Source organism: Anabrus simplex, chromosome 8 (genome assembly GCF_040414725.1).
Source record: "Anabrus simplex isolate iqAnaSimp1 chromosome 8, ASM4041472v1, whole genome shotgun sequence".
In the NCBI taxonomy this organism is placed as follows: domain Eukaryota; kingdom Metazoa; phylum Arthropoda; class Insecta; order Orthoptera; family Tettigoniidae; genus Anabrus; species Anabrus simplex.
Genome location: NC_090272.1, coordinates 133,899,333 through 134,043,511, shown reverse-complemented (window position 1 = coordinate 134,043,511; position 144,179 = coordinate 133,899,333). Strand labels below are relative to the sequence as shown.

General features: G+C 40.9%; 1 protein-coding gene across 1 annotated transcript in view; it reads left to right on the top strand.

Annotated features, from left to right (window-relative positions):
* The first annotated feature begins 142,847 nt into the window (after window positions 1-142,847).
* LOC137501911 (uncharacterized) overlaps window positions 142,848-144,179 on the top strand; it is a 15,192-nt gene continuing 13,860 nt past the window's right edge. The window contains exon 1 of the mRNA XM_068229076.1: window positions 142,848-143,408. Coding sequence (XP_068085177.1) covers window positions 143,072-143,408 — 337 coding nt within the window. The 5' untranslated portion in view covers window positions 142,848-143,071. The remainder of the gene's footprint in view (window positions 143,409-144,179) is intronic.

Genomic DNA, 144,179 nt, shown 5'->3' with positions numbered 1-144,179 from the left:
TGCATGAAGGAGCTATACCAAATGAATGGAGAGTTGCTATAGTAGCCCCTGTGTATAAAGAAAAGGCTGATAGACATAAAGCTGAAAATTATAGCTAAGTCAGTTTGACATGCATTGCATGCAACCTTTGGGAAAGCATTCTTTCTGATTATATTAGACATGTTTGCGAAATTAATAACTCTTTCGATAGAAGGCAGTTTGGGTTTAGGAAAGGTTATTTCACTGAAGCTCAACTTGTAGGATTCCAGCAAGATATAGCAGATATCTTGGATTCAGGAGGTCAAATTGTCTGTATCGCGATTGACCTATTTAAGGCATTTGATAGGGTAGATCATGGGAGACTACTGGCAAAAATGAGTGCAATTGGACGAGACAATAGAGTGACTGAATGGGTGGCTGTATTTCTAGAAAATAGAACACAGAATCTTTATCTGACCCTGTAATAATTAAGAGGGGAATTCCTCAAGGCAGTATTATTGGACCTTTATGTTTTCTTATATGTATAAATGATTAGAGTAAAGAAGTGGAATCAGAGATAAGGTTTTTTGTAGATGATGTTATTCTGTACAGAGTAATAAATGAGTTAAAAGATTGTGAGCAACTGCAAAGTGACCTCGATAATGTTGTGAGATGGACAGTAGGCAATGGTATAATGATAAACGGTGTTAAGTCAGGTTGTGAGTTTCGAAAATAGTAAAAGTCCTCTCAGTTTTAATTAATGCGTTGATGGGTTGAAAGTTCCTTTTGGGGATCATTGTAAGTACCTAGGTGTTAATATAAGGAAAGATCTTCATTGAGGAAATCACATAAATATGATTGTAAATATTTAGTACAGACCTCTGCATATGGTTTTGAGGGTATTTAGGGGTTGTAGTATGGATGTAAAGGAGAGGGCGTGTAAGTCTCCGGTAAGACCCCAATTAGAGTATGGTTCCAGTGTATGGGACCCTCACCAGGATTACTTGATTCAAGAACTGGAAAAAATCCAAAGAAAAGCAGCTCGATTTGTTCTGGGTGATTTCCGACAAAAGAGTAGCTTTACGAAAATGTTGCAAAGTTTGGGCTGGGAAGACTTGGGAGAAAGGAGATGAGCTGCTCGGCTAAGTGGTATGTTCCAAGCTGTCAGTGGAGAGATGGCGTGGAATGACATTAGTAGACGAATAAGTGTGATTAGCGTCTTTAAAAGTAGGAAAGTTGAAAATATAAACATAAGGCTGGAATTCAAGAGGACAAATTGGGACAAATATTCGTTTATAGGAAGGGGAGTTAGGGACTGGAATACCTGGCCAAAGGAGATTTTCAATAAATTTCCAATTTATTTGTAAACATTTAAGAAAAGGCTAGGAAAACAACAGATAGTGAATCTGCTACCTGAGCGACTGCCCTAAATGCAGATCAGTAGTGATTGATTGATTAGGTCGTGTTACGTTAAATAGTACGTGTTGAAGAGACTTTAATTACAGAACAAAAATGGCCAACCGTACACCAGTGCGATTCGAACCCACAACCTCCCGATTTCTCGTCGATTGCTCAACGAATTGAGCTATGTTGGGCTAGGTCATACGCGTTCTATTGGAAAGATCTAAGCTACAGGTCTGGCACTACTACCATCACACTGTAGAGTGCGTGCAAATCGACCGTTGTGGGTTGTTTCACACAGAATTAACCAAGGTGGAGTCGTTAGAAGAGACGGAAAATTTGCCAACGTTTTCAATAACACAGTTCACTGTGGTGATGATTATTGTTTTAAGAAGTACAACGTGATCAACATAGGGGAATGAGGAAGGGAAGTCCGAAACTTTGAAGACCCACAACGGACGACTTGCACACACTCTACAGTGTGATGGCAGTAGTACCAGATCTGTAGCTTAGATCCTTTCCAACAGAACAATTAATATGACCTAGGCCACCATAGTTCAATTGGTAGAACAATCGACGTGAATTCGGGAGGTTGTGGGTTCGGATCCCACTGGTGTCCGGTTAGTCATTTTTCTTCTGTATTTAACATCTCCTCAACGCGTACTATTTGTACGTAATACGACCTAATAGGTTGAAAGTGGATTTCCAAAAGAAATAATCTTGAAGGTGAGAAAATTAAATACTCATTAGGACTCTTATAATGTCGAGGTCGGGAGGGGACAGGAGTTAACCAAGGGAAGTTGATATTAAAGATGGGTATGGGACCTGGCAGAAGAAATAGGAAGCAATGCCAGACTCAGCTAGTTATCCTATGGTCTGTCATACCACACTCCCAAATCGAGAGCCCCATACGAGGCCGCCCCTGTGTTTCCAGGTAAAGGATAACGTGGGTATGTTCTATCACCCACCCACTGCGGTAGTTCCTCCTCTGTATATCATAATATTAATACGTCAGGATAGAGTACCTGCGTTAATTTCTAACAGCTTGTTTTCTTTACATGTGTACCTTGCAATCTGTTTTCCCACGAACAGTACAGATGACAATATTTTGGTGATAGTCAGGTTTATCAACATAATATTTAGCTAAATAATCGTTGATACAGCAACACTTTTACGTGACAGACGGCTGATTATGAACGAGCGCAGAAACGTCTCACACTTGGTAGAAAACTTTCCTGGAACAGCTGTTTATAGGTATAGGATTTACCAGCAGTTGGTCAAAACACCGATATCACTAAGTGTACTAGCCGTTAGTCGAAGTGCTAGTGCCATGTTGTTATTAGGAGATACTCTAGCACACTAGTTTCCATCTAGTGACATGATGTTAGGAGGAGGTACTCCAGCACAGTATTTTCCATTTAGTGGCATGTTGTTAGCAGGAGATACTCTAGCAGAGTCCTTTCCATCTAGTGAGATGTTGTTAGTAGAAGATACGCTAGCATAGCAGTTTCCATCTAGTGACATGTTGTTGGTAGGAGATACTCTAGCACACTAGTTTCCATCTAGTGACATGTTATTAGTAGGAGATACTACAGAACAGTGGTTTCCAGCTAGTGACATGTTGTTAGTAGGAGATAATCTAGCATTGTAATTTCCAGCTTGTGGCACGTTGTTAGTATGAGATATTCTAGCACAGTAGCTTCCATCTAGTGACATGTTAGTAGGAAATAGTATAACGCAGTGGTTTCCAGCTAGTGACATCTTGTTCGTAGGATATAATCTAGCATAGTGATTTCCAGCTAGTGACCTTTTTTTTTAACAATTTGCTTTACGTCGCACCGACACAGATAGGTCTTATGGCGACGATGAGATAGGAAAGGCCTAAGAGTGGGAAGGAAGCGGCCGTGGCATTAGTTAAGGTACAGTCTCAGCATTTGCCTGGTATAAAAATGGGAAACCACGGGAAAGCATCTTCGGGGTTGCCGACAGTGAGGTTCGAACCCACTATCTCCCGGATGACATCTTGTTGGTAGGAGATAATCTAGCGTAGTGGTTTTCAACTGGTGACATGTTGTTAGTAGGAGATATTCTAGCATAGCGGTTTTCAACTAGTGTCATGTTGTTAATAATAATAATAATAATAATAATAATAATAATAATAATAATAATAATAATAATAATAATAATAATAATAATAATGTTATTTATTTTACGTTCTACTAACTACATTTTATGGTTTTCGTGGACGCCGAGGTGTCGGAATTTTGTCCCGCAGAAGTTCTTTTCCGTGCTAGTAAATCTACCAACACAAGACTGACAAATACCGCTAGAATGAGCCAGTATCGAACCTGAAAAGTTAGGTCAGAAGGCCTGTGTTCTACCAGCTGCGCAACTCAGCCCAGCTGTCATGTTGTTAGTAGGAGATATTCTAGAACAGCGGTTTATTGCCAGTGTCATGTAGTCAGAGGAAGATATTCTAGCATAGCCGTTTCGAGCTACTGTCGTGCTGGAGACAGTCTAGAATGGTGGTTTCCAGCTAGTGTCATGTTAGAGGTATTCTAGCAAAGTGTTTTCCAGATGGGTGATGTTAGTCGGAAATATTCTAGCATAGTGGTTTCCACCTACCGTCCGACTCGTTGGCTGAATGGTCAGCGTACTGGCCTTCGGTTCAGAGGGTCCCGGGTTCGATTCCCGGCCGGGCCGGGGATTTTAATCGCTTCTGATTAATTCTTCTGGCTCGGGGACTGGGTGTATATGTCCGTCCCAACACTCTCCTCATCATATTCAGACAACATACTACACTACCAACCACCACAGAAACACGCAATAGTGCTTACATCCCTCCATAGAGGGTTGGCGTCAGGAAGGGCATCCGGCCGTAAAACAGGGGCCAAATCCACATGTGCGACGCAGTTCGCACCCGCGACCCCACAGGTGTGGGAAAAGCGGCAGGAAAAGAAGAAGAAAAGAAAGTGGTTTCCACCTAACGTGATGTTAGTCGGAGGTCCTCCAGAATAGTTTTTTTCCAGCTCCTGTAATGTTATTCAGAAGTAATCTAGCATAGTGTTTTCCACCTACTGTGATCATAGTCGCAAATCCTCCAGAATAGTGTTCTCCAGATACTGTGAAGTTAGTCGGAGGTCCTTTAGCATAGTGTTTTCCAGCTACTGTGATGTTAGTTGGAGGTCTTCCAGAATAGTGTTTTCCAGCTACTGTGATTTTAGTCGGAGGTACGCTAGCATAGTGCTTTCCACCTACTGTGATCTTAGTCGTAGGTCCTTTAGCATAGTGTTTTCCAGCTACTGTGATGTTAGTTGGAGGTCCTCCAGAATAGTGTTTTCGATTGTGATGTTAGTCGGAGGTACCCTAACATAATGCTTTCCTGATACTGTGATGTTAGTCGGAGGTCCTCTAGAATATTGTTTTCCAGCTACTGTGATGTTAGCCGGAGGTACTCTAGAATAGTTCTTTCCAACTAGTGGCATGTTGTTAGTAGCAGATACTCTAGAACTGTTCTTATCACATTTTTGAGCCCTGAGGCTCCCTTTCCTTTCTGATTATAAAGGGGAAGTCTCTCCTCTATGGCAAATAAGCAAGGAGGTGGTTCGGGAAGAGAACAAAACTAAGATGTATAGGGTGATTCAAGACAATACCGACAAGTATGTTTGCGGGATGGCAAACTGATCATATTTCAAGAGAGAACTCATGTCCAGAAATTTATGATTTGGGTGCTGTGGGGATCAAAATTTGGAAAAATATCGGATAAGGAGATGAGTGCGCGTTCCACATTTTGGAAAGAAACCCTCATCAATCCAGTACGATTACCATATCGTGCAGTAAATTACAGAAGGTGTTCGAATTGTCGACCTCCTACTTGATTACAGAGTGTACACGTACTCTGCAGTATTTTACCATATGCGCCACTCTCTGTAATCAAGTGCTAGGTTGACAGTTCGAACCCCTTTTGTAATTTAGTGCCCCATATAATGATTTTGTTGCATTGTTGGTGCCAAAATGACACCTACGCGGTATATTCTGTACAAGTCTAAGGAGGTCACTCTGCAGTATCTGTTCCCATTCTTCATTGAGAGCCTGCGCGAGTTCCTGGAGAATCTGTGATGTAACAGGGTGGCCACGAACACGTCTGTCAAGCATGTGTCACACGTTCTTAATGGGATTCAGGTCGGAACTCACCGCTGCCATACCATCACTTGAATGTGAAGCCTTCCCAAGACATCCCTGGTGTCACCCGCTACATGCGCCCTGGCTTTGTCCTGCATGAGAAGGAATTGAGCGGCAACATCGTATGCAGCAACCACAATATGGACTAACAAGATCTGGTTGATGTGCTCCCTGGCGGTAAGGCGGCCACGGACAATGACAAGATCTGTACGGCTGTCGACTTTAATTCCATCGCACACATCACAGAACCTTGTCGGAATCTGTCCACTTGCTGTACACCATTTGGCAAGTAGCGCTCACCAGGGCCTTTCATTGCACGTACACGACCACCACTTTCAGTCAGGGGAAATCGTGACTAATCTGGGAACAACAAAGTTTTCCAATGGCGAAGTTGCTACTTGACGTGGTTAAGGGAAAAAAGGGCTGCTTGTTGTTACCGCGTTAAGTAAAGCACTCGAACAGGTCGTCTGCATATTAAATTCCTTTCACGTAACCTGGCCCTTACAGTCTGTCTGGATACTGTGACTCCTGTTACCTTTCTGAGGTGTTGTTGCAGTTCTCTGGCAGTTGTGATACGACAAGGAAACCCAGAAATGACCCGACATCGATCGTAACTTTGGGCTGTGATGCATAGACGAACTTATCCAGCCAGCCTGGTGAACTGACCTGTCTCGTATCGATTTCATAACCTATAAATGAGATACGGGGAGACACTGTAGTGATCGGCAAAACGACGAAAAGTCTTCTCTCCCTGAAACAATGTGGCTGCACTTGCGACGTACAAGATATCTCGTACGTGCTCGAAGGTATACGAACTCCGCAAATGACAACTTCAATCTGTTTACCTCGCTACAGCGTACTGACACACGGGTATTCACTTTGTTTCCACGGTTCTTCTGTCACTGCACTGCAGGGCTAACACTATTGAGGCAGTATGACTCAGATGTTTCCTGCTTTGAATACACGAGCTCTCAGTCTGTGAAATAAGGCCACTGGTACCTACTGTATCAAAAGTACTGTAGCATACTAGACGTCAAAAAGCATGCTCCGCTACCGAGCGAGTTGGTCGTGCGGATAAAGGTGCGCACAGTTGTAAGCTTGCATTCGGGAGATAGTGGATTCGAACCCCACTGTCGGCAGTCCTAGTTTCCATGCTTTCCCATTTTCACACCAGACAAATGCTGGAGCGTTCTTGGTTAAGTTCACAGCCACTTCCTTCCCAATCCTAGCCCTTTCCCATCCTTCCGTCACCGTAATCCTTTGATGTGTTAGTGCGCCGTTAAACCACTAAGAAAGAAACATAAGTATATGGGAATGATGGTCTTAAGAAGCATATAGCTTCAGAGATGCTGATGTTAGTTCATTAAATCGAGGAATTTTATCTCGTTTTTTCAAAGAAGGTTAGGGTTATTTTTTTTTAAATCTAAAAATAAATCGATAATATTCTTCCGGAGTTTCAATTATTTATTTATTTATTCTTATTTTTATTTTTAAAAATTCACAGATACTATTTTTCTTAGGATTTTTATGAAATAGACTAAATGAGCTATGGATAGGGACCGAGGCTTTCACGTTTGCGATGACACCGACATTTTACAAATATTCCCTGAAATGCTTGAGAATCACTTACCTATTCATAAAATTGTTAAAAATTCGAAATTTATACAGATTTATTTCGCGAAATAAAACGAAATAACACAATAACGCGAATATGTCAACTTTATTAATTTTATATGCATAAAAATGCGAATTCACGGTGTTTGCCGTCTTATAAAGAAGCTAGTCAGTAACAGTGTTGTTTTTTCTCTGTGTCTTGTTACGACTAGTGTTATAGGCTACCCAAGGTGAGCGTTAGTACAAAGGAAATGGTTCTTGAATTCAAAACTGGCGGATTATATTTATGAATCCGATTCAGAAACCATAATGTCTCAATACTGTTACTGTACAATATCTTGGGATAGAAAAGATGCGTGTACCAAGCATGTGCGAACTGAGAAATACGAACGAGCCAGTACATCCTCTTGACATAAGAGGCAACAGAGTATTTTACAGTGTAATTTTGCTGCAAACAAAAGAGTTATTCTTTCTTAATCAGTTTACCCTCCAGGGTTAGCTTTTTCCTCGGACTCAGCGAGGGATCCCACCTCTACCGCCTCAAGGGCTGTGTCCTGGAGCGTGAGACATTGGGTCGAGGGATACAACTGGGGAGGATGACCAGTACCTCGCCCAGGTGGCCTCACCTGCTATGCTGAACAGGGGCCTTGCGTGGGGATTGGAAGATTGGAAGGGATAGACAAGGAAGAGGGAAGAAAGCGGCCGTGGCCTTAAGTTAGGGACCAACCCGGCATTTGCCTGGAGAAGAAGTGGGAAACCACGGAAAACCACTTCGAGGGTGGCTGAGGTGGGAATCGAACCCACCTCTACTCAGTTAACCTCCCGAGGCTGAGTGGACCCCGTTCCAGCCCTCGTACCACTTTTCAAATTTCGTGGCAGAGCCGGGAATCGAACCCTGGCCTCCGGGGGTAGGAGCTAATCACACTAACCACTACACCACAGAGGCGGACCAAAAGAGTTAGTGCAAGAGATAATTTTGCCAAGAGGATTACGTTTTCTTAAAGCGAATATACCACTAGAGAAATTGGATCACTCTGCTATTAAAAATGGATTAATGAATTCATTAAAGGTATGTTGAATAGTTTACTGCCGAAATTATATTATTATTATTATTAAAGTATTATTAATTGTCGTTTCAAAAACGTAACTTTATAACATTAGTTCTTTATTTTCAACGGGTGCTGGAAATGTGCCGAAAGTTAGATTGTTAAGAGAGAAGTAAGTTCCGCTTCTGAGAGATGAAAGAGATCAACAAGTGAAAAAAGCAGTCTGTGACCAGAAGGTTATGTTACTACGTGACGAAGCGACAGATCGGTTGGGTCGATGTGTATAATTGTCGTGTTAATCCACCCTCTTGAACCAAACATAAGCTTAGAGAAAGAGTTGTATGTTGCTGATGTACATATTCTGGAAGCAGCTGATGCAAAATCATGCAGCAGGGCAATACTTAATTCTGTAAAGAAGTATTTTATTAACTACGACAATATCTTGGGACTGGTAAGCCACAGTGCTAGATACATGTCAAAGTGCTTCAGTTCCCTGAGTGCCTTTCTCGAAGAGGATGCAATTTACATTCAGTGTTGGGCACACCAGCTAAATTTGGTGGGATGAATATTCACGAAAGGAATGACGAAACTTAATGCAGCGGTGGCTGAGGTTAAAGCTGTATTTCTCAATACGAGAATGAGGAAACACCTGCATGTTCAATTTCTCAAAGAAAAGTATCCTCTGAGAATCCATAGATAACTGTTTCCAGTCAGTGCAGACAAGGTGGAATACTTGGTTCGAGGCCGTTTTCTATGTTGAGGAGCATCTTTGTGTTATAATTGAGTTTCTGCAGTTATTAGATCTGGAGTCTATCAGTAATGCTAGTATCAACTTCATGAAATCACGGACGAATGGTGAAGTAAGTTTAATTTCAACAGAGGCAGTCAAGGAACACGCCAATGATTTAATGGAATACATCACTGAACTAGAAGGATCTTCGCATCCAACACGTCGTACACTTTACAGAGAACTCAGGAAAATATTGCGAAGTTTTAAATCAGCAAAAAAAAAAAAAAAAAAAGGGGGGGAGTTTTTATAGTGAAATAGAAGAGAAGCTAAGTTGCATCAGAAGCGCAGATGTTCAAGGAAATGTTATATCAGCTGTGAAAAACACTGCAGCATTAGTATTGCAGTTATTGATATTTGAAGACCCTGCTAATAAGTTGTATTCAGCACGTGAAGTGTTTAGTCCAGTATTGATCATTAGTAATGCCAATCCAGCACTAGTGAAAAAAAGTGAAGTCCATTCCATTATTTAAAAATGAGAATGATTTAGTGATCACAAAAAGGTACAGTGAACTTCAAGAACAAACCAATCACATCATGTTGCGAGACGGAGAAATAAATATTGTGAAAGTTCTGATTAGTTTGCTTGACAGTCATCCTGAGTTTAGTGCAGAGATCTCCAGTGAGTATGGCATCCATGTGCTAACGTTCACTGTGAACAGTCTTGCTACTCGGAGTTTAGAGCGACTTGCGTTGCGACATGAAATAAGAAAATGCAAATATTATGGTAATGTTCTTCTTTGACAGTTGGGAAACACAACATAATCTACTTTTCTTGTATGGTATTATGCTCATTTACCACAGCAAAGCAAAGCAAGGTCACCTCCGTACAGACCATGAAGGCCCTTGGAAGAGTGGAATGTAAAGGCTTCCACCATTGTTTAACCTCGGCACGTGATGGGGTAGAGTGGTTAGCTCTACGCCCGGCCGCCTTTGCCCCCAGGAATTATGCACCTCCGGAAGTGGAAATCTCGTTTCTTAAACTTTACGACTTCCTGAAGGGGATTCGAACCCTCGTCCTTCCGGGCGAACCGAGCATGCCTTTACCGCCTCGGCCAGGCAGCCCCTCATTTACCACAGAAACATGCAAAAGTGATTACATCCCTCCATATAGGGTTGGCGTCAGGACAGTAGTGGTGATTATTGTCTTAAGAGGAACTACAACTAGGCAACCATCCTCTATATAGCCTAACACCAATCAGAGGAAAAAATGGAAGGGATCCGACACTTCGAAAAATGAAAGTATCGGCCAAAGAAAGACAAGGGCCACGAAGGGCGGGAAAATTAAAGACTCCCTAGGCCTCGAGTGCTCTAATACCGTGGGGATCGGAAAATAACAAGAGTTGACCAAGGGAGGTCGAATAGGATCGAAGAAAGTGAGGAGCCTGGCACAAATAAGTGGAAGCAATGCCAGGACTCAGCTAAGGGGCCCGTGGTCGCCATCACACTCTCCCAAGTTGAGAGCCCCTGGGGCCCCTTTTAGTCACTTCTTACGACAGTCAGGAGATACCGTGGATGTTATTCTACTGCCCCCACCTACAAGAATATTGGCTTCAGGAAGGGCATCCGACCGTAAAACAGGGTCAAATCTACCTGTGCGACACAGTTCGCACCCACGACCCTACAGATGTGGGAAAAGCGGTAGAAGAATAACAATTTGCTCTCTTTCTTTCCGCAGGTAATTTTTTTCCTAATTTTAATACTCTAGATTCTATATTTATTGCACTTCTGAAAGAATCTTAGATCGAGACGTGTCGAAGACAGCATTCTCGATTCTTGCAACAACATACTAATTATCCTGCCAAATCTTAAATCGCCATATCAGTCCAAATATTTGAGTACGATTTGCTATAGCTGTGATATACATCTTCTGTTAGTGAGTTTACTCAATGATTCCAAAATTGTAAAAACTTTTCTTGTGCAAAACAAAATGTGTAGGTTTAGTCAATAGATGATGGTGATGACTGTAACATGAAGGGCTATTACATATCATTCTGACAAGCCCACTGAATTGCATGCATCAGCCGACACTATGAGCAACATCTTCACACCATTCATAACAGGGACTGACTGCATAAGGAATGGCATTACTAGCATCGCTCATACCTCAGTCACTTTCATATTGTCACAGCCAAGGATAAGACTGAGACAGGTCAATGAAAGTAACAAAATTGCTCTAGCCTATAACAGAAGACATAGTGCACTGAACACACAAGGTCCCGCCAGCAAAGGCATTAGTGACTAATATGCATAAGAAAGTACAATAATTCTGAACAGGGAATTATACAACGTCCTGTTACAGATTACAACGCAGACGAGTAATTTGATAATAGTAAGCCCAATCGTACAAAAAAACGAGAGAAATGAGAGAATTGACCACCTGGTTCTTGATTTGCCAGCATGGCAGCGGAGTTTATGGTTCTGGAACTGGTTTCTTTAATCGTCAGTAGATGCAGAGTGGGTCTCGGCCCACAAGCGGCCACGGCTGGTCCGTGGTCCAACAGTTCTGCACTGTGACCAGCCAACCGAGCAGAGGAGGGGTGGCCACGGCTCTACGTGGCTCTACGCCTTTGTATTCGGGAGACGGGAAAGGGCTGACCCTCACGGCTGGTCCCCACCGTCAGCGAATGCCGGGACAGTTCCTAGTATAGGCCACTGCCGCCAACCCCCTCTCCTTCTTCGACCATCTTCTTCACCGTAACAATTCTCCCGACCTGAGCGACGGCGTTACCGTCTAAGAGGCCCGTCTCCCCCTTCAGGGGAAGAATGAAAACATTTTGGTAGTAATAGTTTCTTCAGTCATCTAGGAAATTATAATCGGCAAAGTCAGTGCATCCGGGAGGTATAATTATAGCCTACTGACCAGTGAAGGAATGTTGATGATGACACTTCAGTAGATTTGAGAAAGGAACAATACCACACAAGAAGAAAGGCATAAAAGAGGAGACAGGAGAGATAACAATTTAATCTCTTCTATGATCGTTGTTGATTTACGGTAAAAATAATGCAGTCGATTACATTCAAATAGTGTATAAAATTTTCAAAACTTCCACAAAAATTAATCCACTTTATTCCTGTAATTTTAACTGATTGCTAGGCTTTTAAAGAGTCTAGTTGTTCTTTTTTTTTTTTTTTTTTTTTTTTTACAATTTTTCTTTACGTCGCACCGACACAGATGGGTCTTACGGCGACGATGAAACAGGAAAGGCCTACGAGTAGGAAGGAAGCGGCCGTGGCCTTCATTAAGGTACAGCCCCAGCATTTGCCTGGTGTGAAAATGGGGAAACCACAGAAAACCATCTTCAGGGCTGCAGACAGTGGGGTTCGAATCCACTATCTTCCGAGTTCAAGCTCACAGCTAAACGACCCTAACCGCACGGCCAATTCGCTTGGTAAAGCGTCTAGTAATTGAGAAACATAACACTAAGTACACATTCTTAATAACTATCATCTATTATGAGGTCTGGCTCTTTGGCTAAATGGTTCGCGGGCTGGCCTTTGGTCCAGCGGGCCCCGGGTTCGATTCCCGACCAAGTCGGGGATTTTAACCTTCATTGGTTAATTACAGTGGCTCGGAGGCTGGGTGTGTATGCCGTCTTCAGCATTAGAATTAATCATACGTAGGGCCCCAGCCTCACAGCCGCACAGGTCGCCTGTACGGCATCAACTCGAAAGACCAGCACCGGGCCTCTTCGGAGGCCACCCGCCATTATTATTATTATTATTATTATTATTATTATTATTATTATTATTATTATTATGAGCCCCAAATTAGAATCAATCTTAAAATACTGCAGCAGCTGGAGATATGAAAATAATAATTTCGTGTGGCTCTTACTAGCCTGGTGCAGCCCTTATAAGGTGGACCCTCCGACGAGGGTGGGAAGCATCTGCCGTGTATAGGAAATTGCGTGTTATTCCGGTAGAGGATAGTGTTGTGTTTGTGGTGTGCGATAAATGTTGGGCGCAACACAAATAACCAGTCCCCAAGCCAAGGGAATTAACCATTTAAAATTATAATCCCTCTACCCGGCAGGGAATCGAACCCGGAGTCTTGAGAATCGAAGGGCTAAGGCGCTAACCACTCAGCCAAAACAATATGAAAATCTGTTATATATAATCTACAGTCCATGAGAAACAAAATAATACCACTGGAATTACAGATTATCTGTATAATAATATGACTTAGAACGGTTCAAAAATATAGACCTGAGGACATCTTTAAAAACCCGGACCTATTCCTACCCTGGAATTACAGAGTGCCTGTGTAGTAATATGACTTAGAACTTTTCAAAAATATAGACCTGAGGACATCTTTAAAAACCCGGCCCTATTTCTACCCTGGAATTACAGAGTGTCTGTGTAATAATATGACTTAGAACGGTTCAAAAATATAGACCTGAGGACATCTTTAAAATCCCGGCCCTATTCCTACCCTGGAATTACAGAGTGTCTGTGTAATAATATGACTTAGAACTTTTCAAAAATATAGACCTGAGGACATCTTTAAAAACCCGGCCCTATTCCTACCCTGGAATTACAGAGTGTCTGTGTAATAATATGACTTAGAACTTTTCAAAAATATAGACCTGAGGACATCTTTAAAAACCCGGCCCTATTCCTACCCTGGAATTACAGAGTGTCTGTGTAATAATATGACTTATAACGGTTCAAAAATATAGACCTGAGGACATCTTTAAAAACCCGGCCCTATTCATACCCTGGAATTACAGAGTGTCTTTGTAGTAATATGACTTAGAACTTTTCAAAAATATAGACCTGAGGACATCTTTAAAAACTCGATGCCATTCCTACCCTGGAATTACAGATTGCCTGCGTAATAATATGACTTAGAACTTTTCAAAAATATAGAGCTGAGGACATCTTTAAAAACCCGGTCCTATTCCTAACCTGGAATTACAGATTGCCTGTGTAATAATATGACTTAGAACTTTTCAAAAATATGGAGCTGAGGACATCTTTAAACACCCGATGCTATTCCTAACCTTGCTTCAACATATTGAACCCATGACCTTTGTGCCCTAAGAACATTATGCATAAATCGACAATCATTTAAAAGTTGGATTCTTGATAGCATGGATTTGACACGTGACGAGGGGGTGATTACCTTCGGTCCCACGCTCTGGGGTACGTGACGTCAGCCACACGTGTCGACGGCGGAAGAATCTCAAGTCATTTTTGTGAACTATTTCAAAGCGCATGTACATGGCGTGACCCAAGCCAAGTCAAAAAAAATATAGTGCCTATCAAAGGGGGTCAATCATCTCACAAATCGAACCCGTAAAATGTCCATGAACACTACCGCCAGAAATGTAGCAAGCATGTAGTCACGTTCTAAACTCTTGAAATTACAGTTTAGGTAAGTCAGAAAATCTATAGAAATATTCTTGGCGGCAAAGGGAGATATCCGAAGAGAGGGGGTAACTGCTATAAATATGAAGGGACGCCATGACGAAGTCTCCTTTTCCGGCATTTGTGATACAAAGCGGACGAAAAATTGTTGAGCTGCTCTGCGAAATCAAACCAACGAAAGTAGACTGAGTTCAACTGCAGATTTTAGTCAGTGGGGCTAGGTCTTGTCTCCATGAGGAGATAGTTTTCTTGAGTGAAATAATTGTACCAGATAGGACGGTCAAAGTACTGAATAAATTCTAATGTGATTAAGTAATTCGTGTGCGGAAATAATTATAGTCCACCGTGTGCGCTCAGCAAACAAGTGAAGGGTATTTTCTTTTTTTTTAATGCTTTATTCCAGGAAACCTGAAGAACTATAAAAATGGTTTGTAAAGCCATGAATGTAAAAATGGCTAAATAAAATGCCAGGGTCGCAGGTGAGCCCTACGACGAACAATGGTGTGACTACATGAGGTAGGTGACTTTCCATCTTACTACCTCTTATATCTTGTCTCATGATCTCTAAAAGTGTATTTGAATGGGGATATACGACGCAGTGGTCACCCCTACTAAGTTTTGTAAATGTGAGAATACGACTAAAGAGTCATTTGTTTCATTTTCCACTTGGATACATTTTTGAAGTCTTGCGAGTGCCGTATAATGTTGTAAAAGGTGATTGAATAGGGTTTCGAAGTGATATCACGTCGAATGTAGATCGTCATCCTTGTGAGTGTACTGCCTATATTTTGTGATGTCAAATTAAGATGTTCATTCGACGTAAAATTTTCCTGTCTGCAATTTGACGTTAATAATGTAGAAATCCATGGTTACTCATTTTCAATCGAGTGGAAGCGCGCTGTCGGGTGAGAACCTAGGGTGATGAATTTGGTCACGGAGAGAAACGTTTTTCTAGGCCCATTTTAAACTGTGTCTGACTGACAATAAAAGATTTAGTAGAATGTTTCAGTCATTTTCTCGTAAAAATCAAGTTATTAAATACGATATCCTTTATGCGAAGTTATTCACGATTAATGCATTGTGCGATATTAGACGTCGAGATTTCTAGTGAGGATTTTATTCCAGTTCTTTGTCGATGATAATTGTGGAGCTGGGAAACAGAGGTTAGTTTTGTTGATATGAGATGTGCGAATCAGGTTAGAGTCCTGCCATTGAAGCCGGGACATGGAAGCCCGAGGAATGTTTTATATGAGTTGAGATGCGATGTGCGAATCAGGTTAGAGTCCTGTCATTGAAGCCGGGACACGATAGCCCGAGGTATATTTTATAATGTTGGGAATGGAAAGAAATTCATAGAAATCCATAGCGGTATTAATTGGCGACGCGTATAATTAGTGTGGGCATCTTGAAGCTTAATCTGTGCATTTTGTAGGTTAGAATATCGTATTTGTTTAATTTTGTCGGCAGAGTTTAAAGAGAGCATTTTGAGAAGCCAGTCGACTGGAATAAACCAGGTGTTTCAGGTAACTGCCAAGCGAACTTGGGGACGAGAGGCCTCAGCTGTGATAACGGGACAGGCGTGGAATTGAGATTGTACTGTATTCTCGGCCGGGGAAAACGTTAAAATGCTGGATTTAGTTGAAATTCATAGCCGGTAATGATCTGAGTATTGTGAAATACTGTAAAATTTGTTTAATTGGGGACGTAATGAACATTTGAAATCACGAACTTTGAGTATAAGGAACAGAGTAACCAAATTCAGGGTTGTCCAAAATATAAAGCGATGGTCGTGATGATTGGTTTGTCCGTGAGGGGTGTGCAAAATTCATAAATGGTATGACGAGATAGGACATCGTAATTATATGGCGAGTTGTTTGGTTTGTACGTAGATTATTAGGATATCCAAGCGTTAATAACGGTTAGGACTAGATTAGATTTTAAAAGTGTGAGATGAGGAGACAAGATATATAACTGGACATGAATTATGTAACAATTCTTTTCCAGCCAGATAACATCACAAGATTGAATTTACGTCACAGCTGCGTAGGAATTTGTGAAGAAACCAGAGTCCGCGGAGATAAAATTTGTTGTTCGTTAACATTTCGTCAAATCATTTAAATTTATTTAATTATTAAATTCAGTGAAACCGCATTTTGAAATAACTTTAATCAAGCGAATAACTTGGAGATGCATTCTGGAAATTTTAGTTTGTTTTCTGGGGAAAATTTAAAAAATAAAGTAACGATTAAGGGAACATATCCGAAGGAAATGGATTTTACTGCCACAAAGTTTGTGAGCATTGCTATTGTTGTAATTATTGAACTTTGATTGATTGAGCAGTGAATGTGCTGGGATAGTAAAGTGGAAACTTTGGTCATCAACCGATGTAACTTAATTGTGTTTAGCCTTCAGCCTAGAAACTTGGATGGTCAGGGGGTCATCAACCTCAGTGACTTAGATTAGGGCCGTATGCCATTGTAGCCTCATTTCCTTGCGGTCATCATCCACAATGACTTTAAAGTAACTTAGAAGATTAGATGTCGGTCCATGACATAGACGCAGGTCACATCGATTCAATTAAGGGTCCATGCCGTAGAACCACTGTGTGGCACACACCGATTGGACGGCCTTAATTATACCCAGAGTCCAGAGTTCGTGTTACGAGGGCTGGACCATAACGAATCACTATGATGGTACATGTGGTCTCACATGGAAGCCGAATTTAAGGATTTCCAGACTTTCCTTTCTTAAATGATTAATAATTGAGACAATGGTTTCTAGTATGAATGCCCGTCAGGAAGTTACGTTAAAGTCTCACACCAGTGTTCTGACCTTTATGTAAAAATGATTGTGGTGTCCAGTGGACACAATTGACTTCTATGACACCGTTGACATATCAGATTGCTTCAGAAATTTCCTGAATAAATAGGAATCTTTTAAATAGACCTTTCATTCCAGTAGATAGATTAGAATTACTGAACCCTACCTTTACCTCAGCAAGTGACGAAGAACCCGATACGACCCAAGAGACAGATCTCATGAACTTTGCTGATAGGTAAGAAAGGTAGGTATCCCTCAAAATGGACTAAAGGGTTCAATATATGCAACTAAAAAATCCCCAAATGCGGATCATGCCAGTTAATGGATTCATAGAAAGTGATACAGGATGTTTTCACATTAGTGATTCAATTATACCTATCACTCTACTTTCTTAAGACGAAATGACCTATAAGAGAACCAGTGACTTATTATTTTCTGGAGAATTACTCTGCTCATTAAAATATCATAACACATCTGAGAAACCTTAGAAATTAATTTAAAATAGAGATGACAAATTTACTATACATTATTGAATAACATTGAGAACGTTGTCATGGTCAAAACTGAAGTTACTGAGATAGGTCTGAGGGACATTGAAGAGATTAAAGAGAGAAAACGAAAAACATTAAAGCAGTAACATTATAATCAAAAGCCGAGGAAAATGTCCTCAAACTTAATTAATAGAAGGAACTAAAGTTAATTTAAAATATGAAAGATTTAATTTCATCCAAAATGAATAGGTTTAACACAGTTATACATGATGAACTTCATGATTTAAAAATAATATTTAAAAACGCTGACCACAACCTCTCAAAACTCAAAGAACGTTTTTCACTCAAGAGATGACCTACAGAGATGAAGGACCAATTTAACCCTTCGAATAAAACTCAAGAAATAAAAAAGAGAGATGCTGGTGCAATGGGGAATAGGCCTACAAGATGGAAATAGTCTAAACATTTTTCAAGAAAAGTTTAGCCTCCAGGGGAACTCAGTGCGCTCCAAACAGCGTGCAAGAAGATGAATGGATACAAGCTGGTGATTTGAGAGATGTCTCTGATGAATCATTTTTGTTCACGGACAGAGATTCCACGCATACCACAGACTGCTCCAGAAAATAGTAAGTTTTAAGCAAAGAAGGATGTTCATTCATTCGCAGAATACACTCAGAGCTAATTAAATTAGCTAAAAATATATGAGAAGTTTCTACAGAGTAACCTCGTAAAATCGACTCAAGAAACATTGCCAGCTATTCAACAGTCTTTCTATACATTAAAAATTAGTCAAATGAGCTTCAGAAAAAAGACAAGAAAGTCAGGAACAATCATAAACTAATCGAAAACACGATCGAATTAATTAACTTAAGGCAAGACATCGACCTCATATTGTGACTGAATCAAAAACAAAATCATTTCCCTCCTAATGCACACCATCTTGCGGGTTAGTTTCAAAGACACTTGGTGTTCTAACCAGTCGCTATCGCCACTTCAACTCGAACTGCAATGACTGTGTGGGTTTCTCAGAACGTGTTTCTATTTTCTGTTCTTTCTGTTGCTGTAATTGGTCATCAGGTACCAGGCCTAGAATGTGTCGATGCAAAAATAGAACCAACATTTTCTGAGTAAAGTGCCTCTACTTGTGCCCCTCTAAGGAAAACAGCTGTTTTAAAATATTCCACACTCATGTGTAATGTTGATAAATTACCAGTTATAAAATCATTAAATGGAACGTTTGAGTGAATCTTTTCCATACAAATTGATCCAGTTATGTTGCAAATTTTCAGCAGTATATTTTTTGGTATTCTTTCTTTTTTTCTTAATACGTTTACCCTTCAGGGTTGGTTTTTCCTCGGACTCAGCGAGGAATCCCACCTCCATCACCTCAAGGGCAGTGTCATGGAGCGTGAGACTGTGGGTCGGGGGGATACAGCTGGAAAGGTCTCACCTGCTATGCTGAACAGGGGCCTTGTTGAGGTGGGGGATGAGAATAACGCAAGGGATAGACAGCGAAGAGGGAAGGAAGCGGCCGTGACCTTAAGTCGGGTACCATCCCAGTATTTGCCTAGAGGAAAAGTGGGAAACCACATAAAATCACTTCCGAGGATGGCTAGGGTGGGAATCGAACACCCCTCTACTCAGTTGACCTCGGCGATGCTGAGTGGACCCCATTCTAGCCCTCGCACCACTTTTCAAATTTCGTGGCAGAGCCGGGAATCGAACCCGGGCCTCCAGGGGTGGCAGCTAATTACACTAACCACTACACCACAGAGGTGGACTTTTTTGTTATGATTTAGTATTATCTTCCCCCAAAGAATTGGTTATGAACCATTTGAAATACTATTTATTTAATTTTTTTGTGTCAAACAAAATGGGGAAAATCGCTCACTAAGCACCTAAGCAGTGCTGGTACCTTGCCAGAAAAGTTATGGTAGAAATTATTTTACCATTCTTTTCCACACTTGGTTACCATTCCAAACATGCATTTTTAAAGAAAATATCAACAAAAATGTTTTCAGGGAGGAAAGGGATAAGTATGCTCAGTTAAAGTCAAACTTTTAAATTGATTGTTGGAGTCATAGGCCTACTGCTGTACCTCTCAGGTAGACAGTCGATGTATCCTACTATTGTCATATTTCGGTACAACACATTCTCACTCAGGAGAAAGCGGTGGCATTTGCTATCCGGGACTCTCAACATCCTTCATGGTAACGCATGGTGTCACATTTTAACACCGTGATGGAACTCCTGCGTGATTGTCGACGGTAGATACCGGAACATCCACCTTATTCACCCGACTAGAGTCCATGCGACTAACTTATGATCTCTTCCCAAGAAATGAAAAAGAATACACCCTCACGGAAAGAATTACGACACAAGAGAAGTCATCATCCGTGCCGCAGGGTGGTTACTGCCGGACGTCGCCAGAGACGGACAGGCAGACGGTGTACGACGCCTTCCATAGTGTGAGAGAAAGCGGTAGGCATAGCTGGAGAGCATATCGAAGTGATGTAACTAGTGTTTAAATTTCCAATAAAACCGTTATAATTATCGGCGGTGATACCATTACTTTTTATTTTCCAATTTATTGTGTAGATTTAATCCTAAAATGTACTGTGTAGCATATCTCTGACAAGATTTTAAAATGATGTGAGTGCCTCTAGAGAGAATTTCGTAAACTCGCGCGCGCTCCCCATGTGCTCCGAGATGTTAATTGAAGGTCTTTGATACTGATTGCTCTGTGGTTGGTTACACTTTGGATTAACAGTGGTATCTCCTGATGAACGGGACGAGGTTAAATGATACTGCATTGAGCAGAACTTTATTTGGAATTCGTTTTGCACCACTAAAAGCCATGTTTCGAAATCCTAAACCTCAATCGATTACTAATCCAGGTGGAATGTCAAAGGAATCCTATGCAAGTTTTCTGGGTGCAGCGGATTGGCATTGATTTATTGTAAAAAAAAAAAAAATGACATGTTTCCCTGTTTCAATTACTTATGTAACTTATGTAACACATATACACAACTTGTGTGCATTTCTTAATAATAATAAAGACAGCAACTGCTACACGGGTTTCCACCAGAAGCCTGTACTGATCACTCTGGTATTTTTGCCGTACTATACAGTGATCCTAAGGTTTGAGAAACACTGAGAGAAACTGAAAACAAGAAAGTATGTGAATCATGGGTTCACCTATGGTTTTATCAGTGAATGAACCCACGCCATGTACGAAAATCAGTCACAGCAAGTAAATGGAAAAAAGAGAAAGAATACTCATATATGTATATACCGTAGTAGCATGTCGATTGTGAAACTAATATCCATCTACGATGTAGCTTATAATAACACAACCTACAAAAGAATTCTTTTATCCTTTAAAACCCCAACACGGAATTTTTTACATTACTTTCCCGTGCTAAAAACTTCCAGGGAATCCAACACAATTTTAAATAAACTACACAAAATCATGCAATTAAGGGTTAAAGACGAACGTTTTCTCTTTTGTACCCTGCAAAATGTGGAGTGGATTGCTCGTAACAACTGCCAGGTCTCCAGGGGTCGTTGTCTTGTCTGTGGTCATCTTATCTATAAAAGTAACCAATGATCTTACTCGTAGGATCTCGAACGTCATCATGCTATCGACCTACATCGCTAAAGATAATGGGTGTTTTGTCAGACGCATTCTTTTCTGTCCTGTTTGGTATATGTAAACAGAATGAGGTGTCAGTGCTATGACAGATTCCACGCTACTGACCACTTTTTCCTTTAAAGATTCTGTACGTTTAGTAAGAATGCAGTGGTTCGTGCTTTAGGTAATAGCCGAACGCTCCGAGTATGCCTCCATATGGCTGAAAATGAGTGAATGGATTTTGGAAGATGGTGAACTTCTGCAACTAATTTGAGTTCAGAGTTTTTCAGCACGCATTCCAAACTAGTTGAAGGATAGTGCCTTATCAATTATCTGGAAGCCTAATCTTGAACCAAATTACAAGTACAGAAACAACAACCTTCACCTACAAGATTTGTCAGATATGTGTCGTGATTGCATAGTCCCATTCGTTTACGGCATTTCCCCCTACCAAAGAAAGGAAATACCATAGACTGTCCAAGTTGTGAAATAATATCTCTTCCTTCTCACGATACAAAAATGCTGCTGAACATCATAAAGAATGGAATAAATGGGGCTGTTGAACAGTATTTGGAAAATGACCAGTTTAGCTTCAGCGCTGGCAAAGGCATCGAGGGGAAATGTTATCACTACGCTTAATTCTTAAAAAGAGCATAGAACTCAGGAAACGTATGTCATATTCATTCACACAGAAAAAGCCTTCGATACGGTATTCCTGTTTCAATCAATGAAAAACGCTAGCCTTGATTGGAAAGGTAGGTGCATTATAATAAATTTGTAAAAGTCGCAGAGCGTCCAAATTGAAGTACATGGTAGTAGGAACATACAAAGCATAATGAGCCGAGTAAGACAGGGGTGTCCTCTATTACCCTATTGTTCAAGCTGTACACAGAAGAATCCATTACTGCTCTGAAGCAGAACACACGAAAAGTTTAAGTAAATAGAAAACGATGATACGGTGGAAGATTTTCAGGTGACCTCAATACTCTTGCATAAACAGAAGCGGACACAAATGGGATGCTACAAATTACGGAAAAAATCTTTAGGCTAATTAAAGCTGTATTTTAACACAGAAAGACTAACAAATTGATGGTAAGCGAAGCAAATCAGAGACAGAGAGCAGTAATAACACTGGGAAAAAGCTATTTTTTTTTGCTAGGGGCTTTACGTCGCACCGACACAGATAGGTCTTATGGCGACGATGGGATAGGAAAGGCCTAGGAGTTGGAAGGAAGCGGCCGTGGCCTTAATTAAGGTACAGCCCCAGCATTTGCCTGGTGTGAAAATGGGAAACCACGGAAAACCATCTTCAGGGCTGCCGATAGTGGGATTCGAACCTACTATCTCCCGGATGCAAGCTCACAGCCGCGCGCCTCTACGCGCACGGCCAACTCGCCCGGTACTGGAAAAAAAAACGCAAACTAGACAGCATTTCTGAGATCTCTTACCTTGGAAGTACATATTGCCACTATCTGGAAAGGCACTAGCACAATCGCAAGATGATCCCGCATAGTATGAATTAGCGCCTCAACAGTCAAGATACGCATTACTTTCGAGATTGTACCCGAGGGTCCAAGTGGCTAATGTGAAAACCCATACGTTACTAACTTCCTTATGCGACAAGTCATAAAGAGGGGAGAGCCGGTGAGAGGCACATGTTGCCTCTAGGCCACGTGGTCTGAGTCACAGGAAATCTAGTCTGAAGAGGTCGAGGAGGTTCTCGTTTGAATGCCCAGACCTGCCTTCCTTGATACCCGTCGCGTCACACAGAGACTCGGCTCCCAGAGCCTGCTGGGAAATAAGCCTTATGGGTCGTATAGCTACATGCTTGCATTCGGTAGATGGTAGGTTTGGACCTCACAGTCGGCAGCCCTGAAGATGATTGTCTATGGTTTCTATTGACATAAATATGTCTTATGGCTGGGGGTTATCCGAAAGTTTGTGTAACGTGACGCGACAAAATGTGTGTCGGAAGTGTAACCACAGCAACCGTGCAGGTAGTGACGTCAGTATGGGTGGATGGTTAGACAATGTTACCTAGCAACCGTGCAGGCAATGCCTTAATGGCTGGTTGACATCTGAAATTACCGGGTGAGTTTGCTGTGCGGTTAGGAGCGCGCAGCTGTGAGCTTGCATCCGGGAGATAGTGGGTTCGAATCCCACTGTCGGCAGCCCTGAAAATGGTTTTCCGTGGTTTCCCATTTTCACTCACACCAGGCTAATGCTGGGGCTGTACCTTAATTAAGGCCACGGCCGCTTCCTTCCAACTCCTAGCCCTTTCCTATCCCATCGTCGCCATAAGACCTATCTGTGTCGGTGTGACGTAAAGCCACTAACAAAAGAAATATCTGAAATTAGCAGCCGTTGGTAGACATATTTGATTTTCGCAAGAGGAAAAGTGATCTTTTACAATTCAATACTTTTAGAAATGAAAATTGCTAGATTTGTAGTATTGTGCTCTTCTAAATGCTACCGTGCCGCGTGGCACTGATGTTCCTTGCTTTGTGCCCCGCCAATGGCAGCTTCAATAGACCAGGGGGAAAATATTCTTTGAATCAAGCCGCGCCAGTGAGAGCCCTGCACTATCCATTGAAAACTTGAGAATGCTGGACGACAGTTGCTTGTCAAGTCCGCGTGGAGTGACGCGCTGGGTTGCGATATCTTGTCTTGTTTCATATTGTGTTAGTTCGCTTGAGAACATGGGTGGTGTTATTATTAGCTGGACTGCAGAAAGAAATATGACAACTCCGATTCCTACCCTTCCCGTCCTACTCGCTTCCAGGCAGCCTTTTGAGGCGCCAGTTGTCAACCTATAGAGAAAGTGGTGGTGGTGATTATTATTTTTTTTTATTTTTTTTGCTAGGGGCTTTACTTCGCACCGACACAGATAGGTCTTATGGCGACGATAGGATAGGAAAGGCCTAGGAGTTGGAAGGAAGCGGCCGTGGCCTTAATTAAGGTACAGCCCCAGCATTTGCCTGGTGTGAAAATGGGAAACCACGGAAAACCATCTTCAGGGCTGCCGATAGTGGGATTCGAACCTACTAACTCCCGGATGCAAGCTCACAGCCGCGCGCCTCTACGCGCACAGCCAACTCGCCCGGTGATTATTATTTTAAGAGGAATTACAACTAGCCAACCATCCTCTACATAACACTAAACAGAGAGAAAAAATTTAAGGGATGCGACACTTCGAAAAATGAAGACACCGGCCAAAGAAAGACAAGGGCCACGAAGGGCGTGAAAATGAAAGACTAGCTAGGCCTCGAATGCTTTAATACCGTCGGGGTCTACGAGAACAAGAGTTGACCAAAGGAGGTCGGATAGGATAGATGAAAGTGAGAAGCCTGGCACAAGTAAGTGGAAGCAATGCTAGAACTCAGCTAAGATCCCCATGGTCAACAATCCACGCTCACAAGTCGCCGTGGGTGTTATTCTGCCATCCCTACCCACAAGGGTATTATAGAGAAACACAAAAATATCTTAAACCACGGCCACCACCTTCCCAGTCGTAGTCCTTCCCTATTCCCGTATGGTCTATCTTAGTGTGACATTAAATAAATTAACCAATTAAACACGTATAGTAGAGAAAACTGGACCAGGCTCCTTGGCTGAATGGTCAGCACAGGCGCTTTCGGATCAGAGGGCTCAGAGTTCGATTTTCAGTTGGGCCAGGGATTTTAGCCGCGTTTGGCTAATTGCTACAGATGGGTGTTTGTGATCGTCTTGATATGCATCTTCAATTACATCCAACATACTACACTGCAAACCATCACAGAAACACACGATAGTGAAAACATCCGTCCATTAAGGGCTGATGTCAGGAAACGGGACATAACCCACAAAAGTGCCGACACAAGTTAATTGGAAAAAAAAGGCCAGGAAGAAAGAAGAATAAGAACATACGTTATTCAGTGTTCTACCTGAAATCAGTTTCACACCGTTCGTCAGTATTCATTTACCCCCTCCTAGAATTTCATTTACCGGGCTAGTTGGCCGTGCGCGTAGAGGCGCGCGGCTGTGAGCTTGCATCCGGGAGATAGTAGGTTCGAATCCCACTATCGGCAGCCCTGAAAATGGTTTTCCGTGGTTTCCCATTTTCACACCAGGCAAATGCTGGGGCTGTACCTTAATTAAGGCCACGGCCGCTTCCTTCCAACTCCTAGACCTTTCCTATCCCATCGTCGCCATAAGACCTATCTGTGTCGGCGCGACGTAAAGCCCCTAGCAAAAAAAAAAAAAAAAAAAGAATTTCATTTGGCACTTCCCTCCTCCTCGAACGTGCAATAACAGTCTGGTTATGGGCCTGACCCGGAGTACAGACATTAATGCAGTTCCCACGAGCACATTTACACTATTTTATCACTCCATATCCCGATATCTCTTCGATCTTAGCCTCAATTTATGACCTCTTATCATAAACTTATCCATCCTGTTATCAGACTTCTCCTATCGGAGTAAATCGGGTCACAAATCCTTACAAGACAACAGCAGGAGGTGTGTATGCTTCATTGTTCTGGTGATTGGATGATTGATTCATGCTTCATTCTGTTCGGTGTTGACACGCAACATCATAGTTTTGAGGTCACAACTTGGAAGTCAATAAAATAAGTAGGAAGAAGAAAATAATAATTATCACCCGAGATTGCCAAAGAAGTTGGCCGATCCCTTATCTTATTGGTCAGCATCAAGACCCTCGGTTTGTAGGATCCTGGGTTCGAATCCCAGCCGGATAGGTGATTTTAAAGGTGCATGGTTATTAACAATTCGGGGGCTACGTGTTTGTGTTTGTTCTAATACTCCCCTCTTCACAAACACACACAACATATTACACTAACAACCACCAGAAAAACGAGCAAGTGGCTGTGGGGTTTAGATCACGTAACTGTCAGCTTGCATTCGGAAGAGAGTGGGTTCAACCCCACTGTCAGCTGCTCTGAAGATGGTTTTCCGTTTGTTTGTTTGTTTGTTTGTTTGCTTGTTTGTTTGTTTTTCACACCAGGCAAATACTGGAGCTGTATCTTGATTAATGCCAAGGTCGCTTCCTTCCCACGTTTACCCCTTTCCTATCCCACCGTCCCCATAAGACCTACCTGTGTCTGTGCGACGTAAAGCAAATTGAAAAAAGCACAACACATGCAAGACTGAATACATCCCTCCACATAGGATTGGCGTCAGGAGAGGCATCCGACCGTAAAACAGGGCAAAATGGACATGTGTGATACAGCTCGCACCCAACACCACACACAGGTGTGGGAAAAGTGGTAGAAGAAGAAGAAGAAGAAGAGGAAGAAGAAGAAGAAGAATCCATATATTACAAAGAGTTCAAAATCCTTGCGTTCATTATATTTAGGACCCAGGATGTGATGTACACATTACACCATATTATGCATAACTTTAGTAACTAAATCTCTGAGAACGTAGGTAGTTCTCAATTGTCCTTGAAAACCTACAACCTGTTTTCCAGTCATTGACCGGGTCAGGGATGGAATGAATGAAGCCCCCATCTTGCGGCGAGGATAGGAATTGTGCCGGCTGCCGAGGCCTGTCGCACTCCTCTAAGGTAATGATTTATGGACAGATGAAATGAAATGATATTGGAGAGTGTTTCTGGAATGAAAGATGACAGGAAAAACCGGAGTACCCGAAGAAAAACATGTCCCGCCTCCGCTTTTGCCAGCACAAACCTCACACAGAGTGACCGGGATTTGAACCACGGAACCCAGCGGTGAGAGGCCGACGCACTGCCGCCTGAGCCACGGAGGCTTCTCAATTGTCCTTATTACCACAAAATACTGTATTTGAAGATGTATTTCTTAATTGTACAACCGACCGAAAGAATAGATGCGCAAAATGTACGCTTCAGATCTCCATCCTTCGTAGGCCTACAATGAAATACAAGAAATTTCTGCACAGTATCGAGGCTTTTTAATACCTTTGAATCTTCACCGATTTACGAATTCTGCTAACACCAAATCTCTCAAAAAACATTATCACCCTGTTCCCTGGACGAATACCACAGCTCATAGTAAATATGTACTCGCATTCGCAAGGTGGTGGGTTCGAATCCCACCGTCGGCAGACCTGAACATGGTTTTCTGTGGTTTCCCATGTTCACACCAGGCAAATGCTGGAGCTGTACCTCAATCAAGTCCACTAGATGGCAGACCGAGTAAACCGAAACTCTCTTGGGCATCTACTGTATGGCTGAGATTTTTAATGAATTTTGTCGGGTAAACACCAAATGTGTCACCAGAGATCTTTTACATGCTGTCCGGCTCAATGGCTAAATGGTTAGCGTGCTGGTCTTTGGTCTCAGGGGTCCCGGGTTCGATTCCCGGCAGGTCGGGAATTTTAACCATCATTGGTTAAATTCGCTGGCACGGCGGCTGGGAGTATGCGTCGTCTTCATCATCATTTCAATCCACATCACGACGCGCAGGACGCCTACGGGTGTTAAATCAAAAGACCTGCATATGGCGAGCCGAACTTGTCCTCGGACACTCCCGGCACTAAAAGCCATACGCCATTTCATTTCCTTTTTACATGCTGACATCGTACTACATGGAGTGTCGAATGGACTTTTTTCCGCCCTTCAAAAAACAGACTACCTCTGTCGGGTTTGAACCAGCTATCTTGGGATGCGGAAGCCGACATTCTACCACTGATCCACAGCGGCAGCTACTGTGCACAATGAAGACTTTACATAGAGGGTTTCATTATCCTCACTGCCAAAATGTAACAAATAAACTGATATTCAAGTAATTCTCAATCCGATACAATTTTTGTAGGTATTGAATGAGATATGTTTACAGATACTGCACAAACGTGTTATTAGCATTTTTTTTCTATTTGCTTTACGTCGCACCGACACAGAGAGGTCTTATGGCGACGATGGGACAGGAAAGGCCTAGGAATGGGAAGGAAGCGGCCGTGGTCTTACTTAAGGTACAGCCCCAGCATTTGCCTGGTGTGAAAATGGGAAACCACGGAAAACCATCTTCAGAGCTGCCGACAGTGGGGTTCGAACCCACTATCTCCAAGATGCGAGCTCACAGCTGCGCGCTCCTAACCGCACGGCCAACTCGCCCGGTTTATTAGCAAAAGACTGATCTTCTTCTTGTTTATCTGTTTACCCTCCAGGTTCGGTTTTTCCCTCGGACTCAGCGAGGGATCAGACCTCTACCACCTCAAGGGCAGTATCCTGGAGCTTCAGACTCTGGGTCGGGGGATACAACTGGGGGGAATGACCAGTACCTCGCACAGGCGGCCTCACCTGCTATGCTGAACAGGGGCCTTATGGAGGGATGGGAAGATTGGAAGGGATAGACAAGGAAGGGATAAGGAAGCGGCCGTGGCCTTAAGTTAGGTACCATTCCGGAATTTGCCTGGAGGTGAAGTGGGAAACCACGGAAAACCACTTCGAGGATGGCTGAGGAGGGAATCGAACCCTCCTCTACTCAGTTGACCTCACGAGGTTGAGTGGACCCCGTTCCAGCCCTCGTACCACTTTTAAAATTTCGTGGCAGAGCCGGGAATCGAACCCGGGCCTCTGGGGGTGGCAGCTAATCACACTAACCACAACATCACAGAGGCGGGCGCAAAAGAATGATCATGACACTTTTTTGTGATAACTTCCTGTTTATACCACAGGTACGGCCAAACTTTGAGCACACATTCCTCACACGTAGAATAAAAAATGTATATTATATGGACATGAGTTGGAAAACACTTTATTTCCATGCTGGAACTCATGTTCTACGAATCTTCATAGTACATTAATCATGGGAAGCACACGGGAACGTACCAGCATAACACATGAAACTCTTTCTTAAATGAAATGTTCAAAATGCCTTCCGTTGGCATTGATGACAACTTTGCGTCATTGCAAGACTATTTTTTATTATTTTTTAATGGGGAAAGTGCCATCCGAAGCAGTAAATGGCTAGTAACGTTTCTCCAGTAGATTTTCTCAAAGTAGAAAAGAATAAGATTCACGTCAGGATACTACAGCACATTACTACCCGAATTTACTAGATTTACGTGTGGGAAGGGAAATAAGAGGGCAACATCAATGGTACAGTCGGTTAGTCGTTTGCCTTCTATTTTTAAGACAGTGAGCTCCAGCCCGGCTGAGACTGGTGGCATTTGAGGGTGCTTAAATACAATAACTTCGTGTCGATGGCCTCCGGAACGATGAGGGACTCCTGTGGGACAAAATTCGGACACCATGAAATCCGTAGCATTTCCATGCCTTTATCTCTAACCCTAACAGGATCAACTTTGGAATGTTCCAAGTTCCAAGTCCTTCATAACTCTAGCTCTCCATCTTATTTTTGGACAGTGCGGTTAGGGGTGCGCAGCTGTGAGGTTGCATCCGGGAGATAGTGGGTTCGAACCCCACTGTCGGCAGCCCTGAAGATGGTTTTCCGTGGTTTCCCAATTTCACACCACGGCCGCTTCCTTCCAACTCCTAAGCCTTTCCTATCCCATCGTCGCCATAAGACCTATCTGTGTCGGTGCGACGTAAAGCAACTAGCAAAAAAAAGAAAACTATTTTTGTTCGTCCCAGTGCTGTTCCGCCATCTAACGTCATCCTCTCAGCTCGATGAGTCGCACACTCCTCTGGTCTTTCCTTTAATTGTTCTAAGATCAATGGTACTCTCAGAATCCATCCGCATGGCTGAACAGTCAGCGGTGTGGCCTTAGGTTCGGAGAGTCGCCAATTCAATTGCCGTACGTGTCGGGGATTTTAACAACCTCTGACTCAGACACTGAGTGTTTGTGTTTATTCCAACACTCTCCTCTTCTTCTACAACAACACACCATCCGCCTGTGAGTGGGGTGGTAGAATAATATCCACAGTATTCTCTGCCTGTCGTAAGAGGTGACTGAAAGGGGTAACAGGTTTCTCAACTTGTGAGCGCGAGTTGGCGATCATGGTTCGCCTAGCTGAGTCTAACATTGCTTCCAATTTTTTTTCAGGCTCCTCACATTCATCTTCCCTATACGACCTCCGTTAGTTAACTCTTGTTCTCTTCCAACCCGAAGGGTTTCGATTTACGAGTCCTAGCGAGTCCTTCATTATCACGCTCTTCTTGACCCTTCCCTTTCTTTTCCTGATGTCTTCACTCTTCGAAGGCACAGCCCTCTTCTTTTTCCACGGGGCCCTTATCTGACTCCTGGTATTGCTTCCACTTACTTGCAGCAGGCTCCTCACTTTCATACATCCTATCCGGCCTCCTTTGGTCAACTCTTTGTATTTTCCGATCCCGACGGTAGTAGAGCATTCGAAGCTTAGAGTGTCTTTCATTTTCACGCCCATGATGGCCCTTCTCTTCCTTTGGCTGATACCTTCATTTTTCGAAGTGTCGGACCACTTCCATTTTTCCCTCGGATTAGTGTTAATAGAGAATGGTTGCCCAGTTGTACTTCCTCTTAGGACAATAATCACACCATTTCTATTTTTCCTCTGATTAATATTAACAGAGGATGGTTGACCAGTTGTACTTTCTCTTAGAACATTAATCACCACCACCACCACCTATTCTATATTCCCTCTGATTAATGTTGATAAAGGATGGTTGCCTAGTTGAATTTCTTCTTAAACAACAACCACCCCCACCCCACCACAACACAACACATAGGCCTACTACCAACTACACTAGAATCACGCAATAATAAATACATCCCCCCACAGAGGGTGGCTGTAAACCTTCATTTCGGATGGTGATTATTATTATTATTATTATTATTATTATTATTATTATTATTATTATTATTATTATTATTATTATTATTATTATTATTATTTTCAGCCAGGTCATCCCAAGAACACGTCGCAGAATCCTTATTTCCGCGACGATAAGTTTCTGTTCATCGTCCTTCTATGTCCCCCTTAAACAGTTTATTATTTATTTATTTATTTATTTATTTATTTATTTATTTATTTATTTATTTATTTATTTATTTATTTATTTATTTATTTATTTATTTGATATTTGCCAGCTGTTGGTACTGTTGGTACTCGATGCTACCACAATAAGACTCCTCTTTCCGGCCGTGACATTCCTTGAAGTAGGTCAATATTTGTCTGTTTGGCCTCATGAGGTACTGTCGTAGACTACACATGTGTTGAGAAGAGGATCAGTGCCATTAATCAGTGAGGGATTAGTCTATGATTTATGTTGCCGGAACTGACCGCCAGACAACTGGTTAGAGGCAGATCCCCACGAGCACACCAGACGAGCATTTTCTAAGAGTGTTATTGACCAACACAGTACGCGGAGTACGTGAACGAATCGTATCCACAAAATTTCATTATAATGTTCGTCCTAAATGGAAGATAATAATTGCTTTTACGTAAATTAAGATATGAACAAGAACAAATCTCTCGTTTCAATTCACTTGAGCCAGACTCCGTTGAGGAACTTGTCCTCGAAGGACGACGGTGACATACCCTGTTTCATTTAAATTATCGGTAATTATTGAAAAATCCTATTCTGGAGTGACAGTTCTCGGCAAAGTTTTGGCATGTGAAGGAGAGAACCTATCCAAAAGCCGCTCTTAGCTTTCGCTGAGTTCTTTTGCGAGAAGTGTATTGTTTCGGATCTGCTCTGCTGTCTTGACACTGTGTTCAGCTGCTATCTTCCAGGCATATCACTGTCATTTGCAGTGCTTTTCCAATCGTTGATGTTAATTACAGCCTGCCGTAGGTCCTCTTACATAATTATCTTGAAATGCTGTATAGGTCTACGTAACGGTTTTAATCCTTACGTTAGTTCACCGTACAATAGAGCCATGGGGATCCGACTGCTATCCATTCTTCTGACATACTCAGCCATCATAGCCTTCTTTGGCTGATCAGTGCATGAATACTACTGTCAGATTCTAAAGTGACGAACCGGGTGAGTTGGCCGTGCGGTTAGAGCTGCGCAGCTGTGAGCTTGCATTCAGGAGATAGTGGGTTCGAACCCCACTCTCCACAGCCCTGAAGTTGGTTTTCCATTTTTCACGCCAGGCAAATACTGTACATTAATTAAGACCACCGCCGCTTACTTCCCACTCCTATGCCTTTCCTATCCCATCGTCGCCAATAAGACCTATATGGGTGCACCAACCTCAAACCTAATCGCACTAAATTGTAGCTTCATTCTTTCTGCGTTTAACAGTCGTATATAACTATTTTTTGCGTATTTCTGCAGCTATTGTAATCGGAACGAGAAAAGAACGTGCTTTTTTGTCGCACAAACCTCGAATTTAAAATCACGTAACTTCAAAACGCGTCATCCGAAAGCAATAAAATGTTACTGTGTCATGACCTTAAGTGTCTTAAACAAGATTTGAAACCTTCAAAAGTTTATCACAATAGCTTAAGAAGCTATTACCAATTTAATTTGCAATGAGTTTGTCAGTCCTACGAAGTCGGACCAAGCAATGGTTAACATGAGCGCTGCAATTACTGTTTTCATAGTCGGTATTTATAAAAAACCCAAACTTTCCATACATTTATACCGATTATTATTTAAGCGGGAAATTGCATGAACTCCAAGGAAGGACAGCTACACTCCAAATACCTGTTGAGCGCTGTGTTGCCGCGCTCGCTGTAGGCCGTAGGTATGAACTGCCGTGTTTGGAATCCTTTCTTGCCAAGCGATATGAAAGTTCCCCCCGAGAAAACGAAGATGAACTGTTTAGCATTTTTTCATGCTTGGCGTATGTTGTCCAGGCCTCACTGCTGTAGAGCTGCCAACCTGGAGGCCATGATCGTTAAGGTATAAGGCCGCCTTTTAAGGCCGGGCAACGTAGTTAGCCGGTCCGAGTCCCGATGATAGAAAACTTGTTCACCAGAATGTTGGCCGGCAGGGATGGCGTGCCAGAAGCCTGGATTCGATTCCAAACCTCTCCGCAGTGTTCATGTGGAGTGAGGACATGACGCTGTTGATGATGATCAGTCCGTCGGATGAAGACGTAAAGTCTAAGCTCCTTGGAGGATATTCGACAGGAGAAGGCTATGTGCCGACACCAGGTTTCAACTCTCCCCACTTCATAATCATCTCACACCCAGATGCGCAGTCGTCCATAGGCGTCAATAAAAAGACCTGCACTGGGCGAACCGAACATGTCCTCGGACGCTCCCAATACAACAGTCATTCACTAAATAAATAAATAAATAAATAAATAAATAAATAAATAAGTAAATAAATAAATATTTTAAAAATAATTGCAATAGAGTAGCGCGCTAAGGACACATGCCTGATACACATGCAGTTTTGTTCTTTTCTGTCAGTTGTCCACTGTTCCATACTCTCTTGTTGAGTTGTGTCATGACAGGTCCTGTTTTCGCTATTCTGCTTGAAATTCAACCTGTCGTAAGAGGGGACTAAAAAGGATGACTCGAAAGGGGCTCTGAACTTGCAAGCCTCAATAGCCGATCACGAGGTCCAGAGATAAATCTGACATTATTTCTGCCAGACTCTTCACTTTCATCTTTTATATCCGACTTCCCTTGGTCAACACTTATTCTTTTCCCACTCTGACGGTATTGGGATAACAAGGCCCTTCCTGGGTCCTCTCTTTCTTTCGCCAATACCCTCATTCTTGGATGGGTCGGAACTCTTCATTTTTTCTCTTCTGGTTAGAATTAAGAGAGAATGATTGCGTGGTTGTATGCACTCCTCATTAATAATAATCACCACCACCAACACATATTGATACCATGGGTCGTGACCAAAAGGTCCTAGCTGCTTCCACTTATCGTTAGTTATACGACGGAACTCACTTTCATCTTTCGTATTAGACCTCTCTTGTTTAACTCTTGCTTTCTTCCGAGTCTGATGGCATTTGATTTGAGAGACCTATGAAGTCTTATATTTTCATTCCTTTTCTGGTCTTTCCCTTTCTTTTGTCCTTACTTTCAATCTTCGAGCCTAGCCGAAGTGGTAAAGGCATGGTCGGTATCCGGAAACACGTGGGTTCGATTCTCCGTCAGGAAGTCAAAAAATATGAAATGAGATTTCAACTTCTGAAACGGCACATCGCCCTGAGGTTCATTCAGCCTGCACCCAGAGTGAGTACCAGATTAATTCCTCAGAACAAAGGCAGCCGGGTATAAGGCTAACCACTCTATTTCACTTACTGCCGAGGTTAATAGTGGAAGTTTTTATCTTACACTCCTTGAAAGGCCTTCTGGCCTGTATGGCTTTGCTTCAATCCTCGAAGGATCTGATCTCTTCTCTATACATCTATTGTGGGTATGTACAAACAGCCTTGGGAAGTATTCATTAAGAAAAAGATAATAAACCTAAATAAAAATACTTGTTCTAGTAACAGATACGAGAATCGAACCCAGACCTAACTTATGGAATCTTCCATGATAACCTTTGTACCACGGCGTCGGACGATGTTGGCTCAGTACTACGTTTTCTAAGAGAGAATGGAATTTGATAACAGGCTATGCCTTTGGTGGCTTGGTATTTACAACGTTACTCTTCTGCTCTATTGGTTTCTTCACCTTCCGGGGATCCGAAAAGAGAGCTCGCTAAGGAAACCGACCATAGGTAAATAGAAGAAAGAATAGACGGAGGGGAATAAATCTCAGTGGAACAGAACACTCGCTTCATAATGTGGGGAGGGAAACGGGGAAGGTTTACTGTGAAGATGGAGTGGCTCCAGCGCGGTTAACTCTAAGACAAAAGCAGAAGCAATCGGGAGAATGGAAAGTTCTGTTCTGTTGTGCACCAACTCGATCGATTGTTCTCAGCCAATACATGCGATCTTATTGTTTGGTTTATCTCCTTATACTTGCCTCTGCCGCAGTGCGTTCCTCGGAAACGCAATCTGTCTATTATACCAACAAACTCGAAGAAGTTTTACAAGACACCAAACAGAACGCTTTTTCTAAAATCGGCCTTCCTGTGAGGTCAGCAGAGTTAAGTTTTTGGCATTTAGCCATCGATAAGTTCATCCGTCGTGCCGTCTCTCTAAAATGCTCTAGTGAAAATATAAGAAAACGCATCCCAAAACACTAAAATTTCAAAAATCATTTTACACAGATAATATAGAATGCAGGTAAAACAATGACCGATGTTCCTTAAGCAGCCAGAATATTTCTTACAACAAATGTTACCGTTATTTCTGCTCAGAACCGTGAGGAAATATCATGTTGGTTAATTCGTGTTTTGCGTAAGTTTATGCACCACTTACAGAAGTAAAGTAGTTGAGAAGGGTCTTGTGATGAGACAACGAAAGCGGAGTACCACAAGTTGCAGAACAATTTGAGTTTCCGATAAGCCCAGGCGCGCATATAAACTTACCTCGTTTTTTCTTACTTTTTTTTTTTTTGCAAGTTGCTTTACGTCGCACCGACACAGATAGATCTTATGGCGACGATGGGTCAGGAAAGGTCTAGGAGTGGGAAGGAAGCGGCCGTGGCCTTAATTAAGGTACAGCCCCAGCATTTGCCTGGTGTGAAAATCGGAAACCACGGAAAACCATCTTCAGGGCTGCCGACGGTGGGGCTCGAACCCACTATCTCCCGAATACTGGCCACACTTAAGCGACTGCAGCTATCGGGCTCGGTCTTACTTCTCTTAGATCTCGGATTAGGTATACAAAATTCGAAAATAGGTTCAACTCAACTTTTGTTTGTCTGTATGAAGAGGCATCGTCAACAATGGTAGGTCGATTTTTGTGTGGTTATTGTTAGCCTGGTGCAGCCCTTACGAAGTTTGCCATGTATGGTAAACTGTGTGTTATTGTGATGAAGGATAGTGTTATGTGTGGTGTGAGTTGCAGGGATGTTGATGGCAACACAAGCACCCAGTCCCAGAGCCAAGGGAATTAATCATTTAAGATTAAAATCCCTGGACTTGGCTGGCAAAGGAACCCCGAGTCCCGAAGACCAAGACGCTGACCACTCAGCTATGGAACCGCACTGGTAGGTCGATATAAACAGAGCAAAACTCCTGCTTGTCCTTACCAACGTGTGAGTATGAAGGGTAAACAGATGTGTTGAGGTGTCTCGCGTTGATGCTTCAAGCGCTATGGTGGACGGGTTAGAAGACGTTTTATTTTCTTCCGGTTCGGTGATATAGCATTCGAGGTGTACGCTTCCTACACCTATTATTACTCCAAATTCGTGAACATCTCTATTATTATAGTTCGTACGGAAGAATTGAGGAAAACAACGGGAAACTACCTCATTCCTCATTTCCCTTGTATGCTTCCTCAGTGACTCATTGGCCATATATGACAGCTGATGACGGAGCTGTTGAGAATCCGACCAATCTTCGAGCTGACAACTCAACATATATACACGGTAAATATGTACAAGACATAACATATAGAAAAAATCCTATAGTTGCTGTTATTTACACTTTTTAGATATAATTAATACTTTCGGAGATATTTGGAAATGTGTGAAAAAGTGTAATAATCACGAGTATCTCCGTTATTATTATTTATTTGGTAAAAGTGCATAAAACATAAAAGATTTAGACATCTCAACCACCTTCGTATGTCTTCTGGTTTCGGAGGTAAGAATTGCAAATCATGTAGGTACCTCAAAACCGTCAATTTTTTAGAAGCCCTCCTCCCTTAGCCGCGTATGACACTCAGGCACATCGAGTGACTCGCTCTAGTAAACTAGTGAAAGTGACAAACTAATGTCCCCCTGTGGGTGGGGGCGGTAGAATAACACCCACGGTATCCCCTGCCTGTCGTAAGAAGCGACTAAAAGGGGCTCCAGGGGCTCTGAACTTTTTTTAGTTTAGTTTATTGCCTTTCTTATATGGCGGGGCCCAGGCTATGAAGCCTGCTATTATGCCAAACCATATTATACAACAGCTTTATACAATTTACAGAATAATGTACATAAAATCATTTTTACATATATTTCTAAAAATCACTAAAATTAATTTACTTAACCTCTATAATTTTGTATCCTTATTGATAATTAAGAGCTAATTATTAAATTCTTACGTTAGTAAAATCTACTTTTTACATATTTGTGTACCACATTAAACATTTCCTTTTAAATAACTTCGGATTGCCTATGCCTCTAATTTCAGCTGGGATTGAGTTCCAGGAACGTATGGTAGCAGGTATGAATGAGTTGTACGAGTTACTGTGGCGAATGGGAATGGACAAGAGGGAACGTATGGATGACCTTGAGGGAGCTCTATCGGAAGGGGAGAGGTATTTAAAGTCTGTTCTAAGATAGTCTGGTTTGTTTGCAGAATACTGTGGAGAAGGGAAACAGCGTGGTATTTACGTCGTTCAGTCAATCTTAGCCATGACAGCTGAGAGAGCAAAGGGCTAATATGAGTTTGGATTGGGATATTTAATACGAATCGAGCACAAGCATTGTAGGCTCGCTGTAGCCGACATGAACGTGTTTTGCTCATGCTATTATAAACTACATCTCCGTAGTCAAATATTGGAAATATTAGACTCTGTACTAATAATTTTCTTGTGTTTCTTGGAAGGAAGTCCCTCATCCTTTTTGCAGAATGTAATGAGTAGAATACTCTTTGACAAATTTTTGTGATGTGTTCCGACCAACTTAAATATTTATCGAATACTACTCCAAGGTTCTTTACATGATCGCTAAATGTTACTAGTATTCCACTGAGCATAACACTGGGTATAGACGTGTTTTGTATTTTAGCATGAGATTTATACGTGCCAATTATGATGGCCTGTGATTTTGATGGGTTCACTTTCAGGCCATGTCTGCTAGTCCAGTCATTAACATTTGCTAGGTCTTCGTTTAAGTGATTGAATTGTTTAAGTCATTAGGCTTTGTGTAAATATATAACTGTATATCATCTGCATACAGGTGATATTTACAATTGGTCAGCGTCTCAGATAAGTCGTTCATGTATAGTGAGAACAAAAGTGGTGACAATACTCCTCCCTGAGCCACGCCCATCTTAGTGGTTTGCCACGAAGATGTATCGTTTCCCACTGAAACGCGCTGCTGGCGATCACTAAGATAGGAGTGTACCCAGGTTAAAGTGCTGTAAGAAAATTTCAGCGCCTTAAGTTTAGCGAGTAATATGTCTCTATGTACACAATCGAAGGCTTTGTTTAAGTCCAAGAGAACAAGTATAGTCATTTGTCCTTTATCTATCGCTAGTTGCATGTCATTTGTCACTTTAACTAATGCAGTGGCAGTACTGTGGTTTTGTCTGAATCCCGATTGATATTTAACAAGTAAGTTGTACTGGATAAGATATTCAGTCATTTGTTTATGTACTATTTTCTCCAACAATTTTCCTAATATAGGAAGGATACTTACAGGACGATAATCTTCGGGACTGTTGGGGTTGTTGTTTTTAGGGAAAGGCCGGATGACTGCATGTTTCCAATTCGAAGGAAATACTCCAGTCATGAGTGAGTTATTAATGATATGTGTGAACGTTGGAAGTATGATGTCAATGATTCTTTTTAAAAGAGACAGGTTGATTCCATCATGGCCAGTGGACCCTGACTTTATTTCACTGAAGACTTCCCTAACGTCACTGGGGGTCACATGAGAAAAGTAGAACTGTTCGCCATTATGTCTTGTTTTTGAGGATATTCTGTTAATTACTGCTGCTTTGGTCTGATCGTCAATATGAGAGGATCGTATGAGTTTAGGTCAGCTAGTGGTACATTACAATTGTTGTCATTTGTCTTGTTTTTGCATAATCCCATTTCGCGAAGAGATTTCCAAATCTGACTAGAATTTTGAGTGTTCAAAATATCATAAGAGTGACGTATTTTAGCATTTCTAATTAACTGTGTTGTTCTGTTTCGGAGTTTTTTATACTTTCCGAAATTGTCAGATGTAGGATATTTCACGTCTCTTATTTTCATCTGGTCGCGTATTTCTTGGGACAGCCATGGGTTTGAAGGTCTCTTTACCCTAACAGTGCGTAGTGGTGCATGTCTGTCATACAGAGTCAGAAGTAGTTCGTTAAAATGATTTACTTTTCCGTCAATGTCATTTATGAACTGAATATTGTGCCATGGTGTGTTAAGAGCCTTTGGAGCGTGAGTTGGCGACCACAGGACCCTTAGCTGTGTCCTGGCATTGCTTCCACTTACTTGTGCCAGGCTCCTCACTTTCATCTATCCTATCACCTCCCTTGATGAACTCTTGTTCTTTTCCGACCCCGACGGTATTAGAGCACTCGAGGCCTAGGGAGTCTTTAATTTTTCACGCCATTCGTGGTCCTTGTCTTTCTTTGGCCGATACCTTCATTTTTCGAAGCGTCGGGTCCGTTCCATTTTTCTCTCTGATTAGTGTTATATAGAGAATGGTTGCCACCTAACAAACTAACGAATCTGCAGAACAGCAGTTACGGTCTAGATTTTACTACTTACAGTATATAATAATACCCTCTGAAGTCACACATCTGCAGCTCGGTCTGTACGGCTAACACATAAAACCAACCATTAAAATTTAAAAAAAAATGATTTTACATGAACAATCACAACTTGTTTCAGCTCTCTTGATGAATTCATTTGCACTTTCATTAGTTTACGGGAGGGGATACGATATTTTCTGTCACGTCCCGTATTTCCAGTCAAAAGATACCTCAATCACTCGGACTGGATCTTTACTGCAAGAGCTATAAGCTAAATTTGAGCGATATCGATACACTAAAATTTGAGTGTGTGTAGCCTGCTTTTATAGACGCCACTTCAATAAATATTTTGCTATCAAACTCAAGTATCAACCGGGCGAGTTGGCCGTGCGCGTAGAGGCGCGCGGCTGTGAGCTTGCATCCGGGAGATAGTAGGTTCGAATCCCACTATCGGCAGCCCTGAAGATGATTTTCCGTGGTTTCCCATTTTCACACCAGGCAAATGCTGGGGCTGTACCTTAATTAAGGCCACGGCCGCTTCCTTCCAACTCCTAGGCCTTTCCTATCCCATCGTCGCCATAAGACCTATCTGTGTCGGTGCGACGTAAAGCCCCTAGCAAAAAAAACAGTCAAGTATCAATAATAATATCGCATGGTCTCGGCTGCAAGTCTCTTTGAGTTGATACCATCTTGGTGGCTTGCTCATCAATATCAGCGTTCTGTTCTTACTAACATTCAGGTAACAATCCAGCAAATACTGAGTAGACAGATTGGAATGTGATAAGAAACGTATCGAATAAGCACGTTACACATGTATCTAAACATTTGTAACAATTCTTGGCAAATCCTGAGATAAAAAACAGAACAAATGTCCTACAATGCATTGTGATTTAGAAAGGCTGCAGGTGTTGCACGTGTCGTCTGCCGTCCGTTTTGTTCGCCGACGAGCCAACATTTGGCAGAGATGGTATCATAAACCTGGTATCTTATTGAGGTATAATAATACACACACTCACGCTTTAGACGCAATGTGCGGTGTAGTATTATCCATGTTCAACTGATCGGCCCATACATGCTACCCCGACGACAGAATAGACCAGAGTATTTGACCTTTTGGAAAGACAAGCTGTCTGTATTATTGGAACAAGTGCCCCAGCAGTTCGCATGCTTCATGCATGAGGGACATCAAGGGCACTTCAGTTTGCATGTACGCCATTTCTTTTACAACCTCTTCCCAAGAAGGTGGATTGCGTGGCGAGTTACATTGCACTGGCCTGTCCAGTCTCCCGATCATAAACCGCTAGACCTCCAGTGCCTGTACAGTTGTTCGATAGGTCCCAGGTATCTTTGAGCAGCTTTATGAATCCATGTTCAGGGTGTTCATGGCGGGTACTTTGAGCGTCTCCTGTGATATGGTCAAAGTATGTCCTCAAACTCCGTCACATATAACTCAATAACAATGCATTGTAGTACATTAAAAATAGAAGGGGACCCAAATTAGATCCTTGAGGAATACCGGAGTAACTAATGAAGTTGTCTGAGATTTCGCCTTTAAAAGACACAAACTGACGTCGATCTTGCGCCTAGTGCCTGTGTACTTTCAAAAAGACAAATAAATAAATAAATAAATAAATAAATAAATAAATAAATAAATAAATAAATAAATAAATAAATAAATAAATAAATAAATAAATATGTTCATAGGAACACTTTTCTTGTTTTGATCCCGGCCATCACTTTCTCCCTTTACCCCCACCCCTCCCACTGATATTTATTATAATTTTTTAGATACACCCTGTATATTGATTACTGGGTGAGTGGTTTGAATTTAAATATATCCTTGAATACAGTGGCGTTATTAATACGTTGATCCAGGTCGTCGTCATTAACCGGAGAATCGTACGTACGCTTTTCCATGTGTTCCCACAGATAAAAGTCCAACTTCTCCCATTTTTAATGGAAACACAAAATGTATAATACACATTATTCATCTAATCTCTTCGTTATTCTCACATTCGAATTAACACCTGCGACCAGAAATAGATTTACATTGCTAGACATTTTAGCCTTTCTCCTTGTGTCGACATATTCAAGTGATTCTTTCCAACATTACGCCGTCGAAAAATACTTGCGTAATTCGACTGGCAATACGTACGAATTACATCCCGAAATCAGATGATATGTTGAATGAACTAATGAAGAAAAGCCTCTGTTTGGACAATGTTTTGTGATTCCCCATATTTAATGACAAAATCATATAGGCCTATCTATTGATTTCATTAAGTACCGCAACTTGTTATAAACCACTATATTAAACATAATAATATACCAAAGTGAAATGGAGCAATATATAAGAAGTCTTCATATAGTATGAATTAAACATGTTGTCTTCATTAACCTGAGCAAATTTCATACTTTCGTTAATTAAAACATGTATTGGTGTTTCTAATCTAGTAGTACACAGTCGTATTAATAGTAGTAGGAAACATAATTAAAATACCGGTACTCTGCATCTGAATAGTCTTACCAGTCTTAACCCCCTCCCCCCCTCCCACACTTGAGGAAATTCTGCTTACACCAATGCTTGAACAGTATTTAGGCCTATTATAATTGAGTAGTCGGGCGTAGTCTGACATTGACTTGAAGGAGCAGTCCTTCCCCAATCAGAAACTCAAATAGTATTTCCAAAGTACAGTCTGAAGCTTCAACAGAACTTCGCAGTACGGTGCAGCTTCCACTAATTCAGGAAATAGGCTACAGGCCAATGTACAGTGAGCATAATTTTACACGAGATATTGTTGGCTTAGAGGATATGTATTATACTAATATTTCCTTCTCTATGTTCAGAAGTCGGATCTTCAATGTATTGTTTGAGTTTATATATTTTGGATTACCTCCATCAGCATTTTATATTAGATTGAACTCAATGTACGTGTTTGAATGGCAGCAATATTTGGTTGGGCACTCTTAAAATGAAGTGAGAAAAAACTACGAAACGTCTCACATACATTTGTAATTCATTCAGAAGTAACTGTGTTTGAAGCCCAAATCTCGAGAGGAAAGAATGCATCAGATGCTATGAAGTCTGAAATCAAATAATCGGTGAAGTCTGTGAGTTTTTGGATCGGATGGTTGTATGCTAATCGATTCGGCAAAAAATATTTCTAACTTGTGTAGGATCGAAGAACGTCGAACCAAATGTCCGAGAGAAATTGTTGAAAGCACAAATTTGCTCAGGCACGGCCAACTCGAAGTTCCGGCCTGCTACACATGACAGTTCCACAGTGATGACGTCAGTTTTTTAGTGCAGCGATATGTAGGTACGAGTCTTGTTTACATGGTGGTTTCGTAGCACGTTATTGTTATTTCAACGTTAGTAGAGGTGTTCGTTCGTGTTTATAAAAGTCATAACTGTATGAAAACGCATCAGTAAAGGATGTATTTTCAGCAATAGTATGTGTTAAATACTTTAGAATTCTAATTTGAGCAGCCTGATGTTATGAAGTATTGCTAGATTATGTGATAGGTTAAGTGTACCCACTGAGCTATTATGAATTGTCTTAAGTACTCTAAAGTTTATCATTTAATTATGATTATTACTATAATGTGTTAGTATAGTGGGGCGAACGTGTAGAGAGCCTGGATGTAGGCCTACATCCAATTACCGTTCAAATAAGGGGGTGGCTATCTCAACATTTGCGTTTCCTAGCTATAAGGAAAAGCGAGCTAAATGGATTTACGCTATACACCGATCTAATTTTGAACTCAGTAGGCCTAAATATGCATGTGTCTGTATTAAACATTTTTCCGAAAATCACATCATTCGAGTTGATACTGCAAAACGACCAGATGGTTCCGTTTTAACTGTGCCTAGGGTAAATAAAAAACTGACGATGCTGTGCAGACTATATTTTCTGGGCAGCCGTCATATATGTCTCAACCTACACCTGCCAAACAAAAATCGCCAGAAGAAGGAGACAAGATATCAAATTATGAGGACTCGTTGGATAAGTTAACAACCCTAAATGTACTTGAATTTTCTACCAAAATTGATGTCAATAAAGTTTTGTTTTACAGGCTTCAAACCAAATTCATACTTGCTAAAGCTGTGCAGAGAGGGGTTGAAACAGCCTACAGATTTTGTTTTTCAGATTGCTATGGAGGGCTACATTTTATTTCAGACCTTGAAATCTGATTTTGAAGATGCCTTTTTGAACACCGGAAGTCACAGGGATGTTTTTACAAACTTTTTGAAAATGAAAGTTGAAGAAACTGGCAATTACTGTGATAAGTGTGTGTGTGGTAGGCTATAGAGTTCATTAGTATTGTCTCCAACATCTGCCACATTTTCGGAAACATTTTTAGTAACAATTACTCAAAAATAATTAACAATAACACTGTGCGCACAAACAAGCGTAAAAAATAACATTTTAGAGACAACAGTTTGCCTATTGAGCATCAAATGATTTGTTATGGAGGGCTACATGTTAATTCAGGCCTTGATATCTGATTCAAAGATGTATTTTTAAACAGTGGAAATCATAGGGATCTTTCTTTCAATGATTTGATAATGGAAGTTGAAAAACCTGGTAATTTCTGTGACAAGTGTGGGTGTGAGCTGCAGAGTTAATGAGTGTTGTGTCGAAGATCTATCATATCATGGCAAATATTTTTCCTAACTGTCATTCATAAATAATTAATAGCATTATGTGCTCAAATAAGTGTAAAATTAGGGCATTTTAGAGACAGCAACAGTTTGCCGAATGACCATCATACTACTTTTCAAATTGTGGAAAACTACACATTAACTCAGACCTTGATATCTCATTCAGTGGTAATTGTAGGGATGTTTTTTCAATGTTTTGATAATGAAAGTTGAAAAATCTGGTAATTTCTTTGACAAGTATGGCTGTGTGCTGCAGAGTTAATGAGTGTTGTGTCCAAGATCTATCATATCATGGCACATATTTTTGCTAACTGTCATTCATAAATAATTGATAATACTATATGCTCAAATAAGTGTAATGTGTAATATAAGGGCATTTTAGAGGGAGTAACAGCTTGCCGAGTGACCATCATACTACTTTTCAAATTATGGAAAGGTACACGTTAACTCAGACCTTGATACCTCATTCAGTAGTAATTGTAGGGATGTTTATTTCAATGTCTTCAATGTTTTGATAATGAAAGTTGAAAAACCCGTGACAAGTGTGGGTGTGTGCTGCTGAGTTAATGGGTGTTGTGACCAAGATCTGTCATATTTTGGAAAATACGTTTATTAACTTATTCATGTGCTCAGACAAGCATAAAAGAATTGCATTGTTTTGAGAGAAAACCATTCGCCTATTCACCGCCATCGTACAGTCCAGGTGAGTAGCCTTCAGTCGAACATTTTACAATATGTAATATATTACCTTGAATGCATATATTTGTGTATTCGTATGTATACTTTTGATAGTGTTTTGTGTTTATAGCCTTATTATTGCATTTTCTTTGTCAAATTATGATAAAAAATATCGTATCAGCAATATAGGAATTACACGCGACGACGGAGAGTGAGCACTATACGCGTGACGTCACAATTGTTGGTAGCAGGCCTCTATATATCAAGATGGCCGTGGCTCAGGTCATGTTAAGTCTATTAGTTATCTGTATGGTCGTCTGGAACTGTACACTTTTCAGAAGTCTCAATGGCTATTATACTATTCTCAAGCTAAAACACGAGAGCACTCCACACCACAAATTATTTCACCCGCCTGCCATATCAAACACACTCCCTGTGGGTGGGGGACGGAGATGAAGAATACACCCACGGTATCCCCCGTCTGTCGTTAGAGGCGACTAAAAGGGGCGACCAAGGGATGATTGTATTAGAACCATGAAACTACTTGTGTTTAGTACCATCAAGCGGGGAATACCATGGGTCGCCTTTACTTGCGAGTAGTACCACTATATTAGGTACACAATACGTTTGTGATTAGTAGCAGCAGAGAATGGTTCACTGTGGGTTTCCAGTACCCGTGATTAGTACAATTTAGAGAACCACCACGGATCTGGGCGTTGCCTATGATTAGTACCCACTATATGACGAACACCATGGGAATACCGGCGCCCGTGATTAGTACACCTAGGTGAGGAACACCATGGGTTTGCGTTGCCTATGAGTGGCGCCATTATGTAAGAAACACCATAGGCCAGCGTTACCTGTGCGACGTGCAATACTTGTGAGTAGTACCATAATGTGTGGAACACCGTGAGTCTACGTAACTTTTGATTAGTACCGCAACATGGCAAATACCATGGTTCTACTTTACTAGCGATAGGTGCTATTATGAGGGGCCGTTGACCTGGATTTTGGACCCCTTTAAACAACAAGCATCCTCGATTCAGAATTGTTCAGGATTGTGCTTTAGAAGTGGTCCCTTGGTCAGTAATACTATTGTTTATGATAGTTTCTGGGTCGACCCCACTGATTGTTTTAAATTCATATCCATCCATTCATTCTTCATCACATTTTTTATTCTGGTCTGTGGATATTTTTGAACTTTTAAATGTCATTACATTTCCTACCATTAGAGGCCGAGGACCTAGATGTTAGGTCCCTCTAAACAACAAGCGTCATCATCATCATCATATCACATACCTCACACGTCGTATCTAATAATAATAATAATAATAATAATAATAATAATAATAATTTCGTGTGGCTATTTCTAGCCGGGAAGACCCTCCGATGAGGGTGGGCAGCATCTGCCATGTGTAGGTAACTGCGTGTTATTGTGGTGGAGGATAGTGTAATGTGTGGTGTGTGAGTTGCAGGGATGTCGGGACAGCAGAAACACCCAGCCCCGAGCCAATGGAATTAATTAATGAAGGTTAAAATCCCAGACCCGGCCGAAAATCGAACCCGGGACCCTCTGAACCGAAGTCCAGTACGCTAACCATTCAGCCAACGAGCCGGACATCGAATCTAATATTAGAGTCACAATCTGAAGAGAGTGGCCAGAGATCGGCCGTCATCGATAAAATCTGAATGTCCTCGTGTGAACTAATTGACCCAATTGCACACGAGTTCACGTGATAAATACTGCTCGCCGTAAACAGGAAGCATCTCTTTATCAATATCCTTTTGCAGGAAGTTCTTTTACCCGCAACACATAGCAACTCTTCGTGCCCGATAGCTAAGTTCGGTATTAACCTTCTAACTTTAAATCTCGGATTTTTAATTTTTGTGAAAAATGTAAACACCTAAACTATTCTGGCAAATTAACAGTATGCAGTAAATTAATTTAAACAGCTATAAACGTTTTGTGCATCTACAGGGTTCGCACAAAGTCCGTATACCCCTGTATTAATTAAATTAAACTCAAACTGACATGATATAAAAGTACATATACTCATTATTTATTTCTACTTACATCTTAGGAATCTAAAACACCCGTATGTGTCCCTCCATGGTCTCTGCACCGCTGAATACGCCACCATGTTCTATGCTCATATTAAACAACATCCTTGAGGCCACTGTCTGGAAAGCTTCGCGCACCGCATTTTTCAGATCAATTTCAACATACCGCTGCTTCCTCGCCTGTTCCTTGATGTAACCCCAGAGTGCTTTAGCGGGTGTTGTTAGATCAGGGCCCCTTTGTGGCCATGGAAGAGGAGCTGGATCATTGTTCGATCTTCGACCGATCCAGCGACTCCCAAAGACTGCGTTCAGACGTTGTCGAGCAGCCACTGCGAAGTGAGCCGGCGCCCCATCGTCTTGAGACAAGGCCGCATTAGATAGACTGGCCTTGCTTGAGACCAAACAATGTCTAAGATTCTCGTATTTTGCAGCTGAGGGATGAGCGAGTCATTAATAATATGGAGGTAACTGTTCTGATTAATAGAACGATCAAAAAATATGGACCAAACAGATGCGTTTGTGTCATTCCGCCCCTGATCATGATGTGGAGTGGGTTTCGCTCGATTTCTTGAAAAAATGTGGATTTTATTTTCCCAAAAATAAACATTGCGATTACGGGAGCTGCGATAAATCGCACATTTGTCAGTGAACATGACTTCTGCCTCCTGAGACATTGTTTGAAATTGTTGCAGCATCCAAGCACAAGCATCAACAAGTCTCTCCACATCTACATCTGGTAATTCATTGACATTCATTAGACACCAACGCTGTGTTTGCTCATGGCTGATTCCGGTATCCTCAAATCTGACGCACGTTTCCGTACGGATTTGAAAGAATGGCTGATACAAGTGATTATACGATTCAACCGGAGATTGTTCGATAGATTTTCCCACGTCAGCACAAAGTTTAAGTCTGGTGGATGGTCTCCTACTTCTCGGAGCGTCGCGAACATTGCCCGCTTCCTTTTCCCACGCTAACAACTTCTTCTTTGTCAGCGCTGCTTTCACAAACCGTGCAACGAAATCGTTCCTCACATTTTAAATTGAGTTGACACTAATTTTACGCTCATGGATCCACACGACGGCCAGCAAACGTTCCTCAATCATTCGTCCGTTTTCTTCGCCGACGACCCCGCCTTTGGCAGAAATTATTGTATTATTATTATTATTGTTCAATTCAATTCTGCAATGCTTGTCGCTTGCGTGATTGTAGTCAAATTGTTACGTATATACGTGTGTATAGATTAACTCTAAAACATGTACAGTAAGAGTTGCTGTATATCAGATATGGATGTAGTGTGTGCAATAACTTGTGACATTGTAACATTGCGAAATACTTCTGGAGTTATTGCCGAGTCATTGCTACGTCATCGTGCGTATTTAGCGGTGAGCTCACTTTCTTGAAGATACCGAGGGTGCCGCCGGCGGTTGCGCCATAGTATGTGACATTTGTCGCGAGGTGGGAGTAGATCTTAGTTATTTCTGGAGATTGCGTAGGTGTGTCAACCAAAGTCTATATAAGTTGGCTGTATATTGTAGCGTCAGTCATTATTCTATTGGAAGGAGAGGCCACAGTTGGTCATTAACTGAACGAGATGGAGAGGCCTCAGTCGGCCATTAATCATTGGTCATTGAGAGAGTGAGGCTACAGTTGGTCGGTCTCTTAGTTGAAGATACGGACGGGAAGGCTTACCACGAAGTCATAGAAGGATAGACTTTCCATGAAGTCATATAGGACAGATTTATCAAGAAGTCATCACATGGATACCTAGTCGTCAGTGAAACAAAAAGGATACATCACCAAATTAGGCTTGATACATCTACAGTAAACACCAGATCAAAGGAATACGTCGTAATTACACTCAAAGTGTTGAAGGTACAGTCAAGTGAACCAGTGAGGGATTAATTTTCGTGTATAATTGTTAAATGTCCGGTCAAGAAGAATTCAAATTCATGCCTAGTTTCTTTCAGTTGCAATGTCATAATTTTATATTCTCATCTGTTTTAATCGCAGCAGTTCTCACTATTTTATTGAAATTATTTAAAGAATATATTTTGTTCGATCAAATGAATTTATCGTTTTATTTCTAGAGTAGAATTACTTAACCTCAAATTTAATGGGGAAACCGAACGTCAATCTCCTTTTCCCAGAACTTATATGGTATGTTGTCAAAAGTAAGCTTATTACCCCACACCCTAGAGATATTAAAGAATCTCATTCTCTTATTACTGCACTGAGTTGTAGGTAGCGCCCTTAATATAACGTATGTGTAAGTAAGCAAGTAAGAACTAAGTGTGAGTACAAGGTCCGACGATTGTGTATTTTATTTAATGAATATTAATTTTCATATTTTTCAATTTAAATTAAGATTTGTATGTCTTTAAAAATTACTAAAGGAGTTAGGAAGTTCTCAGTGGGCAGCTGAATGAATTTTTTTTGCTAGTGGCTATACGTCGCACCGACACAGATATGTCTTATGGCGACGATGGGATAGGAAAGGCCTAGGAGTTGGAAGGAAGAGGCCGTGGCCTTAATTAAGGTGTGAAAACGGGAAACCACGGAAAACCATCTTCAGGGTTGCCGACAGTGGGATTCGAACCCACTATCTCCCGGATGCAAGCTCACAGCCGCACGCCTCTAACCGCACGGACAACTAGCCCGTTGAATGAATATTTGCCCCAATCTCTCCTCTTGAATTACAACTTTATCTTAATATTTTGATTTTTCCTACTTATAAAAGCTCCACTCAAGCTTATTCTTATATCATTCCACGCCAACTCACCACCGACAGCTCGAAATATACTGTATAGCCGAGCAACTCGTCTCCTTACTCCCAAGTCTTTCCAGCCGTAAGTTTGCAACTCTTTCGTAACATTACTCCCTTGTCGGAAATCACCCAGAACAAATCGTGCTGCTTTCCTTTGAATTATTTCCAGTATTCGTATCAAGTAGTCCTGGTGAAATTTACAACTTGACTTTTCATCCCATTTACATTCATGCCATGGTCTGATGACCATCTTACAACTAAGTCTCCCTGCAGTCGCTCACAATGCTGAAACTCATTTACTACTGAATAACGCTCAGCAGGCGAGTACTCAGGAACGCGTGTCTTAACACATAACAGCCGAATTTCCTGGAGAACTATTAGAGTTACAACGAAAATAAATATGACCTTGTTTGTATAAAAACGATAATCCACAGCCTAGTATCTGTTTCCAGTCATTTGACCGGGTCAGGAATGGAATTAACGAAGCCGCATCTAACGGCGAGGATAGAAACTGTGCCGGCTGCCTGTCGCACTCCTCTGGGGCAATGAATAATGACTGACAGATGAAATTCAGTGATATTGGAGAGCGTTTCTGGAATGAAAGATGACAGGGAAACCCGGAGTACCCGGAGAAAAACCTGTCCCACCTCCGCTTTTTCCAGCGCAAATCTCGCATGGAGTGACCGGAACTACAGAACCCAAAGGTGTGAGGCTGGTGCGCTGCCGCCTGAGCCATGGAGGCTCGATTTGTATAAAACTCAATTTTAAAATCCCCCCCTGGGCTTTATTTGGTGATAGGACTAATCATTTGTCCATTATTTTTTTAGTGGATAAAATCTACCCATGTCCAGTAAATACCTACAAAATATGTATTATTGAGAAATTAGAAAAGACTTGTATTTGCCTGGTGTGACAATGGGAAACCACGGAAAACCATCTTCAGGGCTGACGTCAGTGGGATTCGAATTAACTATCTCCCTGATGCAAGCTCACAGCTATGCGCCCCTATCCGCACAGCCAACTCGCCCGGTTCTATTAGTTTTTACCTTTTCTTAAAGTACGTGAAGTAATATCCTCTTTTCTGAATAAGTTATTTTTAGTGAATGAAAGTGAATGTCGCTCTAAAAAGGGCCTATATGTCATCAGGATCAGACGAAGACAGGATAGGTACCCGGGGGAGGGGGGAAGAGGGAAAACAAACTGTATTCCCAACGATTAGTTACGTTAGCAAGTGCTCGAAGTGATGACCTGCTTGGTTTTTGCACATCTGGGCACGCCATTGAATTGGTATTCTAGTGCGCTGTAGAAAAGTCGCTGTTATTGATCTGCAAGTTTCGGCGTTTGTAACCATCTGAATGTGAAACATCCTGGAAAATGGGTAGGAAAAGGAGGACCTGTCTCTTGGCCCATCCGTCAGATAACCGGATTTATTATTATTGCACTTCTTCCTACGGGGGCATTTGTAAAGTTTACACCCATGAGCCAGAAAATTCCGTGCGCCTTCGACAACTCAACGCCGAAACTTGCGGTTGACGGTACCATTATTGTGGAATCGCGATTCGTCCGAGAACAGGATTTTTGACAGGAATGCTGCACCATTTTACCAAATTCCCTGGCAGCCACTGACAGAAATTCATTCGAGCTTCAAAATCTCGCGCGTGAAGCACCTGGTTTTGCTGTAAATGGTAGGGGTGATATTTATACGCATGCAATATTCGTAGTACGGAAGCCTGGCTGATTGTGTCCAGAGCATCCTCTACATTTTCACCAGACATTACGGTTTTCTCTCAGACAGGCGATATCGTCTAAAGTAACCATGTTCTTCGTAAACGTCTTACAACTCTGCAGAAAGCCTTTGCATTCGAATGTCACCTGTCCGGTTACCTTTCCTATGCAGACGAACTGCAACGATTTTTTTCTTGCTTTCCGAGCTTAGTGGTTCAAACGGTTGAGACACTGGGCTTTTGACCCCAACTTGGTAGGTTCAATCCTGGCTCAGTTTGGGGGTATTTGAAGGTGCTTAAATATATCAGCCTCGTGTCGGTATGTTTACTGGCACGTAAATGAACTCCTGCGTGAAAAAATTCCGACATATCGACGTCTCTGAAAACCGTCAAATGTAGTTAGTGGGACGTAAAACATTATTATTATTATTATTATTATTATTATTATTATTATTATTATTATTATTATTATTATTATTATTATTATTGCTTCCCGGTAGATAATAAGCATGTCAACGTATTCGTCCGTGGAATACATGGCGAATGACTCAAGTACGAGTATCTTCATTCTGACCGTATAACAGTACAGTGTACGCAGCGCACAAAAGCAATGATAACGACGGTTTACTGCTTGCATGTGGAACACACTGGCCTATGTTTAAGCACCGAAGCTTCATATCGATGTAAAAATGTGTGTACGATGTAGGATTAGAACTATCAATACTACGTCCCGTCTATTGGCAAGCTAACTTTTGTCCAAGTGCGCTACGCCACAGCTGTGAGCGAGAATATTGTATTAAGAATGTCTTCGAGTACGTTACTCCTCCAGTTTTGTACGCTCTCTACGTCATTGTAATAATTTCGCCTTTTGCTATACTCGTTCACTTGGCTCGACATCTTAACATAGTTATATAGTAGTCTGACGTATGATAAATGATTAAAAGGATATATTTTTCCAACAGTCTATAGCTACATGGCGGGAACGATAATACTGTTCAGAATCGCTTGCAGAATGTTTTTAAAGAGCATTGGCACCACACAGGATGCTAGCAAAGAAATATCGACCTCACGACGATCTGAGCCACTTGTTGGGCTGCATAATAAAATACTAGAAGAGGCACTTGATTCACCTGATATATAGATGACATATATAGAGGCAGAGATATTAAATTTCAGCAATGGAAATCTTTGGAGTAAAAATGTATATTTTTTAAATATTAAGTTAAGGGGTTAAACTGGGCATACTGCACTTGGTTGTTAACAAATTACCTTGATCTAATACCTATTGGCACAACTACAATAAATCTCTAACTTTTCCACTTATCTGCATTATATTCTAGCATTATCTCGTTAAGTTTTATAGATACCTGGGATCGTTCCAATCATTCTCTTTCTCGTACTTTTAAGCACTCGCATTGTTTTCCAATCTTTCTTCTTCAAGATGCGGATCCAAATTCTTATTAAGTACTTCAGTGATGAATGCCTTGAATTAGTAAATCTGGCTGACGGTAATTTACCCTTCACAAAGTGCACCTATTCCCAACAGCAAAAAATAATTCCTGACAGATATTGATAAGATCATCACAAGAGCTGTGAAGGATATCTTCGAAATCCTCATTAACTGCCCTGATTCTATGTGGTATTTACCGAGAAATAACGTAGTCTTGGTATTATGAAAGTCGGCTGGTGGCTTATTTACAGCATATTAATATCTACGCACAACTGCAATCAATTCTGATCTTTACTTGCAAAGCACTAGGAACTTCAGTCTCGAGATTCAAGGATGTGTACAAAAACTCAGTTTGAACAATGATTTGTAACCTCATGTGGGAAAACGGAGAACAGAACTCCACTTGAGAGAGTTAGAAACATAGAAACAGCTCTCACAGCTTTAAGTGCTTTTATCTTTGATAAGTGGCACAAATCTAATAATTGAATCTCGAATAATTTAGTCGTGGTGAGATGTGTCCCTGGCACAAGATAATTGTCTCATGTTGCCGTAAATGCAGCGAGTTTAAACACTACCTCGCGTGCTTGACTTTTGTCGTAAGGGTGAGTTCATCCACAACAACATATATCGCAGGTTTAGATTAGCCATTGCATATTTTATGAAAGAGCTTAAGAACTATGACGTCTTTGAAGAAGTCTGTTGCGAACCAGACACTTAATCATTGACATTCTCGACCCAACGATTAGATCTGAGCAAACTGCAGACCAAGCTAAGAAATTTGATTTTGAAAAGAAGTCGCTTTACGAGCCTTGCATATGATACGTGTAAGGGACATATGGAACTGAAGATCACTGGATTTTTTTTTTTTGAGCAAGAGGAGTGGTTGCTAAATTTACAGTTAAGTTAAATTAAGTTAGAAGTTAACAGTTAGAAGTTTTGGTGTCAATAGTTCAAAATTATAAATTACATTTATTAACTCTGAGTGTACTCAAAGATTCGCTGTCAATTGTACATAATCGTCTGTATTTTATTTCTAAATAAAATTACCAACTGGACAAGCACTCCAATTTTTAAATGTATGATTTTTTCATAATCGTAATTCATGTCATTGCTTGTATGAATTGACTGATAGGCTAACTTTCAGGTAACTATTTGCTAAGGTCAGCTATCCGTATTTGGGTTCTCCCACCACACCATACATACACACATCCCTTAGACCGAGCAAGTTGGCCGTGCGGCTAGGATCGTGTAGCTGTGAACTTGCATTCGGAAGATGGTACGTTCGAATCCGACCATCAGTAGCTCTGAAGATGGTTTTACGTGTTTTCTCATTTTCACACCAGAAAAATACCTTAATTAAGGCCATGGCCGCTACTTTCCAAATCCTAGGCCTTTCCCATTCTTCCGTCGCCGAAAACCTTCGATGTGTTAGTGCGACGTTAAACAACTAGCAAAAAGAAATTTCCTTAGATACCTTCACGATTTCAAAGACTATTCTAGAATTGTTATATGAATCATACATTCAGGTAAAAATATCACGAGGAACTCTTTTGAGAATGGTTATGAAGATCAGTCATAACAGTAAAGATGAAGAGAGATATAAATCTTACTTCACATAGCTAATACGCTCCTCGGAAACAGGAAGCATCTCTTTGTCAATGACATTTGCATGAAGTTCTGAGGAGGTACAGTATTTCTGCTGTCACTGGAGCCACCATGGCTCATTTTGGTTTCGGCCGGAGGTTTAATGCCAGATTTCTTGGTAGCTCAAGGTACCATATTGGGGTTCTTTGAAGATTTTAAGAATAGATTTGGCTTACCACCCTGTCTGAGAAATGAGATTTTAGTGACGGTTCTGAAGAAATCCTGTCAAATTTGAATCACTAGGTCTATTCCAACATTTGGTTACGATTTGCCATAACCGTTATATAAAATGTATGTTAGTGAGTTACTGAGTCCTATAGGGTACGTTCGTTGGAGGACAGTTTAGAAAACGTTTCTTAGCAGACAAAGGAGAGGTCCTCAGACTACGAAAAACGTAAAATTAAGCAATTTCCTCAATTGTGCCGAAAGTTGAAGGGATAAAGGGTCCGGAAAGATTTCAAATTGTGAGTCTTGGATAGCTCTATTAAACTTTTTAAAAAAATTCAAAAATCACTTCCGGCCTAAATACAGTTTCGGTAAACAGCCCAAAACTGCTTGTTTCTTTACTTGCTTCCTTTTTATTCAAATCCCAGCCAAATTAATTTATTTACATAATTCTTTCTGTAATGTGTTCCTTTGTTCAATACCCTCTGGCGTTTTCTTGATTTTTTGAAAAATGTCCACACCAAATGTAGTTATAAGGGCTTAAGTGAAACTCTGAATTGACTCACATTAGCGCTCGTACTGGTAGAAAAAGGCAAACTGCCAATCTAATCGACCGGATAACGATGATTAAGGAAAGGATTGTAATTTTTAAGAATAAATAAATAATATATTCTCATAATTTATTATATTTTATTCACCTGAAATCCGTAGCTGATATCCCTAGAGTGATTTCAACATTGAGTTGCTTGCCTGAAAGGCTAGAACTGTGATTTTCTTTTCTGGCATGTGATTTTTGCGGTGAACATTTTGACCCGGGATTTGAACCTTGGCCATCCGGGTGAAAATCCAGCAACTAAACCTCTGCACTCATCCCATTCTGAGGAGGAGCTAAACTAAAGCCATCTCCGTACAAGCCATGACGTTCCCTGGAGGAGTAGAAGGTACTGCCCGCAACTTTCAGTATGTGAGACAGAGTTATTAGCTCTATGCTCGGTCGCCTTTACCACCCCCACCCCACCCCCACCCCCACCAGGAATTAACCTGGTACTCATTTATAGCGTAGGTTTAGTGTTCTTCAGAGCCAGATCCCGATGGGGAATCGAACCCACGTCCTTCCAGTAAACTAAGTTCGCCCTTACCACCCCCGCTAGGTCCCCCTTTCTAAGGAAGAGAACTCGGTTAAATATGGGCCTGCTTAAACCATTTTTGGTCAAGCTTTCCGTCATTCGCATTGGCGTCCCAGTTAACACTTTTAATCTACTACCACAACAAGAATTTTGTCGTTTCAAAACAGCCTTGCATTTGTAAATTCTTTTCTCGACATTGTGAAATGAAGTTTATATTAATGTACATACGCAATAAAGTAACATTACAATTCATTTTTGGCCTACTGTATTTAATGTATCTACGTCACGAAGTCAGTGAATATTTCCTGTCGAAATACAAAAAGAAGATACCACATTATTGTATCAATTTTTATTGCTATAACACGAGGGAAGATATTTCAACAACATTATTTTATTTTATACATTACCTTATCCAGATTATTTGAAAGAAGCCTATGCATTGAAGAAGAAATGAACATCTCGATGTAATTCACATATTCTAGACAGTTTATGTTTTTTTTTTTTGTTTTTTTTTTTAATATTTGCTTCAAAAGACACCCATTTATGAAACATAATACCGAACAGTGCATAGTCCTGCTTACTATAACAACGTAAATGAAGAAATCCCATACGTAACCGTACTTCTTTTAAATGTATTTCTTTCCTCAGAATTGTTATTATTCTTACAGTAGTAGATAAAATTATGTATGTAATTTAAGCGTCTTGGGTACTTCTCAGAGCTGTGATCCTTATCTCCCAACCAGAGATCCCACATCCGCCGCATGAGAATCACACAGAAAAACGTGAGTTATCACGAGGAAAGAAGTGACTGCGGTTCAACCCACATAACATCCTGAGCTGATAATCATTGATAAGTGATGATGCAAAGATCTCTCTCAGACAGCATTCACCCCCTCAAATAATGTCCAACTGAGAACGATGTCGAAGTTCCAGGCCGTCGAACTATCGTGGAATACAGATGCAGCAATTTTATCAAAATAGAATATTGAAGCCGAAGTTAAAAATAAGTTGGGGAAAGAATATTCAAATCCGAGGAATGGGAAATGGACACGCCATCTAAAAGCTGTTATTTGTAATAATAATGTTATTGGTTTTACGTACCACTAACTACGTTTGCAGTTTTCGGAGACGCCGAAACGCTGGAATTTAGCTGCGCAAGATTTTGTTTACTTTCTCACATAATTGTTTTGTTCAGTTCTTGTTTTAAAAATATACTCAACGTCTGGAAAATAGAAAATATGCTAAAATAAATATCGCTGCCACGCACGTTCTGAAAAATTACCAGTGATTGTTGAGCAAGTTGTCCGATTTTTGACGCAAAAGAATAATAAAAATATATTTTAAATGACTCATAAACCAAACCAAACCCCACGGCACTACAGCCCTTGAAGGGCCTTGGCCTACCAAGCGACCGCTGCTCAGCCCGAAGGCCTGCAGAGTACGAGGTGTCGTGTGGTCAGCACGAAGAATCCTCTCGGCCGTTATTCTTGGCTTTCTAGACCGGGGCTGCTATCTCACCGTCAGATAGCTCCTCAATTCTAATCACGTAAGCTGAGTGGACCTCGAACCAGCCCTCAGGTCCAGGTAAAAATCCCTGACCTGGCCGGGAATCGAACCTGGGGCCTCCGGGAGAGAGGCAGGCACGCGACCCCTACACCACGGGGCCGGCTAAATGACTCATAGCTAATTCAAAATAATGACAACAAATTATACTGCTGGCAATTTTTAACACAACTGGAGCCATTTATTTCAAAATAATAATAATAATAATAATAATAATAATAATGTGTGTGGCCTCCGGCGAGGGCTGGTGCAGGTCTTTCGATTTCACGCCGTATAGGCGACCTGCGCATCTGTGAGGACGGAGCCCTATCTGAGATGAAATCTAATGCTGAAAACGTCACAAACACCCAGACCCCGAGCCGTAGGAATTAACTAATGAAAGTTAAAATTCCCGACCGAACCGGGAATCGAACTCGCGACCCCCTGAACCAAACGCCAGCATGTTAACCATTTATCCATGGAGCCGGACTATTTCAAAACGATTCAGTCAGACGTTTCATTGATCTATTTCTAGCAGGTCATTTCTCAATACTGCACACACGAGTGGAATATTATAAACCAGTTGTTTACCTTGGAGAGGCATAGGTATATATCGCAAATTTCACAGTGAGTTTTTGGTTTTAATTTTGCATCAACAAATTACAAGCTTGGCACCTGCTGGTTAACAACAGCAACAGAGTCAGCTCTGCGAGACCCGCACAATCATTGCCGTCCGAATTGACGCGGCAAAGGCGACTCGATAGCGCACCGGTTGGTTTAAAAACTACCGCACGTGATTGTGCAGTTCAGGAGGGAAAGGGTTATGTGTCACTAAATCGATCGACTCGAAGGTGATGTATTTGAGGCACCTTCTGGACAGAGCCGGGATTGAACCAGCTAACTTGAGTTACTCAATTCAGTCTGCCACTTAAGTCAGTTTAGAAGGGACAAAGTTTCAAATATTTATAAATCGGGTGATAATGCCTAGTCAAATAAAATTTCTTCTACATCTTTGCTTAACCTGATACCAGTTTAGACAAAAATTCCTAAACAAAAGGTTTATGTCCGGTACTTATTAGATTAGTCCGCCTCTGTGGTGTAGTGGTTAGCGTGATTAGCTGCCACCCCCGGAGGTCCGGGTTCGATTCCCGGCTCTGCCACGAAATTTGAAAAGTGGTACGAGGGCTGGAACGGGGTCCACTCAGCCTCGGGAGGTCAACTGAGTAGAGGTGGGTTCGATTCCCACCTCAGCCATCCTCGAAGTGGTTTTCCGTGGTTTCCCACTTCTCCTCCAGGCGAATGCCGGGATGGTACCTCACTTAAGGCCACGGCCGCTTCCTTCCCTCCTCCTTGCCTATCCCTTCCATTCTTGCCATCCCTCCACAAGGCCCCTGTTCAGCATAGCAGGTGAGGCCGCCTGGGCGAGGTACTGGTCATACTCCCCAGTTGTATCCCCCGACCAAGAGTCTGAAGCTCCAGGACACTGCCCTTGAGGCGGTAGAGGTGGGATCCCTCGCTAAGTCCGGGGGAAAAACCGAACCTGGAGGGTAAACAGATGATGATGATGATGATGATGACTTATTAGATTAAAAAGAAACTTGTAGTTTCACGTGACTGTTGATATCGAAATCATATCCACGGTCATTAGTTTAAAGTATCAGATCACCGAGCTCGATAGCTGCAGTCGCTTAAGTGCGGCCAGTATCCAGTATTCGGGAGATAGTAGGTTCGAACTCCACTGTCGGCAGCCTGAAAATGGTTTTCCGTGGTTTCCCATTTTCACACCAGGCAAATGCTGGGGCTGTACCTTAATTACGGCCACGGCCACTTCCTTCTCACTCCTACCCCTTTCCTGTCCCATCGTCGCCGTGTCGATGCGACGTAAAACAACTAGAAAAAAAAGTATCAGATCAATGACTCTCTCATAAGATTTTCTACCTAAAGGTAGAATTAAAATTATAATGTACAGTACATACATCGTCTGTCTCCTTGGCTGAATGGTCAGCATTGAGGCCTTCGGTACACAGGATCTCGGGTTGGATTCTTGGCGGGTCGGGGATTTTAATCGCTTTTGATTAATTCTTCTGGCTCAGGGACTGGGTATTTGGGTCTGTCCCAACACTCTCTTCATATTCAACCAACATACCACACTGCCAACCACCACAGAAACACGCAATAGTGATTACATCCCTCCATATAAGATTGCGTCAGGAAAGGCAGCCGACTGTAAAACAGGGCCAAATCCACTTGTGCGACGCACCCGCAAACTCACAGATGTGAGAAAAGCGATAGAAGAAGTACATATGTCATACATCTTCATTATGGACTGTTATGCCTTACAGTGTTCAGTCTTCAAGCCCCTGTGAACTAACTAAACGCCTCCCACATTTTTTTTTTCTTTTTTTGCTATTTGCTTTACGTCGCACCAACACAGATAGGTCTTATGGCGACGATCCTCTATTTGTAAACAGCTACGTGGCCTATTTAAGTTCCATAATGAAGATGTATGATTTATGTACTTAACTTCTTTATGTTTATTTATTATTTGTTTTACATCATCTTTAGGGATGCCGACAGTGGCGTTCGAACCCACCATCTTCAATGGTATCTTTAAGTCATTAAGAACTGAGTCTAACCATCGTCAACTTGTTCTCCCTCTACTTCTCTTACCATCTGCTAGTTGCTTTTACGTCGCACCGACACAGATAGGTCATATGGCGACGATGGGACAGGAAACGGCTAGGAGTGGGAAGGAAACGGCCGTGGCCTTAATTAAGGTACAGCCCCATTTGCCTGGTGTGAAAATGGGAAACCACGGAAAACCATTTTCAGGGCCGCCGACAGTGGGTCTCTTACCATCCATGGCCGAGTCCGTTATTCTCCTAGGTAATCTATAATACTCCATTCGCCGCACATGACCCCACTACCGAAGCCTGTTTATGTGTACTGCTTTATCGATCGAGTTTAGTCTTAACTTAGGCTGCATCTCTTTATTTCGAGGATCCTCATGCCATTGTTCCCAAATGTTAGTACCAGCAATTATTCATGTATATTTCGTTTAACTTATGAACAAGATATCCTCAGTCCGCCCAGCTTTCACTCTCGAACAATAAATTCGGTCTGAAAACAGACTGGTCTAAAGATAATTTCATACGGGAGCTGACTCCTTTCTTACAGAATACCGATGATTGCAACTGTGAGTTCACAGCATTAGCTTCGCTACACTTTGATTCAATTTCACTTATTACACTATTACCCTGGAAGGATACACATTCTAAATACTTGAAATGATCTACTTGTTTCTGTCCCGACCTGACATTCAATCCTCTTAGGTTTGTTCCTCCTGACATCACTTTAGTTTTGGAAATTTTACGTCATTTTCATATACTCACTGCACCTCTTTTCAAGTTCCAAGATATTAGAGTGCAAGCTTTCAGCACAATCTGCCATTAAGACAAGTCGTCGGCAAAGACCAAAGTGCTGACTATATTTCTAACTGAATCCCCTCCTATCTTATACCTTTCAATAAATGATCGTTGTACAGGGTTTCTCATATAAAACCAGACCGAACGCACCGTGCTTGCACTCTGCGCTACGGCAGCTGCCTCAGCCGAACTTATGTCCCGTGCGGCCGCCCTCCTTTAAGCGTGTATACAATCTTATATGAAATCTTACCTTATAAAAGATGTTCAAAGTGTCGTTCTTCCTGGGTTATACAGGCATTGTATCTGGTAACCACATTCTGGCTGACGCGAGTAAGTTCTGCCACTGTAATGTTTCTGATTTCATTCGTAATGTTTTCTTCAGTTCCTCCAATATGTGTGTGAAGATTTGTGTGGCACAATTTTTCTTTCAGTTTACCCCACAAGTAAAAATCACACACTGTTAGATCTGGAAAAAGAGAGGGAATAGACCAGCACTGATCACTCTGTCTATAAACACTTCCGAGATTGCAAGAAGGGAATCTTTTGCTGTATGAGCGGGGACTCAATATTGTTGAAACCACTCACGCGATATTTCTTTTTCCATTAACTGACGGAAGAACGGCGTCAAAACGTCATCTTGGTAGTTCTCTGCATTTTCTGTCGTCTCGAAAAAAATAGGCCCAGTTATTCGTCTTGCACCAACAGCACACAAAACCCAAATCTTCCTATCATAATGAGGGACTTCATAAACACCATTAGGATTTTCTGCGCACCAATAGCCAGAGTTATGACTGTTCGCACGACCATTAAGATGAAACCAGACCTCTTAGGCCCCTTTCATACGAGGCAACTAGTGGCTGCCGCCACCGACCGCCTTTACGGAAAACATGTCTACTCCCCATTTCTAAAATGGTATCTATGAGCGAGGAACTACTTCTGCTTGCTTTGCTAATCCAAAAGAAAAAGATAAATAAACGCAGGTCAAGAGCAATGAAGGTGCATCCTCCGCCACAGAGGTCGTACAAGGATTTGATGAGTCAATGCCCTTTGTATTTGTAGCTGATGAGGGATTTGCTCTTTCCCGTCATATACTGCGACCATATGCGGGCACTTTTCTGAGTGTAAAGAAACGCGTCTTTTAATTACAGACTTTCAACGGCACGCAAGTAATTGGAATACTTGCAAACAAATGGTGTATTTTCCATAGACCAGTGAATGTTGACCCCACACTATCAGAGGACATAGTGAAAGTGTTTATGTTTTGCATAATTTTGTACGAGAGAGGTATGGTGTTCAAATCGAAGATACTTTGACAGTAGATGGAATGTTTGAAATGGGCCCTGCTTCAGGACCTACGTCAAGGCTTGCCAGCTATTTCATCGTATTCAGAGACATAAGTATTGTGTCTACAGTACTATGCAGATCATAGATGGACACCAAAAACACAATTGTACTTTACATGCGTTTAGTAATTTTCAATTTGCCAATGGGCTCTTTTTAATAACATTAGTTAAGTAGTGATGATCGTTTATCTTTCATTCTATTGCTATCTTGCTTACCATGTAAATCTCCTGCATGATTGAAACTTTTCACTACAGTAAAAATAATTGAAGCAAATAATGAATGAAATACTCTTTTCTGAATATACTTGGTAATTTACAGAATTGTTTTGCTAAACTGAGTTTTCTTGTAACAAATTAACAAAAGGTGGTGCGTAAAATATAAGGAAAATGCTTACTTATCTCGTTTCTCTCTGCTGCTTTGTCATCAAACTCGGGAAGAACCTCAATATAATGTTATGCCATGCGTTTCTTCGTTCACTTTTCCATACACATCGACTGAAGTGTTCCAAATCGTGGGATATTTTTCAACTCCATATATCAGGTCTTCCGTTTCACTTGTTCATCTGTTAATCTAATAAAGCTACTTCTTTCCACGTTTGCACTCGTATCTGACAATGAACGCAGTACTCTCGTTATTCAGGACTTCCTAAATTACACGAACTGGATCAAACTGGAGTGGACAGTGAGAAGTAGCGGCAACTATTGGCACCGTGTGAAATCTCTCATTTAAAATAATGCTTTACCTCGAGTGGTGGCGATTCCAAATGGCGGCCGCTAGCTGCGCGAGTAAGCGACTGTAGGCGACTGTTTCCAGCTCCCGCAACTGCAGTCGCCACGTACGAAAGCTCCCATTTAAAATAACGCTCCGCTGTAAGTTGCCGTCACTAGTCGCCTCGTGTGAAAGGGCCCTTACATACGAAAATACGATGTTGCAATGATAACTGTCTCACCATATTAACAGTTGAGATTCAGCCTGGCGACTGATGCCTGCCAGGTCGAACACGAGCAGGCTGCTTGCAAGGTCAAGAACTATGCGCGCGCCTCCCATACTACACCTGCCGTAGCCCAGAATACAAACACCGTGCTTTCGTTCTGGGTTTATATGAGAGCTTCTGTATATTATGAACAACAAAGGTGAAAGATTACAGCCTTGACTAACCCCTGTAATTACCATGAACCAAGAACTCATTCTACCATACATTCTCACTGCAGCCCAGTGTCAACCTGAATGTCTTTGATAGCCTGAAATAAGCTCCCACTAAACCCTTTGCACGGCTGCTTCGTTTTCCTCGGCGGTTTGTCGTATCGCTTCTCTACATCTAGGAAACAAACAAAACAACTGAGGTGATAGATTCCCCGCGCATTCCGAGAAGATCGGCTGAACTCGAAGAATAAATCACAACGAAACTAAACATTTTGCTACTGTTGTTGTTGTATCACCTTCCGGGTCCGATTCTGAGTCCTGCTGATGGCTGATACGGGTGCACTCAGCCCCTTTAGGACGGCTGAATAGCGTTGGTTTAAAATCCCGATCTTCCGTCATCCAAGAAGCAGTTTATACAGAGTGTACTGACAAAAAAATCAGGGATGCTCTTCGTGTTATGTTCATAACGATGGTGCAATCGGATCGGAGTAGAAAATTTTTCTTTTCGAGAAAATGAAGTTAGTTTGTTACTTCCGGGGGCGCGATTCAAACTGACGAACTTGCCGTATGTGCTATGCCAGAGAGCCAGCAACTGCCTGCTGCTGTGCGTCAGAGGCTGAAAGGGAAGGGAGGGGAAGTGGGAAATGGGAGACAGAGGTAATGCTGGGTGCGAATACATAAGTTTCTCGTTCGCTTCGCATAGTCGCTTCCCAGCCCCAGTAGAGAGTATACAGCTTGTTCTGCACAAATTGACTACTATGCGAACCCCGTAGAAAGAGAAGATGAACTTGTACCAAGAATACAGGTCGTTTGCGATACACCACACATCCTAAACACAGTCCAAAGGTCTGTGAACTGAGCATCGAAGAAGGAGGGGATGGGGCACAATGAACATCTACTGTAATCAAACTACTTGGCGTATTGTTTCCTTCGTTCAGTATTTCATTGCATTTACAATGTTGTGAGTGAAGTAATATACAATCGTCGGGCGGCAGCGTTGCATCTTCGAGCATGTTAAATAATAAAGAACGTTGAATAAAGAACGTTACTGAGACCAACAGACGAGAGGAGAAACGATCTGGTGCATTCTTTGACTGACAAGTGTGTCTTAATTACAGTGTGTTCTTGTACTGTATGTGCAGTCACGGCTGTTTGATAAACGAACTGTGGATATTGCCCGTAAGAGACGAGGACAATCCTGTGCGAGTCGAACGAGGAAACTTGTGTATACGCGCGGAGCATTATCTCTGTCTCCATCATACACCCCACTTCTCCTCCCTCCCCTTCTCTTGCCTGAAGCACGGCAGCGGATTGTGCTCTGGCATAGCAAATACGGCGAGTTCGTCAATATGAATCGCGCGCCCGGAAGTAACAGTGTAACCTCATTTTCTCGAAAAGAACACATTTCTCCGCCAATCCGATTGCACCATTGTTCATAACATAACACGAAGAGCATCCCTGATTCTTTTGTCCGTATGGTTCTGATGAACCCTGCACTGTTTCCCTCTTCAGCTCCTAGCAAATGCGGGGCGTAAATGTGTCGTGCTCCGAGACAATGATGGCTGTATTGAGGCGAAATGCCCCACTGTGTCTTGGGGGATCGGTTGAATTCAGAGGGTAATTATTATTATTATTATTATTATTATTATTATTATTATTATTATTATTATTATTATTATTATTATTATTATTATTATTATTATTATTATTATTATTATTATTATTATCAACATCATCATCAAAGAAGCATCCGAAAGGACGTGGACGTGGATTAGGTTCCCCGTCATGAAATCGAAAATTTAAAAGAGTGATATACACTTTTGGAGGTTCAACATGGCCCTGAAGTTCATTCAGCCTACACCAAAAATGAGTACCAGGCTGATTTCTGGGGGCAAAGGCGGCCAAGCGTAGGACTAACCACTCTACCCCACCAAGTGCCGAGGTTACAAACAGTGAAAGCCTTTACCTTCCACTCCTCCAAGGGATTCCATGGGCTATATGGAAATGGCTTTACTTTACTTTCATATTTTCAAAGGATATTCATAGATATCCTATGTAATATAAATAAGAATATTGTCATTAATAAGTAGCTGGTAGGAAATTCAACATCCTCGTTTCTCGGGTTGTGAAATATCGTGAATAACGTCACTACTGATTTCTTTGTTCGCTTAGCGGGTGAAATCATAGTTTCCTATTCCTTTGTTTCTTTTCTTATCACATATATAAGTGTTACAGTCAGAAACGATACTGAGTCATCTGCACGATAGTATCTGGAGTGGTGCAACATTTACGTCAATCTGTAATACAGTCCGTGGTTATACCCGTGGTCTACGGATAGTGAGACTGTGTTTTACTCGGATGCTCCGCATTTAATCCCCGGCCATGTCGGAGATATTACCTGCATCTGAGGGTTAGGACGAGTTCCACTCAGCGTACGTGAAAATAACTGAATTTAAATTTGAGTTTATTGATCACAATTTGCCACTGACGTTAAGCTGACCCTTTGTGTAACATTTGCACCGAAAACAATATTGAGAACATTTATTACAGGAAAGAAAAAACAAAGGAGAAACTTACATTAAAGCAAAGTATATATTGATATAAGAACATATTATATAATTAATTTAGAAAGCTGAAAAGCAAACTTAAACATAATGAAATCATAATAACAACAATAATAATAATAATAATAATAATAATAATATGACCTCAGCTACCATGTGCAAGCATTTTAATTTGATGCCATCAGGCTACTTTCTCGTGAATTTCGACGTTCAGTTTTACTCGAGGCCTACTAGATGGCAGATCAACCGAATTTCTCTTGTGCGTCTATGTCTGATTTTAATGAATTTTGTCGGGTAAACACTAAATGTGTTACCAGAGATCTTTTACATGCCGACATCGTACGACATGGAGTGCCGAAGGGACTTTTTTCCACCCTTCAAAAATCCGACTACCTCTGCCGGATCTGAATCAGCTACCTTGAGATCCGCAGGCCGAGCTCTACCAGTGATCAACAGAGGGAGCTATAAACTACATGAAAATAATTTGCAGTGGTTAACTTCAAGTATTACAATATGATAATTGATTAACTTGGTTACAATAAGCAGCTATGCTGATGATTAACACGGAGTTGAAGAGATATCTACCGGGCGAGTTGGCCGTGCGGTTAGGGTTGCGCAGCTGTGAGCTTGCATCCGGGAGATAGTGGGTTCGAATCCCACTGTGGGCAGCCCTGAAGATGGTTTTCCGTGGTTTCCCATTTTCACACCTTAATTAAGGCCACGGCCGTTTCCTTCCAATTCCTAGCCCTTTCCTATCCCATCGTCACCATAAGACCTACAGTATCTGTGTCCGTGCGACGTAAAGCCACTACCAAAAAAAAGATATATCTGACGGTGAGATAGCGGTCCCGGTCTGGAAAGCCAAGAATATTGGCCGAGAGGATTCGTCACGCCGACCACGCGCAAGCACGTAATCTGCAGGCTGAGCAGCAGTCGTTTGGTAGACCAAGGCTCACCAGGGCCGTAGCTCCATGGGGATGGTAATAGGCTACAATTCGATGTACAAGTTAACTTTCTACCAAGGCTTGTTTGAGAGATTGAAATGGAATGCACTGAACCTAACATAAGTGATTAAAAAAGTAGTTTTAAATCTCATGCTCTCACTCCAGTTTAAACCCAAGTAATGTGAGCTTGCATCCGGGAAATAGTGGGTTCAATCCCCACTGTGGGCAGCCCTAAGGATGGTTTTCCGTGGTTTTCCCATTTTCACATCAGGTAAATGCTGGGGCTGTACCTTAATTAAGGCCACAGCCGCTCCTTCCCACTCCAAGGCGTATCCCGTCGTCGCCATAAGACCTGTATGTGTCGGTGCGACGTAAAACAAATTGTAAAAAGAAGTGTCGAAATGGTACCTATAATACAGGCGGTACGGTAATTATTGTCTTAAGTGGGAGGCATTTCTTTGTAGGTCAAAACATAGTACACTGACTGACAGAGCAAATGCAACACCAAAAAGGAGTGGTCAGAACTTTATGCCAATTGCAGGGTAGACTGACGTCACTGAGGTATGCTCATGATGTGAAATGCGCCGCTGTGCTGCGCACGTAGCGAACGATAAATGGGACACGGCGTTGGCGAATGGCCCACTTCGTACCGTGATTTCTCAGCCGACAGTCATTGTAGAACGTGTTGTCGTGTGCCACAGAACACGTGTATAGCTAAGAATGCCAGGCCGCCGTCAACGGAGGCATTTCCAGCAGACAGACGACTTTACGAGGGGTATGGTGATCGGGCTGAGAAGGGCAGGTTGGTCGCTTCGTCAAATCGCAGCCGATACCCATAGGGATGTGTCCACGGTGCAGCGCCTGTGGCGAAGATGGTTGGCGCAGGGACATGTGGCACGTGCGAGGGGTCCAGGCGCAGCCCGAGTGACGTCAGCACGCGAGGATCGGCGCATCCGCCGCCAAGCGGTGGCAGCCCCGCACGCCACGTCAGCCGCCATTCTTCAGCATGTGCAAGACACCCTGGCTGTTCCAATATCGACCACAACAATTTCCCGTCGATTGGTTGAAGGAGGCCTGCACTCCCGGCGCCCGCTCAGAAGACTACCATTGACTCCACAGCATAGACGTGCACGCCTGGCATGGTGCCGGGCTAGAGCGACTTGGATGAGGGAATGGCGGAACGTCGTGTTCTCCGATGAGTCACGCTTCTGTTCTGTCAGTGATAGTCACCGCAGACGAGTGTGGCGTCGGCGTGGAGAAAGGTCAAATCCGGCAGTAACTGTGGAGCGCCCTACCGCTAGACAACGCGGCATCATGGTTTGGGGCGCTATTGCGTATGATTCCACGTCACCTCTAGTGCGTATTCAAGGCACGTTAAATGCCCACCGCTACGTGCAGCATGTGCTGCGGCCGGTGGCACTTCCGTACCTTCAGGGGCTGTCCAATGCTCTGTTTCAGCAGGATAATGCCCGCCCACACACTGCTCGCATCTCCCAACAGGCTCTACGAGGTGTACAGATGCTTCCGTGGCCAGCGTACTCTCCGGATCTCTCACCAATCGAACACGTGTGGGATCTCATTGGACGCCGTTTGCAAACTCTGCCCCAGCCTCGTACGGACGACCAACTGTGGCAAATGGTTGACAGAGAATGGAGAACCATCCCTCAGGACACCATCCGCACTCTTATTGACTCTGTACCTCGACGTGTTTCTGCGTGCATCGCCGCTCGCGGTGGTCCTACATCCTACTGAGTCGATGCCGTGCGCATTGTGAAACCTGCATATCGGTTTGAAATAAACATCATTTATTCGTCCGTGCCGTCTCTGTTTTTTCCCCAACTTTCATCCCTTTCGAACCACTCCTTCTTGGTGTTGCATTTTCTCTGCCAGTCAGTGTATTTACAACTTATCATATCCTTATCGCTCTATTGAATCGAGTGAAAAAATGATCTCCACTATTTCAAAAGGTAGGTTTGTAAGCGCCCAGTTACTACGTCCCACTTTATTATAATTCGTTGCTCATGTATTCCCCCCCCAACTACTTGGCTTTTCTCTTCTGCCACTTTTCCCAAACATTCATGGGGATTGTCTTCACCTTTTACTGGGAGACAGTAGTTAACATTACACCGAACGTGTGAAAATACCGTAATTGTGATGGCGGTGGAAATGATTAGATGTTAGATATTTGTTCTACTGCACCCACAAGTACACTATGATAAATACCTTTCATTTTGTCGTAGGTAACAGGTGAAAGGCAAAATAGATATGCGCTGGCTTCTAAGGGACAACATTATTATCCTGGCGTGTCATTAAATCACACGGGACCGAGCGAGCTGTTAGCTTGCTCGGGAGATGGTGGGCTCGAACCCCACCATCGGCAACCCTGAAAATAGCTTTCCGTGGTTTCCCATTTTCACACCAGACACCTTAATTAAGGCGAAGGTCATTTCTCTCCCTGGCAAATCCTTCTCCTATCCTACCGTCCCTGAAAACCCGTCTGAGTTAGTGCGACGTTAAAAGGAACACTTCCGCACAGGATTGAGGTCAGGTAAGACATCCGGCTATAAAATTGAATCAAATCCACATGTGACACCTATTGCAGCCGTGTTCCATCAGAGTGTGAAAATGGCAGAGAAAGAAGAAGAAGCTTGAATAAGTAAAGAAAAAGAAAGTGGCCAATATGGGAGACAGTAGTTAACATTACACCGAACGTGTGAAAATACCGTAATGACGGTGGAAAAAATTAGGCCTATTGCTTTTTTGTTTTTTACAAGTTGCTTTACATCGCACCGACAGTGGCAGGTCTTATGGCGACTGTAGGATAGGAAAGGGTTAGGAGTGGGAAAGAAGCGGCCATGGCCCTAAGTAAGCTACAGCCTGGTGTGAAATTGGGAAACTACGGAAAGCCATCTTTAGGGCTGCCGGCAGTGGAGTTCGAACCTACTATCTCCCGAATACTGGATACTGGCCGCACTTAAGCGACTGCAGTTATTGAGCTCGGTGATTGTTGTTTTAAGAGGAAGTACAACCGGGTGGCCACCCCCTCTTAACACTAATGAGAAGGGAAAAAGAAATATGTTCGACCCTTCGAAGAACGAACTCGAGAAAGAAAACAGCTACGAAGGGCATAAAAATGAAAGACTCCCTAGCCCTCACAAACCTAAAATCGTGGGAGCCGGAAAAGAAAAGGAGTTGACCCAGGGAAGACGGCTAGGAAAAGAAACACGTGGCCTACCTGTTTTTCCTTTACATGTTACTTACGATGATATTAAATATGTTAAACCATATAATTTATCATAGTGAATTTATGGGCACCGTAGAGAGAATACCCAGTAGTCAGAAGGTGAAGAAACTCTGCACAGCATGTCATTAGCTTATGTTTCATACGTGACGAATCTGTTGATCGCCTGGTTTGTGGTTTAGTTGAACAGGGTGGCTCACGCTGGCAAATGAAGCATGTTTGAACACATTCCATTTTCTTGAGAAGTACTTGTCCGATTTTCAAAAATAATCACAACGCTTGATGTTTAATATCGGTAAGTTTAAGGCTAGGTGTAGACAGCAGTATAGTTCCATTTAAAAACGAAAAATATTGACAGTCTCAAAAAAGTATTTCAAGTTCCATTATGTCCGCCTCTGTGGTGTAGTAGTTAGCGTGATTAGCTGCCACCCCTGGAGGTCCGGGTTCCGGGTTCGATTCCCGGCTCTGCCACGAAATTTGAAAAGTGGTATGAGGGCTGGAACGGGGTCCACTCAGCCTCGAGAGGTCAACTGAGTAGAGGTGGGTTCGATTCCCACCTCAGCCATCCTGGAAATGGTTTTCCGTGGTTTCCCACTTCTCCTCCAGAAAAATGCCGGGATGGTACCTCACTTAAGGCCACGGTCGCTTCCTTCCCTCTTCCTTGCCTTCAGCATAGTAGGTGAGGCCGCCTGGGCGAGGTACTGGTCATTCTCCCCAGTTGTATCCCCCGACCCAAAGTCTGAAACTCCGGGACACTGCCCTTGGGTGGTAGAGGTGGGATCCCTCGCTGAGTCCGAGGGAAAAACCGACCCTGGAGGGTAAACAGATTAAGAATAAGAAGAAGTTCCATTATGAGCCCTTTAGTAGCGTAAGTGGAAACAGAATATCGATATCTTAAACAGTTCACGAGTTACTTAAGGTGGACATCTTATCTGAATGTCCGGCTCCATGGCTAAATGGTTAGCGTGCTGGCCTTTGGTCACAAGGGTCCCGGGTTCGATTCCCGGCATGGTCGGGAATTTTAACCATAATTGGTTAATTCCGCTGGCTCGTTGGCTGGGAATATGTGTCGCCATCATCACGACGCGCAGGTCACCTACGGGAGTCAAATCGAAAGAACTGCATCTGGCGAGCCGAACTTGTCCTCAAACACTCCCGGCACTAAAAGCCATACGCCATTTCATTTTTTCTTAGCTGAATAAGCCTGTAAGATGTAGTATTTTGAGGTGTGAAGAAAAATGACATTCCCTTATATACATTTTCGAGTTCAACAAATTTTAATTTTAACTTGTTCTCATTGTCGTTAATATCGAGGACACTGAGGGAAATCACCGCACGGATACACACGTAACCCGTCGCACGTGATAACGGATGTGGTTGTAGGATTCTATTTCCTTCCTCATGACTGACGCACAACGTGCGTACACCATGTTTGTGTATTTTACTGTCGACAATGAAGCCGCCACAGGGCTCGTCAAAGGGCTTTGCTGTGTTGTCAGTCAATACCGCATGTTTCGCTTACGGTGCGCAACAAGTCCACACTTCAGAATCCTATAAGCTCTCTCTGTTGAACTGCTGTACTCGGTCATTTGTGGCTAAAGAAACGGGAGAGCGGATTGTGAAGGGGAAACATCATCTAATAATAATAATAATAATAATAATAATAATAATAATAATAATAATAATGTAGGATTCCACGCCACGCTATCCTAGGTTATGCTACCACTCAAATCATATCAATGTAACAATTGTAGTCTAAATCCGGGAAAGGTAAATGGGGGTGAAGGTCGTGAAGAACGAAGTGAACTGTGTCCCGACTCGGAAAAGGGTAGGCCTTTAGGTACAGTGAGTTCCAGGTAACAACCGTTTCTGATTAGTGTTGAGCAGTCAATTTCTGTACTTTTGTTTCATCGGCTAGCCTATTGGCGTTATTCAGAAAACACCGCGAGGAGGTTGGCTGGATAGTCATCATCATCATCACCATCATCATCATCATCATCCTTTCATGTATTAGTCCTATAGAAGAACTGTTACGGTCTATACAAAAGATTTGCAATTTCACGCCATCTCTTCCTGGGGGCGTCCCAGAGATCTCTTCCCACCGGGGCAGTTGTTTATGACTGCTTTGGGGATCCTGCTTCTGTCCATCCTGTTTAGGTGTTCTAGCCAATTTCTCTGGTATTCATAGATGTATTCTAATAAAGGTCTGCTTTTAAGGTCATTCAGCACTTCTGTATTCCTTTTGTGTTCCCACTTAGTGATTCCTGCTGTTTACCGCATGTATTTCATTTCAGCTGTAGTTATTCTTATCTCATCGCATTTCCTCAGGGTCCACGCTTCACTTGCATAGCAAAGTACAAGTCTTGCCAAGGTTTTGTAGATTCTTGTACGGGTGTGTTTTTGAACTAATGATGGTCTAAAAACTTTATTGATGATTCCTAGATATCTGTTGAATTTGGCGATTTTCTCGGGTATATCCAGTTCTTCAAAGAAAGACAGTTTCTAGCCAAGGTATTTAAAATCATTTACTCTCCAAAGTGTTGTTATTTAAGCATATCTTGCTTCTTACTGGTTCCTTGCCACAGAAAGCCGTTATCTTAGTTTTCTCAGAGGATATTTCCATTGAGTACTTTTCTGAGACTAGATTTAGGTTATACATTGAACGCTGTAAATCATCTTCTGAGGTGGCGACCAGCTCTAAGTCATCTGCAAATAATATTGTGTCCAGCTGTAGATTTCTGTTAATGCGAATGGAACCATGTCTTGTTTCTCTAAATTCTCGTATGAGAGCATTCATATAGATTATGAACAGGAGAGGGGAAAGACCGCAACCCTGTCTTACTCCTGGATGGTAACCCCCAAAATTTGGTAACAAATTAAAATACTGATAATGTTATTTGCTTTACGTCCCACTAACTACTTTCTAATGGTTTTCGGAGACGCCGATGTACCGGAATTTTGTCCCGCAGTAGTTCTTTTACGTACCACCAAATCTACCGACACGAGGCTAACGTATTTGAGCACCTTCAAATACCACCGGACTGAGCCAGGATCGAACCAGTCAAGTTGGGGTCAGAAGGCCAGCGCCTCAACCGTCCGAGCCACTCAGCCCGGCAAATTAAAATACACTGCCGGGGAAAATAAATACAACATCCTCAAGGACTGTGTTCTATGGCACCAGGGTATAATATGTGCATACCGAGGGGCTGTGTTAGTGACTCATTTGTCACGGACATCGGCGATCAGATGGCTCTCAGGAGGCCTGTCCGTGAGCACTCTGTTTTGACTCTGCAGGCAATAACTGTGCTGTTGAATTTGGCGATTTTCTCGGGTATATCCAGTTCTTCAAAGAAAGACAGTTTCTAGCCGAGGTATTTAGGGTAAACAGTGTTTGCAACATTCATTCTAGGGTACAGTACAACCATGCCCTGCCAACGACTACGTGCTCCTATTGAACAACGGCAGCCCTTTGAACATGGTCACATTGTGGGTCTGCGGGAAGCTGGAGGGACGTATCGACCGATTGCTGCACATGTTGGGCGCAATGTATTGGTGGTGTGTCTCTGCTTTCAGCAGTAGTCTGTGGAACATTCCCACACCCATACCAGGCTCCGGACGTCCGCGTAGTATAGACGCATGTCAAGATCGACGTATTTGTGCGAGCAGCAGTGGCCGACCGAGCGTCTTGCAGGAACGAAACACGGTCACATGTTGCACCTTCTGTGTCACCAAGGACCATCAGGAACCGTATGCTTGCAGCAGGATTACGATCAATAGTGCCTCAGGCCTGGCTACCACCGACACAACGACACGGCCAAGCACGACTACTCTGGTGTCGTGAAAGTCGACTGGAGAGGGGAATGGCGCTCTGTTGTCTTCAGTGAAGAGAGTAGGTAGACAGGTACGCAAATGATTGACGTAGTGTATAGCGTAGACCTGGTGAGCGGCCTATTCCGGAGTGCATTCGCCAACGACATCCAGATCCCACCCCAGGCTTCATGGTGTGTGTGGGAGGGCGGGGGCGGGGGCATCAGTTACAACTCACGGTTACAGTTAGTGTTTCTGCACGGTAACGTAACAGTGCCCGCTACATTACACAGGTTATTTTCCTCGTGTTGCTGCCATTTCTTCGACAGGAAGGTTATGTGCTTCTTCAGCAGGACAATACACGTCCACATACAGCTGTTGCGATGAATTGTGCTCCACGTGGTGAACAACTGCCCTGGCCAGCAAAATCACCGGATCTCTCGCCAATTGAACACGTATGGGACATGAAGAAGCGGGAACGCACGCATTCTCCACAGCCTGCAAGAACCATTGACGAACTGTATCAAAAGGTGCTTGGGACAATCTATCGCAGAATGACATTCAGCACCTTTATGTTCGTTTTCATGCGCGAATACATGCCTGCATTTTCGTCAGAATGTGGGGGGGAGTTTACACTGTGCATTGATGCGACTGTTTCGGCACCCTTCACTGTGGCGTGCGTTTCATTGATCTGAATTTACAATCATATACTTCTGCAATGATGAACAACCTGTCACAGGTGGTGGTGGTGGTGGTGGTGGTGGTGGTGGTGGTGGTGGTCATTATTGGCTATGTAGCACCTGTGAAAGTACGTGGTTATTATTATCATAATGATTTCCTATAACCACGGCTTCTTAGATAAATAGCGGCGGCTATGAGTGCTTCAGGTACTGTCATTACGAGCAATTAATCGCTTTTATTATTGTTATAATTACCATATGCGTGAGTATTAAGTATAGGATAAGACTACACACTTCTCTGCGTAAATGTACACCAGTCATTTATTATAACATTTTCAAGTTTATTCAATTAATACGAAGAAGCAAAATAAATGGAATTAAACAAGAAAATATCGATGTTTCAATCTGACAATAAAATGCTTTTCATTACGCAAAACGAAATATGCTATACAGTAATGTAAACATCACTTATTCGGACCGGGTGAGTTCGCATTGCGGTTAGGGGCGCACAGTTGTGAGCTTGCATCTGGGAGATAATGTGTTCGAACCCCACTGTCGGCAGTCCTGAAGACCTATCTGTGTCGGTGCGACGTAAAGCCACTAGCAACAAAAAATGCATTAGGTTCCATAAATATCCTCAAAAGCGTTTGTTAAATATAAGAATATTGTATTTTTTTTCTTTCTTAATGCTTCTTTGATGTTATCGAGGAGTAGTTCTATGGCCACTAGTGTTGATCTATTACCTCTGAATCCTAATTGAGTTCCTGAGATTACTTTGCCAATAGGACCTTTATTCTTTCTGTTCTTAAATTTGTGAACATTTTTTAGAGCGGTAGCCCTCTCTATGTTTGGGACATTGGTATTGCCATGAACGTTAAATAAGACATTCATTATGTAAATTCTCCATTGTTCGGGTATTCTACCAGTTTCGATGCATTAGTTAAATAATTTGGTCCAAAATGGTTAAGTGACTCTGAAGAAGCTTTCATATGTTTATTGTGCTCGTCCCCATGGCTAAATGGTTAGCGTGCTGGCCTTTGGTCACAGGGGTCCCGGGTTGATTCCCTGCAGGGACGGGAAGTTTAATCATCATTGATTAATTCCACTGGCACGAGGGCTGGGTGTATGTGTCGTCTTCATTATTTCATCCTCATCACGACGCGCAGGTCGCCTACGGGAGTCAAATCAAAATACCTGCACCTAGCGAGCCGAACATGTCCTCGGACACTCCCAGTACTAAAAGCCATACGCCATTTCATTTTATGTTCATTGTAGATATTAAATATTAGGCCTATCAGGCCCCGCAGCCTTTCTGTTTTTGATTCTATTTTTTGCTTTCCGGGCCTATTCTAACGTGATAATTTACCCCTCAGGTGTGTTTCTGATAATACTTTTTTTCTTTTTTTAATTTCCTAGTTTATTACTTCAGTTGTGCCAATTTTGTTTAGTATGGTCCTGAAGTGGTCTTCCCATACTCGTATAATGATGTGAAGTGTATTCGGATGTTTTCTCTCTATCTCAGACACAATTCTGAAAACAAATGGAGTACTTCAGGGGGAGCTTATGAGTCCAAAACTATTCCTTCTTTCACCTGAAGAAATAATACGAATCATCCAAGATCGAGATGACATAACAGTTAGTTCAACCAATATATACAAATGGCAAACTGCGATAGGTATTATCGAAAAATGGTGCAAAAAATAGTTTCTATATAAATAAGACAAAACAGAAATGAAGAGTTAACTATTTAAAGCTTAAAAGTCTCCGACCGGGCCGGAGATCAAACCCGAGGCACTCTGAACCGAAGAGCATTATGCTGACCATTCAGCCAAGGAGCCGGACTGACTTGTCATGATTAAACGTTATGAAATATTATTCTTTTTCGCCACAACTCTTGTACCCCAATTCCACTTTCCTTCCAAGACTGGGTTCTTTGTCGTCCGCCATTTTTACTCCAAGTGGATGAAAGTTCTCGATTACTAGAATGTAACGGTTACAGTTTTGTTTCAAGAAGCAAATTACGAGTAAAAATTACAGCTTCTAAAAGGTAACGATTACAAGTAAATTACTAAAAGAAAGTATTCGTTACAAGTCATTATATTACTTTTATTCAATTACTTCCCAACTCTGCAAACGCAAATCATGCAGTGTTGCTATTTCTTGTCTGCCCCCGCAGTTATTTGCGGTGTTCTCAGCTCTGTCTATATCCTACATGTTATCTCACACTCACTAAGTCGAGGGGCTGTGAGTGCACCAAGCTCTCTGTATGCAGTAATATCAATAATGTTGACATTTTCAACCCGGACAAAGTGGACCAATACACACTTCGTGTACCACGTTGCGTAGTTTGCTTAGACACATACTCTCTCCCACTCCCTGTACGGTTTTGCCCCCATCGCTCATACCTTGTGATCTTGCAGTGGTGAAATGAATAGAAACATAAGGAAGTAAATTAACAATACCACTTAATTTATCGTCATTTTGTCTCGTTCGAATCTGACTACCAAATACTTAAAACTGAGAACTATTTTACAAAATATAACATAACAAATATTATAGACTGGTTACTCCAGATGCGATAACAATTTTTAGTCAACAATTTTGTTTCTTCTCAGCGGACTGAATCTTAACCTTTTCCATCCCATGCCCGAGTTAACTCGGATGTCAACATTTCTCCCGCTGTCCCAAACACGAGTTAATTCGGATTTAAAGCAATACACTCTTGTTCACTTCCGAGTTCAGTCCAACGCTGTTGACATGCTTTGTTCTGACGACGGACGATTCATAAATCGCCTTACCGTTTTTTGATGATAATTATGTGCCTTGTGTTTTTCTTTCACAACTGTCTTCTGAGATGGGTGCACGGGAGTGTAAAGAAAGCATAACGAAAGATTATATTTTAGAAATTGTAGGCAATGATGATGAGTCTGATTTTTTATGAATATAGTGGAGGTAAGTTTCAGTGAAACAAGCTGTCGACATTTATCATGGCAAGTTATTTCAAGTTTTGGAAAAAGTGTTATGAGAAAACTATTGCTTATATTATCGTTCCATGACTTTTCAGTAGCTGTGTAAATACGAAGTATTCATGGCCTATTACAACCACTGTCGAAACGTCCAGAAAAATCGGGTATGGGCCATGCATAAGGCTGAAAGAAACTTGGGAGTGAAAAGGTTAAGACACCACTAACAACATTATTCTTCTTTTCTTTTCTTTTCTTTTCTTTTCTTTTCTTTTCTTTTCTTTTCTTTTCTTCTTTTTCTACCGCTTTTCCCACACCTGCGGGTTCGCGGGTGCGAACTGTGTCGCACATGCGGATTTGTCCGTGTTTTACGACCAGATTACCTTCCTGACGCCAACCCTATATGGAGGGATGTAATCACTAATGCGTGTTTCTGTGGTGGTTGGTAGTGTAGGGTGTTGTCTGAATATGAAGAGGAAAGTGTTGGGACAAACACAAATACCCAGTCCCCGGGCCAGAAAAATTAATCAGAAGTGATTAAAATTCCCGACCCGGCCGGGAATCGAACCCGGAACCCTCTGAACCCACGGTCTCAACGCTGACCATTCGGCCAATGAGTCGGACCACTTATAACATTATAATTTGTATTAACTTTGAGATATGTATATTTTCATTTTTCTTATTTCTCTGGCTCTTTTTCACCCAGACTGGTGTGGTTGCAGATGTTATCTGTGTCGCACATGTGGACACTTTGTGGTGGTGTTGGTCATTGTTTTACAAGGAAGTTCAACTAGGCAAACCATCCTCTCTTAACACTAATCAAGGAAGAATGAAGAATGAAGGTATCGGCAAAGAGTGGAAAGACTCCCTAGGCCTCGCAACCTAATACCATCGGGGTCGGAACAGAGTTGACAAGGGAGGCCGGATAGGAAATATAAAAGTGGAAACAGTGCCAGACTCAGCTAGAAACCCGAGGTCACCAATCAACTCTTTCAAAATAAAAACCCTTGGCGTCACTCCTTACAGTAGCCTCTTACGACAGTTAGGGGATACAGAAGAAATATTTAACCACCCCCACCCATAGGCTCAGTTTAACGGTCATATGACGTGCCTGACGCCAACCCTGCGTGGACAGATGGATTCAAGTGTTACATTGGTAGTGAATTGTTGCGTGATGTGTGCATACGAAGAGGTGTATATAAAGACAAAAACAAACACCCAATCCCCGATAGAAGAATTAACGATACATGATTAAAATCCCCGATTACGTCGGGAATTAAATCCAGGACGCTCTGAACCGAAGGCCTCAACGATGACCATTCAGCCAATGATTCACCATGGGGGAAGTTCTAGTAAAAACATATAATAAAATAAACAGTCGATAACTTTATTCCTCAAAGATTTAGAACCCTTCTCATTTCCCCACACGGTTATTGGAAGGAAGGGATAATAATCTCACTTTTCTGGCCAACTCTTGTTCTCACCCGACACGGACGGTATTAGGTTTGCGAGGCCCAGGGAATCAATGAATCAATCAATGAATCAATCAATCAATATATCACTACTTATCTGCATTTAGGGCAGCCGCCCAGATGGCAGATACCCTATCTGTTGTTTTTCTTGCCTTTTCTTAAATGATTGCAAAGAAATTGGAAATTTATTGAACATCTCCCTTCGTAAATTATTCCAATCCCTAACTCCCCTTCCTATAAACGAATATTTACCTCAACTTGTCTTCTTGAATTCCAACTTTATCTTCATATTGTGACTTTTCCTACTTTTAAAGACACCATTCAAACTTATTCGTCTACTGATATCATTCCACGCCATCTCGTCATTGACAGCTCGGAACATACTACTTAGTCGAGCAGCTTGACTCCTTTCTCCCAAGTCTTTCCAGTCCAAACTTCGGAACATTTTTGTAACGCTACTCTTTTGTCGGAAATCACCCAGAACAAATCGAGCTGCTTTTCTTTGGATTTTGTCCAATTCTTGAATCAAGTAATCCTGGTGCAACCATACTCTATTTGGGGTCTCACCAGAGACTTATATGCTCTCTCCTTTACATCCTTACTACAACCCCTAACCACCCTTATAACTATGTGCACAGATCTGTACCCTTTCTATCTTTCTTTCTTTCTTTCTTTCTTTCTTTCTTTCTTTCTTTCTTAGTCTGCTTACCCTCCAGGGTTGACTTTTCCCTCGGACTCAGCGAGGGACCCCACCTCCACCGCCACAAGGGCAGTGGCCTGGAGCTTCAGACTCTGGGTCGGGGGACACAACTGGGGAGGATGACCAGTACCTCGTCCAGGCGGTCTCACCTGCTATGCGAACAGGGGCGTGGTGGGAGATGGGAAGTTTGGTCGGGATAGACAAAGAGGAGGGAAGGAAGCGGCCGTGGTCTTAAGTTAGGTACCATCCCGGCATTTGCCTGGAGGAGAAGTGGGAAACCACGGAAAACCTCTTCCAGAATGGCTGAGGTGGGAATCAAACCCGCCTCTACTCAGTTGACCTCCCGAGACTGAGTGGACCCCGTTCCAGTCCTCGAACCACTATTCAAATTTCGTGGCAGAGACGGGAATCGAAACCGGGCCTCCGGGGATGGCAGCTAATCACATTAACCACTACACCACAGAGGCAGACACCCTTTATTTACAATCATATTTATGTAATTATCCCAATGAAGATCTTTCCTTATATTAACACCTAGGTACTTACAATGATCCCCAAAAGGAACTTTCACCCCATCAACGCAGTAATTAAAACTGAGAGGACTTTTCCTATTTGTGAGACTCGCAACCTGACTTTTATCCCCGTTTATCATCATACCATTGCCCACCGTCCACCTCACAACATTATCGAGGTCATTGTCCGACTCGTTGGCTGAATGGTCAGCGTACTGGCCTTCGGTTCAGAGGGCCCCGGGTTCGATTCCCGGCCGGGTCGGAGATTTCAACCTCAATTGGTTAATTCCAATGGCTCGGGGGCTGGGTGTGTGTGGCGTATTCAACATTAGAAATCATCCTAGGTAGGGTCCTCATCTTCACAGACATGCAGGTCGCCTAATAGGCCGTCTACTAGAAAAAGACCTGCTCCATTATTATTTATCGAGGTCATTTTGCAGTTGCTCACAATCTTGTAACTTATTTATTACTCTGTACAGAAAAACATTGTCTGCAAAAGGCCTTATCTCTGATTCCACTTCTTTACACATATCATTGATATATTTAAGAGAACATAAAGGTCCAATAATACTACCTTGAGGAATTCCCCTCTTAATTATTACAGGGTCAGATAAAGCTTCGCCTACTCTAATTCACTGAGATCTATTTTCTAGAAATATAGCCACCCATTCAGTCACTCTTTTTCTAGTCCAATAGCACTCATTTTTGCCAGTAGTCTCCCATGATCTACCGTATCAAATGCCTCAGATAGGTCAATCGCGATCCAGTCCATTTGACCTCCTGTATCCAGGATATCTGCTATATCTTGCTGAAATCCTACAAGTTGAGCTTCAGTGGAATAATTTTTCCTAAATCCAAACTGCCTTCTATCGAACCAGTTATGAATTTCGCAAACATGTCTAATGTAATAAGAAATAATGCTTTCCCAAATCTTACATGCAATGCATGTCAAACTGGCCTGTAATTTTCAGCTTTGTGTCTATCACCCTTTTCTTTATACACAGGGGCCACTATAGAAACTCTCCATTCATTTGGTATAGTTCCTGCATACAAACAATAACCACACACGTACTTCAGATATGGTATTATATCCCAACCCCATTGTCTTCAGTATTTCCCCCGAAATCTTATCAATTCCAGCTACGTTTCTAGTTTTCATCTTTTGTATCAATTGTAAATGTTGTTGTTCTCATAGGTAAATTTTAATAGTTCTTTAGTATTAGTCACCTGCTCTACGTGGGCATTATCCCTGTAACCAACAATCTTTACATACTGCTGACTGAATACTCATGTTACCCTTAGCTGACTTCTTTGCTAGATTCAGTTTACTACTAAGTTCCTTCAATTTCTCCTTACTTCCACAGCCATTTCTAGCTCTATTTCTTTCCAGCGTGCACCTCCTTCTTAAGAGTCTCTTTACTTCTCTGTTATAATACAGTGGACCTTTACCATTCCTTACCACCTTCAAAGGGATAAACCTATTTTCACATTGCTCTCTCTGGTCCTTCTCTTTCAGTCGATATCTTTATTCCTTTTCTTATCAGATTAGAGGTAAGAGAGCATAATTATATCATTGTACTTCCCCTTTAACGTAAGTCAGACTGAACGTAGGGTTGCCCATGCGGTGAGATCGCGCTGCCTGCCGCGGGCAGAATAACGTGCAATATTGAAACATCTTTGTAAAAAAATATAAAAAAATAAAAAAAAGCGGGCAGAAGTGGGGGAACCGTTGAGACCGCGCCGGGCAAGTGCCAACAATGTCAAAAGACACAGAGACATGAATTGATCTTGTGCTTGCTCATGAACACTTGTACGTATAACACACGGCTCCCGATCACAAAGACATGTCGAAGAAGACGGAAACGCGTAAGGAAATTGTTAGTTGCCGGTCTGAAATCACTGTAGAATGAGGAGTTTTCGAAGATACTGCAGTCACTGTGTCCACCATAACTACCAACATCGACGACAAATTTGTAATCAGAATAAACAATTGCAAGATAAACTATTGAAAAATGGTTATAATAGAAGTATCCTGTGTTTCTAGATGCAGGAAATTTTATTTTCGGTTTCCAAATATTTCCCGTCCAGGCTTTCTATGCAGTTGGGAAATCCCCATCGAAGTGGTAGAGCGCTGACCTTCTGAGCTCAAGTTGGCGGGTTCGTTCCAGGCTCAGTCCGGTGGTATTTCAAGATGCTCAAATACGTCAGCCTCGTGTCGGTGGATTTACTGGCACGTTAAAGAACTCCTGCGGGACAACATTCCGGCACCTCGGCGTCTTCTGAAACCGTAAAAGTAGTTAGAGGGATGTAAAACCCAAAATACTATTATTAGGAATGTTCCAATGTTCCCTGAACCTTTTCTCAGAAGTTATTCCTATTTCCTCCGTTGGTTGGGGTACACGAATTGAGTTCCACACAAATGAGGAGGAATTCACCAAACACTCCTATTTCATAACTTCATGAACCTACTTCTTTCGCTTCTGTGAACTGTATAATAAGAGCGAGGAGAAGATGAAGAAATTAAGAAGAAATGCACAACTAGTGGACATCTTTACAATATAGGCTATAAGGGGCGATCAAAAAGTTTCCGTTCGACGGCCGTGCAGTCCTGAATCGGGATGCCAATCAGGCAAAATTGCCGTGAGCACCGAGGCACTCATCCCACTGATGCACCAGGTTGAAGATCCCCGTGTGGTAAAACATCGTGTTCTGCTGCGTGAAGAAGTCCGTAACCGCCTGCTGCACATCCTCGTCCGACAGGAAACGTCGACACTTCGAGGCCTTTTTGATGGAACTGAATGGTTTTGCGCCGGTCTGCCCTAATCGCCTCATCCACCGCCCGCTTGTTGTTGTCCGTAATGGATGAGGCTGGCCTCCCAGATCGACCGGCGTTTTGTTGAAACGCGGCCCGCACGGAACTTGGTGCACCATTCCACAACGGTGGTTTTCGACAGATATGCTGCTCCATGCACAGTCTTCATTCTCCCATGGATGTCCACCGGTGTTTGTCCTTCGGCGGCCAAGAACAGAATAACAGCACGATGGTCCTGTTTGGACGTATTTGGTAATAACGTCGCCATAGGTCACGTGGCCGCATTTAACGCACGAGCCTCGGCACGACACGACTGCCACACTATTATCCCTTTGCCTACATATCCGTGTTTATATACCCGCATCGGACTCGTGCTACGTTGCATGTCCGTTGCAGCAACACCCTCAAACGGAAACTTTTTGATCACGCCTTATAGGTCTACTTATAATTGTATAATGCACAGCAGCCACTGCCCTCTTTAATCAATCCATACAACCGGAACACTATAAGCAGCCCGCGTTCTGTTTGACAGGCTTTGAATAATCACCGACACCATATTTTCAGAAGCTTCTTCCATAAAGAGGGAAGATAGGTATAATAGCAATGTAATGCCGAGAGATGTACACCTGGCGGCTTTCTCTATCCTCCTTTCTCCCCCCAGAAAAATGGTTTCCGTACAGCTAAAACAAGTGTGTTTATATTGTTATACCTTATCTCAATGACAAACAACAGAGTTGTGAGAGACAATAAATATCTAGTTACGCAAAACACTAATTAATTTCAATAAATGAAGTAGAAACTCCTGTATCAAGCTCGTTTACGTGTTTCTCTGGTCGTAGTAGGAAAGGGTTGGTCATCGCCGCACACGAAGTCAATTGGGGAGCTAACATTGCTACCACAGGCCAACACTCAAGTTACATGAATTATGCAGGCGGACCGAGTCAGGTGTGGGAATACAATCCTTTCCGCAGGTGTACGTTGAACCAAATTGTGCTCCGTGGAAATATTGACATTTCGAGTCAAAGGCGCCCCATTTGCGTGTTAAACAGCTACATAATCAGGCTACATTGATGAACTGCTTCTGACCAGCATATTGTGCTTCACTATACGCTTGACCTATCAGAATGGGATAGTTGACGGACTGTTATCTGCCTGGCTGTCGATTGCGTATATAAACAGACCACCCCAAACGCAAGACCTTACTTGTTTTCAATGTTACTGCGATTCTACCTTTCCTGTGCATTTGTCTAACATCGCTACGTGATAGAAATGTGATGAAAATACGAAAATAGGACTGGTCTTGTTTCATTTTAAGTGTTGGACGGAGCAGTTCTGTGGCATTCTGAACTCAAGTTGGCAGGTTTGATCCCAGATCAATCCGGCTGTACTTTTCAAAGTACTTGAATAGGTAAAAGAACTCCTGTGGGACAAAATTCCGGCAGCTTGACTTTCCGAAAAGGTTAAAATAATAAGTGGAATGTAAAACCTGTAACACTATTCTTCTGCAGCGTTTCCGACATCCTATTAGGGTGGCGGATGCAAACTGTGTCGCACACGAGAATTTGGTCCAATTTTACGGTCGGATACCCTTCCTGGCGCCATTGACATTATTGCATGTTTCTGTAATGGTTATTAGTGTGGTGTGGTGTGTTGTATACGAAGAGGAGTGTACTGGGACGAACACAAATATCCAGTGCACGAATCAGAGGAATTAACCAAATGCGATTAAAATTCCAGTTCCGGACTGGGATTGAACCCAGAACCCTCTGAACAGAAGGCCTGGATGCTGACCGTTCAGCCAAGAAACAGTGTATTGTCCTAAACAAAGTGTTCAGTTGGTACACACTAGATCACGTTCCCATTATTCTAACTGCCGAAACTAAAGTTTATATTTAAAAACGGAATCTGCAATCTGGTGTCGTTTCCATTTCGTTATTTGATGGTGCTGTGAGGGTGTGTTTTTTGTGAGTGGAGTTTCTTTTAATTTTTGGTGACATGACATTAAGACGACGCGTTTATTGTGAGTAGAGAGTTTGTGGTATCTGTGGGTTTATTTATGTACAATAATAATAATAATAATAATAATAATAATAATAATAATAATAATAATAATAATAATAATAATATTGTGTTTACGTCCCACTAACTACTGGTTTATTTGCGTAGTTATACAGGGTGTGCTGGGAAGAATGGTCAATATTCAGGGATGTCACAGAAACTATCATTGTCCTTCATATGGACATAAGCACTATTCCAAATAGTTTCCGAGATTGAATACATTTAATGTGCATTTGTTTTTGAGCTGATGGCGCGCACCCGACCTGTTTGACGTTTTATTCTAGTCCAACCTACCTCCTTGCTTTCAACCTCCTTCCTCGGGATGTCTTTCTGCCATTATACTAGCCCATTGAACGCGCAGTTGCCCATGGTGTGTTGTGAGTGAAGTAGTGCGAGGGAGTGAGAGTGTATCAGAGAGAAGCATTGGTTAACTCTGTTTGTAAACGTGCTGCCTAAAATGCCACACATCTACACTAATGAAGAATATGCAGATGTGATGTATACTTACAGCTACTGCGATGGTAGTGCTCCTGCTGCTGTCGAAGAATACCGTCCGCGCTTTCTGACTCATCCAATTCCTGATCGTAGAGTGTTTATCAGAGTTTTCAGAACATTGTGTGAAACAGATATTCTTCCAAGTTACCATTTTTTCTTCTGAACGTGTAGTTCAACAATCTGGCAGGAACAGCGACTCATTGTTGAAATGGTGCAGCGTAGTCCTACTACCAGCACTCGACGACTTTGTACATGTTTCAATGTCCCACGAATGTGTATGGCGAACATTACATGCGGAAAAGCTGTACCCATTTCAAAACATCAAAGAGGTTGGGTAGGTAGGACCAAAGACTTTAATATTACTTATCCAGACTCACAGAGCGCACTAATGACATGAGGAATATTGAACACATTCGCGCATCGCCGTATTGTGGACACTTCAGCTTTCAATGCATAGTCAGAACGTGTTAATGTTTACAGTTCCTCAAGGACGCCCATACCCGAGGGCAAGGTGGGGCCGCCCCCCCCCCCCCTCCCCCCTAGTTGTCAGGGAAAAGCAAAAATCTAGTGTAGTCAGGTGTTTTCCTTTCAAGAAAATGATTTAAAAGTCAGTATTACGTAGAAGCGGTAGTACCATTCCCCACCAACAGGCAGGGAACACCGTGGGTAAGTCGCCATTTATCTTCCAAAATAGTAAAAATACTACATACCCCCAGGCCTGCCCCCTCCCCCCTACAAACTGGCATATGAGCGCTGATGCAGTTCCTTGCGTGTTTTCATACTGAATCGTGTCGGTTTGTGGATCTGTTGAAGTATTATACATGATGGAGTGATAATATATTGCCACATGTTTTCACTGAATAAGTGAGAGCATTTTCAGTAGTTAAATTGATGGGCAATATCAATGGAGAGGTAAATTAGCCTTACGTGTGGAGTGGAAAATTATTCAAGGATGGTGAACCCGTGTGCAGCTTATAATTGTACAGATCGCTACCAGAAGAAATCTGGTATGTCTTCTCATAAGTGAGTGGAAAGTGAACTGTTATGAAATGATTTTCACGTTCCATAATCATGAATTAAGCAGGTTACACGACGGGGGATTCAGTGAACATGTGGCCGTAGAATTTTGAACCTGTAGGCTTCTTATTCTTGGCCTTTTTCCAATTTATTGAGGGATAATTCTTAAGAAATTAAAAAAATGCATATTTTTGTTAAATACTGTGTACCAGTAGTAATAATTGCAAAACATGGGCCTAGAGTACGGAAAATGTAGTTTATAAAGCTGCATAAAACCTCTCTAGTTTTAGGGCAAGCATTGCTTCAAACTATTAATCATTATCATTTTCACATCTATTTTATGATAAAAGAATAGTTAAATATGCTATTCCAAACATATTTTCTAGCCCCAAGTCTATGAAATGCTTATTACAAGACTGGTATATGATGTTTTTTTCTGTTTTCGGGGACTGTTATCTTAATTTAATTTAATTGTTCAATAACAGTGCAAAATATGTTCAGTTTTTGTGTGCACGGTAGTTGGTGTAGGCTGTGTCTTTTATTATCAATCACTTGGGAATGGCTAAGTTTCTCTGGGGCCTTAATGAGGCATTGTCGGACTTTTACCGATAATCAGTGTGAAAGGAAACAGACTGTCACACCTCACGGTCCATTTTTACCACTTCAGACCTCGGATTACATCTCTATATACAACTTATGCCTGACATTTGATTTAAAATTAGCAATGCAGTGTTGGTTTGCGAAATTACGAGAATATCCGTACGGATGTTCTGTTTCCTATTGCGGCCCCTTTGCGCCTAATTAACATTCGTTCTTACCGTGTTGTCTCGTGTCATAGAAATAACAATAACCTCGACAGATGTTTTCATGCGTCTCTTAATGCAGGTTAATGCATGTATACCGTACTACGATCTCCTCGGCGACCTCAGGAGTGCCCTCAACATGGCGGTACGCGCATGGACATCTCTTTCCCAGTCACATGGTACTGCGCAGCCGGCGGTGTGGGACCTTGGGTAATACACATACGTGCGCGTCACTAGTCCAAAAAACAGATGCACATTAAATGTCTTCTTTCTCGGAAACCATTCGGAATAGTGAGCATGTCCATATGAAGATTTTTGCTTCCAATGATCGTTTCTGTCATATCCCTGAATACCGATCATTCCTCCTGAGACACTCTGTATGTAATCTAAAAGTACAGTGAATAATGATATTAATACTGTACAGATTATTATAAAAACAAACTTCTCGTTCGTGCCTCTTGAGATCAAAATGGGGGTAACAACTGTTAGCAGAACTACGCCAGTGCATTAAATATGAGGATTGAGGCAAAAGTCATGGCAACTATTTTTTTCTTATAGATATGTGAACGGATCACAGACGTATATGTGTCGTGTGGAAGTTCTGCAGGCATAGTGTGTATGCAGAACAACAGATGGCTCTGTGATAGCTGGTAGTAGCGCTGCGAGGGCTGTGAAATCAGTCAGTTGGTGAGTGTCGTGCGAGATGGAATAACCCGTGTTGTGCAGCGCGCTTACATCAAAATAGCCGTTCTCCGAGGGAGAAATGCGATGGAATGTCACAGTGAATTAGTGGAAGCCCTTGGAAATAATGCCCTACCATACCGTACAGTAGCACGGTGAGTAGGAAAGTTTCAGCAAGGAGGTGTGTCAACCAGTGATGAGCAACGTTCGGGACGACCTGTCAGTGGGTGCGGACCGACGTGGCACGTGCCGTCATCGAGCAGTTCCTGGATGAAGAGAGACGATGGACGCTACTGGAGTTAGAGAGGGCAAGTGGCATCGAGAAACGCACCGTCCACAGGATATTGCGTAATGAGCTGCGACTGCACAAAATCGCATCGCGGTGGGTACCGCATGCACTGACGTAAGTTCAAAGGTGGGTGCGCTATGCAATATGCTCCGACCACCTTGCACGCTGGCAACAGGACGGCGATCAATTCTTGTCACGAATAATCGCCATCGATGAATTTTGGGCCAGGGCATACGAACCAGAACTGAAACGTCAGTCCGCGGAGTGGCGACATGCTGGATCACCAAGGAGGCAGAAGGTCCGTTAGAATCCTTCCCCAGTCAAATTGATGGTGATCGTCGCGTATGACGTCAGGGGTGTCATTGTTTGCCACTTTGTTCCACATGGCAGAACAGTGACCGCACAGTACTACAGGGACTTCCTGGTGCGACAGGTACGATGTAGCGTTCGGGAGAAACGTCCGGATCTTGTGGACAGTGCAATAATCCTGCACGACAATGCAAAACCACATAAAGCAGAGTGTGTATGGCAGCTACTGCGACGTTGGGAATGGGAAGAATTGGAGCACCCACCGTACTCTCCCGATATTTCGCCCTGTGACTTTGATCTCATTCGAAAGATTAAGGAACCACTACGTGACAGGCGGTTTGCAACACGAGAGGACATTGCTAATGCTGTGTGCCAACAGGTGACCCGATTAACACATGGTGCGGCAAATGCTGAAGCAGATGGTATTCAGCGCCTCCCACATCGTTGGCAGCGTGTGGTGTCAGTAGCAGGGGACTAATTTCAGGGTCTTTACGCCCAGGTTTGTTATGTCAACTTTATGTGTACCTACTATGTTGTCATTCTTTTACACCGGGAAGGCCTTATTGCCATGTATACTACCGTAATAAATTAGTGTGTTACGATATTTCAGTGCTATTCATTGTCCACACATGTAGTTAACACCTTGTCCTTTCGTCTTTATATGTCACATTTTCCAACCGGGCTTGTATCTTCAAAAATGAATAGTTGCCATGACTTTTGCCCCAACCCTCGTAATATACAAACAATAAAGACAAAGATGTGACATGAAAATTCAATCTGTGGATGTGAAATTACAAATAGTCTGTTTTGTTTCCCATGCTTATTGTTTGGGTCAGCCGATGCAAAAGGGGTTTGGACAAAAACTGGCATTATGGACCTCGCTCATTTATCTCAGAAGATTAAAGCACGAAATGTCTACATCTCACATGAATGCGCAGGTTGAATATAATCTCTTAGGAAAACAGGACCTTCGACAGCAACTCAACAGCGCTTACAGACAAACTGCAGAAAGGCATAATCACCAAGTTAGAAAAAGTCGTTATGTTCTTTCTAAAACAATCGGTGGTGATGGTGGTAGTGGTTATTGTTTTAAGAGAAAGTACAACTAGGCAATAACCATCTATATAACACTAATCAGAGATAAAATATCGAAGGAATCCGACACTTCGAAAAATTAAGGTTACGGCCATAGGAAGACAACAGCCACGAAGGGCGTGAAATTGAAAGACTCCCTAGGACTCGATACCTAATACAGTCGGGGTCGGAAAAGAACATGAGATGACCAAGGGAAGTCGAATTGGATAGTGAAAGTGAGGAGCTTGGTACAAGTACGTGGAAGTAATGCCAGGACTCAGCTCAGAGCCCCGTAGTCACCAACCCACGTTCCCAAGTTGAGAGCAACTGCGGCCCCGTTTAGTGCCTCTTATGACAGGCACGGGATACCGTGGTTATTATTCTACCGCCCCCACCCACAGGGGGATCTTAAATAATCGACTGCATCAAATGTTGTGGTGCATTTGAATCGGCTCTTAGGGGTGATGATGAGTCATCTGTGTCACCACGTCCAGGGATTTTTTGAGTCTCGTATGTTTTAATTCAGAACTCTACATTACCCTTAGAGACCAAGATTGTATATATAAGAGGTTGCTCACAACAGGGGTTTCTGCACTCGGAAGGCCACTCAGGTCATCACGTCACGATGAGACCTTCCTCACTGTGGGATCACACCCTCTGCCAGTCTTCCTAAAGGCCGCTACACACGTTCAATTCGGCTTGTCAGTTCAGCTTGTCAGTTAGAATTGACAAATCTAACTGAAGCAGCAATCACATACACACGTTCAGTTTGGTGTGTCAATTCGATGTGGTTGTAACTCCAAAATTTGGTCGTGCTTGTGTTTCTGAAATTCCAACTTAATAATGTTTTCGGACGATGAGTTATTACTGATATATGGTGCAGTGGATTGCGTAATTGTGAAAAGAAGAAGGCGTCAATTCAAGCGGAATGTGTGGGTTAAAGTCTGGCTTTTAAAACGAGCCCAGTACTCCCATGTTAACCTTTTAAAAGAGCTTCGGTTTCACCCCAAAGATTGGCATAATTATATGAGGATGAACGAAGAAACATATCTAGATCTGCTGTCCCGTGTTCTCCGTTGATAAAGAAGGAGGACACTGTTATGCGAGCAGCAATAACTCTATACGAAAGACTTACAGCCACTCTACGGTATCTAGCAACAGGCAGGTCACTGGAGAACCTAAAATATTCAACAATCGTTTCCCCACAGGCACTTGGTAACATTGTAGAGGAAACCTGCCAAGCAATTTTAAAAGTATTGAAGAATGACTTCTGTAAGGTAAGTAATTACATTTTGTGTTGTTTAACCTACAAGTTTTGTTGAAATAGGAATAACTACAGGCACTTCAAATATTGTTGAAAAATAAAAATACGCGGGACACTTGTTGCTGGACAGACTCCAATCACTGGTGCGCATGCGCAGAACAGCTGATTTGAGGAACTGAACTGCGCTTCCACACACACGCTCAATTCGGCTTGACGGCAAGCCGATGTGTCAAGCAGAATTGATCGAATTTCCATCATGCCATCAGTTCAAATTTCTGGCTTGAGCTTACATCGTTTGAACAAACTTTTCCATACACACGGCAATTCGGCTTGTCAGTTCGGCTTGTTCACATCGAATTGACAAGCCGAATTGAACATGTGTAGCGGCCTTTAGAGTCTGTGCAGTGATGTGTGAGTAGCGTGTGAGTTTCTTTGATATGTGCAAGTGAGTTGTCTTAGTTTTACTTTTAAAGTTTCATGGTGCTTCCTACAAGTTAGCGACTAGTCCTGTGGTGAATAGCTGCTTTATTATTCCTCGTGTGCAATAACAGCAGGGCGAATACCAGGAAAGATACCACCAAAAGTCACATCAAATACTTCAGTTTCCCTAAAAATGTTGAGGAGTTAAGAAAGGAGTCGATCGAAAGATGTAGGCGTGATGGAAGGTGGAACGCGGGTATATTCCGAACATTTTTCTGATAGCGATTTTGAATGGGATCTAAAGGGCGAATTGTTAGTTCTTACTCCCAAATGAATACTTAGCTAACGACGCTGTTCCTTATATAAATTTGGGTGTCGTGTGTAGCATAGAGCAAGTATATATGATGGAGTAAAAAGGAAGGAAAAGAGGGACACAAAAATAGCTGACGAGTTGTTAAAAGATTAAGAACATAATACTATTGCAAGCCCACCACCTCCATCAGCCACTCTACTTCTCCAGGTCTGTGATAATGCAGTGGCCCTGATTGAAGAAACTGAAACAACATTTAATGACGAAAGGACCTAACGATTTCCTTAAACTGAAATTAGAGGCAGCGGAAATAGTGCTGCAGGTGTCCCGTATTATATGAGGTGTCCCGTATTTGAAGGTCTGAAGTTCTGGTTCCTTTTAACAACATATGGGACACCTTTTATCCCCATATTTAAACAACTCACTTCTGCCATGATTAGATATATTTACAGTATCATTTACAGATTCTGCATTTCAGTGCATTATGCTTCATCTATATAGCGATTCTGCACTATGAACGAAACGTGTAGACGGTGAGCGAACTGGGGGTGCCAAGCACAAGCGCGGGACTCGCGGATGCGAGACACAGAGGCATCTGGTTATGTCAACGTAACAATTAACCAAACCTGCATTTTAATGGAGCAAAACATGAGCATGATGAAAAAAAACCCACATTGTTAACACTTACGATACAATGTCAAAATTGAGGTCCAAGATAATTTGTAGGAAAGATTATATTTTATTGGTGGCAAAGTTAAGTCATTAATAGATCAACTCCTTCCAAACCTTCAGAATAAGTTAAATTTAACCTAAAGAGCTTTTACAATGCTGCAATAAAATATCTGGAAAAGTTTATGACTTTAGTGATGTTAATATTTTTAAAACAAGCAGGTATAAGCAAATACAGTAGAGAAATTATGCGACACTTCTGGATTCAGCCTGTTCAAATGGGAGATAAGTCGCAAGAGGCGCTCCTAGTGGATTGACGTGAAAATTCGCGCTAAATTCAAATATCAATGGAAATGTATATACGGAAAAGGATAAATAAATTACGTCTAGAAAGAAAGTGTTACTAAGATATTAACTTCAAAGTTGCTAAAGCAATTCTGGATAAATGAATGAAGAATTATTTAACAGGTTATTATTTAAAGACTGGAATTAGACATATAATTAAGATGTGAAATGAACTGCTGTGAAAGGGCTTGAACTTTCATTTATGCATTACGTTTTTAGCTTTAGAATTCCTGCCTGAACGTTGCCTGTAGAAATCTTGTGGTTTTGAGTTTTAAACAGTCGTGAAGCCACGTTCAGAGTACATTTTCATCTGGAAAGGAAGTTCCTTGAAGGTTGTTCGATAGAAAGCGTAAAAGGTGAAAATCTGAAGGTGCAAGATCAGCTGATTTAGGTGGGTGTGGAATGATTTCCCAATCCAACTCCTGGATAGTGCTTTTGTCAGGTTAACAGAGTGTGGGCAAGCGTTATTGTGCAACAGCATCAGTTCATGCAGCCTTGCTGGTCGTTTTTCTCGGATTGTGTCTGCATGACGTCTCAGTTGGTGGCAATAAATATTAACAGAGATGGTTACACTTCAGGGAAATAATTCGTCACACTCTCTTTGTCCCATCAGATGCATAACATTATCTTTTGTGGCTGCTCATTGGCCTTTGTATGGAGAGTGTTTTTTTAAGGGCTTACCCATTCCTTTCTTTTTCTTAGGTCAACATACACACACCATTTCTCTCATCAGACTGGATAGGAATTGTCAATGTTCTTGAGCCAATCGATAACAAGCAAACAAAAATGCACCTATGGCCACCCACTAATTTTTGTGGTTTTGGCTTAGATCATGCGGTACCCATATACCCAATTTCTGAACCTTGCCCAGTGGATGCAAATGTCGCATGATGGTTGAATGGTCACAGTTCAACACATTTGCCAACTCTCCGGTACAATGACGTGGATCATTGTGAATTAAGGTGTTGGTTTTCATCAAACCCCTAAGGTCTTCCTGTATATGCAGCCTCACTTATGCAAAAATGACCCTGCTTTAAACGAGAAATCCATTTTCTTGCCATGCTCTCTCCGATGGCATTGTCCCCATACACAGCGCCAGTGCTTTGGCCGCTTGCGCTGCATTCGCCCCGTATTGAACTCAAAGAGATATGTTAGAAATATTTGACTTTCTCCACTTGACACTCCATTTTCTAATGTCCACAGGAACACTCACTGACGGCAAAAATTGAAAGTTCAATACAATAACATGAAGCACAATGTTAAATAGATGGATATCAGTTGACATGGACGATACACATTTAAGAACTTGATTGACGGTCCAGATATTTTCTAATTTAGAAGACAGTGTACTATGAGGACGGTCTGTTAGATTGCTTCTTTTCTGCCCTCTTTCTCCCTCCATACAATTGGGCTTTATAATTTTTGTACCTTTGCTTTAAGTCCCACTAACTACTTTTACGGTCTTCGGAGACGCCGAGGTGCCGGAATTTAGTCCCGCAGGAGTTCTTTTACGTGCCAGTAAATCTACTGACACGAGGCTGTCGTATTTGAGCACCTTCAAATACCACCGGACTGAGCCAGGATCGAACCTGCCAAGTTGAGCCACTCAGCTCGGCCCTTTTATTTATTATCTTTTGTACTATTACAAATATTTATGCAATGCAATGTGTAATTTGTAATATCATACAATGCTTGTACGCTCAGGCTAAATAAAATAGTTTCTTGTTTGGGGAAAATGTGAATTTGCTGACTATACATCTGTTTCACCACAAATTGTTTTAATTTGTTTGTGACTGTTGTTACTTTCTGCAGGTTTTTAAAAACATTCATGGTGGCCGAAGTAACACTACATCGAAGAAAACTTTGTTTCTTGAGTCATTTTTAAGGCGGCCAAAGTTACCCCAAAACATGGGGTATCTCCGGCCACTTTTTGATAATCATAATTCATTACTGAATAACAATTAGAATTATGTTCATATTTAAAAATGAAGAACAAACATGGCAGAATTTATATTAAATTTTTCAGAAAATTAGAGGGAATATTTCACATTTTAATTTTCAAAACATACGAGAAAGTGGCCGAAGTTACCCCATTTTACGGTACTGTATAATCTACATGACCACATTACCTTAAGCATTTCTGTTAGCTTTGCAGTGAAGACTGCGACCTAGTAACTTATATTCTCACAAATAAAGTGTATATTAACAAAACATATTCTGTCAAAATGGCACCTTTTAATATTTAAAGCAGTTCTCTTGTCTTCATTAAAATGATTTAAACATACAAACATACAGATCAAAAACACACTTAAAAGGCATTTACCACACTTGGAAATTATTTATGATAGTGGAGAATTCAACTCCGAATAAGCAAACTGTAATGACAAGTTTCCATCCTCATAACAGAATAGCTAACAGGTACCTTACATTGTACTTTAACACTCCAGTAGTCACGCAAAATAATATTATGCCAGTGGTCACGCAGATCACAATTGTGGTCCATGCTTATGTTGTGATTTGAGGCTATTCTATGCTATCTGTTTAATGAATTATGCTTCTGAAAAATGTACTATGTATAACACATATTGTACATTTACATGGAGGGAGTGTATTAGAATGTAAGATAACTTTTCCTCGATGAAAGCAAAATCATCTCACAAATACTCCAAATTGACTAGCTGTTGAAGCGTTACATAAGTGTGAGTTCTATATACCTATTTCTTATGTAGTTAGCAGTCATTATGCATGCCACTATTCATCGCAGGAGATCTCAGGTGTCTGCAGTGCCATCTGGGCATCAGACCCCAGCAAAATGCAGTGCTTGCATTTCTTGTTCTATATGCTATGGTTGTGCTTAGGAGTTTATAAAAATTAAAAAAATCCTATCACTCCGAATGTTCTACGATTATAATCTAATATGTAAAATTTATAATTTGAAGAAACTGATTTTTATGTAGATGGAATCAGGGGCATTGCTAGTAATTAATAACCAACAACTGCCCATTCACGAAAAATCTCTCTTGGCAGCCTGCGTTCAAGGGTAACCCCTGCTTCAGCTGGCTATGGATTTACTAGTAATAATTTCTATCTATACAAACAACGGTCATGTCAGAGGGAAACATTTTCAGAACTTCATGGTAGGCTTTATATCACAGAATAAGTCCCTGGATTTGATCTTTATCAAGGAGTCCGGTCTACTCTTAAAACTATGTATGAACAAAGCACAGAATTTGTCAGAATTTTGAACATAAGTAGAAAAAAATCCTCATCCACAGTGTGAATATGGGGCTACTAGACAAATTGTTTACCGTGTTATTCAAGAGTAGGGGTGGTAAACAAGAGCAAATGTCTCAAAAAGCAAGGGCACTTCCTGATACTTTCCTGATGAGAAAATTCTCATGAGACTCTTGAGAGTAGGAAGCACGCATCTGACATCATGTGGTACACTGACAATGAGAACGATAATACTGAGATATTTTCCATCAGAATAAGACTTGGCCACTCTGAACAAGGGTATCACCGTAATGCCTTCTCATTATTGCCAAACTTCTGTGACCTGCCCAATTGCCAGATTTATTGCCTATCGTCTGGGGCCACCTGGTACATCAATTTCAGCAGCCTATGAGTTTACGCGATCTAGATAATCAGTTGCAGCAAATATGGACAAATGCCCCAGGTTACCATGTAAATCCTCATCCACAGTGTGAATATGGGGCTACTAGACAAATTGTTTACCGTGTTATTCAAGAGTAGGGGTGGTAAACAAGAGCAAATGTCTCGAAAAGCAAGAGCACTTCCTGATACTTTCCTGATGAGAAAATTCTCATGAGACTCTTGAGAGTAGAGCTTGCTTATCCCTTTCAGACCTGAAAGAAAACTGGCAGTGTGAATTTTTGTTTGTATGTCAAAAACTGACTAAAATGCTCTTAAATACATATATTTTCAGTTTATTCTACAAAATAAAAATTAACATCCGAAAAAAGCACCCGCACAATTGTGCATGTCAGGACTTACTTCACTGCATGTGAATATACATATGTACGTGATCAAATGTTCTATTTTACAGTGGGGAATAATTTAAAACAATTAAATCTTCATTCAAACACAAGTAAACATGACATTTTCTACATTGAGGAGGAGTTTTGCTATTACTGCCCTTTTGGCAGCAGCAGCTTGTCGTCAGACCTGAAAGAAATCTGGAGGTGTCAAAACATCAAAAACTTACTAAAATGCTCTCAAATACATGTTTTTACAGTTTATTTTACAAAATAAGAACTATTGGCTGAAAAACAGAACCCACACAACTGTGCGTGTCAGGACTTCATTCACTACTTACAAAAAATAAAAAATTTAAAAAATTCAACTCAGTACATGTGAATATGCACATTTACATGATCAAATGTTCTATTTTATAGTGCGGAACGATTTTAAACAATTAAAATCTTATACATTACATTTCTCATGTAGTATACGAGTTTTTCTTTCACAGTCCTTTTTGCGACAGCACCCAGCACTCCTGCATGCATTGCCTGTAAGGAAAGCTAGCCCGCACATATGTGTGTATCAACATTCAAAACCTCATGGTATTACATACGATGTCGTAAGTTCACAATTTACGTTTGCTGCACAATCTACACACTTCGTTGATTATATTCTGATATTCAGTAAAGCTCCTAGATTAATATGAATGCAATAAATAAATACTTACTTTAGGCATTACTGCTTCCTGCCATATTGCTAATGAACTGTATTTTTAAACTTTTCTTCCTGCCCCCTGGAGGTCAAGTACTAAATAAAAACAACTGAAGTACATGCTACGTGTCCCGCACAAGCACTGCAGTCCGGTCTAGTGCCTAGGAAACGTCAAATAAGCTCAGACATAAATAAAATACGAACCCGCACAATTGTGCGTACACGGTCTGAAAGGGTTATACTACATCTTATATCAAAAAAGGAGGTGGATTTACACAGTACTTTACTCGGAGTCAACTGAAGTCCTGAGCAGTTCCTTTGATGTTATACGTGTTATATAAAAACCGCTTACATTACCCGCCATATTCAGGAAGAGAACCGAGTTTGAGAAGGGCAAAGAGAGTAAATGCTCACACACAGAAAGATAGTTTCCTCAGTTCTTCAGTTAACTACTGGTATAACATAAAAGGGACCGCTTAGGACATGAGCTGACGCCAACTATAAAGTCTCACTTCAATTGTTCAATTTTCTGAAATGAATCATCCTTTTGATCTGATATTGTAACCACTTATTTGCATCAATGCTACAATCACCCGTATTAAGTTTCATGTGATTCCGACAACTTTGTCTTGGTGCACAATTCCTTTTTTTGCAAATGAGTATATTCTTATGTAATTCAGTGGACTCCCAAATAAAGCTAGAACACTTCGAAGAAATTCTTCCATAGAGTCCAAGGTTTTCAAAAGATCTATAAATTTTATGTGAAAAGACTGGTTTAGTTCTTTAGCTTTTTCTTACATTTGTCTGACAGTAAAGACCATATTCATTGTGCATCAGTTGTGTCGAAAACCACATGGGGGTTTCCAGTAGGGACTCCCTGCAACTGACTAGTAGAGAGATGGATAGCAATATTCCTTGATAGTTACTGCATTTAGCCCTATCTTCCTGTATGAAGATGGTGATGATTGAAATATTTTCTAGATCAGATGGAATGGTTTCAGTGTCCCAAATTCTGACAATAAGCATATCCATATGTCTGGCGACTACGTGAGATCCTGCTTTGAAAAATTTGGCAGGAATTCTATCTGAGCCAGCTGTTTCATTCTTGAGGCATGGATAGCTACTTCAAACCCTTGAAGAGAAGGAAGTTAACCAAAATGATTTTGTAAGGAATTTTGAGGAATTGCAACCAAAATTAGAACAAATTCAATATACAGTATGTACAACCAACACCAAAAATCAAAATACTATTTCAAAAGTAATCCATGCCACAATCACCTAGGGTCTCATGACCAAAACATATCTCACAAGAAATGAACCCCTGGATGGAAGTGAGTGGAAAACAATAGCTTTCTATAGAATATTGTGCTTTAAAACTAATTCAGCCACACACAGAACTTTCAAGGTTTCATCAAGGATTGTTGCTATCGCCTTACCCAAAAGGCCAGGAATGCCGATGTCATCATTAACATACATAGTGTTTGTGGATGTTGTGTGACAACCTCTGCAATTCTAGAGCTTATAGCTGTAAATATAACCATAATCGGGGCATGAGAACCAAGTGGCATTGTTACTTGCTTCTCAGCAAGGTGGCCGTGGTTCAAATCCTAGCCAATGCATGTGAAATTTTCAAAATAAATAGCCACATCCCTATGGTTCAGATTTCACACAAAACTGAGGGTCCCAGGGCAAGGATCTCAACAGTAAAGCAGAACTACAAGATTGTTTTTACTACAATTATTAAGGTAATATTTGTTGCCAATAACTGAGCCATTTACCTTTGGTTCCTTGATGACTGTTAATATTAATATAGCTTCAAAACTATAAACATGTTATCTATGAAATTATTGCAGACAAAAAAAACAATCCATGGTTAGCAAAGAACAAATGTATTTCAAAATGAACATAATCAGATTTTGTTCACATATTTCACTTTTCTAATCAATGAATCACGTACATAATTTTGAAACATATACAAAAATGATTCAGAATTCTTACAGTCCTGATGTATTCTGAAAATGTCACTCAAATTTGGAACAGTCAATAATTCATACCAACAGTTCCTACTGATTTATTATGTGTTTTCAGTGGTAGGCTCCTATACGTCTGTCTCTGGGGAAGTATAAGCAGTTGCAGGGCCCCACTCCTTCAGTGGTCTTAATAATTCCATTCCTTTCTGCAATGTACAAACAATAAAATTAGAGTATTGGTTACTTGCTTTGTTGTGCCTTAAATAATCTAAATTCTTGAATCATCAGACTAAAATCATACAAGAAAAATATCTTATAAGATTTTTCCAGTGTATGGAAATTGATTTCAATAGCCTTGTTAATAAATGTAATGCTGATGTCATCAATTAACGTGCATAGTGTTTGTGGATGTTAAATGAAAATCTTTGTGATTCTAGAGCCTTTAGGTGTAAATATAACCATAATTGCTGCATTCTTCTTTAAGAAGAAGAGAAGTAGCAGACCTTAACGCATTCATTCCTATATACGACCATGGTTGGATTAGGTTTCACGTGTCTTAAATAGTGTAACAAACCTTAGTCGGATTTGAATTCTCATGAACATTTTAGATTCAAATGTACTTTAGAGACACAGTATATCAGTTTTCCAGCAGATAGCAGGCAGATGAACATTTTACTACAGCTTGGAGTAATTTTTCGCATTGATGGATGTGTGAACTAAATGAACACATGCTAGTCCCGAGGCCTCTGAAGAGCATGGTTGGAATTTGAGTGGTACTGAGAGATGAAATTAACAGTCATGGCAAGTAAAACATTATACTAAGTTAAATCATCTTGTGGAGGTGTGTACAAATGTTCAGAGTTTTAGGGTTAATAGTACAGAAGTGATACTAAGTCAAATCTGTGTGTTATATGTTACCTAGCGAGTCACAGTGCCATCTAAAGATTGCTGGGCTGCATGAATAAATACCCATGGAGGGAGCTGGGAGGGAATGCATTAATATTAGTACTGGAAGTAGACCTATCACAGTACGACACAAACTATAGAAGATTCATGAGAAAAGTGACAATTATGGAAATTAGGAACTTCAGAGCACAGTTCTAAACAAATTTCTTAACAATGGCTAACAAACGACAATCACTACTATTTCTTATAATAAATGTGTGCGGTCATATGTTATACAAACAGAGCGCTATCCAAGAAAAAAATTGTTCACTGTTAACCTTTCAGGTGCTGAGTTACTAGTTGACTGTTTGGTACCTCAGTGCTGAGTTTTTTCACTCTCCCACATTCAAAAAGTCTATATACACGCCCATACACTTTTGTGGACACAAAGTTTTTATATACAATTAATCGTACTTAAAGTGTATTTATGTTAATAATACCATATTTTCCCTTCATAGACATACTTGACTGTCCTTTGACATCAAGAATCGTGCTTTCAAAGACATTTTAATGTGAGATAAACCATATTATTTAATGATATGTTTATAAGACCATAAGTGGACAGAGAGTGCATCATCTTGTGTGATATAACTTTATTCCATATACCAGTACCCGGTATCTCTTTTCTATGTTTCTGGAATTGTTCTGATTTCATTAAGTAGCTGAAGTTGTCACAGAAGAAGAAATGAAACATGTCTATTTGACATAATTGTATTTTCATTAGTAAATACATTGTTTCAGTATTGAAAAATGGTGGACTTCTCTCAAAAAATGTATAAGAGATAATTAATTACCATCAATACAGGCTTTCAACCAAGAAATTTGTTTCATTCAATATACTACTATGTGAGTAAGAATGCTGCAACAGCATAAATATATCTATCTTTAACACATAGACCACTAAATGGGCTTTTAAGTTACAGTTTGCAGTAAAAAACCAATGTCAAATTTAGAAATACCATAACTTTTTAATGAATCAATTTATCCTTATCAAAATAAATTGTTTATTCACTTCAAGTTACCAATTTAGATTAAAAGGTCATTTACAGTATGTAACTTTCATCTATACTTTAGGAGATATCTTTGTTTTCATTTTTCCACATAATCTCCATTCTGAAATCTAAAGTGCAAGTGGTCATGTGTTTCATGCCTTAGCCACAAAGGCTTCTGCATCCCTGAATTTAAGTATTGGAAGAATCGCAGGAGAAATAGGAATACTTGGATACGAGTATTAGCCACTGCTGCTGCTGGTGACGATGATACTATGAGGATAAGAATTGTAGTAAGTTCTACAATTTTAATTAGTAAATACATTGTTTTAGTATTGAAAAATGGTGGACTTTTCTCAAAAAAAGTATAAGAGATAATTAATTACCATCAATACAGGCTTTCAACCAAGAAATTTGTTTCATTCAATATACTACTATGTGAGTAACAATGCTGCAACAGCATAAATATGTCTATCTTTAACACATAGACCACTAAACGGGCTTTTAAGTTACAGTTTGCAGTAAAAAACCAATGTCAAATTTAGAAATACCATAACTTTTTTAATGAATCAATTTATCCTTATCAAAATAAATTGTTTATTCACTTCAAGTTACCAATTTAGATTAAAAGGTCATTTACAGTATGTAACGTTCATCTGTACTTTAGGAGATATCTTTGTTTTCATTTTTCCACATAATCTCCATTCTGAAATCTAAAGTGCAAGTGGTCATGTGTTTCATAGCTTAGCCACAAAGGCTTCTGCATCCCTGAATTTAAGTATTGGAAGAATCGCAGGAGAAGTAGGAATACTTGGATATGAGTATTAGCCACTGCCGCTGCTGGTGACGATGATACTATGAGGGTAAGAATTGTAGTAAGTTCTACAAAAGAAAATTCTATGGTAGGATATATCTATCTTGAATGAACACATAGCCCACTGTAAGTGTTTTTATAATTCAGTTTGCAGTAAGAAATATCAAATTAAAAAAAAAAACACTTTTTAAATTAATCAGTTAATTGTTATCAAAATATTGTTTATTCACAACAAGTAACTAATGAAGATTAAAATGTCATTTACAGTATGTCATTTTCATCTATACTTTTGGATATATTGTTTTCATTTTTTCACCTAATTTCTATTCTTAAATATGAAAATGACTGCTTCAAAACAAGTGAATAGATTGCAAGCCAATGGACAAGCCTCCCACACCACCTATGAAAGGCTTCAGCCAGCAGCTTATGGTTGAGCTATGACTTCAGAGAACAGAGGAGGTGTTGCGAGTTTTGCTACTAATTCGATCCACCTCACCTTTTCTGTATTCTGTCTGTGAACATTTTGCTGCACAGTCTGTTTGGAGTTTCCATGTTAGCTTCATGCACCTTGTCTGTTCTTCATTCAGTCAATGAATATTTTGTTCTGCAGACTCTGCCATTGAGTTGAAAGTGGGAAATATGGGACACGTTTGGAGTTTTACTGTTAATTTCATTCATCTCTGTTTTTCAAAATTCCATCCATGAACATTTCGTAGCACATCTTATGATACAGTAAGTGACAGTTTTCTAGCAACTTTTTGTTATCTTCATAAAATCTATGATAACCATTGTGTCATGAGGGAAAGTGAATATAGATCGTTGTACATTGCAGAAACGCATTTCTATGGTTTCTAACCGCTGCCATTCATTATAACCTTTCTGGCTATAAGCAACCAATGTTCCCCACACTCGCTGGCTTTCTGGATCATCTGAGGAAGGAACGATGGAGACTTTTCCAACACCAACAGCTTGATGCAGCCTTTGGTCACCATCTATATCACTTTTGATCTTCATCAACATAATGGATGTCCTGCCATCTTGACACATTTGGTACATATGTTTCAGTAGATAAGTAGGATGCTAGAGACATAGAAAGTCACATCAGTGAGGGAACATTCCAGATATCAGGTGAACAAACTCCTCAGAAAAAGTGTCCTTCTTTTGCCACCAAACTGTATGATATACTTGTAATTATGAGTGTTGTAGATGCGTTTGTAAGTTTTTGTTTCCAAAATATTTAGGACATCAGTAGATGAATAAGTTTGAGTGGTGGTCTTTAAAAGTAGGAAAGATCACAATATGAAGATAAAGTTGGAATTCTCGAGGACAAATTGGGGCAAATATTCGTTTACAGGAAGAGGAGTTAGGAAGTGGAATAACTTACCAAAGAAGATGTTCAATAAATTTCCAATTTCTTTGCAATCATTTAAAAAAACTAGGAAAAACAGATAGGAAATCTGCCACCTGGGCGGCTGTCCTAAATGCAGATCAGGATTGATTGATTGATTGATTGATTGATTGATTGATTGATTGATTGATTGATTGATTGATTGATTGATTGATTTATCATGTAACAATGAAACTGACCAACAAAGATGTTCTTGATTGTCATAGAACAGGGGAAGAATGACTTCACAAAGACAAGGAGTCATCTTTATCCAAATTCACTGCCAAGGTTCAAGTATATTATTCATCAGATACAGTAGTCAATATTAAAGAAGCAGTTCATTACCCTACAGAATTTCCAAATTTCTTACATCCTTTCAGCTTGGCATGAGACAAGCTGATTTTGAAAGTGGGGTTGCCTATTATATTGTTTTGTAATCTAAACCCACCAAAGCAATGCAATGGGATGTGATTGTGTGACGGCATAGGTTTATATATATAGGGTACAGATACAGTAAGGTTAGGCTAATGATTAACAGTGACGTTGGATTAATGATAAAACATTAATATGTATGGTGCGGTAACATGGAAATTTTTTTTTAACACAGTAAGGTGCCAGGTTAGAAAACATACCACATGAACATCAGAGCAACTCCCTAGTTAGTAATCCTCTTAGCGTAGAGGGGTGCCCAAGCAAAACAATCAACATGCACTCCTTTAAAACACTGTAACTTACCAATGTATCGGTGGCACCAATCAAAAGAATCTAAATATAATGACACAGTAAGACTCAAGACACAGTAACGTAGGAGGTGACGGCCAATTAACAGTTCAATAACAGTAAGTAACCCAGTGCACAGCGATTATCCAAGATTGTACACCCAGAAAATCCAAATAAACTACCACATAGTCACCACACAGAAGCAGTTAATGCAATAAGTAAATACAAGTAAAAAGCAAGACAACTTACCTCAAAGGTGAGAATGTGGAAGGTGACTTAGGATCTTTGCAATCATGACCTTAATTAAATTATCATAGTAACCTTAGATATTAGTGCACCACCTTTATCATGAAAGGATAAGCCGAGGATTTTTAGAAATATCGGAATTTAATAAAAACACAAAATGAACATTACACCAAGTTAAATAAAACAAGAATAAATCAAGGGTTTTTTGAAATTAAAGTTCAAAAGGATGGAGCAAACAGTTAATTAATTACATGAAATCACAACCACCAAAAGAGAGAAATGAAGCCGATCTTTAGCACGGTGTTATTCTAGAACAACCTGCATTAATAAACAGGCCACCGAAATCCAGCAAACCCCAAAAACACGAATCATATGGAAATTCACAAATACAAGGTACCAGACTGGCACAATACCAAATAGGTTAACACAAAGAAACAGCTAAATTCAGTATTAGGAAATAAATCGCAGGAAATTCTATCATCAACGACACCACCAAGTCAGTGGAGTTCAGAAAAGGGGTAATCCGGTAATACAATCACCAACACTTCAGGAGCATAACAGAACAAGCAGAAATTACTGCTAAATACAATATTCCAAGGATCAGATCATTGGCCAAAAATCCAGAATGGCATCACAAATGCTGAGAAGTAATTACCGTAAAAATCCTTACCAACTCAGCAAGAGCTTTTCAGGATACGCAGAATACTGCCGAATTCAATATTTCATGCACTAAATCACAGGGGAGTAAACGTGGATCACACAGTACATAATCAGATACTGGGGTAAAATTAAGGTAAATCAATAATAATAATCCCCCAAAATTACAAGTCTAGCTCAGAACAACCAATTCCAAACGTAATCCGTACCAGTCTCCCACCTACTCACCATTCATTGCGTAAAATCAAACAATATCCATCAATATCATTGACAATAAATGTCACCAAGACGACCGCGAATTAAAATTGAAAACAGACAGTCAACGAGTGACAAAACACCGTTGAACGGATCGGTATTCATTTTTCTCAGCTCCTTTTAAAACAATTAATAACAATTTACCTCCCAGATGCAGAATTACATTCTTTAAAAGAAAAACAGTAGCCTCCGTGGCTCAGGCGGCAGCGCGCCGGCCTCTCACCGCTGGGTTCCGTGGTTCAAATCCCGGTCACTCCATGTGAGATTTGTGCTGGACAAAGCGGAGGCAGACAGGTTTTTCTCCGGGTACTCCGGTTTTCCCTGTCATATATATCATTCCAGCAACACTCTCCAATATCATTTCATTTCATCTGTCATTCATTAATCATTGCCCCAGAGGAGTGCGACAGGCATCGGCAGCCGGCACAATTTCTATCCTCGCCGCTAGATGGGGGCTTCATTCATTCCATTCCTGACCCGGTCGAATGACTGGAAACAGGCTGTGGATTTTCAAAAGAAAAACAAGTTTGATAGCCTCCATAATGGAAGGTCTAAATCAACATAGCTGACCATTCAAAAAAATAAATACGAGACCCAGTAGAAAATGTGTTTTAGGAAAGGGGTCAGTTATGGACTAATAATCAAATGAGTTCCTGTTACTAGCAAAAATGTCAGGTCGGGAAGAGAATCCTGAATGATAATAATAATAGTACAAGCTCAATTTACTTTAACAGATACAAGAAATAATAAAAGTAGACCAAACATACCAAAATTCCCACCCAAAAGGGGTGGAAAATCAGGGTAAACCATGGAGAAATATAAGAGCTTACATGGCAAAAAACTACAAGATGGCTTCCCCAACAAAGGTCTAGGCCCCGGCGTTCTCGCTAATAATAGGGAGCAAGGGGAGGGAGAAACATACGCACAACGAGAGCAGCATAATACAGAGGTACACAGGCAATGATACGTATACCTCTGCTAACAACTTAAGGAGGACATGGTTCAAGGAGATTCAACTTAAGGTATCAACCTTACAATTGGTAGTGAAAAAATTGAAACTATTATCTTTAACTGGCTGTGGTCCAGGAGAAATTGTCTTCATACTGAGAATCTCGATGATTCCTTCAGATTCTGCTTTTGATTTCAAACAATTCAATTTCCGGTAAGAGTCTGCTTTGGTATGACAATAAACAAAGCACAGGGCCCGGCGGCAGTTGATCTTAGTGGAGAATATTTTCCTCACAGACAGCTTTACATGGCCCTTTCACACATGGAAAGATTTCAAAACAAAATCTTTCCATATTCACTACCAGAGGAAATGAAATGAAATGTCATATGGTTTCTAGTGCCGGGATACCCCAGGACGAGTTCGGCTCTTCAAGTGCAGGTCTTTCTATTTGACTCCCGTAGGTGACCTGCGTGTCGTGATGAGGATGAAATGATGATGAAGACAACACACACACCCAGCCCCCGTGTCATTGGAATTAACCAATTAAGGTTAAAATCCCCGACCCGGCTGGGAATCAAACCCGGGACCCTCTGAACTGAAGGCTAGTACGCTGACCGTTCAGCCAACGAGTCGGACTACCAGAGGAAAAACAACTCTGTATACAGTACAAGGGAATCTGTCCTGGGTTAAAAGTAGCCTATCACCTTAAATTCTAAACTTCTCCCATGCAAAGCCACGGCGGGTAGCTAGTAGAAAGATAAATTAATATCACAGACATATGATGGTGCAAATGTAATGAGAGGCCAGTATGGCAGTGCTCTGAAACAATTATATCCTCAAGCTAAGTACATTGCCATGCTCATCAACTACATTTGGAAATGCCAAACACAGCATCAGTTAATAGAAATGTGCATGTATTTTTCTTTGCTGATCATCAAGACACATGCACGTTCTTTTTCACCAGTCCAGAAAAAACTACAGTGCTGGATCAAGTAGTGAAAAGATGACTACTTCTCTCAGTTTCCGCAAGATGGAATTTTCATTCTTGAAGTATAAACACCTGTGTAAGTTTATGAGGGTTATTTTAGATGGCAACAAAATTACAAATGCAAATACCATTTTTCTTGCATCAGGGATGGACATGTTAAGATACTGCAGAGAGAGATTTTCACATTTTTTCTCATTTTCTTTCATAAAGTTATGCTATTGGTAGGTATTCTTTTCAGCTGGCTACAGAAAAGAGATATTGACCCAATTTGTTGTTGTTGTTGTTGTTGTTTATATTGATGTTGTACTAGAAGAGCCAATGGTACCATTGGCTCTCCTACTTATGAAGTTGCAAAACGTAGGGACTAAGGACTCACACATCAGAGACTCGGCTCATTTCATAAACAGAGTACAACCGGGAGATATACTTGTTAGTTTTGACGTCGTCTCGCTGTTCACTATGGTACCAATCAAGGATACTCTAGAACATATTCAACAACTCTTTTCAGAGGAGATAATAGTTTTATTTGAACATGTACTTTCGACGACATTTTTCCAATGGAAACATGAATTTTATGAACAGACAGACGGTGTTGCCATGGGAAGCCCACTTAGCCCTGTTATTGCTAATTTTTATATGGAGTTCTTTGAGGAGGAAGCCCTGAAGACTGCTGTAAATAAACCCAGCTGTTGGTTCCGCTTTATGGATGACACTTTTGTGATATGGGGACATGGAGAGGAGGCACTGTATGGCTTTCTTATACATCTGAACAGTATTCATCCTCGTATACAATTCACTGTGGAGAAGGAAAACGATGGGGAATTAGCTTTCCTGGACGTGCTGGTGAAGAGGAAGAATGATGGATCCCTAGGGCATCAAGTATACCAAAAACCAACACACAGAGACCAATACTTAAACAAAAATTCCAATCACCATCCTGGCCAGATGTGCGCTATGATGAAGACCTTGGTGGATCGCACCCTTTGTGTCTGTGAACCAGATTACATCGAGAAGGAACTACGGCATCTTGATCTAGCCTTACAAACCAATGGCTACACGGAACAAGAGGTCAGGAGAGCACTCCACCCCAGAAGACAGCCAGCTAACAATAAACGAGAACAACCCAGGAAGAAAGGTATCGCTTATTAGCCGCATATAAGTAATAATAATAATAACAACGTAAATGTTTCCACCTTTTCAATACTACAATATATTCACAAAATTACAAATTACACGGTACTAGTTTTGACCCATCTAGGGGTCATCATCAGCCGTATTGGAGCAAAGATCATTTGTGGCGAAATCCTAAGAAAACGTTATTTTAAAGAATAACAAGTGAAATGAGATGTTATGGTAATAGTTAATAATACAAGGAATATACATACTAAGAGGTTTTTAATAAAGAATACAGTATAAATGGGGTGTTGTAAAAATTATAATCATGGAAATCAGTAAGTTCTTGTATTGAAATGAAATATGGCTTAGGAAGAGGGCTTAAGGTGGGGCTGAAGGGTGCGGGAGAAAGTGTAATTGTCTTGGAAAAGTACCTTTGATTAAATTTAGGATTGAGTTTAGGTTGGCTGCATTATTGTTTCTTATATATTATTCTCAGTTCAATACGGACCAAAAACATGAAATTCATAACCATCAATATTAGCCGTATATTCGTGACGTCACGGATCGTATTGGAAGGCTCCTTGAACGTCACAATGTTAAGACCATTTTTCAGCCGACCCGGCAGCTACGAAACATGTTACATTCTGCCAAAGATCCACGTGACCCTCTAACATCTACTGGGGTCTATAGGATACCGTGCAGCTGTGGAGCTGTTTATATTGGCACGACTGGCAGAAGTGTCAATACTCGCCTGATGGAGCATAAAAGGAACTGTCGCTTGGGGCAATACGACAAATCAGCAGTAGCGGAGCATGCACTACTTGACGGAAAGCATGAGATCCGTTACGAGGATACTGACATACTGGCCACAACATCCCATTTTCACGCACGTCTCTACAGGGAAGCAATCGAAATACACAAACATCTGGATAACTTTAATAGAAAGGAGGAAGGACTGAAACTCAGCAAGTCCTGGTACACCCCTTTATATAACGTACGACCGAAGCTAACATTTGGTAGAAACGAAAGGAGTGGACCACGGCATAATAGCCCGGAAGATTTTTATTATATTGACACCGGCCGTGAAAGCCTTCATACTTTAATTATTATTATTATTGTTTCATATAGGCCAGCTAAGGACCACGACATTCAACTATTACATTTTGGAATGGGCTTTGATGTTTGCCCAGTAGTTGCACATCCTCAGGCTGTGTTGCTCCTTCCTCTCCTTTGTCCAAAGGGCGCCAGTCTTCTTCGTTGGTAGTCTGTCCTGGAACTCCTTATGTTTAAGTATCTCCCTGAGTGTTGTCCGATCCTTTAAGTTTCCTTCTGTTATTCCCAGTTCCTGTAGATCTTTATCCACTTCCATCAACCATGGTGACTTGGTCTTCCTATTTTGCCAGTAGCTGAGAATCTGGTTGGTCAACCTGGTCGGATGCATCCTATAGATGTGCCCATAGAATGCTAGGCGTCTCTTCCTTCCTACATTCGTTATTCTTTCACAGTACTTGTAGAGCTCTCGGTTAGGCCGTCTTCTATAACTGTCACCTTCCTTGACTGGCCCCAGTATCTTCCTCACTATCTTTCTTTCCAGGATTTCAAGTTTTTCCATAAGTCCCTTCCTGTTGAGTGTTAAACATTCTGAAACATATAAGGCTTCAGGGCGGATGACTGTCCGGTAGTGCTTCATCTTAGTATTATGAGAGAGACACTTTTTATTATAGGTATTCTTCATCAGTTGGTAGGCCATTTCAAGCCTGTTAACTCGAGTTGACAAAGCTGTTCCTTCAGTGAGATTAGATTCCAACCATTCTCCCAAGTACTTAAACCTGTTGATTTTCCTGATCTCTCCCTGTTCCAATTGCAACGTACAAGGAGATTCACCGATGTTCGTGATGAATTGTGTTTTTTCAAGAGACACATGTAGCCCAACCTTTGCTGCTTTTTGTCTGAGAACATTTAGTTGTTTCACTGAAGTTTCTATTGAATTAGATATAATGGCCAGGTCATCGGCAAACGCCAGACTTTTAACATTGATCTTATTGCGCTTATGTCCTAGATAAGTGCCACTTGGAATCTCCTTTCTAGCTAATTCCTTTTGCCACTCTCTTATTACCTTTTCCAGGGCACAGTTAAAGAGGAGAGGGGACAAACCATCTCCCTGTCTCACTCCTGATTTAAATTCAAAACTTTCTGATATGGTTCCTCTGAACTTTACTCGTGACCTGGTGTTGCTTAAAGTCTGTTTGATTACGTTGTGGGTCTTCTCATCTAGTCCTAGTTCCTACAAAATCTTCATAAGAGTAGGTCTGTCTACTGAGTCATACGCCTTTGTAAAGTCGACAAAAATGACAACGTATATCTTACCACCCATTTTTGCTTGATGTAATACTGATTGAAGATTAAGTATCTGTTCTGTACAAGAGCGTCCCTTTTCTAAATCCTGCCTGATATTATCCTAATTGTGGGTCTAGTTGAGGTTCGGCTCTATTTAATAAGGCTTTAGAGAAAATTTTGTATGTGACAGGTACCAATGAGATTCCTTGATAATTATTGATGTCAGTCAAGTCTCCTTTCTTGTGTAAGGGATGAATCAATGCAGTGTTCCAGTCACTAGGTAATGTTTCGGTCTCCCAGATGTTTTGTAGAATTTCTGTCAATTTGCTTACAGTCTTGTCTCCAGCCTGCTTCCAAAGTTCGGCTACTATTGAATCTTCTCCGGATGCTTTGTTGTTTTTCAGAGACTGGATGATTTGTATTACTTCTTCTTTGGATGGTGGTTGGGAATTTGGTTGCTTGATATCTTGGTAAGTAAAAAAGGTATCAGGTGATTCACAATTAAGGAGATCCTCGAAGTACTTGGCGAGAAGGTGGCAACTGTCAGAGTCATTATAGGCTATCTTCCCATCTGGTCTACGGAAATGGAGACTGGGTGGACTGTAGTGACTAAGGTTCCGTTTAAAGCCTCTGTAAAAGTTTATGGTGTTGTTCCTCTTGAAGTCATCATCCAACTGTGTCAATTGGTCTTTTGTGAATTGCCATTTCACTTGTCTGATGATATTGGCAGTTATCTTCCATTGCTCTAAGAACTTCACTCTGTTGTCTTGTGTCTTCTGTGAGTTCCACTTTAGCCAGGCCATCTGCCTCTGCATTACCGCTTCTTCACATCTAGCTGTTTCTTCTGTTTTAGTAATGGCGCACTCTCTGTTGCTACTTTAAATGTTACCCCCCCCTTTTAACAGAAGAGAGCACATAATACAAGGTACATATCAAACAAGTAATGATTTAATAATCCAAAATAGCAAACCTGAAAGAATTACGTCAGCCCATGATACACTCGGACAAACATTCTTAATTTTGACAACACGTGGCTTCACAGGATAACCAACATGACAACTAGAGAAAGGAAGTACGGGAAGCAGGCCGGGAAACCCTACAGAAGATGAGATCTTACGTGACACTGTAGGGAAAGAAACGTGAGAACATTAACCCTTTGTCTAATTTCCTCAACATATAGAATTGAACCAAGGTATAAAGTGCACAAGGTAAAAGGATAACATCATCAATTAAAGAAATTAAATCAAACCACAAGGTTCCTATCAGTGTTTCTTCAGAAAAATGAATATTTACACAGAATTACAATTACTTTTAAATAAGTGAGCATAAATTCAATGTTGAAATTTACCATGAAAAATTTAAGGGGTAAATAACATAATTACAAACATCATACAAGTCAAGTAGAAACATGTTACAAGGAAAGGAAACAACGGAAGTTAAATTTAGCACAGCGACCTATAGAGGGGCAGTCCTCTCCTAATACACATCAATGAGGGACACATAACTCAACAGGTGTGCACTAAATTGATGCTGAATTACTGGAGGCACCTCGGAAGAAAAAAACTAAAGTTTACGTATTCACAAAAGGTTAATAAAAGGAATTGCCTCCTAAACAAAAGATATGCCTAGCTGATGAACTACGGCATTACAAAATCAAAACGGTGACAACCAGGGTCTAAAGTAAACTCCGCACAAATGAATTTACATTTTAATTTAACATTTGAGAAAAGAAAACATGCTTACCCCGGGATGGCTGGAGCCTTACAAGGTGCGTCCGATCGTTAAGACGTACGAAAACCAAAGACGCTGAACAGAGCCTTGCTCCTGCTAAGGAGCCAAAAGGCTGGAAATTGGGAAATACTCAAACAGCCAATCGACACGAAGTTTCACCTATACAATTTGGCATTATTTTCACCAACAGAATTACAGCACCATATATGGTAATGTGGGAAATTCATTCTAGAGGTTTCAATTGCAAAACTCAGCGATTTAGTGATCGAAGCCTCCACGTGGCACTACAGGGTGATACAAAAAATAGGTTACAACAAACATATTACTGGAGATCTCCAATATGAATGTCTTTTCTTTTAACACTCAACGATTAAGTAAATAATTGTCTCTTCTGTGAGTCCTGAAAATTCTTTAAAATCACACAATTTCACCAGAAATAAAACACACAAAATTTTACATCTTTTTTACAACAACAACAAAATTTAGTCGAATTCTTCAAGAATCTCAGTTCTTTAGTTTCTTTTGACAAGTCGAAAATGATTCCACTGATTATCAACGCACCACCGGTGACAAAGTCATCATCCAACTATGTCAATTGGTCTTTTGTGAATTGCCGTTTCACTTGTCTGATGATATTGGCAGTTATCTTCCGTTGCTCTAAGAACTTCACTCTGTTGTCTTGTGTCTTCTGTGAGTTCCACTTTAGCCAGGCCATCTGCCTCTGCATTACCGCTTCTTCACAACTAGCTGTTTCTTCTGTTTTAGTAATGGCGCAGTCTCTGTTGCTACTTTAACCAGATTTTCCCTCGGTTCATCCCAGTCTCTGCATTCTATTCTTTCCATTTCTCTGTAAACTGTTTGCAAGTTGCAAGTTTTTCTAAATCAAACTTAGTAAGTTTAACTGACTTGGTTCTTTTAAAGGAGAGGTAGTGGTCGGAGTCCAAATTTGCTCCTCTTAACACTCTTACATTCTGGATCTCTCTATGAGCTTTCCTTGCAATGGCAACATGATCTATCTGAAATTCTCCTAAGAGGTTGTTGGGTGACGTCCAGGTCTTCTGTTTCTTTGGTAGTCTCTTAAAGGCCGTTGACTTCATTACCAGCTTGAAGGCTTTGCAGAGTCCCACTAGATGCTCCCCATTTCTATTTGTTCGTAAGTGAGCTGGGTATTCTCCCACAATGTCTCTAAATTTGCGCTCTTTCCCTAACTGTGCGTTGAAGTCTCCGAGCAGAATGATTGTATAATGCTCTGGGACTTTGCTGATGATGTCCTCTGGTTCTTCCCAAAATTTGTCGGTACTTTCAGGGTTACGTTTATTATCTTCATTGATAGGTGCGTGCATATTTACTGCAGTGTATATCTTGTTTGTGCACCGGAAGGTTAGAAGGGATACTCGACTATTGGGCGAATTGAAGTCAATTACCGAGTCCAGTATCCTATGGCTTACAATGAACCCAGTCCCCAGGTGTGGCACATTCTTCATTCTCCTGCGCCCTACTTTTCCCTTAAAAATACGGTACCTCTGCGAATCAAAGTCATGCTCATCTGTATACCTGGTTTCCTGTGTTGCTGTGAGTAGTATCTTGTGGTGAGTCAAAGTGTCAGTTAAATGCTTCAGTTTGCCTAGCTTAAGTAGTGAGTTGATGTTCAATGTAGCGAAATAGTTTTGTTCCTTATATCGGATCTTATTGCTAGTAGTTCCAGGACGCTCTGACTCGTCCTAAAAGCATGTCGGTGTGGGCTCCCCAGAACCCAAAGGCCTACTAACACCGCGTAAGTTGGAGGTGGATTTGATACCACCTGGGGTAGTTACTTCAGTGAGTTTGTCCTCATCGCTTTATTTGAAAATTAACTTAGGAGACCAAAGGTTAAACCCCTTGATCAAGTTACTACCGAGGTTGTGAGCTCCGGTAGGTTTATTTAGGGTTTTCTCCCTTAGACTGGTTGCCTTCCCAGGCTTACAACGGAGACCAATCTTCCCCACAGTGGTTCTTCCACCTTCCTTGCTGTTGGATGATGTAAACCATCTTCATCCACCTCAGAAGCCATTGACCGTTTTTCTCTTAAGTTTATTATTGTATTATTGTAGACCACCAAGATGGCTCCCAACAGTAGGCCTTAGAAACGCCTCAATGGAAGAGTGGAGTTATATATTGTACCAGTAAAAGAGCCCGACTCTCAGATTATATTTTAAAGTAAGCAAGTATATAGTTCTCAGGGCAAAAACTGGGTGACTAGTAGCTAGGGCTCGGTACAGGAGGTAGGGCCCTATCTACAAGAAAACTTTGACTTTGACTGAACATGAGTTTATTCATATAAGACATGAAATTGCACATCACCTTCAGGTAGATATAAGTTGTCTTCCACATAGTCCTATAATATGGCTCGGATTCTCCAGTTCACCAAGCCGGGCAGGTTGGATCACGCTCCAGAAGATTCCAGGGACTCCGTACAGAAGCGGCTGGACTGTCTGGGTTGGTAGAAGGTAGAAATGCCTCGAACTTTCGAGGCCCAGGTTGAACCCCGATGATCCTGGTGATGTTGCAGATAATCATTTACTACCTCAGTCCAATGTGACTGAGAGGGTTGATGTCTCCAAGGTCACTCGCAGTGCTGATAAATCTGAGTTCATAAAAACCTTGGGTGATTAACCTATTAGCGAAGTCACTGTATACGAGGAAAATAATTTCAGAGTTCACCACTAGCAAAAGTCTTCGTCTCTGAATAAATACTGGCAAAAAAAAAACACAAGTCCCTTCTCATGAAACTATGACCAAATTTAAAGTTCACCACTGGCGAAGGTACAAGTCTTTGAATGACCACGGACGAAAAACATAAGTCCATCCACATGAAAATCTGAATAGATTTAAAGTTCATCACTGACGAAATTTATAAAGTTTTGAATCAACACTGGCGAACGTACAATACAAGTCTTTGAGTGAACATGTACGAAAAACACAAGTCCATCCACATGAATAAATTTACAGTCTATCACTGGCGAAATTTATAAGTCTTTGAATCAACACAGGTAAATGTACAAGTCTTTGAATGAACATGGACGAAAAACACAAGTCCATCCACATGAATAAATTTATAGTCTATCACTGGCAAGGTATCCAAGTCTTTGAATAAACACAGGTGAGATCCTAAATTTATGTTTTAAAGACGTTGAATGAAGTTAGAGTTCATCACTGGCAAAGTTTATAAGTCTTTGAACCAGTACCGGCAAAATCACAAATTTATGCTTGCGGGAACTTTGAGCACATTCAGTGATCATCACTATCAAAGTTTGTAAATCACTGTTTATTAGAGGAATGAGTTTCTTAACACTCGCAAGTATGGCAGGTTCAATTTATGAAGAATTCGTTCTTTAACATACGTAAATAATCCAAGTCCAATTATGAGTTTAACACACGTAAATAATTCATTCATTCATTTATTTATTTCAATTAATTCCAACGAGCCTGTAGGCTCATACATAGGAATTGTAGAGGACATTACATACTGGCGGGCACTTACACATCAAAATATAGTTTGTGTATATAAGATATTAGTAAACGATTGAACATATAAACACATACAATATATAAAATATGTACATCATCAATATGAGGATTACAGAGAATTATTTCTGACTGTATTTACATTTACATAACATGAAAGTTGCAAAGGTACAAGAATGGATTATGGAGTATTTTCATTTACATAACATAAGAGTTGCTGAAGTACAAGAATAGATTTCAGATTATTTACAATTACATAACATAAAAGTTGCAGACACATAGGAATTGATTACAGAGTATTTACAGTACATATACATAACACAGAGTTGCAGAGGTACAAGAGCAGATTACAGAGTATTTACATTTACATAACATAAAAGTTGTAGGGGTAGAAGAATAGTTCCGGACAGTTTGCAAGATTGTTTGGGAGAATGCCTTAAATGACAACTGATATTTTGATTTAAACAGCACTGTACCTTTCCCAAAAATAATGCTTGACTCTTTGTTTGAATTTTGCCAAAGTTGGTGCTGTTTTTATCTCCACAGGGATGTTATTAAATAACTGGATCGCAGAGAACTTCAAGCTGTTTATACCATATTTATAAGAGCAAACATTGTATAAGGCAAAGTCATTTGCATGCCTAGTACTATATGGATGGTTGTCAGAATTCTGAGTATATGTAGTGTTGTGTTGTATAAATTTATGTTTTATTTTATACATGAATACAGCTGTATTGAATTCTGCACTCATGCTTAGGGGTGGTATTTTAGCACTTAGGTATAGATATTTTATTGGTGTTAAGTAGGAGGACGTGCGCCGTTACGATGGATGGACCAGATCAAGAACTTAACCAGGATGAGCTTACAGCAAGCAAGTCACCATGCCCAAAGCAGAGACTCCTGGAGGAAGATCACCAAAAGGATTGTCGCGTGATGCCACTACACCCTTACGAAGGGTTGGACTAAGAGAGAGAGAAGTAGGGAAGATTAAGTATATTTCTAACAGCTCTATTTTGTACTACCATTAGCTCATTCAAGTCAGACTTCTTACAGCCCATCCAGATTACATTCAAATATTGTAGGTGACTATGAATTAAAGAGTAGTAGATCTGTTTTAGAAGATGTTGTGGGATAAGATAACTAAGTTTCTTTAAAATTCCTGCAACAGGTGTGATCTTTTTAGTAATGTATTCAACATGGTCTGTCCAGTTCAAGTTCCTATCAATCACCAACCCAAGATATTTGACAGTTCTAACTTTTTTTTTTTCAGTATTCTGCATATATATTTTACTGTGTGGGATTTCATTCTGACCTTGTTTTGTCATTATCATATAATTAGTCTTTTGCACATTAATAGTTAATTTATTTGCTTGAAACCAAAAGCACAGAGTAGTGAGGTCTTCCTGCATATCCTTAACAATGGAGTCTATATTGCGACCAGTATAGAACAAGTTTGTGTCGTCGTAATACAGTGTGATACGTCCTTTCAAGCGGCAAGTTGCAATATCATTGATGTAGACTAGGAAGAGAATCGGCCCTAATACTGACCCCTGTGGAATGCCATGGGTTACCCTAATTGCTGAGCTCCTACAGTTATTCAGCACTACATACTGTTTTCTATCCGACAGATAATTATCAAACCACTTCAATGCAACACCACGAACTCCTGCTCTCTCTAATTTAGCTAACAGTCTTTCATGGCCCACTGTATCAAAGGCCTTCTTTAGATCTATAAACAACCCACCAGCAAAACTATTAAAATCTATTGACTCTTGCAGCATATTTATGAGATCTACGGTTGCTATTTCAGTGTTAGAGTTCTCATGAAAGCCATATCGTGCATTGTAAAAGAAATTATTTTTGTTTAAAAAAGTGAGAAGTCTCTTTTTAACAATAGTTTCTAATATTTTGGAGATTATGGAAAGAATACAGATAGACCTATAGTTACTAGGATTCCTCCCTTCCCCACCCTTGAAGACAGGAACTACTTTAGCTATTTTTAGCTCACTAGGTAATGTACCAGATGCCAAGGATTCGTTAATGATATCTGTTAGCATCCCACTTAAAGAATCCTGGAATTCTTTTAGAAAGTTGGCAGTTATACCATCCTGCCCACAGCTACTCTTGTTTTTTAGATTTGATATTATAGATCTTACTTCTGTTTCATCAGTTGGATATAGGTAAAATGAGTTCAAGTAACTAGGAACCGCAAGTGTTTCAGTGCTCTGGGGAGGGATTGCTGAAGCCAGGGTTTTAGCAATATTTGTAAAATAGGTATAAATTTAATGATTCACATATTTTCTGACTGTCTGTAATTATCTTGTTATCTATTTCTAGAGATGTACAATTATCGCCTTTTGTTGTTTTTCTGTTATGTATGATTTCATTGATTATTTTCCACGTTTCCTTTGGGTTCTTGTTATGAATTCTAAATTTTTCAGAGTAATATTTGTTTTTTAAACTCCTTTTTAGATTTGTCACATTGTTTCTACACCTGCGATATTCCTGATTGAGATTGATGTTATTCTTTAGGGTGGGATTTTTAAGTTTTGCATGTAAAATGTCACGTCGCTTAATAAGGCTGAGAAGTTCAGAAGATATCCATGGCAAGCTACCAGTTCTTTGTGTTTGATGACTTTGTGCTTTCTGTTTTTGTGTACTAAGCGGTAGCTGGTCAATAAAGGAATTATACATTATGTCAATTCTACTAGTAGTGTTGTTTATGACTTTTGTGTTATGTTCAGTGATATTACTACTTTCAGGTCTATCATCATTTTGGTCTACATTAGTTGCTTTCAGCCTTTTCAGTTCAAGCGATTGTGATGGAGATTTAGAATTTGGCAAAAGAATATCAAATATTAATATATTATGGTCACTTATATAACTACCAACATTTGATAAATAATAATATATTCCAGAATTATTCATAGACACATGATCTATTAAAGTGCTTGTGGTATCACATATTCATGTTGGATATACATTATTGCACTGCTTGAAATCATAGCAAGAAAGCAGGTTCATGTATTTTCTTTTTAGTTGGTCACTAGTTAAGATATCAATATTCGTGTCACCCAGAAATAGGCATAAATTGTTAGTTGTTTTACTTAGAAAATTTTCGAGGGATGCTAGAAATGGTATGGCATTATTCCTATTTGGGTTATATCCCGCAATTAAATCAATACTTTTATATTTACTACTACTAAATTTATCTCTATAAATTTCAACCCATATCAAGCTATGATCAAGTTCACAATTCATTTTCACATTTGCTTTCCAACAGTGCGAAATGTAAATACCTAAGCCACCTCCAGCTTTGCCGTCTCTGTGAGAAAAGATGCTTCTATAATTTGGTATATTATACAAGTCTATTTCATGAATAATTGGAAAAGTTCCAGTCTCGAACACCCGTAAATATTGTAAGTTCAATTATGAAGACTTAGAAAATGTTCCTTAACACTCGAAATATTGCAAGTCCACTTGAGAATACTTGGAAGAATTCGTTCTCCCACACTCCAAGAAAATGCAAATTCACTTTATGAATACTTAGAAAATTACAAAGTTCCTCGTCGGGACTGTCACTACACGACGAAAGTAGCAGCGAGAGTGTCCACGCTGACTACTCAGCTGTAATTGAGTGAACAGGCTACAGTGGGCCCTCCTTTTATTCGATCCGGGGCGTCTACGTCACAATACGGCTTGACTGAATATCTCCTGAATCCCTCGATGGATTTACTTGAAACTTGAGCATTGCGACGTTCAGGTGATCCCAAACAAGATGACATATCGCTCAAGCCGCTAGCGTAATTATTATGGGAGTTACAAAATTTTCCCCGTCGAACATTCGGGAAGATGTGACATGGAATCTAGAATATACGAGTCCAGGCTGGGAACACGTGGTGTGACGGGCGGACGGTCTAGCTAGTCCCTGTGGCTACGTCACAGCTCACAGCTGTCCTTCACTCGCTTGCTTGCCCCGCTGACAGTAAACAACTATAAGAAGCCGCCCAGAAGCCGTACTTATTAAACCGATGAATGGCAAGACTTTTGCAGATGTTGTGAAGGATATCTGCAGCAAGGTGAACCCGGAAGACAGTGGCGCTGGTATTAGATCGATCAGGAAAACTATATCTGGAGCGGTTCTTCTTGAATATAATAAGGCCACGGAAAAAGAGAATAGAGAAAATTTTAATAAATCACTTAAAGGTGCTCTTGGACATGATGGCGAAGTAAAGGTTTTGACGCCTAGAACCACACTGGAAATTCGGGATATGGACAGTGCTACCACTATTTCCGATGTAGAGGAGGCTGTGAGACGAGAATTAGAAAATCTTAATCAAGAATTGAAGGTCTCAATCATGATTCCGAACAGCAGTGGTGAATGGTACAGATCCTTTAAGCCAATATACACAGGAGTCTAACTGCCAATGACCTAGTGACGCAGATGACCTATGAGATAGGAGCAGACATCTTGATTCTCAGCGAACAATATCAAGACATAGATCAACCAGGCTGGTTTTCGGACAATCTAAGGACAGCTGAGATATGGGTACCAGACCTTGGAACATATTCAGTTATAAATCAAGGATGCGGAGATGGGTTTGTCTGGGTCCAAGTTGAGAAAGTAATTTTTGTCAGCTGTTATTTTACCCCAAATGAGGCTATTTTTGACTTCCAGAAAAAACTAGATGGGCTTGAAGATACTCTGCAAGGGATGAACACTAACCTAGTTGTTGCTGGTGATTTTAATGCTCAAGCAGTTGAATGGAACATGCCTCAAACAGATTCTAGAGGGCGGTGTACAATGGAGATGGTCGCCAGATTGGGATTAATAGTTATCAACGTTGGTAATGTGACAACCTTTTGGCGGCCAGGATGTCAGGGAACTATATCAGATGTAACCTTTGCTTCTGAAGACATTGCGTCTAGGATAACTGAATGGCGAGTAATTGAAGAATATACTGGAAGCGATCATCAGTATATCACTTTTCGTGTACTTCAAGAGACTCCGAATCTAAGGATTACCACGCGCAAGCCAGAAAGATGAAACATAGCCACTATGGATAGAGAAATATTTCACGAAGTAATACAGAATGGACTGTATGACGGATACATGTCACGGAGGCAAAAGAAGCATAATTGCTAATAAATGCATGGAACACACCATGAGACTCCTTCAGCAAGCATGCGACGCATCAATGACCAGAATCAAACAACGGAGAGGCAAGCGTCCAGCATATTGGTGGAATGAAGAAATTGCTGAGCTGAGGAAACAATGCCTGCGACTCAGACGAAGGACACAAAGGGCACGACATAACGATGAAGCTCTCTCAGTAGAGTATAAGACTATGAAGAAAAGACTGCGAAATACAATTAAAAAGAGTAAAGCCGACAAGTGGTGGGAAATGTCTAAGGAAGATGAAAATCCATGGGGATTAGGGTATAAAATTGTTATGAAGAAATTCGTGATGCTACAAAGCCCTATCTTGGATCCATGCACCATGGAAGAAATAGTACACATACTATTCCCTGATCATGCAGAGAGGATTGATGATGAGGCCAAGAAAGAACTAGATAATGTACCACCTTTTACAACTGAAGAACTGATAACAGCAATTAGTTCTCTTAGAAATAAGAAAGCCCCTGGACCAGATGGTATTCCAGCGGAAGTACTAAAGGTGGCAGTCGAATTGTCCTCAACTGCTGTTGAGAATGTATAATCATTGTTTGAAAGTGGGAATTTTTAGCTTTCGTTGGAAGACAGCTAGATTGGTTCTGATCAGTAAAAGGAAAACTGGGGGTTACAGACCTCTATGTATGCTGGACACAGCCGGGAAAGGTTTAGAGAAGCTACTACAACCGAGAATACTAGCAGCAGTCCGATTAGCTGGCGACCTATCTGACAAACGACATGGATTTCACAGAGGTCACTCAACGCTAGATGCTGTGAAGGAAGTGGTGAAGACAGCAGAACGAGCTCAAATGGGTAATCATTACTCTAGAAAGCTGAGCTTCTTGTGACTCTAGATGTTAAAAATGCTTTCAACTCGGCAAGATGGAGTGATATTCTGGAAGTTCTACAAGAAACTTTCAAGCTACCAGAATATCTCATGTATATACTGCGAGACTATTTGAAAGACCGTACATTGAAATACGACACGGAAGATGGTCAGAGAAGAAAACGGCTCACAGCTGGTGCAGCGCAAGACTCAATTCTCGGACCACACCTTTGGAATATCATGTATGATAGTTTGTTATGGCTGGAGATGCCAGAAGATGTAAAACTTGTGGGCTATGCGGATGATGTGGCTGCTGAGATAGTAACACGTAACCTAGAGCTGGCTCAATATAAATTGAATCAGGTGCTGCGACGTGTCAAAGAATGGATGATAAATCACAAGTTAGAACTCGCAGATCATAAAACGGAAATTGTCCTCCTGACGAGGAAAAGGATTGATACTGTTGTAGTGATGCAGATCGGGCAGATAGCCATCAAAACAACTGGGAGCACAAAATATCTTGGTGTAACTCTTGATACTAAGCTTACATATTGGAACCACATCCAACAGGTAACAGATAAGGCAGCAAAAACCATGACTGCACTGAGTAGACTCATGGGAAATATCAAGGGGCCGAAATCTAGTAAAAGGCGTCTTCTCATGTCGACTGTTCAATCGATACTGCTATACGGTTCGGAAATTTGGGCTGAATCGTTAGAAATTGTGAAATATCGGAAAAGAATTGTGGCTGTACAACAGAGAGCAGCTTTACGAATTTGTGCGCATATCGTACAGTATCAGAACCTGCGATTCTAGTAGTAGCAGCAGTAGCTCCTATTGACTTGTTGGCCTTCAAAGGACAAGAAATTTGTCTCACACAAGAAGAGCTAGGAAGGGAAAGGGCAAAGGTTTTGGCTCTTAGTCGCAGAATGCAACGATGGCAAACAAGATGGGAAGATGATTCTAGAGGGAAATGGACGAAAAGACTGATACCTTCTCTGGGCGTATGGGTTGGCCGAAATCATGGTGAAGTGAACTACTATCTCACACAGTTCTTGACAGGTCATGGATACTTCCGAAAATTTCTTCATAGGCTAGGGCTAGCAACTAGTCCGGTGTGTATATACTGCGGTGATATCGATGACGTATTACATACTTCTTTGTGTGTGTTCATTGGCTGCCACAAAGAAGATGCTTAGAAGTTATGCAGGGAGAATTGACGCTAGAAGGAATCATGTCAGAAATGCTACGAAGTCAAGAATCTTGGGACCAGGTGGCAATCTACGGTACATAAAAAATATTCTGCGTCAGAAGAAGAAGGACCTGGATGATTACGACAGACAGTAAAGCAGAAGAAGGAAGATGAAGCACAAGATGCACTAAGCACGACATCCGTCCTGAAGTAATGCAAGAGCGGTCTCCGGGGCGGAGATAAACGTCGTGGAAAAAGGGAGTGTGGTTTTTAGTGGGTAAGAATCTCCACACACTTGTTGAGTGTGGACCCTCACAAGCGTCTTATGAAAGATTTTCCACACTCCCTCGCAAAAAAAAAAATATCGTACAGTATCAGAACCTGCGATTCTAGGAGTAGCAGCAGTATCTCCTATTGACTTGTTGGCCTTCGAAAGACAAGAAATTTGGCTCACACAAGAAGAGCTAGGAAGGAAAAGGGGAAAGGTTTTGGCTCTTAGTCACATAATGCAATGATGTCATCAGGGCGATCTAGTTCTGGTTCTCAGCAACTCAGAAAAGAGTGCAGGTACTGAGTCCACACCATTCTCGTAGATTCAGTAGCCAATATATTTTGCTTCTTCCCCTACTTCTCCTTCCTTCAGTTTTACCTAAGTCATTCTAATAAAGCTATTAATGCTTGTGAGGAAAGTTTTCTGGCAATTATGGGGAAAAAATTGATCAAAATGCTCCAGAAAGCACAATCAATGAGTGAAGTAGAAAAAATCTGATAAGTCTGAAATTAAGAAGAGAAGCAAAAGAAGTATGTGACATAATGATTTGCTGAATCAAAGAAAGGCCCTCTTATGGCAGCAACATAATTTCAACCAGAAATGTTTAATCAATATGACTCTACATTTCCCAATAGAAACTTGAATGAGACCGTTAAAGTGTACTGCTTCATTGATACAAAGAAACTTGAAACATTGCTGTCCATAATTTTCAGCACTAAAGAATTCCATTCTATATCTGAGGCAGTAGGTTTATACAATTTCATTTTCATCAGTCTGAACCATTTGAAAGACAATTCCAGTGAATGTACAAAACCGTTGAAACCGCTCATAACTATATCAATGACAACTTTACAAGCTGAATGTTGTTTCTCCACTCTGAAGAGATTGTGAGAATTTGTGAGAATTACAATAGGACAAGAGAGACTTTCACCATTAGCTATGCTTTTGGTGGAAAAAGACTTTATTATGAACGCATCCAATTCCACTAAGAAAGTTACTGAAAAGTTCACTCACAGCAAAGAATTCCGGCTCCATGGCTAAATGGTTAGCGTGCTGGCCTTAGGTCACAGGGGTCCCTGGTTTGATTCCCGGCAGGGTCAGGAATTTTAACCATCATTGGTTAATTTCGCTAGCACGGGGGCTGGGTGTACATGTCATCTTCATCATCATTTCATCCTCAGCATGAAGCGCAGCCTGTCTACGGGCGTCAAATCAAAAGACCTGCATCTGGTGAGCCAAACTTGTCCTCGGACACTCCAAGCTCTAAGAGGCATACGCCATTTCATTTACAGAAAAGAATACATTTTCACGGAACATGTTTTTCAATTAGGTATGTGCAGTTTTATAAACAGTTCATTTTTATTCTTAATTTGTTGTAAAATCTGATTCCCAAATTTATTTATTTATTTATTTATTTATTTATTTATTTATTTATTTATTTATTTATTTATTTATTTATTTATTTATTTATTTATTTATTTATTTATTTATTTATTTATTTATTTATTTATTTATTTATTTATTTATATATCTTACATATTTTGAAGGTCATTATCAAAAAGTAAAGTTTACTGCAATCACCAATAGATTATACCACAAACTACCAGTCAGGTAAGGTTTATCAGTTAAAATCTTAAACCATCATCATCATCATCATCATCATAGAACTCCTCCAGTGTGCCAGGTAGGGTGGTGTTGAATAAATCTTCGCCATTGTTGTTTGTTCAGAAATGTCTCCTCTCTCACCACAGTCTTCCAATTCCCTCCTCTTCTCCCCACATTATCCCTCAGCTGGTGTAGCCATCTTTTCCTAGATGTTCCCACTGGCTCTCTTCCTTCAACCCTTCATTTAGGCATACACGTGGCGTTCTTGTGCCAGACATTCACTTTACGTGCCCTTACCATGTTAGTCTTGAAGTCCTTAGCTTCTCTTCTATTGAGTACACTTCCAGTTCCATTCTTGATGTCATCGTTCCTTACATAGTTCTTGCGTGTTTCTTAGAGGGTAGTTCATAGAAACTTCATTTCACCTGCCTGCAGTTTACGAACTTCTCTCTCTTTAGAAGTTAGAAGCTTAAATAGCCAGGCTAATACAGAAATTCTAAAAACAGGAACTCAGTGCCAGATTGAAACACAGGGAGAAGGATTTTTATTCAGGTTACTGTATGCAACTTGACAACAGAATGTGAAGCAAGATGAGCTTATCAGAATACAAAAATCAGTTTCACTGAAAGACTCCGTGGATACTGAATGCATCAACAGATTTTTCAAATCACTTAGAAAGAGTCTGAAAAACAAAACTGTTAAAATATGTATTAAAAAGAAGCAAAGCTCAATTTATTGGGCATCTTTGGTGATATATAAAGAGTAGTCATGTTCTTTAAGGTGTTAAGTCTATATGGTCTGACACCATGGTTAGTCAGTTTAAGTCCTATTGGTGGAAAAAATTTCACCATCAGAACGTTGACTAGCAGGGGAGGGGAGGTGATGGTATACAATTTCTAATCAACAAATTGCATGTCAAAAGCTTGGGATCACTTGGAATCCTCTCCAAAGTGTTCATATGAAGTGAGAACATTTGATGCTGTTAATGGTGTTTAGTCCGTTGTATGGGAACATGAAGCCTTCAGCAAACTTCTTAGTGTTATTCAACAGGAGGAAGCTATGAGCTGACACCAGGTTTCATGCTCTCTGTACCTCATTATCATTATCACCACACTTCCAGACACGCAGGTCACCCATGGGAGCCAAATAGAAAGACCTGAAGTAGCTGAGGTAAATATGTCCTCGGACAATCCCGCCACTAAAAGATACACGATAAATATACCCAGAATTGTGACCATAATTTGTATTAAAAGTGAATAAATTAGAGTTAAATTATGTACTCATTTAAATCTTATATATTACAGTATTAATACTTAAAATTATTTTTTCCCATTCAACAGACCACCCCTCTAAAAAACAATTTTTTGTAAAAGTATCACTCATTGATTAAAACAGGTTTCCTCCTCATGAGGACAGAAACATCTGTTTGAAGACAGTAGTTTATGAAGATTGTTCCTATCCTTTCGTGTTTTCTCTCTATATCTCCTGCCAGGCTGTGTGGCTCAAACGGTTGTAGTTCTGACCTTCTGACCCCAACTTGGTAGGTTCAATCCTGGCTCAGGCCGGTGGTATTTGAAGGTGCTCAAACACATCAGCCTCATGTCAGTAGACTTACTGGCACGTAAAAGAACTCCTGCAGGACTAAATTCTGGCACCTCAGTGTCTCCGAAAACCGTAAAAGTAGTTAGAGGGACATAAAGCCAATAACATTATTATCATCATTATTATTATTATTATTATTATTATTATTATTATTATTATTATTATTATTATTATTATTATTATTATTATTATTATTATTATTCTTTCGAATGGGCCACCAGAGGACCACGTGCCAATTTCAATTCCTTCTTCTTTGTTCTTTCCTTTTCTTCCAGTACGCTTTCATCTGTTCACTATGTTTCTTCTTTCTGTCTTCAGACCACTTTGAACCAGTCTTTTTTACTTTCCTACCTTGGAATCCTTCTATTTTCAATACTTTTTCCCGAAAGCCTTCTCTATTATTTATTTCTTCTGTTGTTATATTGTTTTTTTCTAAATCCTTTCTTACTTCATTGACCCAGCTTGTCGTTGATTTCTTACTCCACAAATATCTGAAAATCTTACTGGTTAATCTACTATCTTGCATTCGATATAAATGTCCAAAAAACATAAGTCTCCTTTTCCTCATTACATCTGATATATTTTCTATTTTTTGATATATTTCAGCATTACTTCGTAATTTCCAACCTTCTGCTGTGTTTTGTGGGCCTAATATTTTCCTCATGATTCGCCTTTCTAGTATTTCTAGCTTATCTAAATTATAGTTTAATGCCAGACACTCGCTTGCATATAGGCATTCTGGCTTCACTACTGTGTTGTAATGCCTTATTTTTGCATTTTTGGATAGGCATCTTTTATTGTAGATATCTTTGGTGACACCATAAGCTCTCTCCATTTTATGTACCCTCTCCTCTACTGCAGATTTTTCTAAACCATTTTCTTGGATTATTTCCCCTAGATATTTGAATTTTTTTACCCTCTCTATTTGGCCAATATCTGTTTTCAGAAATTTTGGTGCATCCCAAATATTTGTTAAAAATTTTGTTTTTTCTGCAGAAATTCTTAAGCCAGTTCTGCTGGCGATTCTTTCCAAGACATTTACTTGGGTTACAGCAGATGTCACATTTTCAGAAAGTATTGCAAACTCATCTGCAAATGCAAGACAATTTATTTCAATCCTTTTATTCCCTCTGCCTAACCTTATCGGTGAAATGTTGAGTTCAATAAGTTTTTCGTTCCAAATTCTCACTATTTTCTCTAGGACACAATTAAAAAGAATTGGGGATAGTCCGTCGCCTTGCCGTACACCAGTTTTTATTTTGAAAGGCTGTGATATCTCTCCCAGAAATTTCACTTTAGAGACTGTGTCTGTAAGTGTTTCACGGATTAGATTTGCCAGTTTAGACTTTATGCCAAATTCTCGAATTATTTTATATATAGTTTCTCTGTCAACAGAATCAAAAGCCTTTTTGAAATCTACAAACATGACTACAATGTCCTTTGAATTAAGTAACCTGTGGCGAATTATTGACTTAAGATTAAATATTTGTTCTGAGCATTATTATTATTATTATTATTATTATTATTATTATTATTATTATTATTATTATTATATATAATTTGCTGGGGCCATCAAGGACCACGTTAAGTCTTGTTGCATTTGACACTGAACTTGGCCTTCTTTACAGCCCAAATTTCCCTCATTCTTTGTGAGTGGGCCTGCTTACGCTCCTCTGTCCAAGGGGCACCGTGTCTTCTCTTCGGTTGCTCGTCTCGGTTTAGCCCATTCGTCAATATTTTCTTGCAGAAGAGATCTCTGTTAAAGGCGTCTTCAGCTGAGATATGTAGCATTTGCAGGTCTTCTTTGGTATTTCTAAACCAGGGAATTGTGGTTTTGGGGTTTCAATTAAAAAAGTGAAAGATTTTTTTAGTTAACTTTCTTCTGTCCATTCTTTTTAGATGACCGTAAAATCATGCCCGTCTTTTTCTAATTGTGTTGGTAATTTTCTCTATTTTGCTGTAGACTTCCTTGTTGGATCTCTTTTGATGGATTCCATTTCTGTACTTTGATCCCAAGATTCCTCTCACAATTTTGCGTTCTCTTTTCTCCAGTTCTTCAAGGAGTCCTTTGTTGGCATTTAGAGACAGGGTTTCAGCTGCATATAGAACTACTGGCTTCAGAACTGTTTCATAGTGACGTATCTTGGTGTTTTGGGAAAGGCATTTTTTGTTGTAGATTGTGCGGGATGTTTGGTAGGCTATTTCCAGTTTGCGTACTCGTTCCCAAAGTGCTTCTTTGTCCAGTCCATTTTTCATGATGATCTCACCCAGGTATTTGAATTTGTCTACTCGGGTGATGTCCCCGTATTTTGTATGGAGTTTTGGTGGAGCCTCTTTGATGTTAGTCATTACTTCTGTTTTCTCAAACGATATCTGCAAACCAGTTTGTTCGGCAATTTCTTTTCAAATTTCAACTTGAGCTCTAGCGGTTTCTATGTCGGTTGAGAGAACAGCAATATCATCGGCAAATGCTAAGCAGTCTGTTGCGATCCACTTGGATTTGGTTCCTATTCTCAATGGTCTGTAGTTGGTTTCCTGTAATCTCACCCGCCAGGTTCTGATGATCTTTTCAAGAACACAGTTGAAGAGTATCGGGGATAGCCCATCACCTTGTCGGACTCCTGTTTTGATGTCAAAGGAATGCGAGAGACATCCGTGGAACTTCACCTTGGATTTTGTATCGGTCAGGGTGGCTCTAATTAATGCCAGCAGTTTCAAATCAACTCCAAATTCATTTAAAATGTTTAGCAGGATTTCCCGGTCAATGGAGTCGTACGCTTTCTTAAAGTCCACAAATACAGACACATACGGCTTGGACCTTAGTGTACAATATCTGATGATCGTTTTGAGATTTTGGATCTGTTCAGCTGTTGAGCGACCTTTTCTGAACCCTCCTTGGTATTCACCTATTTGATGTTCGACTTGTGCTTCCAAACACTCCAGGATGGCAAGTGATAGAATTTTGTAAGTCACGGGTAGCAAAGATATTCCTCTGTAGCTGTTGATGTTCTTCATGCTGCCTTTTTTGTGTAATGGATGGATCAAAGCTATTTTCCAATCTTCGGGTAGGGTCTCCTTGTTCCAAATTTCTTCTATTTGCTTTTGCAAGATATCAAGTGATTCTTCTGGGGCATATTTCCATAGTTCTCCTACTACTGAGTCTTCCCCCGGCGCTTTGTTATTTTTGAGACGGGCAATGTGCGCTTGATTTCATCTCGGTCGGATGGTCTGGAATCTGGGTACCTGAGTAAGGGTTCCTTGGTCTCAATGGCGCTTTGCGGTTTAGAGCAATTAAGTAAATTCTTGAAGTAATCTGCCAGAATGCTGCAATTTTCTTCATTAGACGTCGCCAGTGTGCTATCCGTTCGCTCAAAGCATAGAGATGGTGGTTTATAGCCAGTGAGTTTGCGTTTGAAGGCTCTGTAGTACTCTCTGCTTTCATTCTTCCTAAGGTTTTGTTCTATCTTTTCAATGAGAGATTTTTCGTATTTACGTTTCTCAGTTCTGAACACCCTAGCTGCTTGGGCACGTTGGGTTTTGTAGGTTTCCCAATCATTTTCTGATTTCGTAGAGTTGTACTGTTTCCACGCATTGAGTCTTTCTTGGAAGACTGATTCGCAGGTACTATTCCACCAGGCATGCTTTTTGCTTCTCTTGATTTCTGCGACGTCTTTGGCGGCCTCAACAAGGAGACTTTTGGCGTTGTTAAAGTCATAGTCATTTGGTCTAGCCTTCTCCTGGAACTCCTCGACCCTTTGCCGAAGTTTATCATTGTCGAAGCGTGTGATCTGTTTGGTTGTCTTCCTTGAGTTTGCGGGAATTGGTTTGAATTTGATAACAAAAATATAATGATCTGAGGCCACATTGATGCCTTTCTTTACCTTGACATTCATAATCTCAGGGCTGTTTCTCCTGAAGATCGCAACATGATCAATTTGGAACTCTCCAAGAGCTTGGACGGGAGAACGCCAAGTCATTTGCTTTCTGGGTAGATGGCGAAAGTGGGTCAACATGACCTGCAGGTTGTGATTTTCGCAAATGGTCACCAGTCTTTTGCCGTTGGGATTGGTTCTTTTGTGAGCAAGGCAATTTCCTATAACTTTCTTGTACTTCTGCTCACGACCTAGTTGGGCACTGAAGTCACCCAAAAGAAGCTTGACATGGTGTTTGGGGATTTTGTTCAATTTTTCATCCAGTAGGTCCCAGAAATTATCAACTTTGTCTGGATCAGACTTGTTCTTATCGTTTGTAGGAGCATGTGCGTTAACTAGGGCGTAGGTTTTGTTCGTGCATTTAATTGTAAGTATAGACAATCTGTCATTCACAGGTTCGAAATTTGCAACCGATTTAAGGATCTTGGTTCTAACAGCAAACGCGGTTCCAAGCATCACAGCTCCATTGAGGATTCCTGTTTGCGCTTTGCTCTTGAAAAATCGGTAGCCTTCAGATTCAAAAATCTCTTCATCAGGGTACCTTGTTTCCTGTAGGGCCACTATGGATATCTGATTTTCGTGAAGAGCTTTGGTGAGGGTTTTCAGCTTGCCAGTTTGTGTAAGTGAATTTATGTTGAAAGTTGCTAGAAAGGTTTTAGATTTTGGCTTGAGTTTTTGACTCTTCGGGGTACACTGAGATGCTCTGACTCGTCTCTTGCATGATGTCGAGTCTCCCCAAGAATCCGAACGAGACTCGTGCGCCGTGGCGTTCACGACGAGGGATTTATCCGAAGATTTATCCCCTGGGGTATGTTTCTTGAAAGTTGTGCCATCACGCTTTTTGACTTGACTTTGCTTGGGACGGGTACCCATCCTTTTACAACTAGGGTTGTTAGCCCTAGAGGTTGCCTCAATATGTTTTCTGGCTTCTGGTCATTTACCAGTCTTCACCATAACCCTGGCAAGGGACCAGTTTTTTTTTTTTCACGGTGGTGTATTTTATTTCCCTACTACCCTCTGACTCTGCTGGCGGCAGAGCCAGCGAGCTTCCCCAGTTCCAATGGGATGCGCCCGATGGAGGTAACCGGTAAATCCCCACACGGGTATTATTATTATTATTATTATTATTATTATTATTGTTCGTACTGTGTAAGCGGCGGCCCCGGCCGTCGCTGACAGGGGGAGTGTCGCGGTCCGTGTCTCCCACGACGCAGACGTTCGGCATTGGGTACCTACCTCCTCGCTCAGTGGAGGGTACCCGTTGCGGCTTCGGCCCGGCAGGAAGGTTTTAAATGAACGCCACGCCCATACTCAAAACACTTCTTAGCTCTGAGACGAGAAACCCATGAAAATGATTGCTTCTCCTCCACTCACTGTGGAGAGAACGATCGAAAAATGAAAAAAAACAACCCTGAATGGTGGATCACTCGGCTCGTGGGTCGATGAAGAACGCAGCAAATTGCGTGTCGACATGTGAACTGCAGGATTTATTATTATTATTATTATTATTATTATTATTGTATATCTCACTCTTCCCACACAGATGATTCCATTACTTATATTACCCGTAAGGTTGCTTTTTTTCTTACACGTCTGCCCCTTATATCTAGTCTTTTGCCACCTGTATTCGTCTTTATCTTCCTTTTGTCTCTCCCCTGTTTGTTTGTTTGTTTGTTTGTTTGTTTGTTTGTTTGTTTGTCCAACTTTCTTCTTATCCTACAGTTCTAACATCATCCCACTCATTGGCTGAACGGTCAGCATACTGGCCTTCGGTTCACAGGGTCCCGGGTTCGATTCCCGGTTGGGTCGGGGATTTTAACCTTAATTGGTTAATTCCTATGGCGCGGGGGCTGGATGTATGTGTTGTCTTCATCATCATTTCATCCTCATCACAACGCACAGGTCGCCTACGGGAGTCAAACAGAAAGACCTGCACCTGGCGAGCCAAACCCGTCCTGGGATATCCCGCCACTAAAAGCCATACGACATTTCATTTCAGTTCTAACATCAAGACTTAAGACCTGTCAATCAGTACTATTGCCTGTCCTCCTGATGATGCTGGGAAGCAGAAACAAGCTCATTGGGAGATAGGAAGAAATGGATGAATGGGTGTGCAACTTAATCGGACATGACAATAACGTACACAATACATAACCTACCTTTAATTCTTGCTAAAAGCGAATATGTCCTCCTTTCTGTTTTATAAGTTGCTTAACACAATTCGGCATAGATTCCACAAGCTTTGAGCAAATATTTTTAAGTTCATCATCAATGAAATCGCACTTTAACTAGAGACTCTTATCATATGTACTTTTGTGAGACAGTCAAGTTTTATGAGTCTCCTTTTGCAATAGCCCATATATTTTCTATTGGAGGAGTTTCCTGGCCATGCTATGACACGAATATTATTCTCACTGAAGAATTTCTTCACTTTCTTTCAAGTATAGCAAGGAACCAAATCCTGCTGAAAAATTCCAGTACCGCCTGGAAACCTTTCTACACATCACCAACAAATCTCCTTTCCAGTATTTGGATGTATTGTTGACTCTTGTATTGTCGAACCTCTACCCCTGCATTTTAAAGTGACTCTCGCCAGAGAAAAGAATTTTCTCTCAGTGTTCTGTTGTTCATTCCTGATGACAATGTGCCCACAACAGATGCTTCCTGCACTTTTCTCCCTTTAGAAGGTGTTTCTTTAGTTTTGTGAGCTTCACTTCCAACTGCCAGAAGTCTACAATGAACAATGAAAATGTGCAGATTCACTCCCCTTTTCCCCAATTTGCAAGCTTAGTCAACAGCAGTGAGCCTGAAGTTTGATTTGCTTCTTCTGAGGGGAAAATCTTCATCAATTGGTATTGTTTTGTTTTACCTGCCACAGTTTACTTTTTTTGTCAGTGAATTTTTTAAATTTTTTTTGCTATTTGTTTTACGTTGCATCGACACAGATAGTCGATATGGCGACGATGGGATAGGAAAGGCCTAGGAATGGGAAAGAAGTGGCCGTGACCTTAATTGTGGTACAGCACCAGCATTTGGCTGGTGTGATAATGGGAAACCATTGAAAACCATCTTCAGGGCTGCCGACAGTGGGGTTCGAACCCACTATCTTCCAGATGCAAGCTCACAGCTGCGCACTCCGAACTGCATGGCCAACTCACCCGGTTCCGGTGAAATTCAGTCAATCTGTTTGTGTAGGTACGAAGTATGTCCACCCTTGTCCCTTTCCTCTATGGGGTCAGGTATGCAGTGAGATGAATCTTCGTAGCGAGGTTTTATGACTGGATGCCCTTCCTGACATCAACCTCATCAGAGGGGTTAATGAGTTGAGATGAAATGAATGACTTGATATATGACAGCGGGAGGGAGAGGGTGAAACTCAGTGCCAACACATAGCCTACCCCTGTCAAATAGCACCAAGGGGTCTGCTCAAGGCTTTATGTCTCCATCCAACGGGCAAATCGTCATCTACACGCTGTATGCCCTCACTCCATATGAGTACTGTGGAGAGCTTTGGAATTTAATCTGGGCTTTTGGCATGCAATCTAATGATTAGAAATTGTATACCGCCACCTCCCCTGCCCTGACAGCCAACATTCTAATGGTGAAAATTTTTTTTGACGAACGGGACTTTAACTGGTTCACCACCATGTTAGACTGTATTAACTTCAATGCCTTAACGATCATGACCACCAGGCGGGCTTAAAATGTTTTCAAGATATGGGACTCGAACCTTCTAGCCACGGTGTACTACCATGTAGATTTGATGTGTTAAAGACCATGGCCACCAGGCAGGCTAAGCCAGGCTGCTTGTACTGCTGAATAATTCTATTTGTGCAAGTGACTACCAGCGCTAAATGTGGCAAAACAGTGAGACAGCCTTTGTGTCTCTATGTAAATTTATTTCTATTCTTGTTCCATAATTGATCCAAGTACTTGTGAACTCATGTCAATAACTTTTTATTAGTGCCTAATGCTGTCTTGTTTTTTATTGTGTCGATAGATGCCACTTATTTTCCATTTCATTTTGTACATTCTTTTCTTTTCCCGTCTTGGTCCTTTTTGTTCCTTGATTTTTCAGGAACACTTACGATGACAAAAATGGAAGCAAGGCATGATATGATTGTGTTTTTATGTTACCATCGTATTTTCACTAGATTTAAAGATGATTTGTTCAAAGGATGTCGCTGGTAAACAGACTTTCAATTATGTATGTCCCTCCGAGGTAATGTATTTTTATGTATCCTACTTCTTTGGTTTGGTTATCCCTTGGTTGGTTACCTTCACCTTTAGGAACCTATTTGTAATTCATTTTTGTCCATTTTTGACTATCCTGCTTTTATACGGATGCTACGTCATTTAAGATCACATGTTTTACTTTTGTGATTTACGTTCTCTTATACCGCTTCATTTAGTAACAGGTTTTCAGCCTATTCTTGTGTGAACTGTTTGATTGTTGTACTCTGATATGTGCCATGTGTGGTGGTGACTCTTCGGGTAACCGCTGTCAGGGATTTATTTAAGCTAGGTTCTTGGCCCGATAAGATATATGTCTCATACCTCACTTTGTAAATGCCTGTGTGGTATTTATCGTCGAAGATACTGTGATACTGGAGTATGAATGAGTAAGTTATGATATTGTGTGTGTCTTGGTTATGACATGCTGTTTTAGACATTAAGTGTTGGGTTAAACCAATAGCTGTATACCCTTTGCTAACTGGAGAAGGAGAGTCTAATTTATTTTCCTCCAGGTAGTTTCATTTCTTTTCTCCTTGTGTTATTTGCTTTGTCCATATGAGTTCTCTCCTTTGGAATCCCATTATGTTAATATTTTGTGTGGCTTCTTAGCAACCAGTTATTTATTTATTTTCTTTGTAGCTCAAGGGAGCTGCCATACTGGTCCAGATACGAGCACAAATCACTTCCTTTTCTTCCTTTGAGATCATGCCTTTTGGTGACGTCCTCTTATCCTTAATTTTACCTTAATATTTATTCTGGGTGGGGGTTGTTAGAATATGATTTGTTTTTCTTTCAGGCGTGGGTGTGTTTTCTCGTCTGATCAGTGCCGATACTTTTATTCTGAATATCGTACAACCAGTTAATTCTTATGAATGAGATGGAATATCAGTCACCGTAGACGTGATAAAAGGATATACTATAATATCATGCTACTAAGGTAAATGAGCAAACGACGTGTTGAAAGGAGTCATTTAAAAGAATCTGTAAGTACATTCCTTGGTACTATGCATCTTGGTTGGATGGCACACAACTATGCCCTAATTTGTCAATTTTATTTCCCTCCTGAATTTTCAATTTAATAAACTTGTGTGTTATTCCTTATTCCTACAGGGCGAGTTGGCCCTGCGGTTAGGAGCGCGCAGCTGTGAGATCACATCCGGGAGCTAGTGGGTTCGAATCCCACTGTCGGCAGCCCTGAAGATGGTTTTCCGTTGTTTCCCATTTTCACACCAGGCAAATTCTGGGGCTGTACCTTAATTAAGGCCACGGCCGCTTCTTTCCATTCCTAGGCCTTTCCCGTACCATCATCGCCATAAGACCTATCTGTGTCGGTGCGACTTAGAGCAAAATAGCAAAAATTCCTTTTTCCTCCTTTCCTTTTAGTCTGTTATTCTTTCGGTATCTCTAGTGGAGGAGAAGGTGTCTAACTTCAGATTGCATTACATCCGCTACACTACTGTGTTTGCATCTCTACTAAGTTTATTATCGTGCTCCTTATGCGCTTTTACTCCGCTTTCTGTTGGTGTTGACTTAGGCTAAGGGTCAAGGTCTGTGTCAACAGTGAGGTAGCATGAAGGTGATGCTGGTTTAACTAACACAACCTGTGGTGTTGATTGATGGAAAGATTTGTTATTTGTCTGTATAACAGTAAACAGAAACACACAATTTACATATAGAGGCAATATGGAACGTCCTCGTCATGCTAAACGGCACTGTTGTGTCATGAACTGCCATAATTCAGAACATCCTAGCGATCCTAGTGTAAAGATTTTCACGTTCAATACGAATAGGAAAGATGACTAAAATTGATATTGGCAGTGAACCAAATGAGTAAGTATTGTGAAATAATACCAGAAGTATAATTCATACAAAATTAACACCTTGAGAATGACAGTGTTGTAAGTCATTATTAAAGCAGACATTACTAATGTCTCCTTGTCCTTGTTTATTACAATGGTAAATACATATACATAATCCATTAATTAATTTTGTGCTGATTCCAGATTTCAGTCTTCCTGTAAATAAATCCGATTTCTTTCCTGCAAAATATATTAAGTGGAGTTATGACAGAATTTTGAAACTTCTTCAGATTTTATTCTATTGTTACCAAATGTAGGTTTCACATTTAGGTATAAAATTTCTTGACACATATTTTACCAAATTAAAGATATGTAGATGTATTGGTTCAAATTTGTTTTTTGTTTTTATTTTGTTCAGTTTTCTCTTATACTGTGCTAGCAAGACACCTGGGCTTTGCTACGGTTTTAAATTGAAAGTTTTCGAAGTTTTAAATTCTGGGGAGTCCACTGTCGGCTAGTCCATAAAATACACCCTCAGTTCGTACATCAAATGGTTTTGGAGGAATTATTATTTATTTTCAGATGTGACACTCATTTGAACACCATACAAATGGAATGTTTTAAAACCTTATGTTATTTAACATCCAAGGCATAGATGCAACCAACCTGTGAAATTTTGACTGTGTATGTCAAACAGTAATGCAGGAATAAATGTTTTGTTTTAGGGGTAGAATGTTTTTAAAATTTTATTTCTTATTTGACATTTCATACGTGAAAGGTTTACGAAAAAAACAAATATTGTGACTCAACTCCCATCTAAACTCCTTAGGGGAGAAACATTGTGAAGCCATGCTGAGTGGCTCAGATGGTTACGGTGCTGGCTTTCTGAGCCCATGTTGACAGGTTCGATCCTGACTCACTCCAGAAGTATTTGAAGGTGCTCAAATACATCATCCCCGTGTTGGTAGATTTACCAGCACATAAAAAAATCTCCTGCAGGACAAAATTCTGGCACTTCAGCATCTCCAATAACCATAAAAGTAGTTAGTAGGACGTAAAACAAATAACATTATCATTATTATTATTATTATTATTATTATTATTATTATTATTATTATTATTATTATTATTATTGCCGGCCCCTTTGTGTAGGGATAGCATGCCTGCCTCTTACCCGGAGGCCCCGGGTTTAATTCCCGGCCAGGTCAGGGATTTTTACCTGCATCTGAGGCAGTAGCAGTTGCTGAGGGAGACTGGAGGAAGGGCATTACATTTTTACAAATTTGCACTCTTACTCAACACACACAAGTAAACAAATGCATACTCTGTTTCTCTTAACCTGATTGTTATGTTTGGTGATAAATAGAATCTAGTTGAATCACCATACTCCTATAACTTAATCCCTGTATAAATGAATATGCTGTAAGGAAATTTCGTGTTTTTAACTTTTTTTTTCAAGTGTTTCATATCTGTTACTCCAGCTTTCGTCCAAGTAGTTTGAATAACATGCATGGAAAACAGAACAACTCATTAGGTATTTGACTCCCAGCCACAACCTCTATACAACCCTTGCTGGAATTTACGCCTATATTCGCACCTTTATGTTGCCCCACTTGTTCTCATTTTAAACGATCTGCTGTATCCGCACACTATATATGACATATTCAATTAACAAAAGACCATATTAAATATTATGTGATAGGATATTAACTAATTTCATTAGCCAGCATAAACACGCTTCTCAGACGACAGATTTGCAACGCTTGCATTTGAAACACATATTTGACTCGGAGCGATTAGCCTTCGTGTATTTCCGTTAGCAGGGGCTGGCTTCATCAGTGCCCAAATCTCCCATTCTCTGCGTGTTAAGAAGTAGTAGGTTCTACGCAGGCGCGAACCAAACTTACCCAGGAAAGAATCTACAGAGAAGAGCAGAGGCTCAGCATGAACTGCCAGCAAGTTAAAGGAAGCGAAGTGAACTACACATCAGATGAAAACATTCCCCACTAGCTGCATGCTGCAGCTAGTGCTAAAACTGAATGCATTAACATTCATAGTGTTAGTATTATTTAAACCATCATTAATAATTCCTTAGCTGGAGAGGCACGTGCCCCTCTGCCCTTTAGAGTCAGCCGCTACTGATCTGAGGGCTGGTTCAAGGTCCACTCAGCCTACGTGATTACAACTGAGGTGCTATCTGACGGTGAGATAGCGGCACCGGTCTAGAAAGCCAAGAATAACGTCCGAGAGGATCCGTTGTGCTGACCACACGACACCCCGTAATCTGTAGGCCTTCAGGCTGAGCAGCGGTCACTTGGTAGGCCATGGTCCTTCGGGGTTGTTGTGCCATGGGGTTTGGTTGGTTTATTATTATTATTATTATTATTATTATTATTATTATTATTATTATTATTATTAAAACATTCTGAAGTAGATCAAATTTGACACATAGGACATAAAATAAAATGTAAAATTACAACTTCGTATGTCAAACGATTTTGGAGGAATGAATAATTTTGTTTCCGGTGGCAACCTCATTTAATCCCTTAGGGATGGCATGTTTTATTTTAAATATTTCCTATTTTACATCTAGGATTTAAAAATATATACCACCATTTGGAATTTTGTCTTTGTACGTTAAACAATTTTGGAGGAATGAGTATATTTGTTTTCGGGTCTTAATTCCCATTTAACACCCTTAGGAATTAATCTTTTTCACATTAGGTTCTGTAAATGCTGGGACAGAACCCTTAAAGCCACGGTTGCTTCCTTCCCAATCCTAGACCTTTCCTACCCCATCATTGCCAGTAAGACCTGCCTGTGTCGGTGCGATGTGACTCAAATTAAAAAAATTAAAAGAATCAAACCTCCTGTTATTTAACTCCTATGATATTATTGCAATAATATTGGTGGTATTACCCGATTCATTTTTTAGTATAAAATTCACGGCATTAAATCCACTGTAAATTAAAATATCCCTCAATGATCACTCCTTGCTCACTATTTATTTGCTACTAGCCTGCTCAGTAACTCAAGGAAGTCCGCTAGAGCACTCTTCACCTCGTTGATTGGCACATTCCCCATGGTGCCTACACCAACGCAAAATTTAGTAGTTAACTCTCTTTGCATCATGGAAGTATTCAAAGCTAATGCTTCAATTGCACTTTTAGGGAGTCATATCCATTGAAGATATAGCACAAAGAAACCTCAAAACTCCTCTGAAGTGATGCACATCAAAATAAAAAACTTTTAACCTAAAAAAATTGTTATACACAATAATTACCAATGAATAACAGTGCAAAGAATGCATAGAGAGTATGGGATCTAAGAATAAGCAATGTGTGGCACATTGATTCTAAGCATTGGGAAAATAATGAAAAAAATACATTGTTCCAATTAATTTGCATGGTATTGTAGAAGAACTGGGACTGATGTGGACAGAACCAATCTATTTGAAGATGGCAGTTTATAACGACGTGGAGATTGCCCTTTTATTTTTGAATTTTCTTCCCATTGCTCCCTCTTCCGAAGCTGACCTGTAGTTGTGTTTATCCTATTATATGTTCTTCTTCATGTCCTTATCTTTTTTATAACATAACTCTACATGGGCAGAAGTGTTTTGTGTCTGTACGTGGACCAAAAGTATGGCAAATGAAAACTCATCCAGAATTAACGAACAGTAGCTATGAAATGGCGTATGGCTCTTTTTAGTGCCGGGAGTGTCCGAGGACAGCGAACACTAGCTATAAACATACACATGCACATAATGTTAATTAATTACCTTGAAATGTTGGATGTACTCCAATGCAGAGGTCCATAGGATATTTTTAAAAAATTTACGGCAGCATGTCGGCGCATAAAAGACATAAGAGCTTTTTTTTTTTCGCTACGGGCTTTATGTCGCACCGACACAGATAGGTCTTATGGCAACGATGGAACAGGAAAGGCCTAGGAGTTGGAAGGAAGCAACCGTGGCCTTAATTAAGGTACAGCCCCAGCATTTGCCTGGTGTGAAAATGTTTTTTTTTTTTCTATGGGCTTTACGTCGCACCGACACAGATAGGTCTTATGGTGATGATGGGATAGGAAAGGCCTAGGAGTTGTAAGGAAGCGGCCGTGGCCTTAATTAAGGTACAGCCCCAGCATTTGCCTGGTGTGAAAATGGGAAACCACGGAAAACCATTTTCAGGGCTGCCGATAGTGGGATTCGAACCTACTATCTCCCGGATGCAAGCTCACAGCCGCGTGCCTCTACGCGCACGGCCAACTTGCCCGGTAGGTGTGAAAATGGGAAACCACGGAAAACCATCTACAGGGCTGCCGACAGTGGGATTCGAACCCATAATCTCCTGGATGCAAGCTCACAGCCGCGCGCCTCTACGCGCACGGCCAACTCGCCCGGTAGGCATAAGAGTCTTTTTGCTAGTTGCTTTACGTCGCACCGACACAGATAGGTCTTATGGCGACGATGGGACAAGGAAGGGCTAGGAGTGGGAAGGAAGCGGCCGTGGCCTTAATTAAGGTACAGCCGCAGCATTTGCCTGGTGTGAAAATGGGAAACCACGGAAAACCATCTTCAGGGCTGCCGACGGCATAAGAGTCATTCCATAAATAAGTTATTATGCCATTCAAAGCCCTTATATCAGATAGTGTTGAAGGTGACCAGTCTTTGATTTTACATGTTCTAGTTGGAGGTGTTGGCCTCTGGTTCCTATTTGTTTCCCCGAATTACTGTTTCCTGGTGAATTATGTCAAAATATCAGTATAAAAAAATAGTGAAAAGTACTCTGTAGGCTCGATTGCCATGTCAAAATATGAATGTAAAACTGGTCCTTGATTAATATTAGATATCAGAATGGTACTTGAAGGTCCTGGGTCCAAGTTACTCACTTCAATGATTTCATCAGCTATTTCATTCTCCAACCCACTTGAATTGCTCTTGCACTGAGAAGACTCACTACATGAATTTCCAGCTTTTAACTCTTCCAATGAAAAATCACTTTCATCTACATCCGTAGAGTCCATAATTGAAGCAATCTATAGCTCACCGACTCTTTTCTTACTAACCATGTCGCAAAATAGCTATATAAATCGCTAAAAGCTGGTCTCAAAACTTACGATGCATGCTTGACTGAACACGACAGACTCTCACAGCTTGTAAACAGCTAGCAGGGATAACGCAACTCTATTCGAGGAGTCTCCTTTCAGCCAGACCTATAAATGTTGTTTACTGCCATCTGTTGAGTTTTTTTTAATTATTAAGTCCACCAGTGATGCTGGATCTATGACCATTTAATATATCAAATTCCGCTCACGGGCAACCTGTTATGGGGTTTAATATACAGTGAAACCTCGTTACGACATTTCTGCAGAGGACAAGGAAAAAGAACGTGTTAAGCGAGAAAATGTACTAATGATTATACAAATAAAAACTATCCAGCAGGAATATGGAAAAACCAGATACAATTTTTTCCCGACGTGGGGGCATTTACAAGTAAATAACCTCATGTTTTATGTATAGGTGGTTTATAATAAAACATTGTTTATTGTAATTAATGAGGGCATTTTACTTTGTGTATCTGCAGGTACAGTGAAAACTATAGGCATATCTATCATTTCTAAAGATTAAAGTACAGTATTAAAAGGTGTGAAAAACACGAGAGAACAAATATGAAAACATGTGCACAGGGTCCAAAAATATATCGAAGTATTATTGCGGATCACATTCTTTCTAAAACAAATGTTAGTAGAAGCCTTTTATTTTGGAGCAGTAGGTTATTAAACATTATTTTCTAGTCACACTCTTAGACAATGAATTGGAGGTTACGTTCAACCATCTGCAACTGTGAGGAATGAATTTGGCCGCCATTTTGAATTGAATAAAACTTCGACCAACCTGAGTGATCAAGTTGAAACTCAGAGGTGCGAGTTTCAATATTCACAATCTCGGCATGTTTATGCCAGTCCACTTTCTGACATATTTTTATTTTGTCTTCCTTATTAAGGAATTTCACATTTTCTGTGTCCATAACTGGGCTAACACAAGACAAATACGTTTGAATCAATGCAGACCAGCCCTTGGCCGGCTTCACGGTTCGGCAAAGTTCGGTTGTTGGTGGAGGGGCGGAAGGGGAGGAGTTGTTGAAGGCGGGAACGAGTCGAGTGGAGAACCTACCACAGGCTCATTTTACGCATTGACTGACCGCGTGCTACATTGTTAGTTTAGCGTGGCTTGGTGTAGCTGATTCGTAATTATTTGTGTTGCATGTTCGGAGTTACGGCGGAATATTAATTGAGAGGAATTTTGTATGGTACGAACAATGGCTACCGAAAACGTTGATTATGAATGCGAAAGTACAGTCTGTGAGTATTGTGGTAAAAAAATTTCGGCAAAGAGAAATCTCATGACACATGTCCGAAATATTCATGGTATTGACCCTTCGACTGGAGAAAATACTCCAACGTTGTATTTGTGTGAAGTTTGTGGTAACGAGCTCTCTGCTAAATCTTCTCTTGATCGCCACTTGAAGGTTGTTCACGGTATTGAACCAGAAGCTCGTGAAAAGAAGTTCGAATGTTCACATTGTACGGTTTCGTATGTTACTAAGAAATCGTTGGCTCATCATGTACGTCTGCAACATTCCGGTATGTAACATTCGTTTTCAAACTAAACTTGAAAATTTACTGTGTTTTATTACAAAAGTTAATTCATGTACTGTTTTAAATTTATTATTCTTTCAAAAATAGTCCGTAAGAGACTGGCTTTTATGGTGTTTTTTATTGAGTGCTCTTGAAAGAGTCCCTTTAGTTAAGTAATCCCCCTGTGGGTGGGGGCGGTAGAATAACACCCACGGTATCCCCTGCCTGTCGTAAGAGGCGACTAAAAGGGGCCCCAGGGGCTCTGAACATTGGAGCTTGGGTTAGCGACCACGGAGCCCTCAGCTGAGTCCTGACATTGCTTCCACTTACTTGTGCCAGGCTCCTCACTTTCAACTATCCTATCCGACCTCCCTTGGTCAACTCTTGTTCTTTTCCGACCCCGACGCTATTAGGTTTGCGAGGGCTAGGGAGTCTCATTTTCATGCCCTTCGTGGCCCTCGTCTTTCTTTGGCCGATACCTTCATTTTTCGAAGTGTCAGACCCCTTCCATATTTTCCCTCTGAATAGTGTTATATAGGCTAGAGGATGGTTGCCTAGTTGTACTTCCTCTTAAAACAATAATCACCACCTTTAGCTAAGTAAGCACCACCATTAAATTATTATACTTCCCAGGAGCATTGTAGTTGCTTACCATTTTCAACGCCATGTGAGTCACAGGCATGTTTTTTTTTATTCTTTTTTTTGCTAACGAGGCACGTGAAGTCTTTCGCGCTCAGCTGTGTGTTGGAACGTTGCCTACGCTATAATAGAAGGCCT